This window comes from Scyliorhinus torazame, chromosome 8, assembly GCF_047496885.1.
Source record: "Scyliorhinus torazame isolate Kashiwa2021f chromosome 8, sScyTor2.1, whole genome shotgun sequence".
NCBI lineage: Eukaryota > Metazoa > Chordata > Chondrichthyes > Carcharhiniformes > Scyliorhinidae > Scyliorhinus > Scyliorhinus torazame.
Window position 1 is genome coordinate 263868166 of NC_092714.1, and position 121896 is coordinate 263990061.

Consider the following 121896-nt stretch of genomic DNA (forward strand, 5'->3'; position numbering starts at 1 on the left):
ACCAGGGCTGGATAGGTCGAAGTCCAGGACTGGAAGGAGGCCGGCAGCAGCCAAGGTACTTAAAGATTTTATGGAGCAGATGGGAGGTGTAGACCCGTGGAGATTTAGCAGACCTAGGAGTAAGGAGTTCTCGTTTTTCTCCTATGTCCATAAAGTCTACTCGCGAATAGACTTTTTTGTGCTGGGAAGGGCGTTGATCCCGAAGGTGAGGGGAACGGAGTATACGGCTATAGCCATTTCGGATCACGCTCCACACTGGGTAGACTTGGAGATAGGGGAGGAAACAGGAGGGCGCCCACCCTGGAGAATGGACATGGGACTAATGGCAGATGAGGGTGTGTGTCTAAGGATGAGGGGGTGCATTGAAAAGTACTTGGAACTCAATGATAATGGGGAGGTCCAGGTGGGAGTGGTCTGGGAGGTGGTTAGAGGGGACTCAATAAGGGCACAGAAAGGGAAGCAGGAGAGTAAGGAACGGGAGTGGTTGCTGCAAGAACTTTTGAGGGTGGACAGACAATATGCGGAAGCACCGGAGGAGGGACTGTACAGGGAAAGGCAAAGGCTACATGTAGAATTTGACTTGCTGACTACGGGCACTGCAGAGGCACAATGGAGGAAGGCACAGGGTGTACAGTACGAATATGGGGAGAAGGCGAGCAGGTTGCTGGCACACCAATTGAGGAAAAGGGGAGCAGCGAGGGAAATAGGAGGAGTGAGGGATGAGGAAGGAGAGATGGAGCGGGGAGAGGAGAGAGTGAATGGAGTGTTCAAGACATTTTATAAAAAATTATATGAAGCTCAACCCCCGGATGGGAGGGAGAGAATGATGGGCTTCTTGGATCGGCTGGAATTTCCCAAGGTGGAAGAGCAGGAAAGGGTGGGACTGGGAGCACAGATCGAGGTAGAAGAAGTGGTGAAAGGAATTAGGAGCATGCAGGCAGGAAAGGCCCCGGGACCGGATGGATTCCCAGTCGAATTCTATAGAAAATATGTGGACTTGCTCGCCCCGGTATTGACGAGGACCTTTAATGAGGCAAAGGAAAGGGGACAACTGCCCCCGACTATGTCTGAAGCAACGATATCGCTTCTCTTAAAGAAGGAAAAGGACCCGCTACAATGCGGGTCCTATAGACCTATTTCCCTCCTAAATGTAGATGCCAAGATCCTGGCCAAGGTAATGGCAATGAGAATAGAGGAATGTGTCCCGGGGGTGGTCCACGAGGACCAAACTGGGTTTGTGAAGGGGAGACAGCTGAACACGAATATACGGAGGCTGTTAGGGGTAATGATGATGGCCCCACCAGAGGGGGAAACGGAGATAGTAGTGGCAATGGATGCCGAGAAAGCATTTGATAGAGTGGAGTGGGATTATTTGTGGGAGGTGTTGAGGAGATTTGGTTTTGGAGAGGGGTATGTTAGATGGGTGCAGCTGTTGTATAGGGCCCCAATGGCGAGCGTGGTCACGAATGGATGGGGATCTGCATATTTTCGGCTCCATAGAGGGACAAGGCAGGGATGCCCTCTGTCCCCATTATTGTTTGCACTGGCGATTGAGCCCCTGGCGATAGCGTTGAGGGGTTCCAAGAAGTGGAGGGGAGTACTTAGAGGAGGAGAAGAACACCGGGTATCTTTGTATGCGGACGATTTGCTACTATACGTGGCAGACCCGGCGGAGGGGATGCCAGAAATAATGCGGATACTTGGGGAGTTTGGGGATTTCTCAGGGTATAAATTGAACATGGGGAAAAGTGAGTTGTTTGTGGTGCATCCAGGGGAGCAGAGTAGAGAAATAGAGGACCTACCGTTGAGGAAGGTAACAAGGGACTTTCGTTACCTGGGGATCCAGATAGCCAAGAATTGGGGCACATTGCATAGGTTAAATTTAACGCGGTTGGTGGAACAAATGGAGGAGGATTTCAAGAGATGGGATATGGTATCCCTGTCACTGGCAGGGAGGGTGCAGGCGGTTAAGATGGTGGTCCTCCCGAGATTCCTCTTTGTGTTTCAGTGCCTCCCGGTGGTGATCACGAAGGCTTTTTTAAAAAGGATTGAAAAGAGCATCATGGGTTTTGTGTGGGCCGGGAAGACCCCGAGAGTGAGGAAGGGATTCTTACAGCGTAGCAGGGAGAGGGGGGGGCTGGCACTACCGAGCCTAAGTGAGTATTATTGGGCCGCTAATATTTCAATGGTGAGTAAGTGGATGGGAGAGGAGGAGGGAGCGGCGTGGAAGAGATTAGAGAGGGCGTCCTGTAGGGGGACTAGCCTACAGGCTATGGTGACAGCCCCATTGCCGTTCTCACCGAGGAACTACACCACAAGCCCGGTGGTGGTGGCTACACTGAAGATTTGGGGACAGTGGAGACGGCATAGGGGAAAGACTGGAGCCTTGGGGGGGTCCCCGATAAGAAACAACCATAGGTTTGCCCCGGGGGGAATGGATGGGGGATATGGAATGTGGCAAAGAGCAGGAATAACGCAACTGAAAGATCTGTTTGTGGATGGGAAGTTCGCGAGTCTGGGAGCGCTGACCGAGAAATATGGGTTGCCCCAAGGGAATGCATTCAGGTATATGCAACTGAGGGCTTTTGCGAGGCAACAGGTGAGGGAATTCCCGCAGCTCCCGGCACAAGAAGTGCAGGACAGAGTGATCGCAAAGACATGGGTGGGGGATGGTAAGGTGTCAGATATATATAGGGAAATGAGGGACGAAGGGGAGACTATGGTAGATGAACTAAAAGGGAAATGGGAAGAAGAGCTGGGGGAGGAGATCGAGGAGGGGCTGTGGGCAGATGCCCTAAGCAGGATAAACTTGTCGTCCTCGTGTGCCAGGCTAAGCCTGATTCAGTTTAAGGTATTACACAGGGCGCATATGACTGGAGCAAGGCTCAGTACATTTTTTTGGGTGGAGGATAGGTGTGCGAGGTGCTCGAGAAGCCCAGCGAATCATACCCATATGTTTTGGTCATGCCCGGCACTACAGGGGTTTTCGATGGGAGTGACAAAGGTGCTTTCAAAAGTAGTGGGGGTCCGGGTCGAACCAAGCTGGGGGTTGGCTATATTTGGGGTTGCACAAGAGCCGGGAGTGCAGGAGGCGAAAGAGGCTGATGTTTTGGCCTTTGCGTCCCTAGTAGCCCGGCGCAGGATATTGTTAATGTGGAAAGAAGCCAAGCCCCCGGGGGTGGAGACCTGGATAAATGACATGGCAGGGTTTATAAAGCTAGAGCGGATTAAGTTCGTTCTAAGGGGGTCGGCTCAAGGGTTCACCAAGCGGTGGCAACCGTTTGTCGAATACCTCGCAGAAAGATAGATGGAATGGAAAAAAGAAGGCAGCAGCAGCAGCCCAGGATCGGGGGGGGGAGGAACCAGAAGGACTCTCAGGGTTGTTAATATATACTGTATAGTATGTATAGGTCGTTGCGACAGATAATTATATATTGGACTGTTAAATTATATTTTTGGAGAGTGTTACTTGTGATAAGGCAGTTGCCAATTAGGGTTAGTTTTCATTTTTGTTATTTATTATTTATTCATTTTTTGTTTATAAAATAGGTCATTGTTATTTGTGTTGTTATAATATTGTGTAAAGGAAGCACAATGTACTGTGTTGGTTGACCAAAAATTTTCAATAAAATATTTATTAAAAAAAAAAGAAGGTGCGGCGTGGAAAAGGCTGGAGATGGCGTCCTGTAAGGGAACGAGTCTAAAAGCGCTGGTGACGGCGCCGCTACCGTTCTCCCCGAAAAGGTGCACCACAAACCCAGTGGTGGTGGCGACCTTGAAGATCTGGGGGCAGTGAAGACGACACAGGGGATTGACGGGTGCCTCGGTGTGGTCCCCGATAAGGAATAACCACAGGTTCGTCCCGGGGAGGATAGATGGGGGATTTCAATGTTGGCAGCGAGCAGGAATTAGGAAGCTGAAGGACCTGTTTGTAGACGGGACGTTTGCGAGTCTGGGAGCATTGGAAGAAAAATATAAGTTGCCACCAGGGAATGCTTTCCGATACATGCAATGAGGGCATTTATGAGGCAACAGGTGAGGGAATTTCTGCAGCTCCCGACGCAAGGGATCCAGGATAGAGTGATTTCGGGGGCATGGGTTGGAGAAGGTAAAGTGTCCGAAATATACAGGGAGATGAGAGACGAAGGGGAGGCGATGGTAGGGGAGCTGAAGGGAAAATGGGAAGAGGAGCTGGGGGAAGAGATCGAGGAGGGGCTGTGAGCAGATGCCCTAAGTAGGGTAAATTCTTCGTCCTCGTGTGCCAGGCTTAGCCTGATTCAATTTAAGGTTCTACACAGAGCGCATATGACAGGAACAAGACTGAGCAGGTTTTTCGGGGTGGAGGATAGATGTGGAAAGTGCTCAGGAAGCCCGGCGAACCACACTCACATGTTCTGGTCGTGTCCGACACTGCATGAGTTCTGGGAGGGTGTGGCAAGAGTGATTTCAAAGGTGGTAGGGGTCCGGGTCAAACCAAGCTGAGGGTTGGCTATATTTGGGGTTGCAGAAGAACCGGGAGTGCAGGAGGCGAAAGTGGCCGACGTCTTGGCCTTTGCGTCCCTCGTAGCCCGGCGAAGGATTCTACTTATGTGGAAAGAAGCGAAGCCCCCGGGCTTGGAGGCCTGGATAAACGACATGGCAGGGTTCATAAGACTGGAACGAATAAAATATGCGTTAAGAGGATCGGCTCAGGGGTTCACCAGGCGGTGGCAACCGTTCCTTGACTATCTCGCGGAACGATAATGAAGAAACTGAAAGGACAGCAGCAGCAACCCAGGGGGGGGGGGTATTATCCTGTGTTTTTGTTTTTTGCCAGTTGTTGATATTTGCTTTTTGTTTATCTCTTTTTCATTTGTTGTTAGTTTAATATATTATTTAAATAACATTTAATGTATATTCCTTTATTAAGTTGTAAAAACGGAAAATTTCTGTTTGAAAAATTTCAATAAAATATATTTCAAAAAAAAAATTATTTTATTTTTTGTGATTAAAAAATTATTTTAATTTCTGCATTGCCGTTCCCTTATCCTTCATCCTACACCGCCACTTGACACATTGAAAGCATCAACGGTTGTGAGAGTAAGTTGGCGTAACCGTAACCAGAGATGGGATCTCTGAGGGGAATTCATTTGAAGACTAAAGTGCTCTGCCTCGGGACGACTTGCTCGGAGCTTTGAAAAGATTTGAGTGATGGATTTTCTGTTGAAGCTCATGTATTTGATGCTGAGCTCCTCTGAGCCTTTCCGAGGATTCCCACGAGCCTGACTGAAAAGTCACGCTGCTGGAGTGGTGGCAGTGCTTGAGCGGGCCTCCAAGAACCACGAGCCAACATGGCTACCATTTAAGTTCACCCACGGTTCTATTCTGCGAAATAAAAATGAAGCAACAAAAGAGAAGCAAGTGGAAGGTGTTATTGGTGATATAATTGGACGGGAAGATCCCATGGAACCTTGGTTCGAAAGACTGTAACTGAAAGAACAGAGGCATAGGACCGCTAATTAGTTATTTTTAAAAATAAATTTAGAGTACCCAATTATTTTTTTTCCAATTAAGGAGCAATTTAATGTGGTCAATCCACCTACCCTGCACATCATTTTTCCACAAGGACAGTGACGTGGGGCCAGGATCGAACCCGGGTCCTCAGCGTCGTAGGCAGCAGTGCTAACCACTGCGCCATCGTGCTGCCCTCACTAATTAGTTTTTAACAATTACACAAAACATTTATTAAACATGAAAATTTGATTTTAATACAAATATCCTTTTCTCCCCCTTAGCTTCATATCAACTCCATACTGCCAGAATTCCCCAATCCATTGCAATTTGCGTACTGCCACAACAGACGTTATCTCCCTGGCCCAACACTCATCCCTGGAGCATCTCGTCAACAAGGACTCCACATCAGACTCCTATTCAATGACTACAGCTCTGCCTTCAACACCTTAGACCCAGCCAAGCTCATATCAAAGCTCCAAAACCTAGGACTTGGCTCCTCCCTCTGCAACTGGATCCTTGACTTCATGATCCATAGACCACTATCAGCAAGGATAAATAACAACGCCTCCTGCATGATAGTCCTCAATACCGGGGCCCCGCAAAGCTGCATACTTAGCCCCCTACTACATTCCCTGTACACGCTCGACTGTCTGGCAAAATCTGGCTCCAACTCCTTCGACAAGTTTACTGATGACACGACTGTAGTGGGTCGGACCTCGGACAACAATGAAACCGAATACAGGAGGGGGATAATGAACCTAGCGGAGTGGTGCAATGCCAACAATCTCTCCCTCAATGTCAGCAAATTTTAAGAGCTGGTCATTGATTTCAGGAAGCGAAGTATCATACACACCCCTGCCTGCATCAATGGGGCCAAGGCGGAGCTGGTTGACAGCTTCAAATTCCTAGGTGTGCACATCACCAACAATCTGTCCTGGTCAACGCTACATCCAAGAAAGCACAACAGCGCCTATACTTCCTCAGGACACTGAGGAAATTCAGCATGTCCACATTGACTCTTACCAATTTTTACAGATGCACCATAGAAAGCATGCTGTCTGGCTGCATCATAGATGAGTCCTCACTGGGTCCCCTCCTGGGGAGGCAGTGGCTTAGTGGTATTTCCACTGGACTAGTAAGCCAGAGACCGAGGGTAATGCTGTGGGGGCTAGGTTCAAATCCCCACCACTGCAGATGGCGAAATTACAAATCTAATAATGACCATTGTCAATTGTTGTAAAAACCCATCTGGTTCACTAATGTCCTTTCGGGAAGGAAATCTGCCGTCCTTACCTGGTCTGGCCTACATGTGACTCCAGATCCACAGCCACATGGTTGACTCTTAACTGCCCCCTCAAGGGCAATTAGGGAAGGGCAATAATTGCTGGCCCAGCCAGCAACGCCCACATCTCATAAACAAATTTTAAAAAGTGAATAAAGACAAAATACCGCAGACGCTGGTATTTCGGAAGTCCAAAATAAAAACTGAAAGTGTTGGAAATTCCCCGCAGGTCAGATAGTATTTGTGGAGAGAGACACAGCTAATGTTTCAAATCCCAATATAACTCTTCAGAAGAAGAAGACCCAACTCAAAGCATTAAATCTGTTTCTTTCTCCACAGATGCTGCCTGCTCTGCTGAGTATTTCCAGCGCTTTCTGTTTAATTGGGTCAAAGGTGACCCTGCAATGGGGTAAAAGGGGCTTCTGCCTGCTCCAGACTGTGCCGCACATTCGAGTCAGTCCTTCCTCTTATCGCCTCACCCAGGTTTTTCCATGTTTGTCAAATTGTCGGTCAGCCTCAGCAGCACAGTGGCGCAGTGGGTTAGCCCTGTTGCCCCACGGCGCCGAGGTCCCGGGTTCGATCCCGGCCCTGGGTCACTGTCCGTGTGGAGTTTGCACATTCTCCCCGTGTCTGCGTAGGTATCACCCCCACAACCCAAAGATGTGCAGGGTAGGTGGATTGGCCACGCTAAATTGCCCCTTAAGACCAAATTTCAAATAACCTCAGCAATTTATACCATAGCAATATTTCTGTTCTAGCACGCCACTCTTTAGAACTTGTGTGGGGCAAAAGGTTAACACAACAGTTCTTCAACTGGGTTCTGCAGAAACCAGGGTTTCTGCGCAAAGCCAGGTAGATTGATACGATTTCCAGCTCATTCAATGAGAGGCTGGCCTTTGATAGGATGAGCTGGAAACAGCACAAAACTGAGGGGGTGAGAGCAGGGCTTGCGAGGGGAGAACGTGGGGCCTATGGGGGGGAGAGCATAGCCTGTGAGGGGGGGAGAGCATGGCCTACGAGGGAGTGAGAGCGGGGCCTGTAAAGGGGGGGGGGAAGAGCAGGGCCTGCGAGGGAGGGAAGCAGGGTCTAAGAAGAGGGAGAGTGGGGCGCCTATGAGGATGGGAGAGTGGGGTCTGTGACGGGATGAGAGCGGAGCCTGTGAGCGGGTGAGAGTGGGGCCTGCAAGAGGGTGAGAACAGGGCCTGCGAGGAGGGGAGAGCGGGGCTTGCAAGGAGGGGAGAGTGGGGTCTTCGGAGAGGGGAGAGCAGGGCCTGTGAGGGACGGAGCGGGACTCTAAATGGGTGAGTAGGACCTCCAAGGAGGGGAGAGCAGGGCCTGTGAGGGTGTGAGAGTGGGGCCTGCGAGAAGGGGAGAGCAGGGCCTGTGATGAGGGATAAGTGGATCCTGCGAGGGAGGAGCGGGACCAATGAGGGAGTGAGAGCATGATCTGTGAAGGGGTGAGAGCGGGATCTGCGAGAAGGGGAGAACAGGGCCTATGAGAGGGTGTTGGTGGGGCTTGCAAAGGGAGACAAGTGGGTCCCATGCAGTTGGGGGGGGGGGGAGGGGGGGGGAGACTGGGACCTGCAAGGGGGGAAAATGGGGCCTGGGACGGAGGGGAGAGCGGGGCCAGCAAAAAAATACTCCAGAGCAATGAAGGACCCCACAAGCAGGGCAATGAGAGACCCCACAAGCAGGGCAATGAGAGACCCCACAAGCAGGGCAATGAGAGACCCCACAAGCAGGGCAATGAGAGACCCCACAAGCAGGGCAATGAAAGACCCCAGAAGGAGGTCAATGAAAGACCCCACAAGCAGGGCAATGAGAGACCCCACAAGCAGGGCAATGAGAGACCCCACAAGCAGGGCAATGAGAGACCCCACAAGCAGGGCAATGAGAGACCCCACAAGCAGGGCAATGAGAGAATTGCAGAATAAAAACAAGTCAACACTTCATCAGAAGCCAACCTGACCAACAGTGAAGCCAAAAGGGGTTGAAGTTAAGACAAGTAGAAATGATGGTTCTATTTATGAAATGTACATGTCCAGTAAGAACATGATAGATTCCCCTTGGGAGGAATACTGAAAATAATGAGAAATTAACCAAAGAGGTAAAAGCATTGAAATTGACGCAGACTCAGCAATTCAGACAAAAACTGAGATGACAGTGCCAGAACAAGATTAAATGATCTCACTAATGGAAAAGCACAAGAACCAATATGGTAAATTGGTCGATGAAAAAGATGCTGAATTGAAATGCTGGAAAGGGAAGAAACTTTATCACACGAACTAACTCAGAAACAGAGAACCACAGCCATTCCTTCACATGTGACAGACCGAGATTGTGGAAGAACCGTCAAGACATAAGACTTTGTTGCACGGTGATGATGTGTACCTGCACGCATTATAATGTAAGGTGCTCGGCAGAGCAAGGATCAATGTGGGACTGGAGAGTGGCACCGCCCACAGAGTGACGTATGTAGTCACATGGTCAGAGAACAGTCGTGGACAGAACTCGGTAAGCAGCAACCCTGCGCGGAACAGCTCCAGGTTGGGTGGATTGGCCATGATAAATTGCCCTAAGTGACCAAAAAAGGTTAGGCGGGGTTATTGGGTTACGGGGATAGGGTGGAAGTGAGGGTTTAAGTGGGTCGGTGCAGACTCGATGGGCCGAATGGCCTCCTTCTGCACTGTATGTTCTATGTTCTATGCACAGACAGTGGTTGAGGCAAATAGAATAGATGCATTCAAGAGGAAGCGAGATAAGCACACGAGGGAGAAAGGCAGAAGGATAAGTTGATGGGATGCGATCAAGTAGGATGGGAAGAGGCTAATGTGGTGCACAGTCACCGGCATGGAGCAGATGGGCCGAATGGCCTGTTAATGTGCTGTGATTATTATGCAATCCCGCGAATGGGCTAGTAATCCTTACTGTCACATGTACTGTTTACATTAACACTGCAATGAAGTTACTGTGAAAATCCCCTCGTCGCCACATTCCGGCGCCTGTCGGGTACATAGAGGGAGAATTCAGAATGTTCAAATGACCTAGCAGCACGTCTTCCGGGACTTGTGGGAGGAAACCGGAGCACCCGGTGGAAACCCACGCAGACACAGGGAGAACGTGCAGGCTCCGCACAGACAGTGACCCAAGCCGGGTATCGAACCTGGGACCCTGGTGCTGTGAAGCAACAGTGCTAACCACTGTGCTACCGTGCCACTCCAGTTGGTGGTGAGGAAGCTCTAAGAGGGGAAGAGTGGGAGCTGGTGCGGTGGAGAGAGCTTGGGAGCATGTCCCGTAGGAAGAAAGGGAAAGAGGGACTGCGAAATAAATAATGACACTGCTTCATTGGGTATATGCTGCATATCTGTTACAGTCTTCCTAATAAGCTGCATATCAGGCAAGTGTTCAAGCACCAGCCCGGAAGATACCGAGATAAATAACCAGACATAAAATCAATACATTTTAAAGGGAATTTTGTCTTGTGCACAGCTCTGCAATAGCCCCCCCCCCCCCCCCACCCCCGCACCCCTCCAACAAACCTCTCTTCCTTTAAGAAACTCTCAAATCTATCTCTGAAGCAAGCAATCGGTCATCTGTCCGAGTATCTTATGTGACTCGGTGACAAATATTTTTGATAACGCTCCTATGAAGCACCTTAGGCTGTCTTTCTGCATTCAAGGTGCTATGTAAATGCAAGTTGCTGCTTATTTATATTTTAAAAAATTTAGAGTGCCCAGTTCATTTTTTTCCAATTAAGGGGCAATTTAGTGTGGCCAATCCACCTACCCTGCACACCTTTGGGTTGTGGGGGCGAAACCCACGCAGACACGGGGAGAATGTGCAAACTCCACACGGACAGTGACCCAGGGCCGGGATCGAACCTGGGACCTCGGCGCCGTGAGGCAGCAGTTTCTAACCCACAAGTTGCCTCAAGTTGCTGCTTATATCTTACATTCACCTGAGCTGCCCTGACTAGAAAGGAGAGGAAGAAAGAGGAATAGTAATAAGAAGAAGAAGAAAGAGCAATAAAGGAAGGAATGGAAGGGAGTTTATTCGATACATTTCGAGACGTTCTAAAATGTTTCACAGCCAAAGTATTTCGGTCGCTATTATAATATAGGGAAAAACTGAGTTCCAAAAGCAGGTTGGCATTTTTGCATTGACAGCTAGGCTCCCCGCACCTCCCAAGAAATTGTTATTCACAATCATGTTTTTTTTTAAAAAGCACACATGTCTCTGTGAGATGTGCTTGATGTCTTGAGTCTCCCATCTCAGTGTGAGTGCAGCTGACAGTCCCAGGATCAAACAAATGAATATCTCTGCCAAGCAGAGTTCACTCGCAAACATCCCATCAGTTGTGATAATTAGAATCCACTGCCTCAGTGCCCTGGTTTAGGGTCTCTTGAAATAAGCTGAACTCCCATCTGGCTTATGGAATGCTGGCCTTGGTATTAAATTTTAATAATGTAGCAGGTCACTGGAGGGAGGCAGATAGCTACGCTCGTGTACATTAATGGCTGAAAGGCAGACTCTGACCTACATACGCGACGACAGAAAAGTACACATCACGCAGACAGACACGGGCGCACGCATACGGAGACATGCACAAACATGTACAGACATTCAACTCTCACGCACAGGTGCTCATTCGCACGCTGGCACTCACATACACACAGGCAGACACACACGCAGATGTACACAGACCGGCACACACGTAGATGTACACAGACACACACACAAAGACAGAGGCAGGCAAAAACAGACACACACACACACTAAAACCCATACATTTACACAGGTATGGCACAAATGCACAGACACATATACATGTACACACAAACTCAGGCAAATACTGACATGTACATTCAAACAGGCAGGCACAGAGACAGACACATTGACGCACACAAACTTGCAGATACCTTCAAACATCACATATCAACAGGGAGCAGCTGACAGCTGTGGGGAGCAGGACTGCCCCTAACTCATTTACTCTCTCCCTACTGCCACCCTGCTCATATAAATAACAACTTGCATTTAACTAGCACCTTCGATGTATAATACCCCAGTGTGCTTTACAGGAAAGGTGCCAGGCAAACAATTGTCACTGAGGAAAAGGATACTTTACACCCGATGACAGTCCTGTTCTGTAATGTTCAGTACTTTCCGTCGAATAATAAACCAGGCGGCCGTTCAGCTCATTGCACCTTTGCCAAGTCTGTGAAAAGGTCGTCCAACAAACATGCCCGGAATCTTCCAATCTGGCGTCTACGTTCGGTGGCAGGTAGAGAAGTGAGAATGATTTGTGCGGGGAGCTGAGGCGCGCTGTTTAGTTTATTATTTGTGCACCTGCAGAAGTGCATCGATTCTCATGGCAGGGGCAGGAGGGCAGGAAGTTGCTGTTCCCACCATTACCTCATGGGCTCCAAGGTCCGGGTGCACTATCCCTCCCACCTTTCCCTGACCACTGCTCGCTCCGTATTTCCCGGCTAACCTTTTCTCCCTTCCTGGGTCACCCTCCGCACAACTTGCACTGCCACAAAGGCCGGCACGGTGGCGCAGTGGTTAGCACTGCTGCATCACAGGGCAGCACGGCGGCGCAGTGGTTAGCATTGCTGCCTACGGCGCTGAGGACCCGGGTTCGAATCCCGGCTCCGAGTCACTGTCACTGTGTGGAGTTTGTACATTCGCCTCGTGTCTGCGTGGGTCTCACCCTCAGAACCCAAAAGATGTGCAGGGTAGGTGGATTGGCCGCGCTAAATTGCCCCTTAATTGGAAAAATAAACAAGAAAAAAACTTGCACTGCGCCCACCCAGTCTCGAGCACAGGCCAGTATTTGCAGATGATCTGCAAAGAGAACCGTGGAAGACGTTTACCCCGCCAGGTACACGCCACTAAGGTGAAGTGAACATTGCAATTTCTCACTGGCAGAGAACCGAATTTGAAGGGGAAATTAATTCCGGCAAGCTGGTCTTTTAATGAGCCCACGTGGTAAGCTAACGCATGCAAAAGGGCTGCCGGACATTGGTCATCGGGAAATTCAACCTGACTTTAAAGTTCCAAAGACAAAATTGCAAAAGTTAATCTCGCCAACGGGGATTTGATTTTTGGTCTCAAGCCAAATGCAGTTCGTGCACTCACCAAGCTTTCCGTTGCTGGTGGGTTTGCAGGATTCCACCCGTGGAGAAAGGCAGATACACACGCACACACACAGACACCGGGCGGGATCGGGGCCGGGCCGGAGAATCCCCGCGACCGGTGCGAATCGCGCCACGCCGCCCCGACGCCGGCACGCGATATTCCGCAGAGCGGAGAATTGACTCCATTGGCGCCGGCGTGGTTGGCGCGCCGCCGGTCGGGGGCCGCTCTACGGGCCCCCCCCCCCCCCGCCGATTCACGGCCCGTGATGGGCCGAGCGGCCGTCGTAAAAAAAGCAGAGTCCCGCTCGGCACCGTCCACACCTGCTCTCAGCCGGCGGGAACTCGGCATGGAAGGGTCGGGGGGGCGGCCTGTGGGGGGGGGGGGGGGGGAGGGTAGTCCGACCCGGGGGGGGGTTCCTCCGATGCGCTCTGGCCCGCGTTCGGGGCCCACCGGTCGGCGGGACGGCCTCGCTGGCTGGGAGGCCTCCTTTCCTCCGCGCCGGCCCCTGTAGCCCTACGCCATGTTGCGTTGGGGCCGGCGCGGAGAAGGGAGACACTGCGCCTGCGTGGACCCCGCGGCACCCAGTTGACGCCGGGATCAGCAGCTGGAGCGGCGTGAACCGCTCCAGTGTCGTGCTGACCCCCTGTAGGGGCCAGAATTGCCGATCCTGAGGCCGTGTTGACACCATCGAGAAACACGACGGCGTTAACATTTAGCCTCAGGATCACAGAATCCCGCCCACCATTTCCGCCAACTCCAACACGGTGTCACCACCAAACACATCTTCCCTTTCCCACCCCTCCCTGGTCAGAGTCATCTGCTCCTCAACCCCCTGGACAATTCGTCTATCATCTCCAACCCTTTCACATAACCTTCCCATGCAACTGCAGATGGGGTATCACCTTCCCCTTTACCTCCTCCCCCCCTCACTATCCAAGGTCCCAAACACAACCTCTGTCAACTTAACCTATTGTATTTGCTGCTCAGAAGGTAGTCTCCTCTACATTGGGGAGACCAAATGCAGGTTGGGTCAGCAGGGAAGAGTGGAGCGAGCAGTGGCCAGGTAAAGGTGGATGGATAGTGCAGGCTGCCTGGTCCAGTCCGCACACATCGCCCTGCCCTTCTGATCACTTACCGTTTCAATTCACCATCGTGCTCTCACATCTCTGCCCTCAGCCTACTATAATGTTCCAATGGTGCCCAATGTAAACTGGAGGAATAGCATCTAATATTCCAATTAGACACTTTACAGCCTTCTGGAATCAACACTGAGTTCCACAATTTCAGACCATGAACTCTGTCTTTCATTTTGTGCCAGTGCCAGTCTGTATCTCCTTCTCTCTTTTTCTTTCAGACAGACTGATCTTTCTCCTGTTATTAACACCTACTCTGAACCAATCCCTTGTTCCTATACTGCTACCATTCCCACTCTCTTTGCCTTTTTCTCCATGACATTTTAGTAATTTAATCTCTTCTTTGCTCTAGTCCTGTGTTTTTCAAACTGTTTATTCGCCGGGACCCACTTTTACCAACTGACCAACCTTAGGGACCCACGCCATCCGACCTTCGCGATGCTCACCGGCCGACCTTTGTGACCCACTCTGGCCGACATTCACAACACACCATTTCCTCTTACCTTTAATGCTTTGTTCTCATGACCTCACTCCAATTGGGTTCAAAGGAGGAGAGGGCAATGCGCATATCAGGTGCAGAGTTCAGCCAGTTCTTTTGTGCTGTCTTCATCTTGGTGAGGACGGAAATTTCAACCTCTCACATGTAGGTCATTGTGAAGGGTAATAGCAACAAAATGCTTGCTTTAGAACATAGAACATAGAACAATACAGCGCAGTACAGGCCCTTCGGCCCACAATGTTACACCGAAACAAAAGCCATCTAACCTACACTATGCCATTATCATCCATATGTTTATCCAATAAACTTTTAAATGCCCTCAATGTTGGCGAGTTCACTACTGTAGCAGGTAGGGCATTCCACGGCCTCACTACTCTTTGCGTAAAGAACCTACCTCTGACCTCTGTCCTATATCTATTACCCCTCAGTTTAAAGCTATGTCCCCTCGTGCCAGCCATTTCCATCCGCGGGAGAAGGCTCTCACTGTCCACCCTATCCAACCCCTGATCATTTTGTATGCCTCTATTAAGTCTCCTCTTAACCTTCTTCTCTCCAACGAAAACAACCTCAAGTCCATCAGCCTTTCCTCATAAGATTTTCCCTCCATACCAGGCAACATCCTGGTAAATCTCCTCTGCACCCGCTCCAAAGCCTCCACATCCTTCCTATAATGCGGTGACCAGAACTGTACGCAATACTCCAAATGCGGCCGTACCAGAGTTCTGTACAGCTGCAACATGACCTCCCGACTCCGGAACTCAATCCCGCTACCAATAAAGGCCAACACTCCATAGGCCTTCTTCACAACCCTATCAACCTGGGTGGCAGCTTTCAGGGATCTATGTACATGGACACCTAGATCCCTCTGCTCATCCACACTTTCAAGAACTTTACCATTAGCCAAATATTCCGCATTCCTGTTGTTCCTTCCAAAGTGAATCACCTCACACTTCTCTACATTAAACTCCATTTGCCACCTCTCAGCCCAGCTCTGCAGCTTATCTATATCCCTCTGTAACCTGCTACATCCTTCCACACTATCGACAACACCAACGACTTTAGTATCGTCTGCAAATTTACTCACCCACCCTTCTGCGCCTTCCTCTAGGTCATTGATAAAAATGACAAAAAGCAACGGCCCCAGAACATATCCTTGTGGTACTCCACTTGTGACTGTACTCCATTCTGAACATTTCCCATCAACCACCACCCTCTGTCTTCTTTCAGCTAGCCAATTTCTGATCCACATCTCCAAATCACCCTCAATCCCCAGCCTCCGTATTTTCTGCAATAGCCTACCGTGGGGAACCTTATCAAACGCTTTGCTGAAATCCATATACACCACATCAACTGCTCTACCCTCATCTACCTGTTCAGTCACCTTCTCAAAGAACTCAATAAGGTTTGTGAGGCATGACCTACCCTTCACAAAGCCATGCTGACTATCCCTGATCATATTATTCCTATCTAGATGATTATAAATCTTGTCTCTTATAATCCCCTCCAAGACTTTACCCACTACAGACGTGAGGCTCACCGGTCTATAGTTACCGGGGTTGTCTCTGCTCCCCTTTTTGAACAAAGGGACCACATTTGCTGTCCTCCAGTCCTCTGGCACTATTCCTGTAGCCAATGATGACATAAAAATCAAAGCCAAAGGTCCAGCAATCTCTCCGCTGGCCTCCCAGAGAATCCTAGGATAAATCCCATCAGGTCCCGGGGACTTATCTATTTTAAGCCTGTCCAGAATTGCCAACACCTCTTCCCTACGTACCTCAATGCCATCTATTCTATTAGCCTGGGGCTCAGCATTCTCCTCCACAACATTATCTTTTTCCTGAATGAATACTGACGAAAAATATTCATTTAGTATCTCGCCTATCTCTTCAGACTCCACACACAATTTCCCATCCCTGTCCTTGACTGGTTCTACTCTTTCCCTAGTCATTCGCTTATTCCTGACATACCTATAGAAAGCTTTTGGGTTTTCCTTGATCCTTCCTGCCAAATACTTCTCATGTCCCCTCCTTGCTCGTCTTAGCTCTCTCTTTAGATCCTTCCTCGCTACCTTGTAACTGTCCATCGCCCCAACTGAAACTTCACACCTCTTCTTCACATAGGCCTCCTTCTTCCTCTTAACAAGAGATTCCACTTCCTTGGTAAACCACGGTTCCCTCGCTCGACGCCTTCCTCCCTGCCTGACCGGTACATACTTATCAAGAACACGCAGTAGCTGATCCTTGAACAAGCCCCACTTATCCAGTGTGCCCAACACTTGCAGCCTACTTCTCCACCTTATCCCCCCCAAGTCACGTCTAATGGCATCATAATTGCCCTTCCCCCAGCTATAACTCTTGCCCTGCGGTGTATACTTATCCCTTTCCATCATTAACGTAAACGTCACCGAATTGTGGTCACTGTCCCCAAAGTGCTCTCCTACCTCCAAATCCAACACCTGGCCTGGTTCATTACCCAAAACCAAATCCAACGTGGCCTCGCCTCTTGTTGGCCTGTCAACATATTGTTTCAGGAAACCCTCCTGCACACACTGTACAATAAACGACCCATCTATTGTACTCGAACTATATCTTTTCCAGTCAATATTTGGAAAGTTAAAGTCTCCCATAATAACTACCCTGTTACTTTCGCTCTTATCCAAAATCATCTTCGCCATCCTTTCCTCTACATCCCTAGAACTATTAGGAGGCCTATAAAAAACTCCCAATAGGGTGACATCTCCTTTCCTGTTTCTAACTTCAGCCCATACTACCTCGGAAGAAGAGTCCCCAACTAGCATCCTCTCCGCCACCGTAATACTGCTCTTGACTAGCAGCGCCACACCTCCCCCTCTTTTGCCTCCTTCTCTGAGCTTACTAAAACACCTAAACCCCGGAACTTGCAACATCCATTCCTGTCCCTGCTCTATCCATGTCTCCGAAATGGCCACAACATCGAAGTCCCAGGTACCAACCCATGCTGCCAGTTCCCCTACCTTGTTTCGTATACTCCTGGCATTGAAATAGACACACTTCAAACCACCTACCTGAACACTGGCCCCCTCCTGCGACGTCAAATCTGTGCTCCTGACCTCTATACTCTCATTCTCCCTTACCCTAAAACTACAATCCAGGTTCCCATGCCCCTGCTGCATTAGTTTAAACCCCCCCAAAGAGCACTAACAAATCTCCCCCCCAGGATATTTGTGCCCCTCAGGTTCAGATGTAGACCATCCTGTCTGTAGAGGTCCCACCTTCCCCAGAAAGAGCCCCAGTTATCCAGAAATCTGAATCCCTCCCGCCTGCACATCCCTGTAGCCACGTGTTTAAATGCTCTCTCTCCCTATTCCTCATCTCACTATCACGTGGCACGGGCAACAACCCAGAGATAACAACTCTGTTTGTTCTAGTTCTGAGCTTCCATCCTAGCTCCCTGAAAGCCTGCCTGACATCCTTGTCCCCTTTCCTACCTATGTCGTTAGTGCCAATGTGGACCACGACTTGGGGCTGCTCCCCCTCCACCTAAGGACCCGGAAAACACGATCAGAGACATCACGTACCCTTGCACCTGGGAGGCAACATACCAAACGTGAGTCTCTCACGCTCCCACAAAATCTCCTATCTGTGCCCCTGACTATAGAGTCCCCAATTACTAATGCTCTGCTCTTCTCCCCCCTTCCCTTCTGAGCAACAGGGACAGACTCCGTGCCAGAGGCCCGTACCCCATGGCTTACCCCTGGTAAGTCCCCCCCCCCACAAGTATCCAAAGCGGTATACTTGTTTCTCAGGGGAACGACCGCAGGGGATCCCTGCACTGACTGCTTTTTCCCAGTCCCTCTTACAGTTACCCACCTATCTCCAATCTTTGGTGTAACTAATTCCCTGAAGCTGCTATCTATGACCCCTTCTGCCTCCCGAATGATCCGAAGTTCTTCCAACTCCAGCTCCAGTTCCCTAACTCGGTCTTGGAGGAGCTGGAGATGGCAGCACTTCCTGCAGGCAAACTCAGCAGGGACACTAACTGCATCCCTCACCTCAAACATCCTGCAGGAGGAACATTGCACTCCCTTCCCTGCCATTCCTCTAACTTTCTACCAAGATCTGGCTAACAACTAAATTAAATTTTTTATAAAAAATAATAATAATATAATAAAATATGGTACTTACCTCAGACCAATGGGTTTTATTATTAGGTTAGAGGAGGAGGGCGGGTGGGAGACACTACACGTGTAGTGTCTCGGGTTTCCTCTCCACCAGAATTTATTGGTGAGGGTCTTCCCAGACATCCGCGGGTCGACTTCCTGTTCCCGCCTAAAACACTAATTAAAAAAAAAATTTAAAAAATTCTCAGCTCCTGCTGAAATTGACTAACCAGCCAGCTCCACTCCCTCCGAAATCGACTGGCCTGCCCCTGCAAAGACAAGTGCTTTTAAAGGACAGACTTACCTCCCAGCAACCACTTCCGCTCAGCACTGGATACTCCTTGGAGACGCTACGCCAGAATGCTGACAGCCTCTTCGACTTACGTTGTGTTTTTAATATGCTGTCACAGCTGAGGCGCAGAAGTTCAGTCTCTTCATTTGGAGTCAGCTGTACGTTAATAATTGGCCCTGGGGTCTCAAACTCAAAGGGATTTTTCACCCACCTCTTCTCTTTCAAAATCTCAAACTTCTCATCTGGAAATTAGCGACAAAAACTGTTGATCAGCGCAGCCAGGTGTGACTGAATAAGGCTTGCCAGTCTATTGCCAGTCAATGTTAGTTCCCTTACTAACATTGTTTTCTTCGATTGTAGCAGTGTGGGGAATATGTAGTGGTTTTGGTTTTCTGCTCACACTTGCCAAACTTTCAATTACTTTTGGAAAGGATTTATTTCTTCAGTGCCGACAACAATCATCATCCTTCCATTGCAATTTGAGGTTCAGTTTGTTTAGAATTGAAAATAATATCTGCAAGGCAAGATATAGTTAGCATCCAATTCTTCTTTGCCAGTACTTCCATGCATATAACACATGGGCTTTGAATCCTGATTTGCATTGGCACAATTAACAAAGCCATACCTCAAGAAATCAACTTTATACTCCTTTGCTCCTGATTTCAATTTCTTCTTCATCGGTTGTTCACCAGAGGTCCTGGAGCTCTGGATGCAGCTCACACAAGTACCGTTTTGTCCTGCTGTAGACTCTCCTGCGCAGCTCTCTCCAGCAGATTCAGTTGTGAGATCCTGGCCTGTTTGTGTCTCTGGCCTTCTCTTTCTTGATACAAAATGACCGATCTTCAGCACTTTTGTTTGCTTGCTGGCAGCTACAAAATGGAGGAATCTCTCCTCTGCGATTTTGCGCCCCAAGCACAGACGTACAGGGCGCGTGACGTCAGTGTACACACCGAGCGTGTGGTCTGCTCTCTGCCGCCGCTTCTGGGGGAAAGACTCCAGCGTTTACATTTAAAGGCCAGTCACAGCCGACATTCTCAACTTAAAAGCGGGTCATGGCTGGCATTCTTAAAAGACCGCAACCAGGAACGCCCGGACCGACTGCTCAGTGACCCTCCCAACACCAACCCGTGGGTTGCGATCCCCAGTTTGAAAAACCCTGCTTTAGTCTATCCTTGATCTTCACCTTTTGCTCATCCTGACCCTCCTCCCTTTCTCAGCAACGTTAAACCCATCAGATTTCTGCTTTTCTTCAGTTCTGGTGAAGAGTCGTATTCAGATCAACATCTTAACCCTGTTTCTCTCTCCACAGATGCTGGCAGACCTGCTGAGTTTTTCCAGCATGTTCTGCTTTAATTTCAGAACTCCAGTATCTGCGGCATTTTGCTTTTCGAATCAAATTCTACTTTGTCAATGCTTTCAGCTGCCTGGTCCCTAAGCTCTGGAAATCCTTCCCTCAACCTTTCCAGCTCCCTCTGACCCGTTAAAGACGCTCATTAATCTTTTGTTCCACTTGCCTGAATATCTCCTAATGGGGCTCTATGTCTAATTCGGCTCAATAACACCCCCTGCAAAACATCTTGAGATGTTTTTCCTGTGTTAAACATGCGATTAGAGAAGGGGAGAGTGAAAAAGGAGTGGGGGGGGGCAGACAGAGAGAGAAGGGGGGGACGGGGGACAGGCAGGAGCAATAAAAGAGAGAGGAACAAATACAGAAGTGGGCAGGGAAAAGAGGGAAGGAGAAAAGAGGGGGAAAAAGAAAAAAAAGAAAGTAGATCAAGGAAAAAGAATGGGAAAGGTAGTGAGGGAGACTTGAAAGTACCACATATGAGAAAGGGAGATGGGATGAGGGAAGAGAAACGGAAAAAGAGAGAAGTGAAAGGAGAAGGGGGGAAAGGAAAAATAAACAACTGAAAGAGAGAAGTCAAGGGAAAAGGAGACGAGGAAAGGGGAAAGAGAGAGTGAGAAAGGAAGATAAAGAGAGGGAAAGGGAACAGTAAGAGGGAAATTGTGGAAAGGGAAAGAAAAAAATAAACAGAAAGAATAAACGAAAAGGGCAGAAACATTTAGAGATAAGGGAAAACAGGAAGAAAATGGGAGACGGGGAAATAAAAGGGAGAAATGTTAAATTGAGAAAAGGAGAGAGCCATGGAGGCCTACAGCGTAGAAAAGGACCTTCAGTCCCTCACGTCAGTGTCGGTCAACAACGACCACCTAAAAGTAGAGAGCAGGGAAAAGAGGATTGAGACATGGGGGAAAAAAAGGAAATGGAGCAGAAGGGAAAGAGGGAAGGATAGTAGTGGAGCTAAACAACAAAAGGAGGAAAGAGAGAAGTTTAACATTGTCCTGATGCTTGGGTAAGATGTCCAATTCTATCTCTGCCACGTTGAACACCTGCTCCCAGCAAAATCCTCACCCAAGGGTCCGGCGAATTGTATCGCCCTTTCAGCTCTGTTAACTTGTGTTATTGGAGACTCGCTCAACCCAGGTCTCCCCGTTCAAATATCCTCCAGCTAACTTTACCTGCTCAAAGGCAATTTGATAAGCAAAAACAAATGCTACAGTTTCGGCTTCACAAATTTATGGGTGCGTGATTCCATGGCAACAATTAAGAATCTTAATTACAATCGTAAAAGAGGGCAACAAACTCATCACTGGAGTCATAATTCATACAATCCATAAACCGGACCACAAAATCGTTTATTTTGTAATAAAAGAGTGACTCCTGGTGTTGAAGTGCTGTTAGAACAGTTATTTTCTCTTCAGGAATTTGGTTTCCTGGTACTCTGGGGTGACAATGGAAATACAGATATTGACAAGAGTGCAATAGAGTTGGTAAGCTCTGCTGTTGTCAGAGAGTCGTCTTTGCAAAGATTTACAGCACCCAGTACTAAAGCTTTTTATCTATTAATAGATTAATATTGTCGATTATTAGAGCCAGATCTCAGCCCAATGAAGCAATACAAACACAGATATTTTCTGTCATCGTGACACGTGACATCAGATAGGAACAGGCATTTGGTGGAGAGGGAGGGGAAACTGAAATGAAATGAAAATTGCTTATTGTCACAAGTAGGCTTCAATGAAGCTACTGTGAAAAGCCCCTAGTCGCCACATTCCAGCGCCTATTCGGGGAGGCTGTTACGGGAATTGAACCGTGCTGCTGGCCTGCCTTAGTCTGCTTTCAAAGCCAGCGATTTAGCCCTGTGCTAAACAGCCCCTATTGTACATCACTCACAATCTTCTAGACACTGTTTAACACCAGCCTAAGCTTCCTAACCATAATGGGCCGATCTACCATCCACGTCGCGCCCTTCGTTCAGGCGAATGTGGGTGCGATACAGCCAGTAGATGCCGGGAGAGACCTCTTCTGGGATATACTCACGTTGCCACGCCCTGCGGGATTTCACGAGACATTGCGATCTGAATCCCCCCCCCATTTGTGGGCGGGATCAGTATTTCGCAAATCTGCATATTAGAGTGAGCAGCTAGTCTCACTCGAATATGCAGCTCACCTGATCTACCCTAGGCTTTGAGATCTAACCCCTTCGCCTCTGAGACCTTAGGTGAGCGCCGTTCAGTGCTGGTCCCCACAAACGGAGACATAATGGACTGGCACTTGAGGGGGCGGGTGGATCTGAAGCCCCCAGGCAGTTGCCCTCTGGGCAGGGTGATACCTGGGTGCCAGGCTGTCAGTGCCAAGTTGCCAGATTGGCATTGTGCCTGCACCAGCCATCAGGCCCGGGGGTGCCCTGCCCGTGTGAGTGGGGCTGGGGGGGCCGGGGGGGACGGGGGGGACTTTGGAGGTCGTGTCAGTGGGGTTGAGTGATCAAGACACTTCTGGCGAGCTCCTCCGTGCATGAAACAGGACCAAGTGCAAACAGGACCAAGTGCAACCAAGTGCATTCCCCACCGAGGCCCCGGATTGCAACAAAGTCTTGTTCGATAGTGTGGTCTTTCTCGGTGCTACGAGCGCTGGGAAATGCCCGTCTAAACGCGCTCGACGCAGGACTCTGTTGCAAGTCGGTTAGATCGCATCCAATAATCAATTATAGTGTTGATTCTCTTTGTCTCGCTACAGAGGCTGCCTGACCTGCCTGAGTATTTCTTTCCCCCAGCATGTTCTGTTTTTCTTTCAGGTTTACATAGCAGTTTGTTTTTGTATTTGGTTAGATGTGGAGATGCCTTGCATTATTCCAGGTCCTTCTAATTGGAAGAGTATTGTTTGAATCCTCCCCATTCAGGTTTCGATCGACAATGTAGGCTGTTATCACAGTCATACATTAGCTGGTAGCACAATGACCACAGGAAAAAGGTTTAAGGTGTTGGGAAAGAGACAAAAGGGGAAAGTGAAGAAGAAACTTTTTACGCAACGATCGTGAATGACTGAGAGTTCGCTGCCCATGAGGGCGGTGAAAGGCGAGACAGTCAATGATTTCCAAAGGAAATTGGATGAACCCTTGAGGGAAATAAAGGGTATGCGGATCGAGCAGGGGAATGGGACAGACTGGATTGCTCTACAAAGGGTTCTAGGGGATATGTACATACCAACACATGAACTCACAAATTCGGAGCAGGAGCGTTCGGCCCCTCGAGCCTGCTCCATTATTCAATAAGATCATGGCTGATCTGACTGTGACCTCAGTTCACAATTTACTGCCCTACCTATCGCTGTGACATCAGTAAATTTAGTAACCATGCCTTCAGTCCCTTCAACCAAGTCATTTACACGAATTGTAAAAAGTTGAGGCCCCCAGCACCGATCCCAGCACACCACCCGTTACCTCTTACCTACCCTCTGTACCTGGATAGTCAAACTCAGCAGATGGGTTTCAAAATTTACAGATTGGCTGGAAAGAAAGAGAGAGAGAGAGGAGGAGCGACAAGGAACCCACTCAGGGTTTTCTCCCTTCAATGTCTCAGTTGGTTGTGCTGTTCAACACAGAACAGAAATTCTTAAACATGCAAAAGGTTGTCTTGTCACTGACCTCCTCTTTCTAACTGTCCAGTGACACAAATATGATTCGTGTATTCCGGGCATACCTTGGCTAGATCATGGCTAGGAATTCCTTTCAAAGTCAAAGTCTCATTGTCCAAGTGATTACACTTTCACCCAATTGGATGATAGGACACTTTTGTGATGAGACAGGAGATGGCCCCCATTCTATCAAGGCCCATTGTGACAAGTATGGCTTTGCAGACAAGTTGGATCATTTTAATGGTTTATTAAGTATTGAACATAAAATCAGAGGATCACAGAATTCCCCTGCCTTTTCCCCATAACCCTGCCCATTGTTTCCATTCAAATAATCATCTAATGTTCCCTTGAATGCCTCAATTGACACTCCACCACACTCCCAGACAGCGCATTCCACACCCCGACCACTCACTGTGTGAAAAACATTTTTCTCACATCACATTTGCTTCTTTTGCAAATCTCTTTAAATATGTGCCCTCTCATGGTTAATCCTTTTACCAGTTTCTCCCTATCTGCTCTGTCCAATTCCCTCATGATTTTGAACAGCTCAATCAAATCTCCTCTTAGCCTTCTCCTCTCCAAGGAGAACTGTCCCAATCTCTCCAATCTATCCTCATAACTGAGATCCCTGGAGCCATTTTTGTAAATCTCTTCTGCACGCTCTCCAATATGTTCACATCCTTCCTGTGGTGTGGCGCCCAGAACTGTACTTAATATCCCAGCTAAGATCTAACTAGTGTCTTGTATAAGTTCAGCATCACCTCCTTCCACTTGTGCTCCACAGCCCTATTAATAATTCCCAGAATATGATATCCTTTGTTAACTGCTCTCTCCACCTGTCCTGCTACCTTCAATGATCTATATACATATACACCCAGGTCCTGCAACCCTTTTAGACTTGTACCTTTTATTTTATATTGTCTCTCCATGCCCTTCCCACCAAAATGCATCAGGTTATACTTCTCCGCATTGAACTTCATCTGCCACCTATCTGCCCACTGCACCAACTATGTCCTTTTGAAGTTCTACACTGGCCTCTTCACAGTTTACACTATTTCCAAGTTTTGTGCCATCCGCAAACTTTGAAAATGCCCCCTGCACGCCAAGATCAAAATCATTAATGTAAATGAGGAAAAGCCCCAATACTGACCCCTGGGGAACATCACTACAAACCTTCCACCAGCCCAAAAAGTATCCATTCAGCCAATGTTGTATCCACTTTGCAACTGTTTTTTTCATTCATGAGCTGTAACTTTTCTCACAGGTCTGTTGTGTGGCACTGTATCCAATGCCTTTTGAAAGTCCGTGTGCACCACATCAAGAGAATTACCCTCATCGATTCTCTCTATTACTTTTTCAAAACACTCCAGCAAGTTAGTTAAACATGATCTTGCCTTAAGAAAGTCATGCTGACTCTTCCTAATCAATCCCATTTTTCCATGTGATTATTATTTATATCCTGAATAATTGGGCCAGATTCTCTGACCCCGGGCCGGGCCGGAGAATCGCTGGGGTGGGGTGGGGGGGGGGGGGGAGCGCGATTCGCGCGACGCTGCTCTGATGCCGGTCCGCCGATTCTCTGGTGAGCGGAGAATCACGCCATTGGCGCCGGCGCGGTAGGCGTGCCGCCGGTCGAGGGCCGCTCGACGTGGTCCCCTGGCGATTCTCCGTGCGCGATGGCCGAGTGGCCGCCGAGATAGGCCGAGTCCCACCGGTGACGTTCACATGTGGACCAACCTGGCGGGACCTCGCCATTTATCCTGCAGGCGGTGGCCTGGTGGGAGGGAGGGGGGAATCCGACCCGGGTGGGAGGGGGGGCCTCCACCGTGGCCTGGCCTGCGATCGGGGCACACCGATCGGCGGGCCGGCCTCTCCTGGGAGGGGGGCCATGTTCCTCCGCGCCGGGCCCCTGTAGCTCACCGCCATGTTGCGTCGCGCCGGCCATGGCGTGCATGTGCAGACCCGCAGCGCCCGTTTGACGCCGGTATCGGCAACTGGAGCTGCGCGAGTCACTCCAGTGCCGGGCTGGCCCCTGTAGGGCACAGGATCGCTGCTCCTGGGGGCCTGTTGACGCTGTCGTAAAACGCGACGGCATTCACAACGGCGTCAACACTTAGCGTCAGGATCAGAGAATCCCGCCAATTGTTTCTAGAAACTTCCAAAGTTAAACTGACTGGTCTGTAATTACTGGGCTTACACTTACAAACATTTTTTAATACAAGGCCATAAAGTTTACAATTCTCCGGTCCTCTGGTACCTTCCCTGAGTCTAGAGAAGACTGGAAGATTATGCCCCTGCAATTTTAACTCTCACTTCCTATAAAATCCTGAGATACATCTGATCCTGTCCTGGTGCTTTGTCAAATTTCAGTACCAACAGTCTATTCAGCACTTCCTCCTTATCAATTTTGAACTCTTCCAGTTCCTCTGCCACCAGGAAACTCTGTCACTAGAAGGGCTCAAAACGGATACAAATGTGCAGACATCTTTGACTGTGAAACCAAAACACTGGGATGTGGCCTTTGTCTTTAAAAAAAAATGATTTGGGTTTTCCAGCCAGTAAATTCAAAAATCATTTTTTGATATATAACATGGTTTCAAAACATATGTTAAACACACATATAAATAAACACACGTTGAAAAGAGAGGCAAGTTACTGGAAATCTTCATCTTGCACTTAGCAGGACGAATGCAAGAAAGTCAAATTTCAAAGCATCACAACAATTTACATCACAGGGGAAAAAGGTGCTGATTGGCTGGCAAATTGATTCTGATTGGCTAAGGCATTGCCGTGGAGAAAGCAACAGGGAACCATAGGCTCCCCAAGCTTCTGGGTAATTCAAAAAAGGTGCAAGGCTTGGACATATTCCTTTTGTTTGCAGAGAATGGGTCCCTGTGTGTGAATGTAATATTACTTCTAGCAAGTGGAAATAAGCCACATTACGGGGTCGACTCATTATCCTAAGTTGATTGTTAGTGTAGCTATTAACGCACTCAGGATTGTTCAGCAAGTACCACAAGGGATCACAATTTGTTGCTGTTCGGACATGAGTTCCAGGATTTTGAATGAGCAACACTAAAGGAATGTCCAAAGCATTGACATTGTGAACGGTTGGGAGGGGAGTTTGGAGCTAATGGTGTTTCCACCCACCCACATTCCTCGTCCTTCAAGCATCATAGAATCATACAAACTTACAGCACGGAAGGAGGCCATTCACCCCATTGTGTCCACACTGGCCGGACATCCAGCCGAATCCCAGTTTCCAGCTCTTGATCCATTGCCTTGTAGGTTATGGCATTTCGAGTGCATATACAAGTACTTTTTTAAAGTTATGAGAGCTTCTGCCTCTAATATCCTTTTGTGCATCACTCTTTCCAGGTGGTAGAAAGTATTGTGGAAAAGCCTGGGAAGTATCAAAGATGGAGCATTCCCATAAATTGAGTATCACTAAATATGGTAATCATAATCCACGTTTCCTGTCACTTCCAGCAGAAAATCCTTAATTAACGCAGAACACGTCCCCGGTGCGTTTTGTGTATACAGGAGAACATTTGACCTCATCATTCTCCACACACAAACACACACATATATATATATACAGCAGGGAAAGTGAGGAAATGTGCGCTACAAAGAGACTAATAGACGGTGAGGGGTGAAAACAGTCCCACGTCAATCTGAACGTAATCTCCATAAGTAGCTCAGCCAGAGGCAAGGGTTCAATACACAAAAAAAACCTCAAAGGAAAGGTTGCTGAATTCCCTCGCCGTCTCGTCATTTCATTTTGTGTTTTTATCATTTTAAATTAGTCAGTTTGGATCTTTTTTGGGGGGTATTCTTGAAAGGTTTGCCCAGAGGCTCACGCTGCTGATTATTGGGGCTCAGGCCACTTGCTTTCAGCTTTTATCTTTGTCAGAGGCACTTTGTTACTGAGTGGGTAGCATTCTCACTTCTGAGTTAGAAGGTCGTTGGGTTTACACTGTTCATGGTGTGTTAATTATATTGTTAAGATACGCTGGTGAAGAGTACTGGTGAAGAGAACTGTTTAAGTAAGTACCTCGAGTACTTATAAAGAGAGATGGCTAGGACACTTGGGGTAGTCGGTACGAAGCAGTCATAGGTCATGCTGCATTTTGTAAGTAAACCTATTATCAAAAGTATTCATGTGTAGTGTAATAGCCCCCACGAGGCCTATGGGGTGGGAATGATTACCTACCCCGTGGTCCTTGCAGAGTACGAGCTCCGCTGCTAGGGGCAGGGGATGTCTATCAGCCTCTGAATAAAAGGTCGGCCAGTAAGGTACCTACCAGAACAGGAACCCGGTAGAGATCTATCAGGCAGTGTAAATATCGTGTGTAAATAAAACTACATTTTGTTATTTTACTCAGTGTGGAATCCCCATGTCCTTATTAAAGTGGCGACGAGGAGTAAACAGTGCAACCTACTCAGCTGAGCCACCTCCTCGATTTTCTGGACCCAGGTTTGGATTTACTTGATTTGCCATGCCTCTGTTTGGGTGATTGGATGCATTTGACGCCGGTGTTGAAGACTGGAACCAGTATGCTGAAAGGATGCGTTACTTGAAATGAAATGAAATGATCATCAAAAACATATTACAGGGTGTTGTGTTATGCTGCTTCATGTAGCATCAGTTGCTTCCTTGATGTATGCTTTGACAAAGGAAGCTCCTGACTGTGAAATGAGTTCAACTTGTTTATTGAACTATTAACACAGTTCTCAAATGAGTTTGACTCTCTGCTAATCTAACTGTAGTAACTCAGTCTATCTTTACCAGCCTGCTCTAAGCCATGTACTGGGTGCGATGCTATTGATCAACTCTGATGTACTCTCTAGATGTCTGTCTGTGGAAAGAGGCAGAGCATGTGTGCCCTGTCCTTTTATATGGGCTATGAAGTGCCCCCTTGTGGTAATGCCACCTCTGGGTGTCCTGATTACCCATTGGTTGTGTCCTGTTGTAATGACTCATTGGCTGTATGTCTGCATGTCATGACATCTCTGGTGCTCCCTCGAGAGGTTATTTAGTTGTAGTGTATTTGCATTGACCCCTTGTGTATATACAGTGATGCATATCACCACACAGGGCTTATTTGCAGATGTTACTCTTACAGTCCAAGATGACGAACTGAAAGTGCAAACACTCTGCTTTTTTAAATTAAAGAGGCAATTTAGCGTGACCAATGATCCTACCTTGCACATCTTTGGGTTGTGGGGGTGAGACCCACACAGACACAGGGAGAATGTGCAAACTCCTATTGGACAGTGACCCGGGGCCGAGATCGAACCCGGGTCCACAGCACCTTGAGACTGCAGTGCTAGCCATTGCGCCACCATGCCACCCCCATAAACACACTGCTGATGCCACGACAGATCACGTGACATTCCACCAGCAAGCAGTATGACATAACATCCCTCCCCTTTTACTCCTTTAGTACAAACGACTTTTCCTTGTAACACCCAAGTAAATATCCATTACTTGACTTTACACCATTATGCTGTCTAGACAGATATACATTTAATGAGACAGTCTCTGGACAGGACGTCTGTCTCTTGTTTAGGTTGTACCCGACAATCTGGAACCTGGCTACTCGAGACTTCACAAGTATTTATAGGGGCTGGTTTAGCACAATGGGCTAAACAGCTGACTTATAATGCAGAACAATGCCAGCAGCACGGGTTTAATTCCCGTACTGGCCTCCCCGAACAGGTGCCGGAATGTGGGGACTAGGGGCTTTTCACAGTAACTTCATTGAAGCCTACCTGTGACAATAAGCGATTATTATTATTTTCCTTTTCTTTTGTTGGAGGCACTTCTTGAGGAATCACCTCAGGGTCTGTCTCCATTGGTGCTGAAGGTTCTGCAGGGACAGATTCCGTAATTTCCTGTGCAGTCGATCTCAGTTCCGACCGATCACTGTCCATGTTTCCGATACGAATACTTCTGGTGAAGACTCAGTGAATTCACTTTGTGAAGCTAGTAGTTGGTCAGTATGACGTTGCCGAACTCTCTCATCATCTATATGTACGGTGTAAGATATCGGACTTGTCTTAGCTAGGATGAAGGCTGGTATCCATTTTTCACTCGTCGTATAGCTCCTGGCTAATACTCATTCTCCTCAGTTGAAGACTTTACTCTTGGAGTTTTTCTCCCTCCTAGCAACTTGTGCTTGTTGTCATTTGACAATCTCAGAAGTATCAGGTGATATAAAGTCATCAAATTGTATCCTCAGTTTCCTCTTGAAGAGGAGCATTGTTGGTGAGTTCTGCATTGTTGCATGTGCAGTATTTATATGCAACATTAGAAAGTTGTTAACATATCTTGATAATGCGCCCTGCTCGCTCGATGCTTAACTGCATGTTTGAGCAACAAAACAAATTGTTCGGAATCCATTTATTGCAAGATGGTACAGAGCCAATTTTATATTTTGTATACCAATCCCCTTTAAGTAAGCTTCAAACTCTTTTGAGGAAAATTGAGTTCCATTATCATTTACGGCCTGCTCCAGCCCTCCAAACCTTGCGAATAGCTCATCTAATTTCTCAATGGTTTGTTCAGTCATTGTGAATTTCATGTTTGTGACTTCTGACCATTTTGAGTGTGCCTCCAAAATCACTAGGAACATGTATCCCTCAGTTGGACCAGTGTAGTCTATGTGTACTCTCTGCCATGGCTTGGTCGGCCATTCCCACAGATGTAAGGGTTTCAATGCTGGAGTGTTCTTGAGTTTTGCACACGACCTTCTCTTCAATTTGAGCATCTAGTCCCGGCCACCAAAAATAACTGAGTGCCAATTCTTCCATCCTCACCACACCACGATGTCCTTCATGTTGTTGATCAAGAATTCTGTTCTGTAAGCACGGAGGATTGATCAAGCAAATTCCCCGTAATAGAATTCCACTGTTAGCTCAACTCTTCTTGTGACGTAGGGCTTGAAGTCTGAATTTTTCCAATATACGTCTATCATTGTCCCTTTCAGGATCATGTCCGTAACTTTCTCCATCACTGGACCGGTTCTTGTGGATCTCTGTACTTGAGATGAACTCTCAGGTACATTCTCCACGTGAGAGAAATATAAGTGTTGTGTTATGTACTCTGGGATAACACAGGCTGCAACTGGATGCAGCTTTAACCAAAAGATACTCCAGACCTTGAAGTTAGTTCAATCTGATTTATTGAAATATTTATCTGAAATATAAGATGTTCATTAAATGTTTTCAGGTTCTTGTTTGACTTGTAACGGCAGTCTGAATAAAGCACTTGCGAGCTGCTCTGAATTACAATGCTGGATATCATAATCGTGTGCCGACAATACCAAAGAACATTTTCGTAACCAAGGAGCTGCTAAACAAGTAATATCTTTATGCGGCCCAAAGATTGCCATCAAGGGTCGGTGATCATCCATAAAATTAATGATGAAACCACTTTATGCTGAATATGATGCTCAAAGCTTCCTTTTCTAGGCAAGCACAATTTGTTTCTGTAATCGTAAGTGTTTGTGAAGCAAATGCTATTGGTCTTTACTCTCCTGAGGGCATTATGAGCGAGGCAACTGCGCCAACCCCAGAGGGCGATGTGTCGTAAACAGTTTAGGATTGCAATGGACCAATACCCCTGGCTTCTTTAAAACCTCTGACATAATCAGGGAGGTGGGGGGGGAGGCAGGGATATGAGAGACGGAAGGAAGGCACGGGATACAATAACGAACAGGGCATCTCCAGGAGTAGGGAATGAGGAGAATGAAGACGAAAGACGGGAGGAACGGCAGAAGTAGCGGTGAGCGCGAGACGGCAGCGAGATCCGTCTGGGAGAAGCGACAACAACACCAAACCCATTCGAGTATTGCCCACTGTAATTGTCTCTCCGGCACCCGAATGTATATTTACCTCCCCGGTCTCCACCACCACCCCCCTCCCTCCCTCCCTCCCGCAAACAGTCGCCTACTTATGTGTTGTAAATAATTTTCCCAGTTGTATAGAATTGCTGCTGTTGAGCTGGTGCACAATACCCTGCCAGTTATCCTATTTTTTATTTTTTATTTTATTGTATTTTTTTCTTTTTTTTAACTATTTACTATTTTCTTCTCTTTGGTATGTTTGGGTGTGCCCTTCTCTTCTATATAATGTGTGTATATATATATTTATGTTTCTTATCCTGTGTACATAACGGTAAATATACTTTGTTCAAAAACCCAATAAAAAACATTCATAAAAAACAACCTCTTTGACATTTTGATAGGCATTTTCACAGTCTTCGGTCCAGTACCGCGCCTGTTTGACATATAATACAGTGCGTAATGGCTTTAATCCCGTTGCTCAAAATAACTGAGCAATCCTAAAAATGGACTCGGCTGCTTCACATTTTGCGGACGTGGAGCTTCTAGGATCTCAGCCATCTTCTTTGGTTCTTTATGTAAACCATTGTTGTCAATGATGTGACTCAGATAGTTGATGGATGACTTGAACAGTTCACGCATCTCTTTTTTGACTCTTAAGATTGTGGTTTTGTAATCGTAGGGTAGGGTAGCCTCCACGCTCTTTAAGTGTTCTTGGTCACTTGAACCTGTGATAAGACTGCCATCTAGATAACATTGTACATCAGTTACCCTACTCAGAATTGGATCCATGCATCTCTGAAAAAGAGCAGGTTGCTTAAGTTATCCCAAATGGATGGGGCCTGTAACAAAAAAAATCTTTGTTTGTCACTATTGTAAGTAACAGTTATGATTCTACAGCCACATTCATCTGTAGATACGCTTGCGAAATGTCTATTTCACTGAATTTCTGACCTCCAGAAAATCCAGCAAATAAATATTCGATCAGCAGCAGTAGATAGTGATCTGCACACAATACTGGGTTAATTATGGTTTTAAAATCTCCACATATTCTCATTAAACTATCACGCTTCAACACAGGAACTATTGGTGACACCCAATTACTGGTAGCAATGGGTTCAATTACTCCTGTTTGAACTAGTCTTTCTAGTTCCTCTTCGACTTCTGGCCTAATGTTGTATGGTGCGGTTCCTGCTTTAAGACATTTTGCCGTACTGTTTGGCTTAATCTTGAATTTGACTTCAACTCCTGCCATTGAGCCCAGTGAGTCTTCAAACACCTTTCTATACTTTTCCAGAAGTTGTTTTAAGTCATTCTCTAAATCAATCAGTTGTTTCACGATGGCCCAGTTGAGTTTTATCTTGCTCAACCATGCTCTACCAAATAAGGCAGGAATGATTCCTTGGACAATGTGTAGAAGCAACTCTGCTGTTTGACCATTAACTTTCACTTTCACCATAATGAATCCTTTTAGTGGCACAACCTCTTCTGTGTATGGCCTGAGGATAACATTTGATGGCTTCTGATTGTATATTGTCTCTGGTATCAGTGATACCGCTGCACCTGTATCCACTTCCATCTTGACTTGGTTAACGTCAAGTTTTGGGATTACCCAGAAGCATTGTTGATCACCCCATACTGACAAGACACCTAGTTTCAACTCTTGAAGCTGATCTGGTACGTTGTCCCTTAGTGAGTATTTATTTCTGTCACTCAACTTGTAAACTCGACAAATAGACTTGACTGTACATTTATTGCATGCCAATTTTGTTCTGCCGAAGTTTGACGTGACCAGCATGCTTTGCAATATGGCCTTTTTTTCTTCACAATTCTTGCATTTATTCTCCTTACTAAAACAGGGTCAAAAAACATCCCTGGCTAAATTAAACAAGGACAGTATAAGGACAAAACCTAAGGTATACCATGTGCAAAGGGCAGTGGCAGGCTGGAGGATTGGGAAACTTGCAAACATAAACAAAGGGATACTAAAAAGTAACAAAAAGAGCTAGGGTAAATTACAAAAGAAAGCTAGCACAAAATATCAGAAAGGATAGTAAAAGTTTCTGTAAGTACATAAAATGGAAGAGAGACGCTAAAGTGAATGTTGGTCCCTTGGAAGCTGAAACCAGAGAGTTAATAATTAACAGAAATGACAAAGATGCTAAATCAATATTTTGCCTCAGTTTTCACGGTGGAGGACACTAGTACCATTCCTATAGGAACGGGCAATTCAGAGGTAATATAAAGGGGGGAACTTAGAACAATCGACATCAATAGGGAAATGGTACACAACAAACTCTTGGGATTGAAGACAGACAATCCCGTGGGCTTGATGGCCGACATCCAAGTGTGTTAAAGGAAGTGGCAGCGGAGATAATGAATCCATTGGTTATAATATTCCAAAATTCTCTGGACACAGGAAAGGGTCCAGTGGATTGGAAAAGTGTTAATGTATCGCCCTTATTCAAAAAAGTGAGGGAGGCAGAAGGTGGGAAATTATAGACCAGTTAGTTTAACATCTATTGTTGGAAATTATTAGAATCAATTATCAAGGAAGTAATATCAGGACATTTGGAAAGTCAAAATGCAATCCATCAGAGTCAGCATGGTTTTATGAAGGGCAAATCATGTTTGACTAATTTGCTAGAGTTCTTCGAGATGTAACAAGCCAAGTGGATAATGGGGATGCTGTAGATGTAGTATATCTGGACTTCCAGAAGGCGCTTGATAAGGTGCCGCACAAAAGGTTAATTCTTAAGGTTAGATCACATGGGATTCGGGGTAATTTATTAACTTGGATAGAAGACTGGCTGATGGACAGAAGACAGAATCGGGATAAATGGGTCTTTTTCCGGATGGCAAGATGCAATAAAAAGCTGGCTTTAAAGCAGACTAAGGCAGGCCAGCAGCACGGTTCAATTCCCGTATCAGCCTCCCCAAACAGGCGCCGGAATGTGGCGACTAGGGGCTTTTCACAGTAACTTCATTTGAAGCCTACTTGTGACAATAAGCGATTTTCATTTCATTTCAACTAGTGGGGTGCCACAGGGTTCGGTCCAATCCCTCAGCTATTTACAATCTATATTAACATCTTGGATACAAGATTGAAGGTTCTCTAGCCAAATTTGCAGATGACACAAAAATAGGTGGGACAGTAAGTTGCAATTAGGAAATAAGAACCTTACAAATGGATATAGATAGGTTAGGTGAGTGGGCCAAAATGTGGCAGATGGAGTACAACGTGGATAAGTGTGAGGTCATGCATTTTGGTCAGAAAAATAGAAAGGCAACTTAAAATCTAAATGGGGAGAGACTTCGGGGAGCTCCGATACACAGGGATCTGGGTGTCCTTGTGCATGAGTCACAGAAAACCAGCCTGCATGTACAGCAGGTAATAAAGAAAGCAAATGGAATGTTAGCATTTATAGCTAAAGGAATAGAACATAAAGGTAAAGAAGTTTTGTTGCAACTGTACATGCCCTTGGTAAGACCACATCTGGAGTGTTGTGCGCGGTTTTAGTCCCCTTATTTGAGGTAAGATGTAGAGGCATTGGAAGCAGTTCAGAGCAGGTTCACGAGGTTATTCCAGAGATGAGGGGTTTGAACATAGAACATAGAACATAGAAAATACAGCACAGAACAGACCCTTCGGCCCACGATGTTGTGCCGAACCTTTGTCCTAGATTAATCATAGATTATCATTGAATTTACAGTGCAGAAGGAGGCCATTCGGCCCTTTGAGTCTGCACCAGCTCCTGGAAAGAGCACCCTACCCAAACTCAACACCTCCACCCAACACCAAGGGCAATTTGGGACATTAAGGGCAATTTATCATTGGCCAATTCACCTAACCTGCACATCTTTGGACTGTGGGAGGAAACCGGGGCACCCGGAGGAAACCCACGCAGACACGGGGAGGACGTGCAGACTCCGCACAGACAGTGACCCAAGCCGGAATCGAACCTGGGACCCTGGAGCTGTGATTCGATTCCGGCTTGGGTCACTGTCTGTGCGGAGTCTGCACGTCCTGTTTAGCTCAGAGATGAGGTTTGTCGTATGAAGAGAGATTTAACAGTTTAGGCCTGTACTCTCTGGAGTTTAGAAGAATGAGGGGAGATCAAATTGAGGTATACAAGATGATAAAAGGCATGGATAAAGTAGACGTGGAGTAGATGTTTCCTCTTGTGGGCGTTCTAGAACGAGAGGTCACAGTCTCAGGATAAGAGGTAGCAACTTTAAAACGGAGATGTTGTTTTAAACCCAAAGGGTTGTGAATCTGTGGAATTCGCTAGCCCAGAGTGCGGTGGATGCCGGGACAGTGAATAAATTTAAGGAGGAAGTAGACAGATTTTTAATTGGTAATGGGTTGAAGGGTTATGGAGAACGGGTAGGAGTTAAGGCCAGGATGAGATCAGCCATGATCGAATGGCGGAGCAGGCTCAATGGGCCTAATTCTGCTGCTATATCTGCTGCTATGTCACAGTCTGTGGGGGAAAGCAGCTACATGACAAACATCTTTAGCAGCTTTCACTGTACGGGTTGTTGGTGGGTAGCAAGGGGAAGATACCTCCTTCGGGGATGTCCCCTGCACCCATCAAGCCCCCACCCCCCTCACAGATGGTACAATGGTAACCCCTCATCCCTAGCCTCTCTAACCCAATTCCCCCACCCCTCCTGTTGAGATCTTCCAACAGTGCCCGCCCAAACTCCCCTGAAGTCCAGATTCTTCATCCTGAGGACTGCTTGCAGTACCAGTACTGGCCACTACTCTCTTCTGACGCTACAATCAGGCTGGCCAGAAGCTCTCTCGGGAGGAACTGCCTGTCCCACTCAGATTAAAGTCACCCCCAGTATATTATTGCTGCAGGGAAGCCAGATTCCATGTTGTTGAGGTGGCAACCAATGTTTAGCTCAGAGATGAGGGAGCGATTAATCCAGCACAGCCCCCCACTCATAAAATCCATCTCTTGAAGCAGTTCCCCCATGCTGTTGAAACTAGTTGGAAGAGCTCAAGACAAGTCCAGGAATGGTTTCACCATTGCAAGAATTTAAACGTTAAAAAAAAAGGCAATGTGATCTAACAATTAGCACAGTTAGTCTGACATCAATTGTGAGTAACTACTTGTAGGGTCAGGCTGGTCATTGGCAGTAACATCAATAGAGAAAATTAAATCAAAATTCATGATTGAATTTGTGAGCATTTGGAGATAGGGGAACCATTGACCTACAGTATAAATTTGTTCAAGACACGTGTGTTTAACAAACTGAGTGCAGTTTCTTTGAAGAAATAGCAGATTGGATCAGAGGAAGTAAGGTAGGTGCATCTTTAGAAAGTCTTTGATAAGATGTCTCACTGGTGACTTGTGACAGAAATTCTGTGATTGAGGGGAAATGCAGCAGTATGGACAGAAAGTTAGTACATTTAACATTACAAGCCTTTCCCTGACACTGCCTACCCAACTGCGTAGGCTGGGACCCAGTGTGCAGTATACTTTCTGGATTAGATCATATATTTATTGGGATTATATTTGGATGCTACATCTCCCTAATTCTCTGCATCATCCAGCTTTCACTTCCTTTCCCTGTCTATCCGTCTGTTACATTCCACTCTTTCTTGGGATACAACAATCCCAGCAACCTTTGTTCTGACTCCTGAGCAACGAGGCCGCAACGCGTCATTTTCCCATCCCAATTATTGCTTCCCTCTTGTGGTTGGTTTCCGGACTTCGTCATCTGTCCTTTTTTATAAATGACTTGGATGAGGAAGTGGAAGGGTGGGTTAGTAAGTTTGCCGATGACACAAAGGTTGGGGGAGTTGTAGATAGTGTTGAGGGTTGTTGCAGGTTACAACAGGACATTGACAGGATGCAGAGCTGGGATGAGAAGTGGCAGATGGAGTTCAACCTTGATAAATGTGAAGTGATTCATTTTGGAAGGTCGAATTTGAATGCTGAATACAGGGTTAAAGGCAGGATTCTTGGAAGTGTGGAGGAACTGAGGGATCTTGGGGTCCACGTACATAGATCCCTCAAAGTTGCCACCCAGGTTGACAGGGCTGTTAAGAAGGCATATGCTGTGTTGGCTTTCATTAACAGGGGGATTGAGTTTAAGAGCCGCGAGGTTTTGCTGCAGCTTTATAAGACCCTAGTTAGACCACACTTGGAATATTGTGTCCAGTTCTGGTCGCCTCATTATAGAAAGGTTGTGGATGCTTTGGAGAGGGTACAGAGGAGATTTACCAAGATGCTGCCTGGACTGGAGGGCATGTTTTTTTAAGAAAGGTTGAGGAAGCTAGGGCTTTTCTCACTAGAGCGAAGAAGGCAGAGAGGTGACTTGATAGAGGTGTACAAGGTGATGAGGGGCTTGGATAGAGTGGATAGCCAGAGACTTTTCCCCAGGGTGGAAATGGCTGTTACGAGGGGACATAATTTTAAGGTGATTGGAGGAAGGTATAGGGGAGATGTCAGAGGTTCTTTACACAGAGAGTGGTGGGTGTGTGGAATGCACGGCCAGCAGAGGTGGTGGAGTCAGAGTCATTAGGGACATTTAAGCGACTCTTCGACAGGCACATGGACAATTGAAGGGGTGTAGGTGAGGTTGATCTTAGATTACGATAAACGGTCGGCACAACATCGTGGGCTGAAGGGCCTGTACTGTGCTGTACTGTTCTATGTTGTCCAACTAATTTTTAACAGTAACTCAAAATACCTGTAGGATTCCTTTAAATTAATTAAGGACCAAATTTCATCCCTAAAATGGTCACACATTGCTTAATACAACAGTGCAAATGAACACCGTAATCGGCTAAATCTAATGTGCTAAGAAATACTAAATTCATTCCGGGTTATGGATATTTATTGCCCGCCGCTAATTGCCCCATGTGAGGATGGTGGTGCCCTCCTGCCTTGCTGCCGTCGATGTGGTGACACATAGCTCCCACATCATTGTTTATTGGACAATTCCACAATTTTCACTTGGCGATGATGAATAAATGTCGAAGTCGGGAATGGTGTGAGTGACTTGGAGAGTTTGCAGGCGGTAATGTTCCCGTGCACCTGCTGCACTCGACCTTTTAGATGGTTGAGGTGATGCATTTGGACATGCTGCCGAGAGAGACGTGGGGCGCGATCTAATGGCCGCGATGTGCCTAGCGCAGATCCATGCAAGCCGGTTAGATCGCAGGAGAGGCCGAAATCTGGGGCTATGCCAGGCGGTGATCGGTTCCCCTCTAACCGGCCCGTTCCTGTTGGCGAGGACAGATCCCACCCTAAACGTGGCAAGAATGAATAATCACCAATTAAGGCCAATCTCCATATCATGAACAGGCCAGATCTGGGCTGGGGGTGTGTGAGGGACTCAGCACCCGCGGATCCAACAGGCCAGCCCCCCCCCCCCCGGATTGCGTACACCCATACCAGGGGCAACTCCAGCTGCTGCCTGTCCGTCCAACCGAATGCCCCCGGGACGGAACCCTGTCTGTGGTGAAGGCTATCGTTCATGGGGAGTTGGCATTGTTAGTTATATGAGCACTCCGCAGCTCCCAAGTGGATTCCCGTGGGTAGATATGTCATGTCACAGGTGAGTGTTATTGCCCAGCATCCCACTCAGACTGCGTGATCTGGAAACTTTGCCTGAACACTGAAGGTGCCAACACCGCAGGGGCAGCAGCCAACAATCAACCACCCGAGAGCTGGGCCTCAGCACTGGGAATATCGGGGCAGCGCGGTGGCACAGTGGTTAGCACTGCTGCCTCACGGCACTGAGGTCCCAGGTTCAGTCACTGTCCGTGTGGAGTTTGCACATTCTCCCCAAGTCTGCTTGGGTTTCACTCCCACATGCCAAAGATGTGAAGATTAGGTGGATTGGCCACGCTAAATTGCCTCTGAATGGGGAAAGAAAAGAATTGGCTACTCAAAATTTATAAGAAAAAACAAGAACTGCGAATATCCCTCCAGAGTGTGAGTGTGTGAGTGTGTTGGGGGGGGGGGGGGGGGGGGGGGGCAGTGGCACCATCAGGCCAGGGACCCAGAGGGGGAGGCTAGCGACGGCCCAGGTTGTACAGGTGTCACTGGCAGTTCCAGGAGATGATGGACAGCATGTGCCGCAGGAGGCTCCGCCTCAACAGGGGGAGGGTGCCATGTGCCATGTCCTTGCAGACTTGGCACCCTGTGTAGGAGGATGCCCACTCCCAGTGGCCGTGAAGGTCACCTCAGCCCTGAATGTTTATGCTTCGGGCTCATTCCAGGGCTCGAGCCGGAACTTGGGGCCAACGGAGGGTGAAGGGCACCTGGGAGTTTCGGGTACAGGCCCAGCCCATACTGTGGAATAGAGACCGCATTTGTCTTGGGTATAACGTGTTTTAATGGTGTACAATCATGACCCTAAAAGCTGCCGCTGCTGCCCTCCCAGTAACCCTCAATCTTCTTCGCCTCCCATGCTCTGCCACTATATCATCTCAGTGTGTCGCCAGGATGCACAACGGACGTGGAGGCAGCCTGCTGCTTACCGCGCCCTGTGGCCATCGGTGCCTCCAACGTGCCTGGGGCCAGAGCGTGCCGGCCACCTTGTCGGTGATCCATGCCTCGCCGTGCCATCCTGTTACGCCAGCTGGCCCCGAGACGTGCCGATGTCAGGAGGGGGAACTCGGAGAGCTGGTGACTGCCGCCGTCTCCCTGTAGGGGGGCTCCGGGTCGATCTCTGGACAGCTTCCTGGACAGTGCTCGTAGGGTCCCCTTGGCATTGGGGGTGGGAGTGGGCACTGTGCCAGCCCTGGCGGCTCCCCATTGTCTGTCCGTCACTGACAGAGCCACGCCTTGGACACCACTTATGGTGCTGATGTCGTACTCCAGGCTTTCCACTCGCAGTGTTGGCCTCGATGCCACGCATTTCCAGCACTATTACCTGCGCCTGTAGCCTGAACGGGCCACTGGAGTGTCGCTGGCATCCCTTTCTGAAACTCACAGCTGAATCCTAACATTTGCATCAGCTCCGGGAGAATCTTGTCCAGAGGCACAGCATCAGGCTGGGAGAGAGTGCAGTCCCACAATCGTCGATTGGCACAGAATCATCGGAGAAGGGCCCAGACAGGCGGTGGAGGCCAAGTTCTGTCCTCGGTCCCCCCCGCGACCTCCAGCGCCCGTTCCTCGTAGCTGGTGAGGACTCTGAAGACCGGCATCTCAGTGCCCGCCTGGGCCCTTTCCTGACGATTGCATGCCAATTTTTCCTGCGGGGACAAAGAGAGGGCTTTGTGAGCCACACGCTTCATGCATCACAGGGGGCAGGGCATGGTGTGACGGGGGATAGGCATGGGCACCACCGCTGGGCATTGGTGAGGTATGCTGGTGGGTGCCAGGGTGTGCCAGAGCATAGATGTGGCATCGTGCTGGGGCAGGGTGCGGTGCCAACTACCAGGCCGTCAAGGGAGGTCGGAGGTGACAGGCAGGAACGGTGCCTGGGGGTCGATGCCAATCACCCATGCAGCCCAGTGGAGGTCGTTGACCTTCTTATGGTACTGGATGACGGTCATCCTGGTAACACTCCCCACGCTGATGCCCGCTGCTTCGCCAGCAGCACTGGCTGGTCTGTGGCTGACCCCCCCCCCCCCCCCCGACCCCCTCGGAGGAATAGGGTGTCCTGTCGCGACTCCACCGCGTCCAGCAATCTGGCCAGGTCGGCATCTCCGAAACGTGGTGCAGGTCTGAGGCATGGCTGTGCGTTGGCTGGGGTTTCATCAGAGGGAGTGGTTTATGTGCTGCTCCCTCGCGTGAACGGGGAGCCGGCTGACGCAATCCAGGAGAATCAGCCGGCGGGACAGCCATTTCTGCCTTGAAGCCCGTGGGGCACCATTACATGCCCTAGTTGGCGTTAGATATCCATCACAGTCTCGCCGTGTCGGCCGTCGGCAAACACCTGACAATTCCCGCTCACTACCGCGCTTCGTACTTCTCTCGTTAGATTGCACACTTCATTTTTTAAAACACTTTGCCAGAGAAATGCCATCCTGCACAATGAATTGCCTTGAAACATAGACACTATTGTTATGGAAGCAAATGTGGCAACTATTTTGTACAGTGTAAAATCTTATCAGCAGCACTGAGATCAGCACCAGGTGATCTATTATTTTATTTTTTAATATTTATTTATTTTTAATAAATTTAGAATACCCAATTATTTGACACCAATTAAGGTGCGATTTAGCATGGCCATTCCTGCACATCGTTTTGGGTTGTGGGGGTGAGACCCACGCAGACACGGGGACAATGTGCAAACATCACACGGACAGTGATCCGGGGCCGGGATCGAACTCGGTTCCACAGCATCATGAGGCAGCAGTGCTAACCACTGCACCACCGCCGCCCCCCGGTAATCTATTGTTAATGAGTAATGATCATCGCCCTATCCACATACTCTCCAGCACTGGCACATGTTTGCCATCTACAGGGTATACTGCAGCAGCTTGTCGTCGAAACTCACAACCCCAACATCAGGACAAATGCAGCAGACATGTGGGAACTCCATCACCTGGAGGTTCCCCTCCAAGTCACACACCATCCTGACTTGGAGTTATATCGGCTGTTCCTTCTCACTGTAACTGGGCCAACGTCCTGGAGCTCCCTTCCTAACAGCACTGTGGGTGTACCTACACCACTTGGACTGCAGCGGTTCAAGAAGGCAGCTCACCACCACCTTCTCCAGGGCAACTAGAGATGGGCAGTAAGTTTTGACCTTGCTAGCAATGCGCATAATGCATAAATACATTTTTGAACATTTAATTTTAAAGGACATATTGGGCGGAATCTTTTGCTTCCGCCAACAGGAGTTTGTTGGACAGGGGAGCTTAATTTGGCCTGAGGCTAAAATCAGTTTTCCGACTCCAAAATTAACTTTAGCAATTACGTTCCCGGGATTTTAAAGGCGAATTAAAGGAGGGTCGGGATTCCCGACGAACAATGCCCATGTTAGATCCAAGAAAGAAACCAACAAATTGGCCAACAAATACAGACCTGAGGTAGGGAAAAGTTTAGAATTCAGCAAAGGGATTGATTCAGAAGGGGACAAACAGAGTACGAGAGTAAGCTTGCAGGGAATATAAAAACTGTCTGGAAAGGTTTCTATCGGTACATGAAGAGAAACAGACTGGTGAAGACAAAGAAATGGCTGAGCAACTAAATACATACTTTGGTTTGTCTTCACAATGGAGGACACAAATAAGATACCAGAAATGTTGAGGGACACAGGGTTTAGCGAGAGAGAAGAATTGAATGAAATCAGTATTAGTAGGGTTCCGATGCTGGGGAAATTGATAAGACTGAAGGCCAATAAATCCAAAGGGTCTGGTAATCTACAGGTGAGATTCAACCAGAAAAAAAAATCTATGTTCCATTTTGGGTGCGTTTAGCGGGGTGTTTCTCGATGGCTGCAGCGGCGAGAATAACTCCACTATTCACCGGCACTTTGTTGAGTTTGTTTGGGCCTCGGGGAATTCCTCTCCGCCGAGGCCTTACTTAGAGTCATCCCCTACTGCCGAGCCATTTTGGAAAGCTGCCCCGATCTCCCCCCCGCCCCCCTTTCAGCCCCCTCCCCCCCCCCCCCCCCCCCACCCCAACCCCATTTTCAACCCTCCTCCTCCCCATCCCCAACCTCAGGAAAGCCCCCAGGAACACCCCCTCACCTCCCCTTCACCCGGTAAGGCCCCGTTGGGCCTAATCCCAGGCAGTACCAACCTGGCACCCAGGCACTGGCACCCTGTCACCCTGGCAGTGTCCCTGCCAGCCTCGCAGTGCCTTGGTGCCAAAGGGAGTGCCAGGGTGCCACCGTGCCCTGTCCCTGACCACCCAGGGGTCTCTATTGAACTGGGAGACCCCCCCCAGGTGCCATGACGACTGGATTACGTTTGTGGAAACCAGTGCTAAACGGGGTCCTGGTGAGGTCTCTCAGGTGTGGCTGTTTGGTCAACGGTGCCGGGAGAATCCCACAAACGCATATTTAACTATCCCCGTCTCACTCAGCCGCTGCTGCACTACGCCCGTGACTAAAGTGACGGAGTGCAGTTCTGATGGAAATTGGCAGGCATTGTGCATTCTACAGGACCTGGATCATCCTTTCCATCGAGGTAGCCAAGCGCTCGCATGCTGGAGCCATGACATCAGACAAAACATAGGTAGACTTCTTCAGTCTTCGCTCTAGCCTGTGCATAGCCTCTGGCAACTTATTGCCCATCCCTAATTGCCCTGAGAAAATGGTGGCGAGCTCTCTTTCCGAATTGCTGCATTCATAGATTATCATAGAATTTACAGTGCAGAAGGAGGCCATTCGGCCCATCGAGTCTGCACCCGCTCTTGGAAAGAGCACCCTACCCAAGGTCAACACCTCCACCCTATCCCCATAACCCAGTAACCCCACTACACACTATGGGCAATTTATCATGGCCAATCCACCTAACCTGCACATCTCTGGACTATGTCGTGTAGGCATTTAATTAAAGCAATTTCTTACTCTGTTGGCACATCTGACAACTGCAGACTGGAGGCATCCTCACTGGCTTCCAGGGGGAATCCTGGATCTCACCTTCATCTCAGGTATGAGCTTTATAATATTTATCTTTATCATTATTGTCACAAGTAGGCTCACATTAACACTGCAATGAAGTTACTGTGAAAAGCCGCTAGTTGCCACACTCCGGCGCCTGTTCGGGTACACTGAGGGAGAATTCAGAATGTCCAATTCCCCTAACAGCACGTCTTTCGGGACTTGTGGGATGAAACCGGAACACCCGGAGGAAACCCACACAGACACGGGGAGAATGTGCAGACTCCGCACAGACAGTGACCCAAGCCAGGAATCGAACCCCGGTCCCTGGCGCTGTGAAGCAACAGTGCTAACCACTGTGCGACCGTGCCGCCCACACGGACATGCTCCTCCCCTGTTAGCTCTGCAGCCTCCTCCTCGAATGAGGACTCAAATGTCCAGAATGGCGCTGTCGGCCTGGGCCCACTCATGCCTGTTGTGTGAGTTATTACCCTGCAGACAGGCAGGAGGATTGAGTGTCGTCTCAATGGGCACATGGGCAGTTTCGGAGCCTGCATGCCTACAGCAGTTCCTGTGCCCTTCCCGGTAAGTGACAAACAAACAGGATGTCCTGCAGCTGATGCAACACTGAGGGCATGAGGTGGCTGCCACACATTCGGCCCCATCAGCTGCTGTGCATTGTAACCCAAACCCCTGCCTGACATCCCTGTGTACTTGCACATTTACAATGCCTGATGCCCTTATGAGTGTCACCTGTGAGTAGACTGTGCCTCTTCCCCTGGCGGATCGTTCATCCCCTTCTCCACTGCTGGGCAGTTCGTTTGTGAGCCCTATGGGTGCTAACCTCTGCTGTGACCTCCGCCCAGGCCACCATAGTCGGACAGGAGGACCTCCTGCTGCTGCCCCTGGGAGAGAGCACACCCGGTGCAGGTTTCCTGAGATTTGGCGAACTCCCCATGAATGCTTATGTAGTGAGCTGCACAGCGCACGGCCGTGTGTGGTGAGCTGTCCGCCCCCACATCGAGAATCATTCACATCTGCAACCACCGCCAAACCTAGATTTGAGTCAGAAGACTCTGGCCATGACGTCTGTGCAATAAGAACATAAGAACTAGGAGCAGGAGTAGGCCATCTGGCCCCTCGAGCCTGCTCCACCATTCAATGAGATCATGGCTGATCTTTTGTGGACTCAGCTCCACTTTCCGGTCCGAACACCATAACCCTTAATCCCTTTATTCTTCAAAAAACTATCTATCTTTATCTTAAAAACATTTAATGAAGGAGCCTCTACTGCTTCACTGGGCAGGGAATTCCATAGATTCACAACCCTTTGGGTGAAGAAGTTCCTCCTAAACTCAGTCCTAAATCTACTTCCCCTTATTTTGAGGCTATGCCCCCTAGTTCTGCTTTCACCCGCCAGTGGAAACAACCTGCCCGCATCTATCCTATCTATTCCCTTCATAATTTTATATGTTTCTATAAGATCCCCCCTCATCCTTCTAAATTCCAACGAGTACAGTCCCAGTCTACTCAACCTCTCCTCGTAATCCAACCCCTTCAGCTCTGGGATTAACCTAATGAATCTCCTCTGCACACCCTCCAGTGCCAGTACATCCTTTCTCAAGTAAGGAGACCAAAACTGAACACAATACTCCAGGTGTGGCCTCACTAACACCTTATACAATTGCAGCATAACCTCCCTAGTCTTAAACTCCATCCCTCTAGCAATGAAGGACAAAATTCCATTTGCCTTCTTAATCACCTGTTACACCTGTAAACCAACTTTTTGCGACTCATGCACTAGCACACCCAGGTCTCTCTGTACAGCAGCATGTTTTAATATTTTATCATTTAAATAATAATCCCTTTTGCTGTTATTCCTACCAAAATGGATAACCTCACATTTGTCAACATTGTATTCCATCTGCCAGACCCTAGCCCATTCACTTAGCCTATCCAAATCCCTCTGCAGACTTCCAGTATCCTCTGCACTTCTTGCTATGCCACTCAACTTAGTGTTGTCTGCAAACCTGGACACATTGCCCTTGGTCCCCCAACTCCAAATCATCTATGTAAACTGTGAACAATTGTGGGCCCAACACTGATCCCTGAGGGGATTGTGCTTCAATCCTCAAAGGGTTAACCGGGGACTAGTTGCAAAGTTAATTATCCAAAATATGTCTTAAAAACTCAGCAATCACGAGCGCGGACCCAAAATACCACTAATTGTTTGCTGTCTTGTGATCAAAATAGTTTTGATGGTTTTATCAAATTGTTTCAACCCGAAACGCGAGTCATGTGCATCTAAATGAGTTCAGCTATGCAGCTGGGCCAATTAGATCCGATATTTAAGGCTTTCCGGCAGAATGTATTTCAGGAAAGATGTGAAGGTTTTGGAGAGGGTGCCTCACGAGATGAGGAATCGCATATATGTGAAAAGACTGGATCGGCACGGGCCGTTCTTCTTGAAGTAAGGAAGATTAACGGGGGATTTTATGGAGACATTTAAAATCACGCAGGGTTTATTTAATAAGGACACAGGGAGTCCGTATCGAGTGAAAATGAAGAAATTTAGTTTTATTTACAATACGATATAGATACTGCCCGGTTGCACCCTATCGCGTTCCTCCCTGGTCGGTGCCTTACTGGACGACCTTCCAGACACAGGCTAATTGAGCGATTCCTAGTGGGGAGCTCATTCTCCACAAGGAGCACGGGGAAGATAACCATCCCCACCCAATAGATCCCGTGCGGGATATTACAGTTTAGTTAGGGTAAATAAAGAGTGGCCTCTTCCACTGGCTGAAGGGTTAGGAACCTGAGGACACAGATTTCATAGAACCAGAGGCAACACGAGAAACATCTTTTTTAAGCAACGTGTGGTTAGGATTTGGAATGAATTATCCGAGAGGACAGTGAATATAAATTAAGTAGTAGCTTTCAAAGGAGAATTGGATAACTAATTTGTGTGGTGCACCATGATGGACCTTTGTCTGTTTTCGTAGCTAGTTATTCTTGGAACAGTGTGTTGCCAGAGGATTTTCGCTTGAGGGCCGCCACTCCACATCAAGTGTGGCTGCCCGGGAGTCTCTCCCGCTCTTACCGCCAGCCATTGGCGTGTTCGGAAGGATTTGACTGACAGTCAACCTGTTTTGGCCGCGTTATGAACGCACCTTCCTCGGTCACCAGGTCCTGGAGTGGGACTCGAACCCAGAGCTTCGGGCTCAGAGGCAGTGAGGCTGCCCACAGCGCCACACAACCTCCTACAGATAAATATTTGAGAGGATGTGAGGGAAGAGCCGGGGAGGGCAGCTAACTGAGTTGTTCTTCGAAAGAGACAGCAGAGTTCCATAGGGCTGAATGGCCCCCTTCAGTCTTTGACTATTCTATGGTTCTATGGGGAGGATTTAATGCTCCTTGACAATGGTTTTAGGTGGGGGGGTCCCATTAATTCCAGTTAGTGGTCGGCCTGCCACCTATACTCACCAATCCGGCTTCCACCACAATTCTACCCGCTGCGGTGTGGCATTTGGCAGCCTGCAGGCCACTTGGGGTCCAAGTAGGCAATTAATGGCCATTTGAGGGCCTATTTCCACCACCACCAGGATTAAACCAAAGGCAGAGGAGGCTGACGCCAGGCAGCATGCCCGACAGATTTCCCTGCAGAGATTGGTGGTGGGCAGAGAGAATCCTTCCTTAACTTGGCTTGGTCCCTTAGATCCATCAAAGGATGCCCCCCCCCCCCCCCACCCCCCCACCCCAAACCCCCACCCCACCCCCACCCAGCAAGCACACTTTTCAGGTCTGGTCACACTCATGCAGACATGGCCACATCTTCAGCCTCGCCACGTCCTCCACCCGCAAAACACTCCCAAAGTTCAGATCCGTTGCTCAAGGCCACCTCAAGGCCCGGGTGCAGTCCTGCCAGTGGCCACAGTGATGCACCCGGTACTTGAGATCTCTCTGTCATGGGGCTTCCTGACCCCGGGGGGGGGGGGGGGGATTCCGCCTTTAGCCTACGACAGGCCAATTGGTCAATAACTACCTGGACAGCTGTTCTATCCCGGGGCGGGAAACCGCAACCCCTGAATGTTCAGACAAAGATTGAACGAAACGGTAGCATGGGACTAACATGTATCAGTATTGACAAGTACATAAGAAAGAAAGGAATGGAAGCGTATGTTGGTAGAGTGAGGTGGGGGTCACCGTTTAAAAATAACTCTGTGCTCATTTAAGATGGAGGTGGGGAGAAATGTTTTTCTCTGAGGGTAGCGAGTCTCTGAAACACAGTGGTTAGCACAGTTGCTTCACAGCAGAGAAGCAAACTTCGACAAATAATAATAAGATAATGATCAGATCATCTTTTTTAGTGGTGCTAGTGGCTGGGTAGACAATGGGTCCTCTGCGCCGGAGAGGGCAAAAGGGCTCTTTACTATTATTATTTTATTTTACCTTATGCGGGAAAAGATAAGACAGGTTGGACCTGTATCCATTGGAGTTTAAAAGAATGAGAGGTGATCTTACTGACGCTTAAGCGATCCTGAGAGGACTCGACATTATACATGCCGAAAGGATACTCGGATTATGGAACACAGTTCAAAGATATGGGACGGGATTCTCCCTCCCGCCAGCCCCGTTTCCCAGCATGGCGCACACGGGTTTCGCGGTGGCGAGAGGTGCGTTCCAGTCGCCAACGGCAAGACCAGAAAATCACCTGCCGGCCAATGGCAGGCACCGCCCCCCCACCCCCCCACCACCACCACCACGAAACACACTGCAGAGGGGGGTGGGGGGGAGATCCTGCCCAAGGGGTTTGCCATTTAAGATGGGGATGACATTTGTTTTTACTCTGAGGGTCATGCCTCTGTCAAACTCTCTTCCCCGAGAGTGGGAAAGGTAGCATCATTGAATATTCTTAAGGCAGAGGTAGTTTGTGGTTTCTACATTCCAACATTGACCACATCTTAGAAGAGTTTCATTGTCTGTAACTATGAATAACTGGGTTACCAAAATCTTTTTTCTATATATAACTGTATTGGCAATGTTCAATAATTCATTTACTGGCAAAATAACATTGTGCAATATTGGAATAAATGCTCTTACCCCTCAACTGCGCAATGGTCGCACAGTGGTTAGCACTGTTGCTTCACAGCGCCAGGGTCCCAGGTTTGATTCCCGGCTGGGTCACTGTCGGTGCGGAGTCTGCACGTTCTCCCCGTGTCTGCGTGGGTTTCCTCCGGGTGCTCCGGTTTCCTCCCACAGTCCAAAGATGGGCAGGTTAGGTGGATTGGCCATGATAAATTGCCCTTAGTGACCAAAACGATTAGGAGGGGTTATTGGGTCAGGGGGATAGGGTGGAACTGAGGGCTTGGGTGGGTGGGTGCAAACTCGATGGGACGAATGGCCTCCTTCTGCACTGTATGTTCTATGAACAACCTGCGACGCCTGTTCATCTTGGGCCGTCGCCAGCCTCCCTCTGGGTCCCTCCCTGGTCTGATGTGCGGCCAGGTACCCAGGCTATAGGGCGGCGCCTGCACATGGGCCGACCCCTCGAGCCTCCCGCCCCTCACATCCCTTGCCGTCCCTCAGGGTGCCATCCAACCCACCCTTCACATGGGTGTTTGAATGTTGGCTTCTGTTGAAGCATCCAGTGTCCAGGCCTCACGGTCTGATTGGGATGGCAGGCAATAACTCTGGCCTGCGACATGGCATATCTACCCACGGGAATCCACTCGGGAGCTGTGAGGTGCTCACATTACTACAATTGCCAATTCCAATTAGCAATATCCTTCAGCTGTGCGCCCAGAGGCCGCCACGGGCAGTGGGGTTATGGGTGTTCAGTGGGACAGATAAGCAGTAGCCAGAGCTGCCCCCATCATGGATACAGATGGCCCAGGGGGTGGCGCGGCAGACCCACGGGTGCTGGGGCTCCTACCACCCCCCTCCCCCCCAATGGCCACCTCGCCCAGTCCAGGGGCAACCTCCCCACCGATGACGGTCCACCCCCCCCCCAACTGAGGCCGTCTCCCCCAGAGGTCTCTCCCCCCCCCCCCCCCCCCGAGCAATGGGGCCAGCAACCCCAGTGTCCCCGGGCTTGCTACCCGGGATTGAAGACGGCAACTGCACCTCCCTGGATCCTCACAGCAGCCATTCTGCAGGCTTCCCGTATTTAAAATGGAGTGCTAATCGGTGCCCTCGTGGCCGCTCGCCAGGGAGGCGGTCAGCTCACAGGAGGCCGTTAGATAGGGGGACATTCCCATTAATGGGATTTAGATTGGCTTTAATTGGTGATTATTGCTCCCTCGCCATCCCGGTGCGGACTCCTCGGGCGGGTTCCTCCGTCCCGCCGCGCCAAATTTCTGGTTCGGCACACCGGCGGGATTCCTGGTTTCACCGGCTGGTCAATGGGGTTTTCCATTGTGGGGCAGCCCCACGCCGTCGGGAAACCCCCGGGCCGCCGGCAAAACGGAGCAACCCAACGGCGGAGAATCCAGCCCCTCATCTTGCCAACGGGAGCGGACCGGTTAGATCGGCAAATCGATCGGCGCCCGGCACAGCTGCCAATTTTGGCCTCTCCTGCGATCTAACGGCCGTTAGGTCACGCCCTTAGTCTCCGAAATGGAGAATTCCGGCCTTTACTTTTTGACTCTTGGGCTTTCAGTTATTGGCTACATCTACTTGTTGTGGTATTGAGAATGCCGGGAGCGTTTCCCTTCATCCTCTCCTAGAATCCCACCAGGAGCCAAAACCGCATTGGACAAATAACCCAGAAACCTGGAAGAAGCTAAACTTTCTCAAATTATATTCTGTGAGGAAATACAAAAACACTAATCCTTATGCCAAAGTGTTAAAGTCCTTTCCTATCTTAACTCACTCAAAACCATTCACTTTTTGGTCACATGCAGTTAATTCATCACTTGACTGACTATCTTCCCGAAGAAGAACATTTTTATTGCATTTAACAATTAATTACTCCACCCTACAGCCAGCCAATCATATCTTTACATCATCTTACATGAACCAATTGCTTGGATCGTGGTAGGGTGCCAATTTGGAACTCAGTGTTCATTTCCTGATATATAACTTGACGGTCTAGAGCCAGTGAACCAATGAGAGGTCACACAGCAAGCAGTTTTTTTACTGAGTTAGTCGGAAAGAATCGAGTGCAAGTCTCCCGTCTTTGAAGAGAGAAAGAAGCAGACTTGATATTTGACACAATGCTTTCTGAAGATCAGATTTGGTAAGTTATCATTTAATTTTACGCCTTAGTGAATCACCCATGGTAGTGCTCATGTCAAGGCGGGGTAGTACGTTGAACACTGCAGGCATAAGGCAGGTAGTACGTGTGGTACGGGTGACTCGAGTAGTGCAGGAAGTTCACTGAGCATTGTTGGCACAATTCTACTGTACAGGTGGAGGTTGTCCAATTAGTTTTGTTCCTTTACAACCAATTGCCCGGGATACTATAAAGGACAACATCCTGAAGTCAGTTACTTCTCAATTGTTACTTAGTGCAATATTAATCCTCCTCCATTACTAATCACCATGTTAGGATTTATTATTGACAGTTAATTAACAAGTAATCAACTCAGATCAATGGATTGTTGCCAGTAAAGGGCACTTATGAACATGATGGAGTTGAAGGGGGAAAATAAGGCTGAAATGTGGTCAAACATTATTGAATAGGAGAATCAAAGGGCTGATTTGTCTACTCCTATTCCTACACTGGAAATGTTTTCTTTTCTTTTAAATTCAGAATACCCAGTTATTTTTTTCCAATTAAGACTCAATTTAGCGCGGCCAATCCACCTACCTTGCACATCTTTGGGTTGTGGGGATGAGACCCACACAGACACGGAGAGAATGTGCAAACTCCACACGGACAATGGCCCGGGGTCGAACTCAGGTCCTCAGCGCCATAGGCAGCAGTGCTAACCACTGCGCCGCTGTGCCACCCTGGAAGAGTATTCTTAGCATGATGCACATGGTGCTGCATGTTGTCACATATCTTCAGATACCAACCACTGTCAGCTACAAAGTAAAAACTTCAATTTCTTTGCTCCCGACATGGACTGGCAACGAAAACGTACATCAAGACCATCAGTTATGTCCCCCTTTTAAATGACAGAATATTGGGGACTGAGCTTCAACTGGAGTAGATCAGCAGGATTGTTAAACTGTCTCCCACGCTGATATAACACTATACTGGCATATCGCCAAACAATATGATAGTTCTTACAGAAAATACAAGGTTACAAGGCAATGGGATTCAATATCTTTTGTGTGGCATTACTCAGAGTTTTATTGAGGAAAGTTTAATCTCCCGGCCTGGCTGACATACATAATCACACGTGTTTCGCCTTGATAACCGCTCAAACTATGCTTGAGGTTATCAGACGAGATCAACCAGAGTAGAAATGAGGTGCCAGCAAATCAATGCAGTATTTGTAGGGCCACCACTGGATAGAGGGAAAGTACAAATCGGTATTTGTAATGAAGGTTCATAGTCCCAAGGCTTACAACGGAACCATTAAAGGGCGGGATTTTCCAGACCCCACAGTGGGTTTTGTGGGGGTGGCTCACCGCTGACCCCTGGTGGGATCTTCTAGTGCCATCAATGTATGCCTGCCCTTTTGCATGGCTCGCCCGTCCCACCGTCGGGGGAAGGGGGGGGAGGAGGCAGCTGCCTTCGGCGGGTCCAGATCATGCCACCCATATATCTTTGCAAATGTATCTTCTGATGAGTTTGTAGAGCTGTTTAATGTCCGCACTGAGCAATGGAATCGATGCTATTCCAATGTTCAGCATCGAGCATCCCAGTTTCAGCAGTTTGGAGCAGACTGTTTCTACTCTGGCAGAAGGGGAACGTTTCTGCGGCTACTTAATTGGGGTAGAAATTGCTCGGCTGCTCACGGTCAGTGTGTGTCGGCAAACATTGCACTCCACCGCAAAGCTACCAAATGGGAGATCACCAACTCACAGTATGCACGCTGGTAAATCCAGGAGCAGTACAATGGGACCTTGAAACACTGAAAAAACACACTTATGATTTAGAAAAGAAAAGGCAGCTGAAAATCTTCCTCCTCATTCACTTCAATATCAGGGTGAATTACATTTCACCCAGGTTCAGACTATTGTTATCAGAGCTGGACTCTGGGAGCCTTTAATAGAAGAGAGCTGGAAACTGTGCTGTTGCAACCATGAACATTTAGTGAACATTTCCACTATTTACAGAGACGGACTTTGGCAACACTCCATTGGTGCCTTTCTTCTCCTCAGGTTCAATGAGTAGGTAAAAGTAAAGTCACCAAAGTCCCAGATAGTCTACTTTCCCCTTTGGGGTGGGAGAGCTGACCGATGGTGATTTAACCTGAGGGGGCAGCACACCTCAGGCGAGGGGCAAGGTTGAGAAGGAGGGGCCTCCGTGAATAATCTCAGCCGGTACGGGAATTGAGCCCGCCCTGTTGAACTCCACTCTGCATCATGAACCAGCTGTGCAGCCAACTGAGCTAAACCGGCCCCCTCGGGATCAATCACATGTGACCTGGCATCATTAGCTATTAACCCTTTAAACTACACCAACCTTACAGGTTTGCTCTGAAGTCTCCAGCAATTGGAAATTAATCTCCACGACACTGCTGCAAGGAACAAACAGGAGAAGAAACATAGGGGGCGTGATTCTCCAAAATGGAGGCAGTGTGTCCGCGCCGTCGCATTTCACGATGGCGCGAAACGGGCGCAGGCACTACTGATTGCGGCCCCCGTAGGGGGCCAGCACGGCGCTGGAGCGGATCATGCCATTTCAGCCTCCCTTCCCAGTGCCAACCGGACGCCGTGCCAACCCGCGAATGCGCGGGGGACGTCCTCAACGTGCCGGCCCCGATGCAACATGACACGGGGGTTCGGGGCCAGCCGCGTAACAAAATAGGGCCAGGGCTGGAGAGGCCGTCCCGCCGATCGGTGGGCCCCGATCGCGGGTCAGACCCCATCGGAAGCCCCACCCCGGTGAAGGAGCCCCCCCCCCCCCACACAGATGCCCCCCCTGACCCTGCGCGCAGATTTCCCGCCGGCTGCGAGCAGGAGTGGACGGCGCCGGGCGGGAATCTGCCCTTTCCGCTCGGCCCATCAAAAGGCGGGAGAATCGGCCTCCCGGCCGCGGACAGCGGCCCGCGACCGGCGCCGCGGCAAATGCGCCGACGCAAATGGCGGCGATTCTCCGCTCCTCGGAGAATCGTGTGCCGGCGTGGCGCGGTTGCGGCGATTCTCCGGCCCGGCACAGGGCTCGGAGAACCCCGCCCAGGAACCTTTTTTTTTTTAATTGTGATTTTTCATTGAATTTTTATTCATCTTAAATTAATTTGTTTTATATTTAAAAAAATATTGGAGCTGGGGGGATTAAAGGCTGTTTGACTGACTAACCGGAGTCATGCTATGGCCAAGGCAGAGAAGCTTTTAAAAAATTTGTTCTTGGGGTGTGGGCGTTGCTGACTGACCCAGCATTTGTTGCCCATCCTAATTGCCCTTGAGCGGCTTGCCAGGCCATTTCAGGGGGGGGGGGGGTTGCAGTTCACAGTCAACCACATTGCTGTGTGGGTCTGGCCAGACCGGGTAAGGACGGCAGATTTCCTTCCCTAAAGAACATTATTGAACCAGATGGGTTCTTACAACAATGGTTTCATTGGCCATCATTCGACTTTTAATTCCAGGTTTTTATTGAATTCAAATTTCGCCATCTGCCACGGTGGGATTCGAAGGTTATGAACCATGTGCTGGGAAATGGGATCAGAAAATGGGATTAGGGAGGGCGGTCGCAGAGTGGTATTGTCGCTGGAATAATAATCCAGAGACCCAGGGTAATGATCTGAGGACCCGGGTTTCCCGCCCCATATGCAGCGGGGCCGTTAAAATTTTCACCCCATGACAGTGTATTTTGTTACTTCAGAAATGTTGGTGAGGCATGAATTATTGAATTAATGACTGACCTGCTGCTTTTCCACTTCTTAAACAGATTCATTAGAACTTGCCAATAAAATATTAACTCTTTCCTTCCTTTGGGGATTTGGAGATTTTATCCTTGCTGCTGTGGAGTTTTTCTTACGTCAATGGTCCCTCATTTCTTTTCAGACCAAACAGATCTAAATCCTTCCCTTTGACAGGAGACCTTCCTGCTTCTGCAACCTTTTTTTTTTTGCACATTGGTCTGTATCCTGGGCTGGAGGTGTCCGCTCCTGAAAGCTCCTCACCCCCAGCTCAGCGGAACCAATGTCCTTATGTTGGTCCAGCTGAAGCCAGTTTAAAGTTAGTTTAGCATTGCCAACTCTCCAGGATTGTGCCCGGAGTCTCCAGGAATTGAAGATTCATCTCCAAAATACTGCACCGATCGAACCCAAGAGAAAACCGTGGGGAGATTCGCAAGAAATTCTGCGAATTTTCTTTCCTTTCCTTTGAGTACTTCCATTTACTAGTTATGAAAATATGAGGGATGGGTTTAAATAAAAACAGCTGCACTCCCTCCAACTCGTGGCCTTGTCCCTTCCCTCTGGTCACACATTGCTCTCACTCATGTGCCTCTTTGACACGGAAAAGCAAAGGTGCCGTCCCCATTTTGCAGCTTCTTTGCCATGATGTGCACTATTACCCTAATTTGGCACACTTTGTGCCCTCCCTTCTGGATGCCAGAGTCAGGATGGCCACAAGTATCTGTCCTTCTAAGGCCACAGGTCCCACCTTCCAACTCCCTTGGGTGACAGCTGCACAACTGTGTTTGAATGTGTTGAAGTTCTGGGCACTTGTTGAAAATTTTTAAAGCTCTCCATAGGGTATCAGACCTCTCCAGATGGTACACCTGATCTCTCCAAAAGGGTACATGACCTCTCCATCCGGTACACCTGACCTCGCCAAAAGGGTACATGACCACTCCAACAGGTATATGACCGCTCGAAAGAGTGCATGACCTCTCCAAAAGGGGATATGACTTCTCCAACAGGTACCTGACTCTCGAAAGGGTGCATGACCTCACCAAAAGGATACATGATGTTTCCAATAGATATCTGCTGACCTCTCCAATAGGTACCTGATCTCAGTGTACATGACCTTTCCAAAAGGGTACCTGACCTCCCAGAGGATGCATGACGTCTCCAAAAGGGTACAGGACCTCTCAAATAGGTACATGTACTCTCCAAAGGGTACCTGAGTCCTCCAAAGGGTAGCTGACCTTTCCAAAAGGTTGTCTTATCTCTCCAAAGAGTACCTGACCTTTCCAAAAGGATGCCTGACCTCCGCTCTGTATACACCTTTTGTTGAAAATCACAAGTCGCATGAGGTGTGTTCTGGAAATGTCTCTGACAAATATCATTTTCGATTGACATCAGCTGCATTTTTGAATGTGTTGCTGCCTCTATGAACCGGGCATTTGCACAATAGGTCCTGCGCCCGTTCACCAACCAGAGAAAATAGTGTGTGCTGGAGGTAGAATCGGGGCTTCTGGATTCAGGGATGTGGTGCCTAAGGCATGGGTTGCTCCCATTTTAGAGAAAATGCATGCCTGAGAAGTTGCTTTCTCCTGGTTGGGAAATCTAGAACAAGGGGGCTCAGTTTCAGGATTGTAATGATGCACTTTCACAGACCTCATTAGAAACACAAAAGATATTTATTAATAAGAAAAACTGTGCAACAGTATAGCAACCACACGGCTGCCCTTAATCCCCTACATGGCTCCTGCCTAAGCGAGGGCTCCACCACTTAGGCTGATTACCCACTCTGCGCCCGAATTGGTCCCCAAGCCTTACTCTGCTGTGTTGCCCTTAGCAGGACAATCGCCACAAATCACCACATCCCTCCCCCTTTAACTCCTTTACTCAATCGTCAATAACTAAGTTACTCGGTCCTAAATTCTAACTAAACCTTATACGCATGAGCTGGACAATTATAAATCGAGTCTCTGAGGGTTTTTTCTGTTTCTTGTAGAGCGTCACAGGAATAACATTAACAGGAAGGGCAAAAACTCTGGCACAGGCAATTCATCACTATTTGTTTTCACGGAGACATCAGTTATGTCTATAGCATGTCGATCAGGTACTCTAGTGCTTATGGGTTTGGAAACATTTCTTGATGGCAACATTGACTGCTGAGCATCTCTCTACTGCTCGAGTGGTCCACATGTTTATGAACGATCCTTCCCTCCATGTCCACTTGATACAACAGGACTCATGTCTCAGAGACAGTAATTCCGGGGATCCAACTTGATCCACTACTGAGGTTTGATATTATGTACTTAATATGATTTTTGCGGCAACACTTTAAAAAAAAAAACTTAAGTTCCTTTTTTTAAAAACTTAAAGCCACAGCTCTTGCTTCTCAGGGTTATTTTCTCTTGATTTATATTCTCTATATGTTTCTAAACTTTTGACTGTACTGGCCAATTCTGGTTTGTTCTGTATCTGTAAATAACAAGGCTCCACTTGATGTCCTACTCCACACATTATGGCCGACTATATATTTTTTTATTATTCATTTACGGGATGTGGGTGTTGCTGGTTAGGCCAGCATTTAGTTCAGGGGCTGGTTTAGCACAGTGGGCTAAACAGCTGGCTTGTAATGCAGAACAAGGCCAGCAGCGCGGGTTCAATTCCCGTACCAGCCTCCTCGATTAGACGCCGGAATGTGGCGACTAGGGGCTTTTCACAGTAACTTCATTGAAGCCTACTTGTGACAATAAGCGATTATTATTATTATTGCCCATCGCTAGCTGCCCTTCACGAAGTGGTGGTGAGTTGCTTTCTTGAACCACTGAAGTCCCCGGGGTGTAGGTACACCCACCGTGCTGTTAGGGAGGGAGTTCCAGGATGTTACCCCAGTGACGGTGAAGGAATGGCTTTATATTTCCAAGTCAGGGTTGTGAGTGACTTGGAGCGAAACCTCCAGGTGGTGGGATTCCTATGTATCTGCTGCTCTTGTCCTTCTAGATGATAGTTGTCATGGGTTTGGAAGGTGTTGTCTAAGGAACCTTGGTGAGCTACTGCAGTGCATCATGTAGATGGTACACACGGCTGCCACTGTTCGTCGGTGGTGGATGTTTGAATGTTTGTGGAAGGGGGAGCAATCAAACGGGCTGCTTTGTCCTGGATGGTGTTGAGCTTCTTGAATGTTGTTGGAGCTGCACTCATCAAGGTAAGTGGGGAGTATTCCATTGCACTCCTGACTTGTGCCTTGTAGATGGTGGACAGGCTTTTTGGAGTCAGGTGAGTTAGTCGCCGCAGGATTCCTAGTCTTTGACTAATCAGTACACCAAACAAAAATCTGCAATACAAAACACTCAGATAGACTGCCTGACATCAAATGATAAACAATCTCATTGTCTGACACATTTCTTCAGATCCCAGTTTGAAGAGATTGGCGTCACCCTGTTTGCTGTTGGTGGTTATTTAACCATGAATATTATTTCAGTTACCAAACCTACCAGGAGACGGCAGATTGGCTGCTATCGAGGACCAAACTTCGACCAAAGGTGGCAATAATCTGTGGCTCTGGACTTGGGATGCTTGCTGAGGCACTTGCAAACCAGGAAATCTTTAAATACACCGACGTTCCCAACTTTCCGCAAAGCACAGGTATGGAACTGAGCTCACTGAGGACTATCGAGAAATACTCTAAACTTTGACATGATTTGATACAGTAAATAAGGAGAAATCGTTTTAGTCACAGAAAGGCCGGAATCAAAAGGACACTGATTTAAGATCATTGGCAAATGAACCAGAGGTGAGCGAGGGTAAAAAAGACACTTTACCCCAGCAAAGTGTAATTATCTGAAATACACTGGCTGAAATAGCAGTGGAAATAGACTCCCCTGTAACGTTCAGAAAGCAATTGGATATACACCTGAGAAGGGAGAGATTGCAGGGTTACAGGGGACTGGGACTAATTGGGTGGCCGACACAGGTATAATGCGCAGAATAACCTCCTTTCTGGACATCCTGGACAATTCTGGACATCCTGGACAATCCTGGACAATTCTATCATTTATTCTGAGTAGTTTCTAATTATTTAAAAATATGAGTTAGAATTACAGACAATTCTTTTTTTAAAAAATATATTTATTCAAATTTTCAACAAAACCCCCCCCAACAAGAAAAAAGAAACAAAAACACAACGAGCAGAAATTATACATTGGATTTCCCCAATATACAATAACCCCCCATATAACAGTAGAAAGTACATATAGGGAAACCCCCCATCTTAACCCAAACACCACCCTAAAAGAAATCCCCCCTCCCCCCCCCCCCCCCCCCCCCCGCCCCTGGGCTGCTGCTGACCTCATCCTAACGCTCCGCGAGATAGTCTAGGAACGGTTGCCACCGCCTGAAAAACCCTTGCACAGACCCTCGCAAGGCAAACTTTATCCTCTCCAGTTTGATGAACCCTGCCATGTCATTGATCCAAGCTGCCACACTAGGGGGCTTCGTATCTTTCCACAGTAACAAAATCCTCCGCCAGGCTACCAGGGACGCAAAGGCCAGAATTCCGGCCTCTTTCGCCTCCTGCACTCCCGGCTCGTCCGATACCCCAAATAATGCTAATCCCCAGCTCGGCTTGACCCGGGCGTTAACCACCTTGGCCATAGTCCTCGCAAAACCCCTCCAAAACCCATCCAGCACCGGGCACGACCAGAACATATGGACGTGATTTGCTGGGCTCCCCGAGCACCTCCCACATCTGCCCTCCACCCCAAAGAACCTACTCAACCTCGCCCCGGTCATATGCGCTCTGAGTAACTTGAAACTGTATTAGGCTGAGCCTGGCGCAAGAGGAGGAAGAATTAACCCTACTCAAGGCATCAGCCCACAGACCCTCATCTATCTCCTCCCCAAGCTCCTCCTCCCACTTGCCCTTTAACTCCTCCACCGAGGCCTCCTCCTCTTCCTGCAGCTCCTGGTAAATCGCCAAAACCTTGCCTTCTCCAACCCATACACCTGAAGTCACCCTGTCCTGAATCCTACGTGCCGGAAGCAGCGGGAATTCCCTCACCTGCCACCTCGCAAACGCCCTCACTTGTACCTGAAATCGTTTCCCGGGGTAGCCCAAACTTCTCCTCCAGCGCCTCTAGGCTCGCAAACGTCCCATCAATGAACAGGTCCCCCATTCTTCTCATCCCTGCCCGTGCCAGCTCCAAAACCCCCCCATCCATCCTTCCCGGGACGAACCGATGATTCTCCCGAATCGGGGACCAAACCGAGGCTCCCACCTCGCCCCTGTGTTGCCTCCACTGCCCCCAGATCTTCAGCATCGCCGCCACCACCGGACTCGTGGTGTACCTTGTCGGCGAGAGCGGCAGCGGTACCATCACCAGCGCCCTCAGGCTCGTGCCCACACAGTACGCCATCTCTAGCCTCTTCCACGCCGCCCCCTCTCCCTCTATTACCCACTTACGGATCATCGCCACATTGGCTGCCCAATAATAGCCACATACATTCAGCAGCGCCAGCACCCCCCTGTCCCTGCTACGCTTCAGATACACTCTCTTCACCCTCGGGGTCTTATTCGCCCACACAAATCCCATGATGCTCCTGCTTACCCATTTGAAAAAGGCCTTGGGGATCAAAATGGGAAGGCACTGGAACAGAAAGAGAAACCTCGGAAGGACCGTCATTTCGATCGACTGCACCCTACCTGCTAGTGAGAGTGGCAGCATATCCCAGATAATTCATTTTAAAAACACACAAGGAAGCCAGTCAGTCTGCGAGGCCCATGCCAGTCCCGTGCAAATAAAAATATAGCACGCTTTTTCAGGCTTCGCAGAAGGATGAGAGGAACAAGTGCAAAAGGACTTAAAGGTAAATTTTAGGACGAAAGTGGAGAAGTTCTTTCTCACAGGAGGAGCAACCATCATTGACCTCTAAGTAGGGCAATGGAGGTAAAACCGGGGAATCATTGAAGAACTATCGAATTCCACAATGGCAGGCTGTTATTTTGTTGTGGATGAATTAGGTAGCGCAGAATGAATAATCGTCTTCATCCGTACCTTCATTAGGATCAGCAGTTGGGTTACAAACCTACATTAGCTCCCGGTCCCCAGCAACTTCTTCATTTTAAAATTCTCCATGGATTCAACTCTTCCCTATTCTGTAACTTCCTCCAGTTTCACAACCAGCTCCACCAATTCTGGCTTCTTGGCTACCCCCGATTTTCATCCCTCCGACATTGGCAGCCATGCCCTCGGTTGGTCACACTCCTGTGAAACATCTTGTCAAATTTCACAATGTTAAAGGTACAATATAAATTGTTGAGGTTGGTTCAGACAAGTTGCTAACTTCTTGGTGCGTACCACTCATTGTTATCTCTTTCTCTATCCAGTGCAGGGACATGCTGGCCAGCTGGTATTTGGGGAGCTGGAGGGGAAGGCATGCGTCTGCATGCAAGGGCGTTTCCATAAGTTCGAAGGATACCCACTCATAAAGGTAATGGTGACATTTTTTGATTCCCAAGGTCAAATGCGAGGTGCTGCATTTTGGTAGATCCAATTCAGGTGGGAGCTACAAAATAAATGACAGAACCATCAGGAGCGTAGAGACACAGAGAGATCTGGGAAAGCAGGTCCACAGATCCTTAAAAGTGGCAGCACAGGTGGGAATGGTGGTAAAGAAAGCATATGGCATGCTTGCCTTCATAAAACAGGGTATCGAGTATAAAGTTTGCAAATTATGTTACAGTTATATAGAACGTTGGTTAGGCCACATTTGGAATACTGTGTCCAATTCTGGTCACCGCACTACCAGAAGGACGTGGAGGTTTTGGAGAGAGTACAGAAAAGATTTACCAGAATGTTGCCTGACATGGAGGGTATTAGCTATGAGGAGAGATTGAATAAACCGGGATTGTTCACCCTAGTGAGACGGAGGCTGCGGGGCGACTTGATAGAAGTTTCTAAAATTATTAGTGGTATAGATAGAGTCTTTTTCCCAGGGTGGAAATGGCAATTACAAGGGGGCACAAGTTCAAGGTGAGGGGGATAGGTTCAGTGGAGATGTATGGGGGAGGTTTTGTACACAGACGATGGTGATGGCCTGGAATGCATTGCCAAGTGAGGTGATTGAGGCAGATACGTTCGCGAGCTTTAAGACTTATCTAGATAGGGGTATAGAAGGATACAGGCAGTTGGTCTAGATGGGACACATGATCGGCGCAGGCTTGGAGGGCCGAAGGGTCTGTTACTGTGCTGTACTGTTCTTTGATAATGTATAAAATGTTTTGCTAGTAGCGGGCATCTTGTCAGATACTGGCAAAGAGCAGCCAGTGGCATCTGCAATGCGGGCATTCCAGGAAGAAAAGTACAATTTCCCAGAAGTGAGCCTCCTTGCAATCTCACCTCTTTCAAAACATCGACTAAAGCAATTTCTGTTGTGTATATTTTACACCCTCAATACACCTCAAAGGGCTATACAACCAAGGAAGTACTTTTGAAATATAGTCGTTGTTGTTGTAACGTGAGAAATTCAGCAACCATATGTACACAGTGAGCCCCCCAAAACAGCAATGTGATAATGGCCAGAAAATCTGTGTTTAGTAATGTTGGTTGAGGAATGTGGTAGTCACCGCTGATGTATATATTGTATATGGAGGATGTCGGTGTAGGTGCTTTACAGTAAGGCCCTGTACTACAGGTATGGAGGTAATTCCCTGCCTGCTGGCTCCGCCCAGTAGGCGGAGTATAAATATGTGTGCTCCTCGTACAGCAGCCATTTCGCCAGCTGCTGTAGGAGGCCACACATCTTAGTGTAATAAAGCCTCGATTGCATCCAACTCTCATCTTTGTGTAATTGATCGTGCATCAAGGAATAAACTTAAATACAGCCTTTATATCACATCTTTTCAGGCAAAATATCTGGACCCAGGGGCCCAGGCCAACATTCTGAGGACAGGGGTTCAAATCCCACCAGAGCAGCTGGTGGAATTTAAATTCAATTAATAATCTGCAATTGAGAATCTAGTCTCAGTCATCATAGAATCCCTACAGTGCAGGAGGAAGGCATTCGGCCCATTGCGTCTGCACCAACCCTCCGGAAGAACACTCTACCCAGGCCCCACTCCCACCTAACCTGCACATCTTTGGACTGTGGGAGGAAACCAGAGCACCCGGAGGAAACCCACGCAGACAGGCGGAGAACGTGCAAACTCCACACAGACACAAGCAGAATTGAACCCGGGTCCCTGGCGCTGTAAAGCAGCAGTGCTAACCACTGTGCCACCGTGCCGCCCATATGCTCATTGAATTTTGCTTCTTCCCTTGTAGGAGGCCGAACTAGCACTTCACCCAACCTAGGGGCTCATTAAAATCAGCGGCTGTTACCCAAACGAAGATAATTCTGATGCAGAGTTTAATTGATAAATGACCAACCTCTTGTACTTGTAATGTGGTTTTAAGAATGTTCCAAGATTATTACTGAGGTAGCGTGGCCTCTTTAAGGAGCGACCATTCCCGGGCCACAGAACCAGCCGGGGCCTATCGCCAGGGGGCACGCAAACTCTAGCCAAGGGAAGGCAGCGCGGAGCCCAGGGAACAGGGGCCCAGTGGGTGTGGACCCGGGAGTCAAGGAGTAAAGACCTGTTTATATACTGCTGTGCTTGGACATAGTAAGAAATCTCACAACACCAGGTTAAAGTCCAACACGTTTATTTGAAATCACAAGCTTTCGGAGCGCTGGCTTCGAATAATGGCACCACCTTTATGGGGGAGGATTTCCAGTGTTTTCTCCAGACCAACAATATCCAGCACATCCGCACAGGCCCTTATCACCCGGCCTTGATTGGGCTGTTGGAAAGAGCAGTGCAAACTTTCAGATCTCGAGCTAGCCAGTGCATAGCTGCCTGAAATAAAAGCTGCAAACTCTGCAGTTTGCATTCTCTAGGTAAACACGCAGATAGACTTGTGGGGCATCTCGCTATGTGCTGTTATGGGAGAGGCGTTTTCAGAACCCCAAATTGTATCACGGAATTCAACCAACCTCCCCTTTAATGTATTGTTGCTTTTGAAGCACACAGCTTGTTCTCCAGGTGTGGTATTACAATTATGGACACGTGGGTTTTTAAACACAAAACAATGTTTATTCCATGAACTCAACTTAACCTTTTAAATAAACATTGGATCACTTAACACCCCTTACTTCAAAGATAACCCCAAAAATAATACAACACTAAATAATCCTTCCGTTATTCCTTTCAACATCCAAGAGACTTAACACCTTTAAACAGAAACACATCAGGTTAAAGACATTACTATTATGAGTTTAAATCACCCAAATGATCCAGAGATAGTCTTTCATGGCGGAGATCACAGCAGATCCAGCTCACCACAGACACACCCAAGCTCTTTTCCTCAAAACTGAAACTAAAACTGCAAAATGGCTGAGCTAAAAACCCAGCTCCACCCACACTCTGACATCACTGCATTTCTTAAAGGTACATTGCGTAAACATCAATTTCTTAAAGGCACTCTCACATGACAGTGCCCCATTAGTTATTTGCTAGGGATTGAAAGGTCCTGCTCAGGGAGCTTCCGGATGTGCAATCTGCTAATGGGGTAGGGGGGGCAACACCTGGGACCTCCTCGTATATTAAAGATGGAAAAATAGAGATGATAAACCCATTTTAAATGTAACCTCATCAGTAAGGGGCAGCACGGTGGTGGAGTGGTTAGCACTGCTGCCTCACAGCGCTGAGGTCCCGGGTTTAATCCCGGCTCTGGGTCACTGTCCTGTGGAGTTTTCACATTCTCCCCGTGTTTGCGTGGGTTTCACCCACACAACCAAAAGATGTGCAGGGTAGGTGGATTGAACACGCTAAATTGCCTTAATTGGAAAAAATGAATTGGGTACTCTAAATTTCATTTAAAATATTTTTGAAAACAGTATCAGTACGATACTGAGGACTTGGGGTGTTAAATTATGAGAACTAGTGACATAAACAGGGGGCTTGTATTCCCTTCAGTAAGGAGGTTTGATGGTTGAGTTGAGCGTTAAAAGGATTTTCTGGGGCAGGTATGGAGAAACTATCTCATGGGGGAATCGAGAACAGGGACGTGTCATTTCGAGATTATAACCAGGTTCTTCAGGGTGGAAATCAGGAAGCATGATTTTACATAGAGTGCTATAGAAATCTGGAATTCTCTGTCCCGAAAGCTGGTGGATACTTGTGGACGATTGGAGCTTTAGAGGATGCGCTTGGTAGATTTCTGTTGGGGGAAGGTATCAAAGAAAGAATGTAGCAATGGCAGGTAAATGGAGTAAAAGCATTGGTTTGGGGGACTCGAGGGACAGGCTGGCCTGCTCTCTGTTCCTGTGATAACTGAAATGAAATGAAATTCGCTTGTTGCCACAAGTAGGCTTCAAGTGAAGTTACTGTGAAAAGCCCCTCGTCGCCACATTCCGGCGCCTGTTCCTAGCAGGACAGGGTTTCACATGTTCAAACTATCGAGAGGCAAATTCAAAGCTGACAACAGGAGGCTCTTCACCCAAGAGATGATGCGTGCTTCTGCACAGGGTGGTGAAGCAAATAAACCACTGGAATTGTTGAGGAAACCGTTGGAAGGGATAGAATGGAATTTACAAACAACCAACGCGACAGGAAATCTGAGGGACAATGGATGTAATTCGCCGCCCTTGCATCGTGTGTAATCATAATGCAAGCTAGGGCGAGCCAAAAGGTTTTCTTGGAGATTGAAAATAGTGCGAGACTAGTTGAAATGGTTAAAGAAGTGTTGATTGAGGGTGTCACGGTGGCGCAGTGGTTCGCACTGCTACCTCGCAGCACCGAGGACCCGGGTTCGATTCCCGGCTCGGGTCACTGTCTGTGCACGTTCCCCCCCGTGTCTGCGTGGGTTTCCTCCGGGTCCTCCGGTTTCCTCCCACGAGTCCCGAAAGACGTGCTTGTTCGGTGAATTGGACATTCTGAATTCTCCCTCTGTGTACCTGAAAAGGCGTCGGGATGTGGCGACTAGGGGCTTTTCACGGTAACTTCATTGCTGTGTTGATGTAAGCCTACTTGTGACAATAAAGATTATTATTATTAAGATGTGCGGCCACACTAAATTGCCTGTGAATTCGGTACTCTAAATTTATGTTAAAACAAATAAGTGTTGATTGGTTGGTGTCAATTGTAAGCTTTACAAGTTTGTAAAATGTTGGTTTTGGGCTTGATGAGAGATGCAATCCCATTTGGTGATTTTTCTAACGATCACTTCCAAATACCAGCAACTTTATTCTTTAAAGAGTTCCCAGCACGCCTGTTATTTTTTCAGAAGTACTTGATGGTGACTGAAATTGTTTCACGTCATCAGGCTTAGAATCATAGAATGATAGAATCCCAACAGTGCAGAAGAAGTCCATTCAGCCCGGCGAGTCTACACCGACCCTCTGAAACAGCCACTCGCCTGCACTATCCTAGGACACTAAGGGGCAATTTAGCATGGCCAAACCATTTAACCCACACATCTTTGGACTGTGGGAGGAAACCAGAGCACCCGGAGGAAACCCAGGGAGACACTGGGAGAACGTGCAAACTCCACACAGTCACCCGAGATCGGAATCGAACCTGGGTCCCTGGTGCTGTGAGGCAGCAGTGCTAACCACCGTGCCAGCCAGGATATGAAGGCCAGCAGTAGGTCTCTCCAGGCATCATTAAATTGTGTCTTCTCTCCATGTTTCCAAGGTGACGTTTCCTGTCCGAGTATTCCGATTGCTGGGTGTTGAAGTCCTGATCGTGACCAATGCCGCAGGATCGGTTGCCGATGGCTACAACACAGGAGACATCATGATCATTAAGGATCATATTAATCTGCCAGGTCTCGCTGGGCAGCATCCCCTCTGCGGGCCCAATGACGAACGGTACGTAGCCATGCAGGTTTCATACAGTCGAAGCTTTGATATTATGCCAGGGTACAACGTGGGCATGACCATCGCTGGTGACTGTACCTAGCTGTGTGTCCCTAGAGGGTTCCGTTCACCTGTCCGCCGCTTTTCAAAATCTGTCATGATTCACGACGCGTGACGTCATGGCCCGGGGGGGTGGGGCCATCCGAGCATGGGAGGGGATGTTATAGCGGGGAGGTCCGCAAATCCTATTTAAATATATTACAATGGGGTTCCCGCCATTATATGGCAGGATCCCCGTCACATCACTGGAAGGAGGCAGGGACAATTGAGCAGGAAAATCCCGCCAGTGTAAATACTGTTCTGGGGCTCCCGCTCAATTCTCCGCCCCCTCTGTCATTCCCCAAAACGACCATGGGAAATCTCCCCCCCCCCACCCCACCATTTTAAATATCTCTGTTACAGAACAACCATTGTGCCTGGCTGAGACATAGGCTGCAGGGCGGCCAAATGGAATTCATTAAAATGAATAGGAGAGGTATGGAGAGATGGTTCCACTTGTGGGGAGGACTGAAACTAGGGGGCAATTCAGCGACCCCAGAGCAAAACCGGACACAATGGTGGAACCATGCGAGAGCCTCAAATCGGTCTCCGTACCAGACGCTGAGCCGGTCGCGAGTCACCCGACTCGTTCCGCCTGACGCGATCTGGATCTCGCCAGCGAGGGAGAGGACCAGATCTGCATATTTAAATGAGCCACCAGGCTTACATTTGCCTGGTGCGGAACACTGAACCGCACCCCGCTTTACGACCACAAGGAGATGGTAAAGCTATTGCAATTCAGCTCCAGTGGGAGAACATAGGGCGGGATTCTCCGTTGCCCGATGGCAAAATCGTGTTTGGCGATCGGGCGGAAAATGGGCTCCCATGGCAAAATCGGTGCCGGTTTGACGCCGGTCAGCCATGCTCTGGCCCCTCCGAAATAGCGCCATCGCGACATGCGCTGTTGCAATGGCATTGGCGCGTCATGAGCCAGCCATCCTGTGGTGCTCCACCTCCGATGGGCTGACTTCCCGACGGCGCGGGATATGTATGGTGTCAGCCATGTGGGAACCGGGCTTGGCGTGGGGGTGGGGTTGCTTCTGTGAAGGCTGGGGGGGGGGGGGCAGGTGGGGGTGGCCAGGGGGTAGGCTTTGGGGTCGCAGATGGCGGGTCGGTTCCGCGCACGGCCGACACCATATTGTATGGCGTGACCACTGCAGGTTGTCAGCCGTGCGCATGCGCGATCCGGGAACCGCCCGTTGTCAGTGCAGGAGTTTCACCCAACTCCACTACCAGTCCCGGAATCGGTGAGTGGTCAGCACCGATGTTTTGGGTTGTAAAAGACCACACATGCTCCGCTGGTGCCGGTACTGAGCCGCTGAAACAGAGAATCCAGCCCTATGTTTCGAAAAATCTATCATGGGTTCCTGGCATTTTTGGATTGACCAGCATTGATATCCCTTCCCTAACTGCCCTTGAAGATGGTGGTGAGCTGCATTCTTGAACTGCAACAGTCCATGTGGTATGTACACAGTGCTGTTAGGGAGGACTTTAAAAAAAAAAAAAAAATTTAGAGTACCCAATTCATTTTTTCCAATTAAGGGGCAATTTAGCGTGGCCAATCCACCTACCCTGCACATCTGTGGGTTATGGGGGCGAAACCCACGCAAACAGGGGGAGAATGTGCAAACTCCACACGGACAGTGACCAAGAGCCGGGATCGAACCGGGGACCTCGGCGCCGTGAGGCAGCTGTGCTAACCACTGCGCTATCATGCTGCCCTGATTTCCAGGACTTTGACCCGGTGACAATGAGGTAGGCGATATGGTGTGGGGTTGGAGGGGAACCTCCAGGTGCAGGTGTCCCCATGCACCTGCCGTCCTCATCCTTCTAGATGGTCGAAATCGTGGGTTCGGAAGGTGCTGTCAGAGGAAAAGATTGTATCCTATTTAACCTTCCAACAAAATTATTTTTGTACCTGTGAGAAAATCTTTCAACTGAAAGAAGAGGGAGAAGATTTAAAAATAAAATAAAGTATGGTGTTGTTCTTATCGATAGGTTTGGTTCCCGTTTTCCCTGTATGTCTGATGCGTATGACAAAAGCCTCGGAAAACTGGCTCTGCAAATAAGCAGGGAACTGGATTGCTCTGATTATGTACATGAAGGTGTCTACTGCATGGTTGGAGGTCCCAGCTTTGAGACGATTGCTGAAGCATGTCTTCTTCACAAACTCGGAGTTGATGCTGTGGGTAAGGTATTTCATACCAACCAGTACACAATATGTTTTAGCAGGCTGCAGAATGATAGGTGGGCTTGACTTTACGTAGCGCTTCACTCAACCGGTGGACATCCCAAAGCACTTACAGCCAATTAAATACTTTTGATGTGTAGGCCCTGCAGAATCCAATTCATGCATAGCAAAGTCCCAATAACAGCAATGAAAGAAACAAACGGATCATCTGCTCTCAGCGTTGCTTGAAGGATAAATAATGGTCGGAACATCCAGAGAATTGCTCTGCTCTTATTAATAGTAATAATAATCTTTATTGTCAGTAGGCTTGCATTAACACTGCAATGAAGTTACTGTGAATGGCCCCTAGTCGCCACATTCCGGCGCCTGTTCGGATAGAGTGAGGGAGAATTCGGAATATCCAATTCACCCAACAGCAATTTTTTGTGGGAGGAAACCGGAGCACCCGGAGGAAACCCACGCAGACACGGGGAGAACGTGTCCCAAGCCGGGAATCGACCCTGGCGCTGTGAATCAACAGTGCTAATCACTGTGCTACCATGCCGCCCAAATAGTGCCATGGAATCTTTTATATCGCCCAACAATGCAGCTCCCTCTGTGCCGCATTAGGGTGCAGAGCGAGTCTTGAATCCACAGCCTGCTTACCCAGACACGAGAGAACCAGAACTAAGGTTGACACGTAAGAGGTGGCAATACTGCCTGGATGTGGGTTAAGCAGCAAAGCACACCTCAGACTGTCCGTGTGCTGTGACCGTCAGCTCGATTCCACTCACACTTTGTAGCCCTTTTCCATTCCCGTTCACACTTCAACCATTTTAATTACATTCCCTCAAGCTTTGATGTCAACAAATGTATTTTTATTGCACACATTTTTGTTTCATTTCGTACAATAATCTGTTTGATATTTTTTCTTATTTCTTGTTGCCCATCCCTAATTGCCCTTGAATTGGAAGCAGTTAAGAGTCAACCACATTGCTGTGGGTCTGGAGTCACATACAGGCCAGACCGGGTAAGGGCGGCAGATTTCCTTCCCTGAAGGACATTCGTGAACCGGATGGGTCTTTAAGACAATCGATGATAGTTTGATGATCATCATGACTGAGACTAGTTTTCAATTCCTGATTAATTAATTGAATTTGAATTCCACCAGCTGCCAGAGTGGGATTTGAACCCATGTCCCCCAGACCACTTGCCTGGGCCTCTGGGTTACTAGTCCGATGAAATTACCACTGTGCCACCATCTCCCTCTGAGATTTCGGCATTACTAGCTCCTTTTTTTGTTTGTCCTTGGGATCTAAACAGTGGCTGGAATTCTCTGGTCTTCGGGATTCACTTTTCCCACTGGAACAAAATCGTCTTTACTCTGTTGAAGATGATAGCAAGCCAGGGATTGTGGACTAGTGGGGGCTGGTTTAGCACACTGGGCTAAATAGCTGGCTTACAATGCGAGCAGTGGGGGTTCAATTCCTGTACCGGCCTCCCCGAACAGGCGGCGGAATGTGGCGACTAGGGGCTTTTCACAGTAACTTCACAGTGATTAGAGAGAGAAAAAAATGCAATGCACACTGCGGAATAGAGGGAAACGCCCTGAAGGATAGGTAAAGAAGCCAGATTGGAGCCAGAAAAGATATCTGGTGATGGAGTGAGGATGACAAAGTCTATGCAAGTAAATAAACATACTGATAATAGAGATGTGACTCGCTTCTTCGCTTTTGCCAAACTAACTGTCCCCAGAACAATTGCTAATCTATCAAAGGTGCAAATAACTCTGACCAGAATTCCAAAATAAATCACAAATGCAACAGCTCTTTACTTCTCTGGCATAATACATATCATTTATGAAATCCATTAATAAAGATCCTATACAGTGTTGGAAATGCAGCATTCTGCTTTGTGGTCCTCATAAAATTTTGAACCTCACAAACCCATCCACCTGCACAATTAAAATTGGGTCCTTTGGCTGACTCCCACTCAGCAGTTACAATTTCGGAATCGTTTGGTAATAGCGATGCCGGCATGGTAGCACAGTGGTTAGCACGGTTGCTTCGCAGTTCCAGGGTCCCAGGTGCGATTTCCCCGCTGGATCACTGTCTGTGCGGAGTCTGCACGTTCTCCCCGTGTCTGGGTGGGTTTCCTCCGGGTGCTCCGGTTTCCTCCCACAGTCCAAAGTCGTGCAGGTTAGGTGGATTGGCCATGCTAAATTGCCCCTTAGTGTCCAGGAAAAAGGAGGTTGGGTGGGGTTACTGGGTTATAGGGATAGGGTGGAGGTGTGGGCTTAAGTGGGGTGCTCTTTCCAAGGGCTGGTGCAGACTCGATAGGCCGAATGGCCTCCTTCTGCAATGTAAATTCTACGATTTTATGTCCCGCACCAAACTTCTTAGCTCTGCCGTACATCTGAGAAAAGTAAGAACCATTTGTGCTTTTCAACCTTGAAAGGAGATCTTACGGAGGTATATGGGATAATAAATGGTACAGGAAAGGTAAGTCAGTAAGAATACTTCAAATTAATCTACGCTGATACTCAATGCTGCACTGTTGGAGGTGCCATCATTTAGATGAGGCCTTACACTGAAGCCTGATCTGTCCCCTCAGGCAAACATACAAAGTCACATAAGGAGATATCAGGACAGTGGCTCAAAGAGGTGGGATCAATTTAAAGGAGGAGAGAGAGTTGGAGAGTTTTAGGGACAGAATTCCAGAGCAATTCCTGCTGAAGGCGCTGGAACCAATGAGCGGGAGCAGGGGGGCGGAGACAGGTGAAGTTACAACGGTGGACTACGGTGTGTTTGAGGATATGGAAGGTACAGTGGTCTGGGGTACATTATTTTTTGATTTGCCTTCCTCAATCGAGCATTTCCATCATGTCTCCTCTTGCAGCCATGTTGGTATCAGAAACCAGACACATGAGGGAGAGCAAGTTGACTAACATGCTACCACCCCATGGCACAGTGCATTGGAGGAGGAGGATGTTACACACCTAAACCTGCAAGTTTTAATATTCGTTTGAAGAATACACAATGGAACAGATGGCTTCCTTCACCTGTCCGTCAATATGAGCAAGTGAACAAGGATCAGGAGAGGGCCATTCAGCCCCTCGAGCCTGCTCCGCCATTTACCAAGAACGTGGCTGATCGGATAGTAACCGAAAATCTGCATTCTGCCTACACCCGATAACTTATCACCCCTTCTTGCTTACCAAGAATCTATCCACCTCTGCCTTAAAAATATTCAAAGGCTCTGTTTCCAATGCTTTTTCAGGAAGAGAGTTCCAAAGAGTCACGACCCTCTGAGTGAAAAACGTTTGCCTCTTCCCTGTTTTAAATGAGCTAGCCCTTATTTTTAAACAGTGACCACTAGCTCTAGATTCTCCCACAAGAGGAAACATCTTCTCCACATCCACCCTGTCAATACCACTCAGGATCTTAAAGGTTTCAATCAAGTTGCCTCTCACTCTTCTGAACTCCAGTGAATACAAGTCTAGCCTGTCCAACCTTTCCCCAGAAGGCAACCCGCCCATTCCAGGTATTAGTCTGGTAAACTTTCTCTGAACTACCTCCAATGCATTTACATCTTTCCTTAAATAAGGAGACCAATACTCTACACAGTACTCCAGATGGTTATTCATGAAGGCCCCGCCTTCTCAATCTTGCCCCTCGCCTGAGGTGTGGTGACCCTCAGGTTAAATCACCACCAGCCAGCTCTCCCCCTCAAAGGGGAAAGCAGCCTATGGTCATCTGGGACTGTGGCAACTTGACCTTTTACCTTACTCCAGATGTGGTCTCACTAGTGCCCTGTACAAATGAAGCATAACCTCCCTACTTCCCTTCACAATAAACTATAATATTCTATCACTTTCCGAATCACTTGCTGTAACCGTATACTAGTCTTTTCCAATTCATGCACTAGGACGACCAGATCCCTCCACATCTCAAAACTCTGCAATCTCTCACCATTTAGAGAATATGGGCAGGATTTAACTCAATGGGAACAACGTCCCATTGCAAGTGTCTGTAGCGGTGTATTTCCCGGCGCTCGCAGCGAGAAATATGCCGTTAAACACACTTGCTATGGAATGTTGTTCCCATTCAGTTAAATCCTGCTTTAAACTGCAATAATCCTACATAAACGCTATGAAAAGGCTCCCGGGTTAGATCGTGGACCTCGGCAGGGAATGCCCAGCTGAGGCCGCACGCACATAGTCCCATTTTGTGCACTGAGGAGCTTCGCTCGCCGGAAATCCTCAGTGTAGCAAGAGACCGGTACGCCATATAAAAATGAAGCCCACAAAGTGACCCCTGACCCCCCCCCCCCCCCAAGCCCCAAGGCACTATGTGAGCGGCCCCGGAACCCCCCCACCCAGCTGTCTTGCTCTAATATGCAGATTTGCCAAAAAGTGATCCTGGCCACAATGGGCACAATGGACGAGATCGCGTTAGATCTCATGAGGCGTTGCGAGTTGGGTAGACCCCGGGGGCAGGGTCTCCCAGCTTCCATCAGCTATGCTACACCACAGCGAGCTGCTTTCTGGGCGCGGTGTGGTCGTTTGATGGTGCTCTAGGCCTCTTTTTACTCTTTCTACCAAAATTGACAACTTCACATTTTCCAAGATTATATCTGTATCTTTTTATAGCTTCCTTATGTCCTCTTCTTTCCTACCCATCTTGTGTCATTGTAAATTTGGCAACCAACCCTTCAATGCCTCCACCCAAGTCATTTATAGAAATTGTAGACAATTGAGGTCTTCAGGGGCAGGGTGACACAGTGGTTAGCACTGTTGCCTCACGGTGCCAAGGACACGGGTTTGAAACCGGCCCTGGGTCACTGGCAATGTGGAATTTGTACATTCCCCCCAGTGTCTGCGTGGATCTCACACCCACAACCCAAAGATGTGCAGGCCATGCTAAATTACCCCTTAATTGGGAAAAAAAATAATAATTGGGTATTCTAAATTTATTAACAAAAACAATTGAGGTCCCAGTGCTGATCACTGTGGCACACCACTCGTTACATCTTGCCAACCTGGAAAAGACCCATTTATGTCAACCCTTTGCTTCCTGTTTCCTAACCAATGCTACCAGGAGACTGCCTAATCTAGGTGGTTTACCTCAGTCCATTCCGTGACGACCAGCAAAGACATCCCGGCACCATGGAGGAGATTCAGGCTCCTCACCAGCTCAGGACCTCCGGCAATCTCAGTGCCAACTGGCGGACATTCAAGCAAAAGTTTCTGCTGTACATCGAAGCTTCGGACCTTGTGGGTGCGTCTGATGCGAGGAAGATCGTGCTTCTCCTCACAGCAGCGGGCGATCAAGCCATCAAACTCTTCAACACTTTTCACTTCACCGAAGGCCAGCACATGACAAAGTTTCAGACCATCCTGGACAAGTTTGACAGTCACTGTGATGTGGACACCAATGAAATCTTCGAGCGCTACATATTCAAACAGCGTCTACAAGGTAAAGATGAATCTTTCAACTCCTTCTTAATGAACCTCCGCCTGCTAGCGCTGTCTTGCAACTTTGGTGATATTGCTGACTCCATGATCAGAGACCAAATCGTTTTTAGAGTTCACTCTGATCCTCTGAGAGAGCAGCTACTGAAAATCAAGCATATGACCCTGCCAGTCGCGATTGAAATATGCACAGTGCATGAGCACGCCAAAAATCGCAATGCCCAGTACAAATATGCTGAGAATGAGAATCTTGCCTCCAACGAGGCAGAGGGTGTGCAGGCCATCTCCCGGATGCAGCGCCTCAGTATTGATGAAAGCGGCCATTTCGCGCGCTTTTCCCGAGGCTCCACGCATGTGCGATGCGAACAGGATAACGAAGCGGCCGACACCCGCATTGCGCATGTGCGACAACGCGCGGAGCGTCAGGACGCCGACGTCATGACGTGCTCGAACTGCAGCAATGCCCACTTAAAGAAACACTGCCCTGCAAGAGGCAGGAGATGTTTAAACTGCGGGAAGCCTGGCCACAATGCAGCCTTGTGCAGGTCTGCACCACCAGTCAAGGGTCAGCTCGATGGCATGTGTTAGAAAACCTTTGGGAGACCTGCGCATCTGCATTGCTCCCAAGGATCTCAATAAGAATATAATGCGTGAACACTACCCCATCCTGAAGCAGGAGGAACTCACCAGTGAGATGGCACACGCACGTTTTTTCACCAAGTTAGATGCGTCACATGGATTTTGGCAAATCCAGCTGGGGGAGTCCAGCAGAAGGCTCTGCACCTTCAACACACCGTTTGGCAGATACTGCTATAATCGCATGCCGTTTGGCATTGTCTCGGCATCGGAGATCTTCCATCGCATCATGGAGCAGATGATGGAGGGCATTGAAGGGGTTCGTGTGTACGTGGACGACATCATCGTATGGTCCACGTCCCCTGAAGAGCATGTTTCATGTCTCCAGCAGGTATTCCGCCGCGTCCATGCCAATGGCCTGAAGCTGAACAGGTCCAAATGTTGCTTCGGCATGTCAACACTCAAGTTCCTAGGTGACCAGATCTCTCAGCAGGGCGTGCGCCCGGACACAGACAAGGTCAAGGCCATCGAAGCCATGAAGGTCCCTGAAGACAAGAAGGCGGTGTTGCGCTTCCTGGGCATTGGTCAATTTTCTGGGTAAGTTCATCCCAAACCTGGCCTCACACTCCACGGCCCTACGAAACATGGTGAAAAAGTCCACTGCCTTTGAGGGGAAGGCAGCACACCAGGCAGAGTGGTTGGAGCTGAAAGCCAAGCTCACCACTGCACCCGTCTTGGCATTTTTCGACCCAGACAGGGAGACGAAGATCTCGACAGATGCGAGCCAGGATGGCATCGTTACAGTGCTGCTTCAACGCGATGACACTTCATCCTGGGCACCGGTAGCCTACGCATTGAGGGCCATGACGCCCACCGAAACAAGGTATGCGCAAAGAGAGAAGAAATGCCTGGGTCTTCTCACTGGCATTCTCAAGTTTCACGACTATGTCTGCGGCCTGCTGACATTCACTGTCGAGACGGATCATAGGCCTCTGGTCCACATTATCCACAAGGACCTGAACGACATGATGCCTCGGTTGCAGCGCATCCTCCTCAAACTCAGAAGGTACGACTTTGACTTAGTGTACACGCCTGCCAAGGAGCTCATCATCGCTGATGCATTGTCCCGCTCCATCACATTGCCTAGTGAACCGCTGGAAATCATCTGGCAGATTGAATCACAGGTGCAGCTGTGTGCTAGCACCCTCCCGGCGTCTGATGAGAAGGTGGTTCGTATCCGTGAGGAGACAGCCAAAGACCCCCTCTTGCAGCGTGTCATGCACCACCTCGCCAATGGCTGGCAGAAAGGGCAGTGCCCTCAATTTTACAATGTAAAGGATGACCTGATGGTGATTGATGGTATCCTCCTCAAGCTGGCCGGATTGTCATTCCACTCGGTCTCCAGAGCTTGGTGCTCCGCCAAATCCATGAGGGACACCTGGGCGTCGAGAAGTGCAGACTGCTTGCATACAGGGCGACCCCACTGTCCACTGGCATGTTGCCGGCTCAACTCCTGATGAACAGGGACCTGCGGATGACACTTCCAGCCATACACTTGCCCAACCTGGATCACCTCCCGGTGCTGCAGAAGGTGCAGCAGCTCCGAAACCAGCAAAAGCAGGGCTATGATGCTCATGCCACCGATTTGCCCGTGTTATCCCCGGCAGACACTGTCAAGATCAAATTACCGGATGGTGGCTGGTCTGCTCCAGCTGTCGTTGTTCGACAGGCTGCGCCCCGCTCGTATGTTGTACGTATGGCTGATGGTTCTGTTGTGCGACCAAACAGACGGCACTGTGTAAAGTTGCCTGCCCACAACCGCTTTCTTCTCCGTTTCTGTCCGTTGTTTTGCCACCTCCTGATGCCTCGAACTAAGAGGCCGCCAGTCAGGCTTCCATCCCGCCTGTCAAGGTGCCGTCGTCCCCACCACCACCTCTCCGGCGGTCGACCAGGATCAGACGCCAGCCCCAGAGACCGGACTTATGAACATTTGTTTTGTTTGCTATGTTCTGTTTTCTCACATTAGACAGCTGTCTTCACATGTAAATACGTTCACTTATGCCACCGCTTGTAAATATGTTAATATATGCCAGCACATGTAAGTACGTTCCCATGTGCCAACAAAACATAAAACAAAAGAGGAGATGTCATGATATACAGACAGGCAGCTAATGAACACAGAGAACAGGACATGACCAATGAGCAGGCAGGACACTCAGGGGTGGTTTCTCACTATAAAAGGCATAAGGCACACACACTCCGCCTCTTTCCACTGATGAACATCTACAGAGTGAGTCAGGGTGTATGTACAGTATCACACCTCCAGCACGTGGCTAAGAGCTAGTCTGGTTCAGTCAGACAGAGTAACCACACTTAGGTTAGCAGAGAGTCGAACTCACGGAGAACGGTGCTAACTGTGCTACTGGTTCAATAAATCAGATTGAACTAACTTCAAGGTCTGGAGTATCTTTTGGTTAAAGCTGCATCCAGTTGCAGCCCGTGTCATCCCAGAGTACATAACACGACAATAGCCTCTCACATTTTCCCTACTAACTGACCTGTAGTTTCCCGCTTTCTGGAGTTAATGCCGTTACTTTGGCGATCTTCAAATGAGTTTTGGAAAATTGAGTCCAACTATCTCCCTTAAGAGCCCAGGATGAATTTTTTAAAACCCATTCGTTAGATGTGGGCATCACTGGTTGGACCAGCACTTATTGCCCGACAATGGTTTGCTGGGCCATTTCAGAGGGTATTTACCAGTCTACCACATTGGGGATCGGGAGTCACATGTAAGCCAGAGCAGGTAAGGATGGAAGATTTCCTTCCATTTCCTAAAGAACTTCAGTAAACCAGTAGGGGTTTTATGCCAATGATCTCACAGCCATTTTGTAATTCCAGATTTTTATGGAATTCAAGGTTCACACCTGCCGTGGTCCGATTCAAACCCTGGTCCCAGAACATTACCCTTGATCTCTGGGGCGCTGACAATATGACTATGCCACTTCCTCCCAACACCCTCTCCTCTTCACTTTCCTCTCATTACCCACCACGCATCTCCTGGGAGGGGCAAATAAAGAGGAAAGAAAACAGCACCAAAATGGAAAGGAATTACCCTGAAAAATGCCCCTCCGATCCTGGAGTATTGCTCTCAGTTCTGATCACCACGCCAAAGGAAAGGTTCAAAGGTCATTGAGAGAGTTCAGGGGAGATTTGCCAGACTGGTTCCAAGAATGCGGGATGTTCGCTGCAAGGTCAGGTCAGGTTGGAGAAGCTGGGGAGTGGGGGGAGTGGAGGGTGGGGGGGTGGGGAGAGACAGCGGGGAGGAGAGGACAGAGGGGGAGACAGTGGGAGGGGGAATAACGGGATGGAATGGGGTTAAAGTGGGGCAGGCGGACAGAGGGGAGGGGGGAACGGCGTGGCAGTGGGGGAGGGGGGAGGGGGACAGTGGGGGAGGGGTGGGCCTCCACTTTAATTTACTCTGTGGCGGTTGGAGGGGGCAGGGCTGTACCTCAGGAGGGGAAAGTCGCAGCTGGTCCTGGAATGACGAGGTGCCGTGCTGAGTGTGCCACAATGAGAGCAAGGGAGTGTGCGCGACAGTGAATGTGTGTGTCAGTGAATGTGCACGACAGTGAGTGTGCACGACAGTGAATGTGCATGTCCATGAATGTGCACGACAGTGAGTGTGCATGACAGTGAAAGTGCTTGTCAGTGAATGTGCACGACAGTGAGTGTGCACGACAGTGAACGTGCACGACAGTGAGTGTGCATGACAGTGAATGTGCACGACAGTGAATGTGCATGTCCATGAATGTGCACGACAGTGAGTGTGCATGACAGTGAAAGTGCTTGTCAGTGAATGTGCATGACAGTGAGTGTGCACGACAGTGAATGTGCGTGTCAGTGAATGTGCACGACAGTGAGTGTGCATGACAGTGAATGTTCATGACAGTGAATGTGCGCGACAGTGAATGTGCATGACAGTGAGTATGCACAACAGTGAATGTGTGTCAGAGAATGTGTGTGTCAGTGAATATGCAAGACAGTGAATGTGCGTGTCAGTGAATGTGCGCGACAGTGAATGTGCGTGTCAGTGAATGTGCGCGTCAGTGAATGTGCAAGACAGTGAATGTGCGTGTCAGTGAATGTGCGTGTTAGTGAATGTGCAAGGCAGTGAATGTGCGCGACAGTGTATGTGCGCGACAGGGAATGTGCGTGTCAGTGAATGTGCGCGACAGTGAATGTGCAGTGAATGTGTGTGTCAGTGAATGTGCAAGACAGTGAATGTGCGTGTCAGTGAATGTGCAAGACAGTGAATGTGCAGTGAATGTGCGCGACTGTGAATGTGCACGACAGTGAATGTGCGTGTCAGTGAATGTGCGTGTCAGTGAATGTGCAAGACAGTGAGTGTGTGCGACAGTGAATGTGCGTGTCAGTGAATGTGCACGACAGTGAGTGTGCATGACAGTGAATGTGCATAACAGTGAGTGTGCATGACAGTGAATGTGCATGACAGTGAATGTGCACGACAGTGAGTGTGCATGACAGTGAATGTGCATGTCAGTGAATGTGCGTGTCAGTGAATGTACAAGACAGTGAATGTGCAAGACAGTGAATGTGCAGACAATGTGCGTGTCAGTGAATGTGCAGTGAATGTGCGTGTCAGTGAATGTGCAAGACAGCAAATGTGCGTGTCAGTGAATGTGCAAGACAGTGAATGTGCATGTCAGTGAATGTGCGTGTCAGTGAATGTGCGTGTCAGTGAATGTGCAAGACAGTGAATGTGCACGACAGTGAATGTGCACGACAGTGAGTGTGCATGACAGTGAATGGGCGTGTCAGTGAATGGGCGTGTCAGTGAATGTGCGCGACAGTGAATGTGCGCGACAGTGAATGTGCATGTCAGTGAATGTGCGCGACAGTGAATGTGCAGTGAATGTGCGTGTCAGTGAATGTGCGTGTCAGTGAATGTGCGTGTCAGTGAATGTGCAAGACAGTGAATGTGCAAGACAGTGAATGTGCGCAACAGTGAATGTGTGTGTCAGTGAGTGTGCGCGACAGTGAATGTGCGTGTCAGTGAATGTGCACGACAGTGAGTGTGCATGACAGTGAATGTGCACAACAGTGAGTCTGCATAACAGTGAATGTGCATGACAGTGAAAGTGCGCGACAGTGAATGTGCACATCAGTGAATGTACGTGTCAGTAAATGTGCACGACAGTGAGTGTACGTGTCAGTAAATGTGCACGACAGTGAGTGTGCATGACAGTGAATGTGCACGACAGTGAAAGTGCTTGTCAATGAATGTGCACGACAGTGAAAGTGCTTGTCAGTGAATGTGCATGACAGTGAAAGTGCTTGTCAGTGAATGTGCACGACAGTGAATGTGCGTGTCAGTGAATGTGCACATCAGTGAATGTGCATGTCAGTGAATGTGCACATCAGTGAATGTGCATGTCAGTGAATGTGCACATCAGTAAATGTGCACGACAGTGAATGTGCGCGACAGTGAATGTGCGCGACAGTGAATGTGCAAGACAGTGAATGTGCACGACAGTGAATGTGCACGACAGTGAATGTGCGTGTCAGTGAATGTGGACATCAGTGAATGTGGACATCAGTGAATGTGCATGTCAGTGAGTGTGCACGACAGTGAATGTGCACGACAGTGAGTGTGCATGACAGTGAAAGTGCTTGTCAGTGAATGTGCACGACAGTCAAAGTGCTTGTCAGTGAATGTGCACGACAGTGAATGTGCAAGACAGTGAATGTGCGTGTTAGTGAATGTGCACGACAGCGAATGTGCGTGTCAGTGAAGGTGCATGCCAGTGAATGTGCGTGTCAGTGAATGTGCGTGTCAGTGAATGTGCACATCAGTGAATGTGCACGACAGTGAATGTGCGTGTTAGTGAATGTGCGTGTTAGTGAATGTGCGCGACAGTGAATGCGCGTGTCAGTGAAGGTGCATGCCAGTGAATGTGCACGACAGTGAATGTGCACGACAGTGAATGTGCGTGTCAGTGAATGTGCACATCAGTGAATGTGCACGACAGTGAATGTGGAAGACAGTGAATGTGTGTGTCAGTGAATGTGCGCGACAGTGAATGTGCGCGATGGTGAATGTGCGCGACAGTGAATGTGCGTGTCAGTGAATGTGCACATCAGTGACTGTGCAAGCCAGTGAATGTGCATGACACTGAATGAGCACGACAGTGAATGTGCGTGTCAGTGAATGTGCGCGACAGTGAATGTGCATGCCAGTGAAGGTGCGTGTCAGTGAATGTGCGCGACAGTGAATGTGCATGTCAGTGAATGTGCACATCAGTGAATGTGCACGACAGTGAATGTGCATGTCAGTAAGTGTGCATGCCACTGAATGAGCACGACAGTGAATGTGCGTGTCAGTGAAGTTGCATGCCACTGAATGAGCACGACAGTGAATGTGCGTGTCAGTGAATGTGCACATCAGTGAATGTGCACGACAGTGAATGTGCGCGACAGTGACTGTGCGCGTCAGTGAATGTGCAAGACAGTGAATGTGCGTGTCAGTGAATGTGAAAGACAGTGAATGTGAAAGACAGTGAATGTGCGCGACAGTGAATGTGCGCGACAGTGAATGTGAAAGACAGTGAATGTGCGCGACAGTGAATGTGCGCGACAGTGAATGTGCGTGTTAGTGAATGTGCAAGACAGTGAATGTGCGTGTCAGTGAATGTGCACGACAGTGAATGTGCAAGACAGTGATTGTGCACATCAGTGAATGTGCGTGTCAGTGAATGTGCGTGTCAGTGAATGTGCGCGACAGTGAATGTGCGTGTCAGTGAATGTGCAAGACAGTGAATGTGCGTGTCAGTGAATGTGCACGACAGTGAATGTGCAAGACAGTGATTGTGCACATCAGTGAATGTGCGTGTCAGTGAATGTGCAAGACAGTGAATGTGCACGACAGTGAATGTGCAAGACAGTGAATGTGCGTGTTAGTGAATGTGCAAGACAGTGAATGTGCGTGTCAGTGAATGTGCACGACAGTGAATGTGCAAGACAGTGATTGTGCACATCAGTGAATGTGCGTGTCAGTGAATGTGCACATCAGTGAATGTGCACGTCAGTGAATGTGCACGTCAGTAAATGTGCACGACAGTGAATGTGCGCGACAGTGAATGTGCGCGACAGTGAATGTGCAAGACAGTGAATGTGCACGACAGTGAATGTGCGTGTCAGTGAATGTGGACATCAGTGAATGTGCAGGTCAGTGAGTGTGCACGACAGTGAATGTGCACGACAGTGAGTGTGCATGACAGTGAAAGTGCTTGTCAGTGAATGTGCACGACAGTCAAAGTGCTTGTCAGTGAATGTGCACGACAGTGAATGTGCAAGACAGTGAATGTGCGTGTTAGTGAATGTGCACGACAGCGAATGTGCGTGTCAGTGAAGGTGCATGCCAGTGAATGTGCGTGTCAGTGAATGTGCACATCAGTGAATGTGCACGACAGTGAATGTGCGTGTTAGTGAATGTGCATGTTAGTGAATGTGCGCGACAGTGAATGCGCGTGTCAGTGAAGGTGCATGCCAGTGAATGTGCACGACAGTGAATGTGCACGACAGTGAATGTGCGTGTCAGTGAATGTGCACATCAGTGAATGTGCACGACAGTGAATGTGCAAGACAGTGAATGTGTGTGTCAGTGAATGTGCGCGACAGTGAATGTGCGCGACGGTGAATGTGCGCGACAGTGAATGTGCGTGTCAGTGAATGTGCACATCAGTGAATGTGCAAGCCAGTGAATGTGCATGACACTGAATGAGCACGACAGTGAATGTGCGTGTCAGTGAATGTGCGCGACAGTGAATGTGCATGCCAGTGAAGGTGCGTGTCAGTGAATGTGCGCGACAGTGAATGTGCATGTCAGTGAATGTGCACATCAGTGAATGTGCACGACAGTGAATGTGCATGTCAGTAAGTGTGCATGCCACTAAATGAGCACGACAGTGAATGTGCGTGTCAGTGAAGTTGCATGCCACTGAATGAGCACGACAGTGAATGTGCGTGTCAGTGAATGTGCACATCAGTGAATGTGCACGACAGTGAATGTGCGTGTCAGTGAATGTGAAAGACAGTGAATGTGCGCGACAGTGAATGTGAAAGACAGTGAATGTGCGCGACAGTGAATGTGCAGTGAATGTGCGCGACAGTGAATGTGCGCGACAGTGAATGTGAAAGACAGTGAATGTGCGTGTCAGTGAATGTGCGTGTCAGTGAATGTGAAAGACAGTGAATGTGCGCGACAGTGAATGTGCGCGACAGTGAATGTGCGTGTTAGTGAATGTGCAAGACAGTGAATGTGCGTGTCAGTGAATGTGCACGACAGTGAATGTGCAGGACAGTGATTGTGCACATCAGTGAATGTGCGCGTCAGTGAATGTGCGTGTCAGTGAATGTGCGCGACAGTGAATGTGCGTGTCAGTGAATGTGCAAGACAGTGAATGTGCGTGTCAGTGAATGTGCACGACAGTGAATGTGCAAGACAGTGATTGTGCACATCAGTGAATGTGCGTGTCAGTGAATGTGCAAGACAGTGAATGTGCACGACAGTGAATGTGCAAGACAGTGAATGTGCGGGTTAGTGAATGTGCAAGACAGTGAATGTGCGTGTCAGTGAATGTGCACGACAGTGAATGTGCAAGACAGTGATTGTGCACATCAGTGAATGTGCGTGTCAGTGAATGTGCAAGACAGTGAATGTGCACGACAGTGAATGTGCAAGACAGTGAATGTGCATCTCAGTGAATGTGCGCGACAGTCAATGTGCGCGACAGTGAATGTGCGCGACAGTGAATGTGCGCAACAGTGAATGTGCGCGACAGTGAATGTGCGTGACAGTGAATGTGCACGCCAGTGAATGTGCGCGACAGTGAATGTGCGCGACAGTCAATGTGCGCGACAGTCAATGTGCGCGACAGTGAATGTGCGCGACAGTGAATGTGCGCAACAGTGAATGTGCGCGCCAGTGAATGTGCGCGACAGTCAATGTGCGCGACAGTCAATGTGCGCGACAGTGAATGTGCAAGACAGTGAATGTGCAAGACAGTGAATGTGCGTGTCAGTGAATGTGCGTGTAAGTGAATGTGCACGACAGTGAATGTGCGCGACAGTGAATGTGCGCGACAGTGAATGTGCACATCAGTGAATGTGCAAGACAGTGAATGTGCGTGTCAGTGAATGTGCGCGACAGTGAATGTGCGCGACAGTGAATGTGCAAGACAGTGAATGTGCACGACAGTGAATGTGCAAGACAGTGAATGTGCGCGCCAGTGAATGTGCAAGACAGTGAATGTGCACGACAGTGAATGTGCACGTCAGTGAAGGTGCGCGACAGTGAATGTGCGCATCAGTGAATGTGCGCGACAGTGAATGTGCGTGACAGTGAATGTGCACGCCAGTGAATGTGCACATCAGTGAATGTGCGCGACAGTGAATGTGCACGCCAGTGAATGTGCACGCCAGTGAATGTGCACGCCAGTGAATGTGCACATCAGTGAATGTGCAAGACAGTGAATGTGCACATCAGTGAATGTGCACGACAGTGAATGTGCAAGACAGTGATTGTGCACATCAGTGAATGTGCGTGTCAGTGAATGTGCGTGTCGGTGAATGTGCGCGACAGTGAATGTGCGTGTCAGTGAATGTGCAAGACAGTGAATGTGCGTGTCAGTGAATGTGCACGACAGTGAATGTGCAAGACAGTGATTGTGCACATCAGTGAATGTGCGTGTCAGTGAATGTGCAAGACAGTGAATGTGCACGACAGTGAATGTGCAAGACAGTGAATGTGCGTGTTAGTGAATGTGCAAGACAGTGAATGTGCGTGTCAGTGAATGTGCACGACAGTGAATGTGCAAGACAGTGATTGTGCACATCAGTGAATGTGCGTGTCAGTGAATGTGCAAGACAGTGAATGTGCACGACAGTGAATGTGCAAGACAGTGAATGTGCAAGACAGTGATTGTGCACATCAGTGAATGTGCACATCAGTGAATGTGCGTGTCAGTGAATGTGCACATCAGTGAATGTGCGCGACAGTGAATGTGCAAGACAGTGAATGTGCACGACAGTGAATGTGCGTGTCAGTGAATGTGGACATCAGTGAATGTGCAGGTCAGTGAGTGTGCACGACAGTGAATGTGCACGACAGTGAGTGTGCATGACAGTGAAAGTGCTTGTCAGTGAATGTGCACGACAGTCAAAGTGCTTGTCAGTGAATGTGCACGACAGTGAATGTGCAAGACAGTGAATGTGCATGTTAGTGAATGTGCACGACAGCGAATGTGCGTGTCAGTGAAGGTGCATGCCAGTGAATGTGCGTGTCAGTGAATGTGCACATCAGTGAATGAGCACGACAGTGAATGTGCGTGTCAGTGAATGTGGACATCAGTGAATGTGCAGGTCAGTGAGTGTGCACGACAGTGAATGTGCACGACAGTGAGTGTGCATGACAGTGAAAGTGCTTGTCAGTGAATGTGCACGACAGTCAAAGTGCTTGTCAGTGAATGTGCACGACAGTGAATGTGCAAGACAGTGAATGTGCGTGTTAGTGAATGTGCACGACAGCGAATGTGCGTGTCAGTGAAGGTGCATGCCAGTGAATGTGCGTGTCAGTGAATGTGCACATCAGTGAATGTGCACGACAGTGAATGTGCGTGTTAGTGAATGTGCATGTTAGTGAATGTGCGCGACAGTGAATGCGCGTGTCAGTGAAGGTGCATGCCAGTGAATGTGCACGACAGTGAATGTGCGTGTCAGTGAATGTGCACATCAGTGAATGTGCACGACAGTGAATGTGCAAGACAGTGAATGTGTGTGTCAGTGAATGTGCGCGACAGTGAATGTGCGCGATGGTGAATGTGCGTGTCAGTGAATGTGCACATCAGTGAATGTGCAAGCCAGTGAATGTGCATGACACTGAATGAGCACGACAGTGAATGTGCGTGTCAGTGAATGTGCGCGACAGTGAATGTGCATACCAGTGAAGGTGCGTGTCAGTGAATGTGCGCGACAGTGAATGTGCATGTCAGTGAATGTGCACATCAGTGAATGTGCACGACAGTGAATGTGCATGTCAGTAAGTGTGCATGCCACTGAATGAGCACGACAGTGAATGTGCGTGTCAGTGAAACTGAATGAGCACGACAGTGAATGTGCGTGTCAGTGAATGTGCACATCAGTGAATGTGCACGACAGTGAATGTGCGTGTCAGTGAATGTGAAAGACAGTGAATGTGCGCGACAGTGAATGTGAAAGACAGTGAATGTGCGCGACAGTGAATGTGCAGTGAATGTGCGCGACAGTGAATGTGAAAGACAGTGAATGTGCGTGTCAGTGAATGTGCGCGTCAGTGAATGTGAAAGACAGTGAATGTGCGCGACAGTGAATGTGCGTGTTAGTGAATGTGCAAGACAGTGAATGTGCGTGTCAGTGAATGTGCACGACAGTGAATGTGCAGGACAGTGATTGTGCACATCAGTGAATGAGCGTGTCAGTGAATGTGCGTGTCAGTGAATGTGCGCGACAGTGAATGTGCGTGTCAGTGAATGTGCACGACAGTGAATGTGCAAGACAGTGATTGTGCACATCAGTGAATGTGCGTGTCAGTGAATGTGCAAGACAGTGAATGTGCACGACAGTGAATGTGCAAGACAGTGAATGTGCGGGTTAGTGAATGTGCAAGACAGTGAATGTGCGTGTCAGTGAATGTGCACGACAGTGAATGTGCAAGACAGTGATTGTGCACATCAGTGAATGTGCGTGTCAGTGAATGTGCAAGACAGTGAATGTGCACGACAGTGAATGTGCAAGACAGTGAATGTGCACCTCAGTGAATGTGCGCGACAGTCAATGTGCGCGACAGTGAATGTGCGCGACAGTGAATGTGCGCAACAGTGAATGTGCGCGACAGTGAATGTGCGTGACAGTGAATGTGCACGCCAGTAAATGTGCGCGACAGTGAATGTGCGCGACAGTCAATGTGCGCGACAGTCAATGTGCGCGACAGTCAATGTGCGCGACAGTGAATGTGCGCAACAGTGAATGTGCGCGACAGTGAATGTGCGCGACAGTCAATGTGCGCGACAGTCAATGTGCGCGACAGTGAATGTGCAAGACAGTGAATGTGCAAGACAGTGAATGTGCGTGTCAGTGAATGTGTGTGTAAGTGAATGTGCACGACAGTGAATGTGCGCGACAGTGAATGTGCGCGACAGTGAATGTGCACATCAGTGAATGTGCAAGACAGTGAATGTGCGTGTCAGTGAATGTGCATGGCAGTGAATGTGCAAGACAGTGAATGTGCGTGTCAGTGAATGTGCGCGACAGTTAATGTGCGCGACAGTGAATGTGCAAGACAGTGAATGTGCACGACAGTGAATGTGCAAGACAGTGAATGTGCGCGCCAGTGAATGTGCAAGACAGTGAATGTGCACGACAGTGAATGTGCACGTCAGTGAAGGTGCGCGACAGTGAATGTGCGCATCAGTGAATGTGCGCGACAGTGAATGTGCGTGACAGTGAATGTGCACGCCAGTGAATGTGCACATCAGTGAATGTGCGCGACAGTGAATGTGCACGCTAGTGAATGTGCACGCCAGTGAATGTGCACATCAGTGAATGTGCAAGACAGTGAATGTGCACGCCAGTGAATGTGCACATCAGTGAATGTGCACATCAGTGAATGTGCACGACAGTGAATGTGCAAGACAGTGATTGTGCACATCAGTGAATGTGCGTGTCAGTGAATGTGCGTGTCGGTGAATGTGCGCGACAGTGAATGTGCGTGTCAGTGAATGTGCAAGACAGTGAATGTGCGTGTCAGTGAATGTGCACGACAGTGAATGTGCAAGACAGTGATTGTGCACATCAGTGAATGTGCGTGTCAGTGAATGTGCAAGACAGTGAATGTGCACGACAGTGAATGTGCAAGACAGTGAATGTGCGTGTTAGTGAATGTGCAAGACAGTGAATGTGCGTGTCAGTGAATGTGCACGACAGTGAATGTGCAAGACAGTGATTGTGCACATCAGTGAATGTGCGTGTCAGTGAATGTGCAAGACAGTGAATGTGCACGACAGTGAATGTGCAAGACAGTGAATGTGCAAGACAGTGATTGTGCACATCAGTTAATGTGCACATCAGTGAATGTGCGTGTCAGTGAATGTGCACATCAGTGAATGTGCGCGACAGTGAATGTGCGCGACAGTGAATGTGCACGACAGTGAATGTGCACGACAGTGAATGTGGACATCAGTGAATGTGCATGTCAGTGAGTGTGCACGACAGTGAATGTGCACGACAGTGAGTGTGCATGACAGTGAAAGTGCTTGTCAGTGAATGTGCACGACAGTCAAAGTGCTTGTCAGTGAATGTGCACTACAGTGAATGTGCAAGACAGTGAATGTGCGTGTTAGTGAATGTGCACGACAGCGAATGTGCGTGTCAGTGAAGGTGCATGCCAGTGAATGTGCGTGTCAGTGAATGTGCACATCAGTGAATGTGCACGACAGTGAATGTGCGTGTTAGTGAATGTGCGCGACAGTGAATGCGCGTGTCAGTGAAGGTGCATGCCAGTGAATGTGCACGACAGTGAATGTGCACGACAGTGAATGTGCACGACAGTGAATGTGCATGTCAGTGAATGTGCACATCAGTGAATGTGCACGACAGTGAATGTGCAAGACAGTGAATGTGTGTGTCAGTGAATGTGCGCGACAGTGAATGTGCGCGATGGTGAATGTGCGCGACAGTGAATGTGCGTGTCAGTGAATGTGCACATCAGTGAATGTGCAAGCCAGTGAATGTGCATGACACTGAATGAGCACGACAGTGAATGTGCATGTCAGTGAATGTGCGCGACAGTGAATGTGCATGCCAGTGAAGGTGCGTGTCAGTGAATGTGCGCGACAGTGAATGTGCATGTCAGTGAATGTGCACGACAGTGAATGTGCATGTCAGTAAGTGTGCATGCCACTGAATGAGCACGACAGTGAATGTGCGTGTCAGTGAAGTTGCATGCCACTGAATGAGCACGACAGTGAATGTGCGTGTCAGTGAATGTGCACATCAGTGAATGTGCACGACAGTGAATGTGCGCGACAGTGACTGTGCGCGTCAGTGAATGTGCAAGACAGTGAATGTGCGTGTCAGTGAATGTGAAAGACAGTGAATGTGCGCGACAGTGAATGTGCAGTGAATGTGCGCGACAGTGAATGTGCGCGACAGTGAATGTGAAAGACAGTGAATGTGCGTGTCAGTGAATGTGCGTGTCAGTGAATGTGCGCGTCAGTGAATGTGAAAGACAGTGAATGTGCGCGACAGTGAATGTGCGCGACAGTGAATGTGCGTGTTAGTGAATGTGCAAGACAGTGAATGTGCGTGTCAGTGAATGTGCACGACAGTGAATGTGCAAGACAGTGATTGTGCACATCAGTGAATGTGCGTGTCAGTGAATGTGCGTGTCAGTGAATGTGCGCGACAGTGAATGTGCGTGTCAGTGAATGTGCAAGACAGTGAATGTGCAAGACAGTGAATGTGCGTGTCAGTGAATGTGCACGACAGTGAATGTGCACGACAGTGAATGTGCAAGACAGTGAATGTGCGTGTTAGTGAATGTGCAAGACAGTGAATGTGCGTGTCAGTGAATGTGCACAACAGTGAATGTGCAAGACAGTGATTGTGCACATCAGTGAATGTGCGTGTCAGTGAATGTGCGCGACAGTGAATGTGCGTGTCAGTGATTGTGCACATCAGTGAATGTGCGTGTCAGTGAATGTGCAAGACAGTGAATGTGCACGACAGTGAATGTGCAAGACAGTGAATGTGCGTGTTAGTGAATGTGCAAGACAGTGAATGTGCGTGTCAGTGAATGTGCACAACAGTGAATGTGCAAGACAGTGATTGTGCACATCAGTGAATGTGCGTGTCAGTGAATGTGCAAGACAGTGAATGTGCACGACAGTGAATGTGCAAGACAGTGAATGTGCGCGACAGTCAATGTGCGCGACAGTGAATGTGCGCGACAGTGAATGTGCGCAACAGTGAATGTGCGTGACAGTGAATGTGCACGCCAGTGAATGTGCGCGACAGTGAATGTGCGCGACAGTCAATGTGTGCGACAGTGAATGTGCGCAACAGTGAATGTGCGCGACAGTGAATGTGCACGCCAGTGAATGTGCGCGACAGTGAATGTGCGCGACAGTGAATGTGCGCGACAGTCAATGTGCGCGACAGTGAATGTGCAAGACAGTGAATGTGCAAGACAGTGAATGTGCGTGTCAGTGAATGTGCGTGTCAGTGAATGTGCGCGACAGTGAATGTGCGCGACAGTGAATGTGCACATCAGTGAATGTGCAAGACAGTGAATGTGCGTGTCAGTGAATGTGCAAGGCAGTGAATGTGCAAGACAGTGAATGTGCGTGTCAGTGAATGTGCACGACAGTGAACGTGCAAGACAGTGAATGTGCGCGCCAGTGAATGTGCAAGACAGTGAATGTGCACGACAGTGAATGTGCACGTCAGTGAAGGTGCGCGACAGTGAATGTGCGCGACAGTGAATGTGCGCGACAGTCAATGTGCACGCCAGTGAATGTGCACATCAGTGAATGTGCGCGACAGTGAATGTGCACGCCAGTGAATGTGCACATCAGTGAATGTGCGTGTCAGTGAATGTGCAAGACAGTGAATGTGCACGCCAGTGAATGTGCACGTCAGTGAATGTGCACGACAGTGAATGTGCAAGACAGTGAATGTGCGCGACAGTGAATGTGCAAGACAGTGAATGTGCGCGCCAGTGAATGTGCAAGACAGTGATTGTGCACGTCAGTGAATGTACACATCAGTGAATGTGCGTGTCAGTGAATGTGCACGTCAGTGAATGTGCACGCCAGTGAATGTGCACATCAGTGAATGTGCGTGTCAGTGAATGTGCACGCCAGTGAATGTGCACATCAGTGAATGTGCGCGACAGTGAATGTGCAAGACAGTGAATGTGCAAGACAGTGAATGTGCGTGTCAGTGAATGTGCGCGACAGTGAATGTGCGCGACAGTGAATGTGCATGTCAGTGAATGTGCACGACAGTGAATGTGCATGTCAGTAAGTGTGCATGCCACTGAATGAGCACGACAGTGAATGTGCGTGTCAGTGAAGTTGCATGCCACTGAATGAGCACGACAGTGAATGTGCGTGTCAGTGAATGTGCACATCAGTGAATGTGCACGACAGTGAATGTGCGCGACAGTGACTGTGCGCGTCAGTGAATGTGAAAGACAGTGAATGTGCGCGACAGTGAATGTGCAGTGAATGTGCGCGACAGTGAATGTGCGCGACAGTGAATGTGAAAGACAGTGAATGTGCGTGTCAGTGAATGTGCGTGTCAGTGAATGTGCGCGTCAGTGAATGTGAAAGACAGTGAATGTGCGCGACAGTGAATGTGCGCGACAGTGAATGTGCGTGTTAGTGAATGTGCAAGACAGTGAATGTGCGTGTCAGTGAATGTGCACGACAGTGAATGTGCAAGACAGTGATTGTGCACATCAGTGAATGTGCGTGTCAGTGAATGTGCGTGTCAGTGAATGTGCGCGACAGTGAATGTGCGTGTCAGTGAATGTGCAAGACAGTGAATGTGCGTGTCAGTGAATGTGCACGACAGTGAATGTGCACGACAGTGAATGTGCAAGACAGTGAATGTGCGTGTTAGTGAATGTGCAAGACAGTGAATGTGCGTGTCAGTGAATGTGCACAACAGTGAATGTGCAAGACAGTGATTGTGCACATCAGTGAATGTGCGTGTCAGTGAATGTGCGCGACAGTGAATGTGCGTGTCAGTGATTGTGCACATCAGTGAATGTGCGTGTCAGTGAATGTGCAAGACAGTGAATGTGCACGACAGTGAATGTGCAAGACAGTGAATGTGCGTGTTAGTGAATGTGCAAGACAGTGAATGTGCGTGTCAGTGAATGTGCACAACAGTGAATGTGCAAGACAGTGATTGTGCACATCAGTGAATGTGCGTGTCAGTGAATGTGCAAGACAGTGAATGTGCACGACAGTGAATGTGCAAGACAGTGAATGTGCACCTCAGTGAATGTGCGCGACAGTCAATGTGCGCGACAGTGAATGTGCGCGACAGTGAATGTGCGCAACAGTGAATGTGCGTGACAGTGAATGTGCACGCCAGTGAATGTGCGCGACAGTGAATGTGCGCGACAGTCAATGTGTGCGACAGTGAATGTGCGCAACAGTGAATGTGCGCGACAGTGAATGTGCACGCCAGTGAATGTGCGCGACAGTGAATGTGCACGACAGTGAATGTGCGCGACAGTCAATGTGCGCGACAGTGAATGTGCAAGACAGTGAATGTGCAAGACAGTGAATGTGCGTGTCAGTGAATGTGCGTGTCAGTGAATGTGCGCAACAGTGAATGTGCACATCAGTGAATGTGCAAGACAGTGAATGTGCGTGTCAGTGAATGTGCAAGGCAGTGAATGTGCAAGACAGTGAATGTGCGTGTCAGTGAATGTGCACGACAGTGAACGTGCAAGACAGTGAATGTGCGCGCCAGTGAATGTGCAAGACAGTGAATGTGCACGACAGTGAATGTGCACGTCAGTGAATGTGCGCGACAGTGAATGTGCGCGACAGTGAATGTGCACGCCAGTGAATGTGCACATCAGTGAATGTGCGCGACAGTGAATGTGCACGCCAGTGAATGTGCACATCAGTGAATGTGCGTGTCAGTGAATGTGCAAGACAGTGAATGTGCACGCCAGTGAATGTGCACATCAGTGAATGTGCACGACAGTGAATGTGCAAGACAGTGATTGTGCACGTCAGTGAATGTGCACATCAGTGAATGTGCGTGTCAGTGAATGTGCACGTCAGTGAATGTGCACGCCAGTGAATGTGCACATCAGTGAATGTGCGCGACAGTGAATGTGCAAGACAGTGAATGTGCGTGTCAGTGAATGTGCGCGTCAGTGAATGTGCAAGACAGTGAATGTGCGTGTCAGTGAATGTGAAAGACAGTGAATGTGCGCGACAGTGAATGTGAAAGACAGTGAATGTGCGTGTCAGTGAATGTGAAAGACAGTGAATGTGCGTGTCAGTGAATGTGCGCGTCAGTGAATGTGAAAGACAGTGAATGTGCGCGACAGTGAATGTGCATGTTAGTGAATGTGCAAGACAGTGAATGTGCGTGTCAGTGAATGTGCACGACAGTGAATGTGCAAGACAGTGATTGTGCACATCAGTGAATGTGCGTGTCAGTGAATGTGCGTGACAGTGAATGTGCGCGACAGTGAATGTGCGTGTCAGTGAATGTGCAAGACAGTGAATGTGCGTGTCAGTGAATGTGCACGACAGTGAATGTGCAAGAAAGTGATTGTGCACATCAGTGAATGTGCGTGTCAGTGAATGTGCAAGACAGTGAATGTGCACGACAGTGAATGTGCAAGACAGTGAATGTGCGTGTTAGTGAATGTGCAAGACAGTGAATGTGCACAACAGTGAATGTGCAAGACAGTGATTGTGCACATCAGTGAATGTGCGTGTCAGTGAATGTGCAAGACAGTGAATGTGCACGACAGTGAATGTGCAAGACAGTGAATGTGCACCTCAGTGAATGTGCGCGACAGTCAATGTGCGCGACAGTGAATGTGCGCGACAGTGAATGTGCGCAACAGTGAATGTGCGCGACAGTGAATGTGCGTGACAGTGAATGTGCACGCCAGTGAATGTGCGCGACAGTGAATGTGCGCGACAGTCAATGTGCGCGACAGTGAATGTGCGCAACAGTGAATGTGCACGCCAGTGAATGTGCGCGACAGTGAATGTGCGCGACAGTCAATGTGCGCGACAGTGAATGTGCAAGACAGTGAATGTGCGCGACAGTGAATGTGCGCGTCAGTGAATGTGCGCGACAGTGAATGTGCGTGTCAGTGAATGTGCACATCAGTGAATGTGCACGACAGTGAATGTGCGCGACAGTGACTGTGCGCGTCAGTGAATGTGCAAGACAGTGAATGTGCGTGTCAGTGAATGTGAAAGACAGTGAATGTGCGCGACAGTGAATGTGCAGTGAATGTGCGCGACAGTGAATGTGCGCGACAGTGAATGTGAAAGACAGTGAATGTGCGTGTCAGTGAATGTGAAAGACAGTGAATGTGCGTGTCAGTGAATGTGCGTGTCAGTGAATGTGCGCGTCAGTGAATGTGAAAGACAGTGAATGTGCGCGACAGTGAATGTGCATGTTAGTGAATGTGCAAGACAGTGAATGTGCGTGTCAGTGAATGTGCACGACAGTGAATGTGCAAGACAGTGATTGTGCACATCAGTGAATGTGTGTGTCAGTGAATGTGCGTGACAGTGAATGTGCGCGACAGTGAATGTGCGTGTCAGTGAATGTGCAAGACAGTGAATGTGCGTGTCAGTGAATGTGCACGACAGTGAATGTGCAAGAAAGTGATTGTGCACATCAGTGAATGTGCGTGTCAGTGAATGTGCAAGACAGTGAATGTGCACGACAGTGAATGTGCAAGACAGTGAATGTGCGTGTTAGTGAATGTGCAAGACAGTGAATGTGCACAACAGTGAATGTGCAAGACAGTGATTGTGCACATCAGTGAATGTGCGTGTCAGTGAATGTGCAAGACAGTGAATGTGCACGACAGTGAATGTGCAAGACAGTGAATGTGCACCTCAGTGAATGTGCGCGACAGTCAATGTGCGCGACAGTGAATGTGCGCGACAGTGAATGTGCGCAACAGTGAATGTGCGCGACAGTGAATGTGCGTGACAGTGAATGTGCACGCCAGTGAATGTGCGCGACAGTGAATGTGCGCGACAGTGAATGTGCGCGACAGTCAATGTGCGCGACAGTGAATGTGCGCAACAGTGAATGTGCGCGACAGTGAATGTGCACGCCAGTGAATGTGCGCGACAGTGAATGTGCGCGACAGTGAATGTGCGCGACAGTCAATGTGCGCGACAGTGAACGTGCAAGACAGTGAATGTGCAAGACAGTGAATGTGCGTGTCAGTGAATGTGCGTGTCAGTGAATGTGCGCGACAGTCAATGTGCACGCCAGTGAATGTGCACATCAGTGAATGTGCGCGACAGTGAATGTGCACGCCAGTGAATGTGCACATCAGTGAATGTGCGTGTCAGTGAATGTGCAAGACAGTGAATGTGCACGCCAGTGAATGTGCACATCAGTGAATGTGCACGACAGTGAATGTGCAAGACAGTGAATGTGCGCGACAGTGAATGTGCAAGACAGTGAATGTGCGCGCCAGTGAATGTGCAAGACAGTGATTGTGCACGTCAGTGAATGTACACATCAGTGAATGTGCGTGTCAGTGAATGTGCACGTCAGTGAATGTGCACGCCAGTGAATGTGCACATCAGTGAATGTGCGTGTCAGTGAATGTGCACGCCAGTGAATGTGCACATCAGTGAATGTGCGCGACAGTGAATGTGCAAGACAGTGAATGTGCAAGACAGTGAATGTGCGTGTCAGTGAATGTGCGCGACAGTGAATGTGCGCGACAGTGAATGTGCATGTCAGTGAATGTGCACGACAGTGAATGTGCATGTCAGTAAGTGTGCATGCCACTGAATGAGCACGACAGTGAATGTGCGTGTCAGTGAAGTTGCATGCCACTGAATGAGCACGACAGTGAATGTGCGTGTCAGTGAATGTGCACATCAGTGAATGTGCACGACAGTGAATGTGCGCGACAGTGACTGTGCGCGTCAGTGAATGTGAAAGACAGTGAATGTGCGCGACAGTGAATGTGCAGTGAATGTGCGCGACAGTGAATGTGCGCGACAGTGAATGTGAAAGACAGTGAATGTGCGTGTCAGTGAATGTGCGTGTCAGTGAATGTGCGCGTCAGTGAATGTGAAAGACAGTGAATGTGCGCGACAGTGAATGTGCGCGACAGTGAATGTGCGTGTTAGTGAATGTGCAAGACAGTGAATGTGCGTGTCAGTGAATGTGCACGACAGTGAATGTGCAAGACAGTGATTGTGCACATCAGTGAATGTGCGTGTCAGTGAATGTGCGTGTCAGTGAATGTGCGCGACAGTGAATGTGCGTGTCAGTGAATGTGCAAGACAGTGAATGTGCGTGTCAGTGAATGTGCACGACAGTGAATGTGCACGACAGTGAATGTGCAAGACAGTGAATGTGCGTGTTAGTGAATGTGCAAGACAGTGAATGTGCGTGTCAGTGAATGTGCACAACAGTGAATGTGCAAGACAGTGATTGTGCACATCAGTGAATGTGCGTGTCAGTGAATGTGCGCGACAGTGAATGTGCGTGTCAGTGATTGTGCACATCAGTGAATGTGCGTGTCAGTGAATGTGCAAGACAGTGAATGTGCACGACAGTGAATGTGCAAGACAGTGAATGTGCGTGTTAGTGAATGTGCAAGACAGTGAATGTGCGTGTCAGTGAATGTGCACAACAGTGAATGTGCAAGACAGTGATTGTGCACATCAGTGAATGTGCGTGTCAGTGAATGTGCAAGACAGTGAATGTGCACGACAGTGAATGTGCAAGACAGTGAATGTGCACCTCAGTGAATGTGCGCGACAGTCAATGTGCGCGACAGTGAATGTGCGCGACAGTGAATGTGCGCAACAGTGAATGTGCGTGACAGTGAATGTGCACGCCAGTGAATGTGCGCGACAGTGAATGTGCGCGACAGTCAATGTGTGCGACAGTGAATGTGCGCAACAGTGAATGTGCGCGACAGTGAATGTGCACGCCAGTGAATGTGCGCGACAGTGAATGTGCACGACAGTGAATGTGCGCGACAGTCAATGTGCGCGACAGTGAATGTGCAAGACAGTGAATGTGCAAGACAGTGAATGTGCGTGTCAGTGAATGTGCGTGTCAGTGAATGTGCGCAACAGTGAATGTGCACATCAGTGAATGTGCAAGACAGTGAATGTGCGTGTCAGTGAATGTGCAAGGCAGTGAATGTGCAAGACAGTGAATGTGCGTGTCAGTGAATGTGCACGACAGTGAACGTGCAAGACAGTGAATGTGCGCGCCAGTGAATGTGCAAGACAGTGAATGTGCACGACAGTGAATGTGCACGTCAGTGAATGTGCGCGACAGTGAATGTGCGCGACAGTGAATGTGCACGCCAGTGAATGTGCACATCAGTGAATGTGCGCGACAGTGAATGTGCACGCCAGTGAATGTGCACATCAGTGAATGTGCGTGTCAGTGAATGTGCAAGACAGTGAATGTGCACGCCAGTGAATGTGCACATCAGTGAATGTGCACGACAGTGAATGTGCAAGACAGTGATTGTGCACGTCAGTGAATGTGCACATCAGTGAATGTGCGTGTCAGTGAATGTGCACGTCAGTGAATGTGCACGCCAGTGAATGTGCACATCAGTGAATGTGCGCGACAGTGAATGTGCAAGACAGTGAATGTGCGTGTCAGTGAATGTGCGCGTCAGTGAATGTGCAAGACAGTGAATGTGCGTGTCAGTGAATGTGAAAGACAGTGAATGTGCGCGACAGTGAATGTGAAAGACAGTGAATGTGCGTGTCAGTGAATGTGAAAGACAGTGAATGTGCGTGTCAGTGAATGTGCGCGTCAGTGAATGTGAAAGACAGTGAATGTGCGCGACAGTGAATGTGCATGTTAGTGAATGTGCAAGACAGTGAATGTGCGTGTCAGTGAATGTGCACGACAGTGAATGTGCAAGACAGTGATTGTGCACATCAGTGAATGTGCGTGTCAGTGAATGTGCGTGACAGTGAATGTGCGCGACAGTGAATGTGCGTGTCAGTGAATGTGCAAGACAGTGAATGTGCGTGTCAGTGAATGTGCACGACAGTGAATGTGCAAGAAAGTGATTGTGCACATCAGTGAATGTGCGTGTCAGTGAATGTGCAAGACAGTGAATGTGCACGACAGTGAATGTGCAAGACAGTGAATGTGCGTGTTAGTGAATGTGCAAGACAGTGAATGTGCACAACAGTGAATGTGCAAGACAGTGATTGTGCACATCAGTGAATGTGCGTGTCAGTGAATGTGCAAGACAGTGAATGTGCACGACAGTGAATGTGCAAGACAGTGAATGTGCACCTCAGTGAATGTGCGCGACAGTCAATGTGCGCGACAGTGAATGTGCGCGACAGTGAATGTGCGCAACAGTGAATGTGCGCGACAGTGAATGTGCGTGACAGTGAATGTGCACGCCAGTGAATGTGCGCGACAGTGAATGTGCGCGACAGTCAATGTGCGCGACAGTGAATGTGCGCAACAGTGAATGTGCACGCCAGTGAATGTGCGCGACAGTGAATGTGCGCGACAGTGAATGTGCGCGACAGTCAATGTGCGCGACAGTGAATGTGCAAGACAGTGAATGTGCGCGACAGTGAATGTGCGCGTCAGTGAATGTGCGCGACAGTGAATGTGCGTGTCAGTGAATGTGCACATCAGTGAATGTGCACGACAGTGAATGTGCGCGACAGTGACTGTGCGCGTCAGTGAATGTGCAAGACAGTGAATGTGCGTGTCAGTGAATGTGAAAGACAGTGAATGTGCGCGACAGTGAATGTGCAGTGAATGTGCGCGACAGTGAATGTGCGCGACAGTGAATGTGAAAGACAGTGAATGTGCGTGTCAGTGAATGTGAAAGACAGTGAATGTGCGTGTCAGTGAATGTGCGTGTCAGTGAATGTGCGCGTCAGTGAATGTGAAAGACAGTGAATGTGCGCGACAGTGAATGTGCATGTTAGTGAATGTGCAAGACAGTGAATGTGCGTGTCAGTGAATGTGCACGACAGTGAATGTGCAAGACAGTGATTGTGCACATCAGTGAATGTGTGTGTCAGTGAATGTGCGTGACAGTGAATGTGCGCGACAGTGAATGTGCGTGTCAGTGAATGTGCAAGACAGTGAATGTGCGTGTCAGTGAATGTGCACGACAGTGAATGTGCAAGAAAGTGATTGTGCACATCAGTGAATGTGCGTGTCAGTGAATGTGCAAGACAGTGAATGTGCACGACAGTGAATGTGCAAGACAGTGAATGTGCGTGTTAGTGAATGTGCAAGACAGTGAATGTGCACAACAGTGAATGTGCAAGACAGTGATTGTGCACATCAGTGAATGTGCGTGTCAGTGAATGTGCAAGACAGTGAATGTGCACGACAGTGAATGTGCAAGACAGTGAATGTGCACCTCAGTGAATGTGCGCGACAGTCAATGTGCGCGACAGTGAATGTGCGCGACAGTGAATGTGCGCAACAGTGAATGTGCGCGACAGTGAATGTGCGTGACAGTGAATGTGCACGCCAGTGAATGTGCGCGACAGTGAATGTGCGCGACAGTGAATGTGCGCGACAGTCAATGTGCGCGACAGTGAATGTGCGCAACAGTGAATGTGCGCGACAGTGAATGTGCACGCCAGTGAATGTGCGCGACAGTGAATGTGCGCGACAGTGAATGTGCGCGACAGTGAATGTGCGCGACAGTCAATGTGCGCGACAGTGAACGTGCAAGACAGTGAATGTGCAAGACAGTGAATGTGCGTGTCACTGAATGTGCGTGTCAGTGAATGTGCACGACAGTGAATGTGCGCGACAGTGAATGTGCACATCAGTGAATGTGCAAGACAGTGAATGTGCGTGTCAGTGAATGTGCAAGGCAGTGAATGTGCAAGACAGTGAATGTGCGTGTCAGTGAATGTGCACGACAGTGAACGTGCAAGACAGTGAATGTGCGCGCCAGTGAATGTGCAAGACAGTGAATGTGCACGACAGTGAATGTGCACGTCAGTGAAGGTGCGCGACAGTGAATGTGCGCATCAGTGAATGTGCGCGACAGTGAATGTGCGCGACAGTGAATGTGCGCGCCAGTGAATGTGCACATCAGTGAATGTGCGCGACAGTGAATGTGCACGCCAGTGAATGTGCACATCAGTGAATGTGCGTGTCAGTGAATGTGCAAGACAGTGAATGTGCACGCCAGTGAATGTGCACATCAGTGAATGTGCACGACAGTGAATGTGCAAGACAGTGAATGTGCGCGACAGTGAATGTGCAAGACAGTGAATGTGCGCGCCAGTGAATGTGCAAGACAGTGATTGTGCACGTCAGTGAATGTGCACATCAGTGAATGTGCGTGTCAGTGAATGTGCACGTCAGTGAATGTGCACGCCAGTGAATGTGCAGATCAGTGAATGTGCGTGTCAGTGAATGTGCACGCCAGTGAATGTGCACATCAGTGAATGTGCAAGACAGTGAATGTGCGCGACAGTGAATGTGCGCGTCAGTGAATGTGCGCGTCAGTGAATGTGCGCGACAGTGAATGTGCACATCAGTGAATGTGCGTGTCAGTGAATGTGCACGACAGTGAATGTGCACATCAGTGAATGTGCGTGTCAGTGAATGTGCACGTCAGTGAATGTGCACGCCAGTGAATGTGCACATCAGTGAATGTGCGTGTCAGTGAATGTGCATGCCAGTGAATGTGCACATCAGTGAATGTGCAAGACAGTGAATGTGCGCGACAGTGAATGTGCGCGTCAGTGAATGTGCAAGACAGTGAATGTGCACGCCAGTGAATGTGCGCATCAGTGAATGTGCGCGTCAGTGAATGTGCACGTCAGTGAATGTGCGTGTCAGTGAATGTGCGCGTCAGTGAATGTGCAAGACAGTGAATGTGCAAGACAGTGAATGTGCGTGTCAGTGAATGTGCGTGTCAGTGAATGTGCACATCAGTGAATGTGCGTGTCAGTGAATGTGCACGACAGTGAATGTGCACGTCAGTGAATGTGCGCGTCAGTGAATGTGCAAGACAGTGAATGTGCACGCCAGTGAATGTGCGCATCAGTGAATGTGCGCGTCAGTGAATGTGCACGTCAGTGAATGTGCGTGTCAGTGAATGTGCGCGTCAGTGAATGTGCAAGACAGTGAATGTGCAAGACAGTGAATGTGCGTGTCAGTGAATGTGCGTGTCAGTGAATGTGCACGACAGTGAATGTGAGCGACAGTGAATGTGCGCATCAATGAATGTGCAAGACAGTGAATGTGCGTGTCAGTGAATGTGCAAGGCAGTGAATGTGCAAGACAGTGAATGTGCGTGTCAGTGAATGTGCGCGACAGTGAATGTGCGCGACAGTGAATGTGCGCGACAGTGAATGTGCGCGTCAGTGAATGTGCGCGACAGTGAATGTGCGCGACAGTGAATGTGCAAGAAAGTGATTGTGCACATCAGTGAATGTGCGTGTCAGTGAATGTGCAAGACAGTGAATGTGCACGACAGTGAATGTGCAAGACAGTGAATGTGCGTGTTAGTGAATGTGCAAGACAGTGAATGTGCACAACAGTGAATGTGCAAGACAGTGATTGTGCAGATCAGTGAATGTGCGTGTCAGTGAATGTGCAAGACAGTGAATGTGCACGACAGTGAATGTGCAAGACAGTGAATGTGCACCTCAGTGAATGTGCGCGACAGTCAATGTGCGCGACAGTGAATGTGCGCGACAGTGAATGTGCGCAACAGTGAATGTGCGCGACAGTGAATGTGCGTGACAGTGAATGTGCACGCCAGTGAATGTGCGCGACAGTGAATGTGCGCGACAGTCAATGTGCGCGACAGTGAATGTGCGCGACAGTGAATGTGCGCGACAGTGAATGTGCACGCCAGTGAATGTGCGCGACAGTGAATGTGCGCGACAGTCAATGTGCGCGACAGTGAATGTGCAAGACAGTGAATGTGCAAGACAGTGAATGTGCGTGTCAGTGAATGTGCGTGTCAGTGAATGTGCACGACAGTGAATGTGCGCGACAGTGAATGTGCACATCAGTGAATGTGCAAGACAGTGAATGTGCGTGTCAGTGAATGTGCAAGGCAGTGAATGTGCAAGACAGTGAATGTGCGTGTCAGTGAATGTGCACGACAGTGAACGTGCAAGACAGTGAATGTGCGCGCCAGTGAATGTGCAAGACAGTGAATGTGCACGACAGTGAATGTGCACGTCAGTGAAGGTGCGCGACAGTGAATGTGCGCATCAGTGAATGTGCGCGACAGTGAATGTGCGCGACAGTGAATGTGCGCGCCAGTGAATGTGCACATCAGTGAATGTGCGCGACAGTGAATGTGCACGCCAGTGAATGTGCACATCAGTGAATGTGCGTGTCAGTGAATGTGCAAGACAGTGAATGTGCACACCAGTGAATGTGCACATCAGTGAATGTGCACGACAGTGAATGTGCAAGACAGTGAATGTGCGCGACAGTGAATGTGCAAGACAGTGAATGTGCGCGCCAGTGAATGTGCAAGACAGTGATTGTGCACGTCAGTGAATGTGCACATCAGTGAATGTGCGTGTCAGTGAATGTGCACGTCAGTGAATGTGCACGCCAGTGAATGTGCACATCAGTGAATGTGCGCGTCAGTGAATGTGCGCGTCAGTGAATGTGCGCGACAGTGAATGTGCACATCAGTAAATGTGCGTGTCAGTGAATGTGCACGACAGTGAATGTGCACGTCAGTGAATGTGCGTGTCAGTGAATGTGCACGTCAGTGAATGTGCACGCCAGTGAATGTGCACATCAGTGAATGTGCGTGTCAGTGAATGTGCACGCCAGTGAATGTGCACATCAGTGAATGTGCAAGACAGTGAATGTGCGCGACAGTGAATGTGCGCGTCAGTGAATGTGCAAGACAGTGAATGTGCACGCCAGTGAATGTGCGCATCAGTGAATGTGCGCGTCAGTGAATGTGCACGTCAGTGAATGTGCGTGTCAGTGAATGTGCGCGTCAGTGAATGTGCAAGACAGTGAATGTGCAAGACAGTGAATGTGCGTGTCAGTGAATGTGCGTGTCAGTGAATGTGCACATCAGTGAATGTGCGTGTCAGTGAATGTGCACGACAGTGAATGTGCACGTCAGTGAATGTGCGCGTCAGTGAATGTGCAAGACAGTGAATGTGCACGCCAGTGAATGTGCGCATCAGTGAATGTGCACGTCAGTGAATGTGCGTGTCAGTGAATGTGCGCGTCAGTGAATGTGCAAGACAGTGAATGTGCAAGACAGTGAATGTGCGTGTCAGTGAATGTGCGTGTCAGTGAATGTGCACGACAGTGAATGTGAGCGACAGTGAATGTGCGCATCAATGAATGTGCAAGACAGTGAATGTGCGTGTCAGTGAATGTGCAAGGCAGTGAATGTGCAAGACAGTGAATGTGCGTGTCAGTGAATGTGCGCGACAGTGAATGTGCGCGTCAGTGAATGTGCGCGTCAGTGAATGTGCGCGACAGTGAATGTGCGCGACAGTGAATGTGCGCGCCAGTGAGTGTGCGTGTCAGTGAATGTGCGCGACAGTGAGTGTGCGCGACAGTGAATGTGCACGACAGTGAATGTGCGCATCAGTGAATGTGCGCGTCAGTGAATGTGCACATCAGTGAATGTGCGTGTCAGTGAATGTGCGCGTCAGTGAATGTGCGTGTCAGTGAATGTGCGTGTCAGTGAATGTGCACGACAGTGAATGTGCGCGACAGTGAATGTGCACATCAATGAATGTGCAAGACAGTGAATGTGCGTGTCAGTGAATGTGCAAGGCAGTGAATGTGCAAGACAGTGAATGTGCGTATCAGTGAATGTGCGCGACAGTGAATGTGCAAGACAGTGAATGTGCGCGACAGTGAATGTGCAAGACAGTGAATGTGCATGTCAGTGAAAGTGCGCGACAGTGAATGTGCAGTGAATGTGCGCGACAGTGAATGTGCGCGACAGTGAATGTGCACGTCAGTGAATGTGCGCGACAGTGAATGTGCACGACAGTGAATGTGCACATCAGTGAATGTGCGTGTCAGTGAATGTGCACGACAGTGAATGTGCACATCAGTGAATGTGCGTGTCAGTGAATGTGCACATCAGTGAATGTGCGTGTCAGTGAATGTGCACATCAGTGAATGTGCGTGTCAGTGAATGTGCGCGACAGTAAATGTGCGCGTCAGTGAATGTGCGCGACAGTGAATGTGCACATCAGTGAATGTGCGTGTCAGTCAATGTGCACGACAGTGAATGTGCACATCAGTGAATGTGCGTGTCAGTGAATGTGCGCGTCAGTGAATGTGCGCGACAGAGAATGTGTGCCTCAGTGAATGTGCGCGACAGTGAATGTGCGCGACAGTGAATGTGCGCGTCAGTGAATGTGCAAGACAGTGAATGTGCGCGACAGTGAATGTGCACGACAGTGAATGTGCGCGACAGTGAATGTGCACATCAGTGAATGTGCGTGTCAGTGAATGTGCACGACAGTGAATGTGCACATCAGTGAATGTGCGCGACAGTGAATGTGCGCGACAGTGAATGTGCAAGACAGTGAATGTGCGCGAAAGTGAATGTGCACGACAGTGAATGTGCGCATCAGTGAATGTGCGCGTCAGTGAATGTGCACATCAGTGAATGTGCGTGTCAGTGAATGTGCGCGTCAGTGAATGTGCGTGTCAGTGAATGTGCGTGTCAGTGAATGTGCACGACAGTGAATGTGCGCGACAGTGAATGTGCACATCAATGAAGGTGCAAGACAGTGAATGTGCGTGTCAGTGAATGTGCAAGGCAGTGAATGTGCAAGACAGTGAATGTGCGTATCAGTGAATGTGCGCGACAGTGAATGTGCAAGACAGTGAATGTGCGCGACAGTGAATGTGCAAGACAGTGAATGTGCGTGTCAGTGAATGTGCGCGACAGTGAATGTGCAGTGAATGTGCGCGACAGTGAATGTGCGCGACAGTGAATGTGCACGTCAGTGAATGTGCGCGACAGTGAATGTGCACGACAGTGAATGTGCACATCAGTGAATGTGCGTGTCAGTGAATGTGCACGACAGTGAATGTGCACATCAGTGAATGTGCGTGTCAGTGAATGTGCACATCAGTGAATGTGCGTGTCAGTGAATGTGCACATCAGTGAATGTGCGTGTCAGTGAATGTGCGCGACAGTAAATGTGCGCGTCAGTGAATGTGCGCGACAGTGAATGTGCACATCAGTGAATGTGCGTGTCAGTGAATGTGCACGACAGTGAATGTGCACATCAGTGAATGTGCGTGTCAGTGAATGTGCGTGTCAGTGAATGTGCACATCAGTGAATGTGCGTGTCAGTGAATGTGCGCGTCAGTGAATGTGCGTGTCAGTGAATGTGCGTGTCAGTGAATGTGCACGACAGTGAATGTGCGCGACAGTGAATGTGCACATCAGTGAATGTGCAAGACAGTGAATGTGCATGTCAGTGAATGTGCAAGGCAGTGAATGTGCAAGACAGTGAATGTGCGTGTCAGTGAATGTGCGCGACAGTGAATGTGCGCGACAGTGAATGTGCAAGACAGTGAATGTGCGCGACAGTGAATGTACGCGACAGTGAATGTGCAAGACAGTGAATGTGCGCGCCAGTGAATGTGGAAGACTGTGAATGTGCACGTCAGTGAATGTGCGCGACAGTGAATGTGCACATCAGTGAATGTGCGCGTCAGTGAATGTGCGTGTCAGTGAATGTGCGTGTCAGTGAATGTGCACGACAGTGAATGTGCGCGACAGTGAATGTGCACATCAATGAATGTGCATGACAGTGAATGTGCGTGTCAGTGAATGTGCAAGGCAGTGAATGTGCAAGACAGTGAATGTGCGTATCAGTGAATGTGCGCGACAGTGAATGTGCAAGACAGTGAATGTGCGCGACAGTGAATGTGCAAGACAGTGAATGTGCATGTCAGTGAATGTGCGCGACAGTGAATGTGCAGTGAATGTGCGCGACAGTGAATGTGCACGTCAGTGAATGTGCGCGACAGTGAATGTGCACGACAGTGAATGTGCACATCAGTGAATGTGCGTGTCAGTGAATGTGCACGACAGTGAATGTGCACATCAGTGAATGTGCGTGTCAGTGAATGTGCACATCAGTGAATGTGCGTGTCAGTGAATGTGCACATCAGTGAATGTGCGTGTCAGTGAATGTGCGCGACAGTAAATGTGCGCGTCAGTGAATGTGCGCGACAGTGAATGTGCACATCAGTGAATGTGCGTGTCAGTGAATGTGCACGACAGTGAATGTGCACATCAGTGAATGTGCGTGTCAGTGAATGTGCGCGTCAGTGAATGTGCGCGACAGAGAATGTGTGCCTCAGTGAATGTGCGCGACAGTGAATGTGCGCGACAGTGAATGTGCGCGTCAGTGAATGTGCGCGACAGTGAATGTGCACATCAGTGAATGTGCGTGTCAGTGAATGTGCACGACAGTGAATGTGCACATCAGTGAATGTGCGCGACAGTGAATGTGCGCGACAGTGAATGTGCGCGTCAGTGAATGTGCAAGACAGTGAATGTGCGCGAAAGTGAATGTGCACGACAGTGAATGTGCGCATCAGTGAATGTGCGCGTCAGTGAATGTGCACATCAGTGAATGTGCGTGTCAGTGAATGTGCGCGTCAGTGAATGTGCGTGTCAGTGAATGTGCGTGTCAGTGAATGTGCACGACAGTGAATGTGCGCGACAGTGAATGTGCACATCAATGAAGGTGCAAGACAGTGAATGTGCGTATCAGTGAATGTGCAAGGCAGTGAATGTGCAAGACAGTGAATGTGCGTATCAGTGAATGTGCGCGACAGTGAATGTGCAAGACAGTGAATGTGCGCGACAGTGAATGTGCAAGACAGTGAATGTGCGTGTCAGTGAATGTGCGCGACAGTGAATGTGCAGTGAATGTGCGCGACAGTGAATGTGCGCGACAGTGAATGTGCACGTCAGTGAATGTGCGCGACAGTGAATGTGCACGACAGTGAATGTGCACATCAGTGAATGTGCGTGTCAGTGAATGTGCACGACAGTGAATGTGCACATCAGTGAATGTGCGTGTCAGTGAATGTGCACATCAGTGAATGTGCGTGTCAGTGAATGTGCACATAAGTGAATGTGCGTGTCAGTGAATGTGCGCGACAGTAAATGTGCGCGTCAGTGAATGTGCGCGACAGTGAATGTGCACATCAGTGAATGTGCGTGTCAGTGAATGTGCACGACAGTAAATGTGCACATCAGTGAATGTGCGTGTCAGTGAATGTGCGCGTCAGTGAATGTGCAAGACAGTGAATGTGCACGCCAGTGAATATGCGCATCAGTGAATGTGCGCGTCAGTGAATGTGCACATCAGTGAATGTGCGTGTCAGTGAATGTGCGCGTCAGTGAATGTGCGTGTCAGTGAATGTGCGTGTCAGTGAATGTGCACGACAGTGAATGTGCGCGACAGTGAATGTGCACATCAGTGAATGTGCAAGACAGTGAATGTGCGTGTCAGTGAATGTGCAAGGCAGTGAATGTGCAAGACAGTGAATGTGCGTGTCAGTGAATGTGCGCGACAGTGAATGTGCGCGACAGTGAATGTGCAAGACAGTGAATGTGCGCGACAGTGAATGTACGCGACAGTGAATGTGCAAGACAGTGAATGTGCGCGCCAGTGAATGTGCAAGACTGTGAATGTGCACGTCAGTGAATGTGCGCGACAGTGAATGTGCACATCAGTGAATGTGCGCGACAGTGAATGTGCGCGACAGTGAATGTGCGCGCCAGTGAATGTGCACATCAGTGAATGTGCGCGACAGTGAATGTGCACGCCAGTGAATGTGCGCGACAGTGAATGTGCACGCCAGTGAATGTGCACATCAGTGAATGTGCGCGACAGTGAATGTGCACGCCAGTGAATGTGCACATCAGTGAATGTGCGCGACAGTGAATGTGCGCGACAGTGAATGTGCACGCCAGTGAATGTGCACATCAGTGAATGTGCACGACAGTGAATGTGCGCGACAGCGAATGTGCACGACAGTGAATGTGCACATCAGTGAATGTGCGTGTCAGTGAATGTGCACGACAGTGAATGTGCACATCAGTGAATGTGCATGTCAGTGAATGTGCGCGTCAGTGAATGTGCCAGTGAATGTGCGCATCAGTGAATGTGCGCGTCAGTGAATGTGCACATCAGTGAATGTGCGTGTCAGTGAATGTGCGCGTCAGTGAATGTGCGCGTCAGTGAATGTGCAAGACAGTGAATGTGCAAGACAGTGAATGTGCGTGTCAGTGAATGTGCGTGACAGTGAATGTGCATGACAGTGAATGTGCACGACAGTGAATGTGCACATCAGTGAATGTGCAAGACAGTGAATGTGCGTGTCAGTGAATGTGCAAGGCAGTGAATGTGCAAGACAGTGAATGTGCGCATCAGTGAATGTGCGTGTCAGTGAATGTGCGCGTCAGTGAATGTGCGTGTCAGTGAATGTGCGTGTCAGTGAATGTGCACGACAGTGAATGTGCGCGACAGTGAATGTGCACATCAATGAAGGTGCAAGACAGTGAATGTGCGTATCAGTGAATGTGCAAGGCAGTGAATGTGCAAGACAGTGAATGTGCGTATCAGTGAATGTGCGCGACAGTGAATGTGCAAGACAGTGAATGTGCGCGACAGTGAATGTGCAAGACAGTGAATGTGCGTGTCAGTGAATGTGCGCGACAGTGAATGTGCAGTGAATGTGCGCGACAGTGAATGTGCGCGACAGTGAATGTGCACGTCAGTGAATGTGCGCGACAGTGAATGTGCACGACAGTGAATGTGCACATCAGTGAATGTGCGTGTCAGTGAATGTGCACGACAGTGAATGTGCACATCAGTGAATGTGCGTGTCAGTGAATGTGCACATCAGTGAATGTGCGTGTCAGTGAATGTGCACATAAGTGAATGTGCGTGTCAGTGAATGTGCGCGACAGTAAATGTGCGCGTCAGTGAATGTGCGCGACAGTGAATGTGCACATCAGTGAATGTGCGTGTCAGTGAATGTGCACGACAGTAAATGTGCACATCAGTGAATGTGCGTGTCAGTGAATGTGCGCGTCAGTGAATGTGCAAGACAGTGAATGTGCACGCCAGTGAATATGCGCATCAGTGAATGTGCGCGTCAGTGAATGTGCACATCAGTGAATGTGCGTGTCAGTGAATGTGCGCGTCAGTGAATGTGCGTGTCAGTGAATGTGCGTGTCAGTGAATGTGCACGACAGTGAATGTGCGCGACAGTGAATGTGCACATCAGTGAATGTGCAAGACAGTGAATGTGCGTGTCAGTGAATGTGCAAGGCAGTGAATGTGCAAGACAGTGAATGTGCGTGTCAGTGAATGTGCGCGACAGTGAATGTGCGCGACAGTGAATGTGCAAGACAGTGAATGTGCGCGACAGTGAATGTACGCGACAGTGAATGTGCAAGACAGTGAATGTGCGCGCCAGTGAATGTGCAAGACTGTGAATGTGCACGTCAGTGAATGTGCGCGACAGTGAATGTGCACATCAGTGAATGTGCGCGACAGTGAATGTGCGCGACAGTGAATGTGCGCGCCAGTGAATGTGCACATCAGTGAATGTGCGCGACAGTGAATGTGCACGCCAGTGAATGTGCGCGACAGTGAATGTGCACGCCAGTGAATGTGCACATCAGTGAATGTGCGCGACAGTGAATGTGCACGCCAGTGAATGTGCACATCAGTGAATGTGCGCGACAGTGAATGTGCGCGACAGTGAATGTGCACGCCAGTGAATGTGCACATCAGTGAATGTGCACGACAGTGAATGTGCGCGACAGCGAATGTGCACGACAGTGAATGTGCACATCAGTGAATGTGCGTGTCAGTGAATGTGCACGACAGTGAATGTGCACATCAGTGAATGTGCATGTCAGTGAATGTGCGCGTCAGTGAATGTGCCAGTGAATGTGCGCATCAGTGAATGTGCGCGTCAGTGAATGTGCACATCAGTGAATGTGCGTGTCAGTGAATGTGCGCGTCAGTGAATGTGCGCGTCAGTGAATGTGCAAGACAGTGAATGTGCAAGACAGTGAATGTGCGTGTCAGTGAATGTGCGTGACAGTGAATGTGCATGACAGTGAATGTGCACGACAGTGAATGTGCACATCAGTGAATGTGCAAGACAGTGAATGTGCGTGTCAGTGAATGTGCAAGGCAGTGAATGTGCAAGACAGTGAATGTGCGCGTCAGTGAATGTGCGTGTCAGTGAATGTGCGCGACAGTGAGTGTGCGCGACAGTGAACGTGCACGACAGTGAACGTGCGCGTCAGTGAATGTGCAAGACAGTGAATGTGCGCGACAGTGAATGTGCACGACAGTGAATGTGCAAGACAGTGAATGTGCAAGACAGTGAATGTGCAAGACAGTGAATGTGCAGTGAATGTGCGCGTCAGTGAATGTGCAAGACAGTGAATGTGCAAGACAGTGAATGTGCAAGACAGTGAATGTGCAAGACAGTGAATGTGCAGTGAATGTGCGCGTCAGTGAATGTGCAAGACAGTGAATGTGCAAGACAGTGAATGTGTGCGCCAGTGAATGTGCGCGTCAGTGAATGTGCGCGACAGTGAATGTGCACGACAGTGAATGTGCGCGTCAGTGAATGTGCAAGACAGTGAATGTGCACGTCAGTGAATGTGCAAGACAGTGAATGTGCAAGACAGTGAATGTGCGTGTCAGTGAATGTGCATGTCAGTGAATGTGCGTGTCAGTGAATGTGCGTGTAAGTGAATGTGCGTGTCAGTGAATGTGCACGACAGTGAATGTGCGTGTCAGTGAATGTGCAGTGAATGTGCATGTCAGTGAATGTGCACGACAGTGAATGTGTGTCAGTGAATGTGCGTGTCAGTGAATGTGCGCGACAGTGAATGTGCGCGACAGTGAATGTGCGTGTCAGTGAATGTCCAAGACAGTGAATGTCCAAGACAGTGAATGTGCGTGTCAGTGAATGTGCGTGTCAGTGAATGTGCGCGACAGTGAATGTGCACGACAGTGAATGTGCACGACAGTGAATGTGCACATCAGTGAATGTGCAAGATAGTGAATGTGCGTGTCAGTGAATGTGCAAGGCAGTGAATGTGCAAGACAGTGAATGTGCGCGTCAGTGAATGTGCGTGTCAGTGAATGTGCGCGACAGTGAGTGTGCGCGACAGTGAACGTGCACGACAGTGAACGTGCGCGTCAGTGAATGTGCAAGACAGTGAATGTGCGCGACAGTGAATGTGCACGACAGTGAATGTGCGCGTCAGTGTATGTGCAAGACAGTGAATGTGCAAGACAGTGAATGTGCAAGACAGTGAATGTGCAAGACAGTGAATGTGCAGTGAATGTGCGCGTCAGTGAATGTGCAAGACAGTGAATGTGCAAGACAGTGAATGTGCAAGACAGTGAATGTGCAAGACAGTGAATGTGCAGTGAATGTGCGCGTCAGTGAATGTGCAAGACAGTGAATGTGCAAGACAGTGAATGTGTGCGCCAGTGAATGTGCGCGTCAGTGAATGTGCGCGACAGTGAATGTGCACGACAGTGAATGTGCGCGTCAGTGAATGTGCAAGACAGTGAATGTGCACGTCAGTGAATGTGCAAGACAGTGAATGTGCAAGACAGTGAATGTGCGTGTCAGTGAATGTGCGTGTCAGTGAATGTGCGTGTCAGTGAATGTGCGTGTAAGTGAATGTGCGTGTCAGTGAATGTGCACGACAGTGAATGTGCGTGTCAGTGAATGTGCAGTGAATGTGCATGTCAGTGAATGTGCACGACAGTGAATGTGTGTCAGTGAATGTGCGTGTCAGTGAATGTGCGCGACAGTGAATGTGCGCGACAGTGAATGTGCGTGTCAGTGAATGTCCAAGACAGTGAATGTCCAAGACAGTGAATGTGCGTGTCAGTGAATGTGCGTGTCAGTGAATGTGCGCGACAGTGAATGTGCAAGACAGTGAATGTGCGTGTCAGTGAATGTGCGTGTCTTTGAATGTGCGTGACAGTGAATGTGCGCGTCAGTGAATGTGCACGACAGTGAATGTGCGCGCCAGTGAATGTGCGTGTCAGTGAATGTGCGCGACAGTGAGTGCGCGACAGTGAACGTGCACGACAGTGAACGTGCGCGTCAGTGAATGTGCAAGACAGTGAATGTGCGCGACAGTGAATGTGCGCGACAGTGAATGTGCACGACAGTGAATGTGCGCGTCAGTGAATGTGCAAGACAGTGAATGTGCGTGTCAGTGAATGTGCAAGACAGTGAATGTGCAAGACAGTGAATGTGCAAGACAGTGAATGTGCAGTGAATGTGCGCGACAGTGAATGTGCACGACAGTGAATGTGCGCGACAGTGAATGTGCACGACAGTGAATGTGCGCGTCAGTGAATGTGCAAGACAGTGAATGTGCACGTCAGTGAATGTGCAAGACAGTGAATGTGCAAGACAGTGAATGTGCAAGACAGTGAATGTGCAGTGAATGTGCGCGTCAGTGAATGTGCAAGACAGTGAATGTGCGTGTCAGTGAATGTGCAAGACAGTGAATGTGCAAGACAGTGAATGTGCAAGACAGTGAATGTGCAGTGAATGTGCGCGACAGTGAATGTGCACGACAGTGAATGTGCGCGACAGTGAATGTGCACGACAGTGAATGTGCGCGTCAGTGAATGTGCAAGACAGTGAATGTGCACGTCAGTGAATGTGCAAGACAGTGAATGTGCAAGACAGTGAATGTGCAAGACAGTGAATGTGTGCGCTAGTGAATGTGCGCGTCAGTGAATGTGCGCGACAGTGAATGTGCGGTCAGTGAATGTGCGCGACAGTGAATGTGCAAGACAGTGAATGTGCAAGACAGTGAATGTGCGTGTAAGTGAATGTGCAAGACAGTGAATGTGCGTGTCAGTGAATGTGCAAGACAGTGAATGTGCAAGACAGTGAATGTGCGTGACAGTGAATGTGCAGTGAATGTGCGTGTCAGTGAATGTGCGTGTTAGTGAATGTGCACGACAGTGAATGTGTGTGTCAGTGAATGTGCACGACAGTGAATGTGCGTGTCAGTGAATGTGCGCGTCAGTGAATGTGCGTGTCAGTGAATGTGCGCGACAGTGAATGTGCGCGACAGTGAATGTGCACGACAGTGAATGTGCGCGTCAGTGTATGTGCAAGACAGTGAATGTGCAAGACAGTGAATGTGCAAGACAGTGAATGTGCAAGACAGTGAATGTGCAGTGAATGTGCGCGTCAGTGAATGTGCAAGACAGTGAATGTGCAAGACAGTGAATGTGCAAGACAGTGAATGTGCAAGACAGTGAATGTGCAGTGAATGTGCGCGTCAGTGAATGTGCAAGACAGTGAATGTGCAAGACAGTGAATGTGTGCGCCAGTGAATGTGCGCGTCAGTGAATGTGCGCGACAGTGAATGTGCACGACAGTGAATGTGCGCGTCAGTGAATGTGCAAGACAGTGAATGTGCACGTCAGTGAATGTGCAAGACAGTGAATGTGCGTGTCAGTGAATGTGCATGTCAGTGAATGTGCGTGTCAGTGAATGTGCGTGTAAGTGAATGTGCGTGTCAGTGAATGTGCACGACAGTGAATGTGCGTGTCAGTGAATGTGCAGTGAATGTGCATGTCAGTGAATGTGCACGACAGTGAATGTGTGTCAGTGAATGTGCGTGTCAGTGAATGTGCAAGACAGTGAATGTGCGTGTCAGTGAATGTGCGTGTCAGTGAATGTGCAAGACAGTGAATGTGCAGTGAATGTGCGCGACAGTGAATGTGCAAGACAGTGAATATGCGCATCAGTGAATGTGCGCGACAGTGAATGTGCGTGTCAGTGAATGTGCGTGACAGTGAATGTGCGCGACAGTGAATGTGCGTGTCAGTGAATGTGCGCGACAGTGAATGTGCGCGACAGTGAATGTGCAAGACAGTGAATGTGCGTGTCAGTGAATGTGCGTGTCAGTGAATGTGCGCGACAGTGAATGTGCGCGACAGTGAATGTGCAAGACAGTAAATGTGCAAGACAGTGAATGTGCGTGTCAGTGAATGTGCAAGACAGTGAATGTGCGCGACAGTGAATGTGCAAGACAGTGAATGTGCAGTGAATGTGCAAGACAGTGAATGTGCGTGTCAGTGAATGTGCGCGTCAGTGAATGTGCAAGACAGTGAATGTGCAAGACAGTGAATGTGCGTGTCAGTGAATGTGCAAGACAGTGAATGTGCGTGTCAGTGAATGTGCGTGTCAGTGAATGTGCGCGTCTGTGAATGTGCGCGTCAGTGAATGTGCGCGTCAGTGAATGTCCGCGTCAGTGAATGTCCGCGTCAGTGAATGTGCGAGACAGTGAATGTGCGTGTTAGTGAATGTGCAAGACAGTGAATGTGCAGTGAATGTGCGTGTCAGTAAATGTGCACATCAGTGAATGTGCATGCCAGTGAAGGTGCATGCCACTGAATAAGCACGACAGTGAATGTGCGTGTCAGTAAATGTGCACATCAGTGAATGTACACGACAGTGAATGTGCACGACAGTGAATGTGCACGACAGTAAATGTGCATGCCACTGAATGAGCACGACAGTGAATGTGCGCGACAGTGAATGTGCGTGTCAGTGAATGTGCACATCAGTGATTGTGCGCGACAGTGAATGTGCGCGACAGTGAATGTGCACGCCAGTGAATGTGCGCGACAGTGAATGTGCAAGACAGTGAATGTGCGTGTTAGTGAATGTGCAAGACAGTGAATGTGCAAGACAGTGAATGTGCGTGTCAGTGAATGTGCACATCAGTGAATGTACACGACAGTGAATGTGCACGACAGTGAATGTGCACGACAGTAAATGTGCATGCCACTGAATGAGCATGACAGTGAATGTGCGCGACAGTGAATGTGCGTGTCAGTGAATGTGCACATCAGTGATTGTGCGCGACAGTGAATGTGCGTGTCAGTGAATGTGCACATCAGTGATTGTGCGCGACAGTGAATGTGCGTGTCAGTGAATGTGCGTGTCAGTGAATGTGCGCGTCAGTGAATGTGCGTGTCAGTGAATGTGCGCGACAGTGAAGTGCGCGACAGTGAATGTGCAAGACAGTGAATGTGCGTGTCAGGGAATGTGCGTGTCAGTGAATGTGCAAGACAGTGAATGTGCAAGACAGTGAATGTGCGTGTCAGTGAATGTGCGTGTCAGTGAATGTGCGTGTCAGTGAATGTGCATGTCAGTGAATGTGCGTGACAGTGAATGTGCAGTGAATGTGCGTGTCAGTGAATGTGCGTGTTAGTGAATGTGCACGACAGTGAATGTGTGTGTCAGTGAATGTGCACGACAGTGAATGTGCGTGTCAGTGAATGTGCGCGTCAGTGAATGTGCGTGTCAGTGAATGTGCGCGACAGTGAAGTGCGCGACAGTGAATGTGCAAGACAGTGAATGTGCGTGTCAGGGAATGTGCGTGTCAGTGAATGTGCAAGACAGTGAATGTGCAAGACAGTGAATGTGCATGTCAGTGAATGTGCGTGTCAGTGAATGTGCGTGTCAGTGAATGTGCATGTCAGTGAATGTGCACGACAGTGAATGTGCGTGTCAGTGAATGTGCATGTCAGTGAATGTGCACGACAGTGAATGTGTGTGTCAGTGAATGTGCGTGTCAGTGAATGTGCGCGACAGTGAATGTGCGCGACAGTGAATGTGCGCGACAGTGAATGTGCGTGTCAGTGAATGTGCGCGACAGTGAATGTCCAAGACAGTGAATGTGCAAGACAGTGAATGTGCGTGTCAGTGAATGTGCGTGTCAGTGAATGTGCGCGACAGTGAATGTGCAAGACAGTGAATGTGCGTGTCAGTGAATGTGCGTGTCAGTGAATGTGCGTGTCAGTGAATGTGCATGACAGTGAATGTGCAAGACAGTGAATGTGCGTGTCAGTGAATGTGCGTGTCAGTGAATGTGCAAGACAGTGAATGTGCGCGACAGTGTATGTGCGTGTCAGTGAATGTGCGCGTCAGTGAATGTGCATGACAGTGAATGTGCAAGACAGTGAATGTGCAAGACAGTGAATGTGCGCGTCAGTGAATGTGCAAGACAGTGAATGTGCAAGACAGTGAATGTGCGCGTCAGTGAATGTGCAAGACAGTGAATGTGCAAGACAGTGAATGTGCACGACAGTGAATGTGCACGCCAGTGAATGTGTAAGACAGTGAATGTGTGCGTCAGTGAATGTGCAAGACAGTGATTGTGCGCGACAGTGAATGTGCGTGTCAGTGAATGTGCACATCAGTGATTGTGCGCGACAGTGAATGTGCGTGTCAGTGAATGTGCGTGTCAGTGAATGTGCGCGTCAGTGAATGTGCGTGTCAGTGAATGTGCGCGACAGTGAAGTGCGCGACAGTGAATGTGCAAGACAGTGAATGTGCGTGTCAGGGAATGTGCGTGTCAGTGAATGTGCAAGACAGTGAATGTGCAAGACAGTGAATGTGCGTGTCAGTGAATGTGCGTGTCAGTGAATGTGCGTGTCAGTGAATGTGCATGTCAGTGAATGTGCGTGACAGTGAATGTGCAGTGAATGTGCGTGTCAGTGAATGTGCGTGTTAGTGAATGTGCACGACAGTGAATGTGTGTGTCAGTGAATGTGCACGACAGTGAATGTGCGTGTCAGTGAATGTGCGCGTCAGTGAATGTGCGTGTCAGTGAATGTGCGCGACAGTGAAGTGCGCGACAGTGAATGTGCAAGACAGTGAATGTGCGTGTCAGGGAATGTGCGTGTCAGTGAATGTGCAAGACAGTGAATGTGCAAGACAGTGAATGTGCATGTCAGTGAATGTGCGTGTCAGTGAATGTGCGTGTCAGTGAATGTGCATGTCAGTGAATGTGCACGACAGTGAATGTGCGTGTCAGTGAATGTGCATGTCAGTGAATGTGCACGACAGTGAATGTGTGTGTCAGTGAATGTGCGTGTCAGTGAATGTGCGCGACAGTGAATGTGCGCGACAGTGAATGTGCGCGACAGTGAATGTGCGTGTCAGTGAATGTGCGCGACAGTGAATGTCCAAGACAGTGAATGTGCAAGACAGTGAATGTGCGTGTCAGTGAATGTGCGTGTCAGTGAATGTGCGCGACAGTGAATGTGCAAGACAGTGAATGTGCGTGTCAGTGAATGTGCGTGTCAGTGAATGTGCGTGTCAGTGAATGTGCATGACAGTGAATGTGCAAGACAGTGAATGTGCGTGTCAGTGAATGTGCGTGTCAGTGAATGTGCAAGACAGTGAATGTGCGCGACAGTGTATGTGCGTGTCAGTGAATGTGCGCGTCAGTGAATGTGCATGACAGTGAATGTGCAAGACAGTGAATGTGCAAGACAGTGAATGTGCGCGTCAGTGAATGTGCAAGACAGTGAATGTGCAAGACAGTGAATGTGCACGACAGTGAATGTGCACGCCAGTGAATGTGTAAGACAGTGAATGTGTGCGTCAGTGAATGTGCAAGACAGTGAATGTGCAAGACAGTGAATGTGCGCGACAGTGAACGTGCAAGACAGTGAACGTGCAAGACAGTGAATGTGCAAGACAGTGAATGTGCGTGTCAGTGAATGTGCGCGACAGTGAATGTGCAAGACAGTGAATGTGCACGTCAGTGAATGTGCGCGACAGTGAATGTGCGCGACAGTGAACGTGCAAGACAGTGAATTTGCAAGACAGTGAATGTGCGTGTCAGTGAATGTGCAAGACAGTGAATGTGCAGTGAATGTGCGTGTCAGTGAATGTGCGTGTCAGTGAATGTGCGCGACAGTGAATGTGCGCGACAGTGAATGTGCAAGACAGTGAATGTGCGTGTTAGTGAATGTGCAAGACAGTGAATGTGCAGTGAATGTGCGCGTCAGTGAATGTGCGCGTCAGTGAATGTGCAGTGCAGTGAATGTGCAAGACAGTGAATGTGCAAGACAGTGAATGTGCGTGTCAGTGAATGTGCGTGTCAGTGAATGTGCACGACAGTGAATGTGCAGTGCAGTGAATGTGCGTGTCAGTGAATATGCGTGTCAGTGAATGTGCGTGTCAGTGAATGTGCGCGACAGTGAATGTGCGCGACAGTGAATGTGCGCGACAGTGAATGTGCAAGACAGTGAATGTGCGTGTCAGTGAATGTGCGTGTCAGTGAATGTGCAAGACAGTGAATGTGCGTGTCAGTGAATGTGCGTGTCAGTGAATGTGCAAGACAGTGAATGTGCAGTGAATGTGCGCGACAGTGAATGTGCAAGACAGTGAATATGCGCATCAGTGAATGTGCGCGACAGTGAATGTGCGTGTCAGTGAATGTGCGTGACAGTGAATGTGCGCGACAGTGAATGTGCGTGTCAGTGAATGTGCGCGACAGTGAATGTGCGCGACAGTGAATGTGCAAGACAGTGAATGTGCGTGTCAGTGAATGTGCGTGTCAGTGAATGTGCGCGACAGTGAATGTGCGCGACAGTGAATGTGCAAGACAGTAAATGTGCAAGACAGTGAATGTGCGTGTCAGTGAATGTGCAAGACAGTGAATGTGCGCGACAGTGAATGTGCAAGACAGTGAATGTGCAGTGAATGTGCAAGACAGTGAATGTGCGTGTCAGTGAATGTGCAAGACAGTGAATGTGCAAGACAGTGAATGTGCGTGTCAGTGAATGTGCAAGACAGTGAATGTGCGTGTCAGTGAATGTGCGTGTCAGTGAATGTTAGCGTCTGTGAATGTGCGCGTCAGTGAATGTGCGCGTCAGTGAATGTCCGCGTCAGTGAATGTCCGCGTCAGTGAATGTGCGAGACAGTGAATGTGCGTGTTAGTGAATGTGCAAGACAGTGAATGTGCAGTGAATGTGCGTGTCAGTAAATGTGCACATCAGTGAATGTGCATGCCAGTGAAGGTGCATGCCACTGAATAAGCACGACAGTGAATGTGCGTGTCAGTAAATGTGCACATCAGTGAATGTACACGACAGTGAATGTGCACGACAGTGAATGTGCACGACAGTAAATGTGCATGCCACTGAATGAGCACGACAGTGAATGTGCGCGACAGTGAATGTGCGTGTCAGTGAATGTGCACATCAGTGATTGTGCGCGACAGTGAATGTGCGCGACAGTGAATGTGCACGCCAGTGAATGTGCGCGACAGTGAATGTGCAAGACAGTGAATGTGCGTGTTAGTGAATGTGCAAGACAGTGAATGTGCAAGACAGTGAATGTGCGTGTCAGTGAATGTGCACATCAGTGAATGTACACGACAGTGAATGTGCACGACAGTGAATGTGCACGACAGTAAATGTGCATGCCACTGAATGAGCATGACAGTGAATGTGCGCGACAGTGAATGTGCGTGTCAGTGAATGTGCACATCAGTGATTGTGCGCGACAGTGAATATGCGCGACAGTGAATGTGCACGCCAGTGAATGTGCGCGACAGTGAATGTGCAAGACAGTGAATGTGCAAGACAGTGAATGTGCGTGTTAGTGAATGTGCAAGACAGTGAATGTGCAAGACAGTGAATGTGCGTGTCAGTGAATGTGCGTGTCAGTGAATGTGCAAGACAGTGAATGTGCGTGTCAGTGAATGTGCATGTGAGTAAATGTGCACATCAGTGAATGTGCGCGACAGTGAATGTGCGCGCCAGTGAATGTGTAAGACAGTGAATGTGCGTGTCAGTAAATGTGCGCGACAGTGAATGTGCAAGACAGTGAATGTGCGTGTCAGTGAATGTGCGCGTCAGTGAATGTGCGCGACAGTGAATGTGCAAGACAGTGAATGTGCGTGTCAGTGAATGTGCAAGACAGTGAATGTGCAAGACAGTGAATGTGCGCGACAGTGATGTGCTAGACAGTGAATGTGCGCGACAGTGAATGTGCACGACAGTGTATGTGCGTGTCAGTGATTGTGCACGACAGTGAATGTGCGTGTCAGTGAATGTGCACGACAGTGTATGTGCGTGTCAGTGATTATGCACGACAGTGAATGTGCGTGTCAGTGAATGTGCGCGACAGTGAATGTGCACGACAGTGAATGTGCGTGTCAGTGAATGTGCGCGACAGTGAATGTGCAAGACAGTGAATGTGCACTGAATGTGCGTGTCAGTGAATGTGCGTGTCAGTGAATGTGCAAGACAGTGAATGTGCGTGTCAGTGAATGTTTACGACGTGAATGTGCACGACAGTGAATGTGCGCAACAGTGAATGTGCATGGTCAGTGAGTGAGTAAGTGTGTGAATGGCAGTAAGTGTATGTGGGAATGAGTGTGAGTGAGTGAATGAGTGTGAGTGAGTGAGGATCGTGAGAATGGGTGTAAGGCACACCCACTCTCTCGTACACACTCCTTCACTCCCACACAAGTACACCAATACTCACTCACTCACTCACGGCCCCACAGCAACACATAGCCATGCACCCACAGACAATGAGTGTGGGTGAGTGAGCGAGCACCCTGAGACTGTGAGTGACCCGGAGACACACACACACACACACACACTGAACCCTCTCACCTCATAATTTTTATTGGTTACTCTTTTGTAACCTATCAGATTAATGCTACGACATTACTTTACTTTTGTCCAGCAACTTTTTTTTGAAATTTATTGTTGTGCCAAATGTTATATTTCCAAAGTGTGTTCATCATCGGCCCCTAGAGTCAGAAAGAAATATATATGTCACCGCTCTCAGTGAAAAGGTTGGACAAGCCTGAACTGCAGAGAGCTGGCACAGATTTGGTGGGTTGAATAGTCTCCTTCTGTATTGCAATATCTCTGAGACTCTCATCTCAGGCAATCAAAACCAGTCCGTGGAAATCTCGTGTGTTTGTAGCTTATTTGTGCTGGAAATGAAAGTTTCTTAACTCACTTTTTCTGCTGCCTACCATCCAACAGGGATGAGCACTGTTCCTGAGGTCACTGTTGCTAGACACTGTGGCCTGCGGGTCTTCGGGCTTTCGCTGATCACCAATAAAGTGACGAGGGTGTACGATAGCAATGAGGTGGTGGACCATGAAGCTGTCCTGAGTATTGGCAAGAAGAGGGCACGATTGCTACAAAGTTTTGTAACAGAGCTGGTGGCACGTATGGAATTCAACACTGGCTGCAAAGGTACAGATGAAGAAATGAAACGGATGTCAGGGCCAAGAACAAAGTAAAGGCCCTGTAATTTTTGGAAAATAATTTTGGAGCATATTTCCATACGATTGTTAAAATATCACTCTGGTGGCTGTACCTGCATATCCCTCCACATTGTGAATTACAATAAAAACCTACTTGAAACCAGCTTATTATCAGACGTGGTAAATTAAATAAATAGATTCAGCCACGCCCATGGCCCCTTATGCCCCCATGCCAAGCCCCTTCCACCCACACCCATAGCCCCTCATGCCCCCATGCCAAACCCCTGCCACCCAAGCCCAAGGCCCTTCAGACCCCCATGCCAAGTTCTGCCTATCTGCCCACCCCCATGGACCCTCATGTCCCATGCCAAGCAAAGCCCCTCCACCCCCCCCCTCCCCATGGCCC

The 121896-nt window shown here is 48.8% G+C and overlaps 1 protein-coding gene across 2 annotated transcripts; it reads left to right on the forward strand.

The window, feature by feature from the left end:
* The first annotated feature begins 51408 nt into the window (after positions 1-51408).
* On the forward strand, positions 51409-121653 carry pnp4a (purine nucleoside phosphorylase 4a). 2 transcript variants are annotated; one of them, XM_072515243.1, is made up of 6 exons: positions 51409-51565; positions 58771-58934; positions 61675-61778; positions 67024-67199; positions 69285-69475; positions 121264-121653. In XM_072515243.1, the coding sequence occupies exons 1-6, from the start codon at positions 51543-51545 to the stop codon at positions 121524-121526; spliced, it is 921 nt and encodes a 306-aa protein (XP_072371344.1). In that variant the 5' UTR covers positions 51409-51542; the 3' UTR covers positions 121527-121653. The 2 variants fall into 2 exon arrangements, with proteins under 2 accessions (XP_072371344.1, XP_072371345.1); XM_072515244.1 differs by having other exon boundaries at positions 51435-51565; positions 58700-58934.
* The last annotated feature ends 243 nt before the right edge of the window (positions 121654-121896 follow it).

Coding starts and splice junctions, on each gene's coding strand:
- pnp4a (XM_072515243.1), top strand. CDS start 51,543: ATGCTTTCTGAAGATCAGATTTG. Junction 51,566..58,770: donor CTTTCTGAAGATCAGATTTG/GTAAGTTATCAT, acceptor ATATTATTTCAG/TTACCAAACCTACCAGGAGA. Junction 58,935..61,674: donor CAACTTTCCGCAAAGCACAG/GTATGGAACTGA, acceptor TTCTCTATCCAG/TGCAGGGACATGCTGGCCAG.